The sequence below is a fragment of the Pagrus major genome, chromosome 8 (assembly GCF_040436345.1).
Source record: "Pagrus major chromosome 8, Pma_NU_1.0".
Taxonomy (NCBI): domain Eukaryota; kingdom Metazoa; phylum Chordata; class Actinopteri; order Spariformes; family Sparidae; genus Pagrus; species Pagrus major.
The window spans coordinates 25,237,852-25,382,030 of record NC_133222.1 but is presented as its reverse complement, the minus strand read 5'-3'; the positions used below and the strand labels follow the sequence as shown (position 1 = coordinate 25,382,030).

General features: G+C 40.8%; 1 protein-coding gene and 1 non-coding gene across 2 annotated transcripts; one reads left to right on the top strand and one right to left on the bottom strand.

Annotated features, from left to right (window-relative positions):
* Nucleotides 1-52,190: 52,190 nt before the first annotated feature.
* Nucleotides 52,191-131,169, top strand: lrp5 (low density lipoprotein receptor-related protein 5). Its single transcript, XM_073472417.1, has 29 exons — nt 52,191-52,406; nt 69,655-69,855; nt 69,974-70,190; nt 72,034-72,102; nt 72,275-72,403; nt 77,984-78,180; nt 78,540-78,671; nt 82,315-82,403; nt 82,545-82,763; nt 83,649-83,737; nt 84,380-84,551; nt 101,719-101,935; nt 102,047-102,200; nt 104,480-104,615; nt 105,605-105,849; nt 106,766-106,950; nt 110,451-110,599; nt 110,797-110,974; nt 112,264-112,460; nt 115,208-115,413; nt 115,628-115,818; nt 120,105-120,314; nt 120,415-120,540; nt 121,227-121,463; nt 125,066-125,176; nt 125,273-125,512; nt 125,604-125,746; nt 125,861-125,958; nt 127,348-131,169. The coding sequence occupies exons 1-29, from the start codon at nt 52,322-52,324 to the stop codon at nt 127,670-127,672; spliced, it is 4,947 nt and encodes a 1,648-aa protein (XP_073328518.1). The 5' UTR covers nt 52,191-52,321; the 3' UTR covers nt 127,673-131,169.
* Nucleotides 131,170-133,342: 2,173 nt separating this feature from the next.
* On the bottom strand, nt 133,343-133,414 carry trnap-ugg (transfer RNA proline (anticodon UGG)). Its single transcript has one exon. It is a non-coding gene; the product is annotated as a tRNA-Pro (tRNA).
* Nucleotides 133,415-144,179: the final 10,765 nt, after the last annotated feature.

Below are 144,179 nucleotides of genomic sequence, written 5' to 3'. Positions count from 1 at the left end.
CCAATGCCTCTGATCTGAAGCTTTTGTCTGTGACCACACATGTTTGTGAGTGGAAAATCAGATCTACAATCCTGTAGTATCCTGTATTACATTACATCCCCAGAAAATCTTGTCATTGCTAACCTTCAGTGCTTGAGCTTCTCACTTGGCTGCAGCGATGTACTCCAGGAGACAGTGACATCTAGGGTGACCAGGTGTCCTGAAAATTTCTGGATAGTCCTGAATAATAAGCAGTTGTCCTAAATCCCCCATAATTTTCCAGAAAATTTGAAACCAGAGTTCTAATAAGTTATAGCCTAATAAAACATGAAATACTGATCGCTTTGATACACTTTTTGGTGTCACCCTGCAGCTGGCTCTGCATTGGCTACAGCAGTTGGTATCCTGACAGCTGAAATCATGAATAGAAATAATTTAAGCATTGAGTTTTGACTCGTGTTTTACTCTTCATTGCTGCCCTGACCACATGACCACGTAACTATGGGTGAGCAATATGACCCAAAATTTATATTCAAAATAAAAGGGATAATCCATTCAAACATGATTCTGTCTCTTTTCACTCTATTTGGCAGTGTAAAGGAACATATCATAATAAAGAATAAAAGATTTGTGTTTATGGCTTCAAATAGGAATAAGAATGAGGTATAGGCCTAGATGTGTATTGAGGGGAGTAACCTGCCTGATAATGTAGGTTTATAAGAAATGTAATGTGATTCATTCTCAGAGTTAGACAAGCGGTAGGATTACGCATCTGAACAGCATTTATTTGTAGAAAGCCCAAAGAAAAAATGTGTACGTGTACCACAAGGCTTTTCTATCAATATATGGCAGCAAAAGACACACACTTACGAAGATCACGGAGCCGAAAGAGCTTTCATGAAACATTAACAACAGAGCCAGCTGAACTTGTGTTGCAGTATTAAGCACAAAGAAAAACGTGAAATAACAGTTATTTAATCTGGTTATTTAATCGGCTTCAAACAAGGCTTAATGTTCTCTTGACTGTCCTGTAATACTTAAAACTTTAACATTGCTCAAGTGTACTACAATAAACACTAGCCACATTAGCCATGGGACATGCTAACAGGCTAATGGTAAAACTTGCAGCTCTTGAGTTGAACTCGGTAAAGATTCATCCTTGACCTTGAGTTTTAAGGCACATTCAGCTTTTTATGTTGCTGATCCTTGTTGAGAAAGCAGACCAAAATTGGGGTGCTTTGTTTACAGTTCAGAAAACAGCTACTGAATGTAACTTTAGTTGTATGATTAAATCTTCAGCCCCCTTGCAGCATGCTATCACAGCCACGGTACAGTGCATTATTTTTGACACGCTAAAACACGTAGGATGGTAATGATGGTATTGCAAAATCCATGTTATGTCCAAGCATGACAGCGGTGACGGTGACCAAACTGATATACTGCCCACCCCAAGCTTTTTTCTCACCACAGCAAAACACTGCTATCAAGGTGTCCTAGAGCAAAGCACCAAACCTCTAAAGGCTCTGCACCTCATACAGGGCTCTGACACCTCTTAATTGATGCATGTGTAAAAGAAAAAAAGGGTTAGAAAAAACTCAGAAAAGGGATTACTAAAGTAGGTTTTCCTGATGTACTGACTGATTTTTGGTCTGCTAAAACCTGAAGCCTAGCGAGTGAGGGTAGGATAGTAAAGGGAAATGCCAGTCATAATATCAGCAGTTTAATAAAATGAGTTTACAGTACTCAGAATGGTCACTAGAGATTTCAAGTGTAGTATCAAGTGTAGTATATTATATTTTAACCTAAAGTTCATGTCAGTTTTCTCTCCTTACAGTCTTGGTGGGATCCACAGATGAGGTTGTTCATTGTAGATTTTAACATGGACTCTGAACTGAAGTCCCCAGAATTTCCAAGTCTTCACACCTAGGTGCAAAGGCTGCCAAGAGGCCCAGCTTTGACAGTTAGACAGACCCCCACTCTGACAAGATAGTTAGAACTCCAGCTCCTTCCTTTGTTCTGTCTCTTCTCAACCTCTCTCCACGGGGCTGCTTGCCCTCAAGTTCTCCTGGATTCTTCTGGGACCAACAGCTGCTGAGAGTTGCCAGCTGCATTTCCAGCAGGCCCAAAGAACTTCTCCTCACAGCAGCGATGCAAGGTCCTGCTAGTATTCCAGTTAAGTTAGCACCAGCAGCTCCAACGCAAAGCTTACCAACCAACTCCAGAATCCGAGGAACACACAACAAGTTAGAACCGAGCTGCTATCCCTGCAAAGGAAAGGAGCGGCCAGTTTCCCCCATCCGCTGTCTTTCATCACACCTTGCACCGCAAGAACACCACTGATCAACATTGGGATTACAACCTTCTCCTGCTTGGCTCATCAGCCAAGGAACCACCAGCACCTTTTCTGTAAAGACTGGTAACGTTAAACTGGGCCTAGATAGCATACAACATAGGCATGGCTAAACACATGAATGTTTAACTCTGGTTGATGTAATGCAGGTGTTCAATCAATGTGTTTGTTACTGTTTGGGTGTTATTGTAATCTCTGTGTTGTCAGGTTATTTGTAGTTTGCTTTGCTACACAGTCTGTTATTAACTTAACACAGTTATTAAAGGGGGGGACGGCCTTCCATTCCGAAACACCTCCATTGCGAAACCCCTCCATTCCGAAACACCCTCACTCCGAAACACCGCTGTTCCGAGTCCGACTTTCAAGTTCCAATTACTTCCCAATAGGGTTAGGGTTAGGGTAAGGGGTTCCCCAATAGCCTTTTTGGAATAGCGGGGTATTTAGAAAAAAATGGGAAACCCCGCCATTACGAAGAATGGAAGTCTATTTTCGGAACAGCGGGGTTTCGGAAAAGCGGGGTGTAACCATTAAAGGGACATGGTGCAGGATCAAGAAATAAGACTCAATAGTGACACGACGGCCGTTGCAGCCGTTAGGGTAACTGCAGCCATAAGCCAAGCTGGCGTGGGAGCGTGCATGAACTCCACACAGCAGTGCAGCTGATGCCTTATCCCCTACACACATGAAGCAGCCAGGAAGCCGGCTCGCTGTGTGTAGCGACACACAAGCGCGGCGATTTACCGTTACGGTTGATGCAGTCTGAAAGGCACAGGCGAAAGCAAAGACAGCATATTGGGGGACAAAAATATCGTCTCTGATATGGGATTGCTGTGTGTAAGTGGCTAATGTTACTACACAGACACAAACAAACCGTTCGCCTGTGGCTACAGCCAGCTGCTAACGTCACCTCCTGGATAACAGGTTGGGCTTTCGGTCCCATATAAAGGGACATATTTCTAACTATTCGGTTTCAGACTAAAGGACCGTGGAAAATGCGCAGTCTAACTACTCAGTGTTACACAGCGGTGGACTAAGTTACATGTTTGCAGTTAACGCTACTTTGCATGTTAGGTCACTCCGAGTGATCTCAGTGATCTCATATGATTTTCAAATCAAGCTCTAAACATGACCTGTAATGTTTTCTTACCTGGTTACTAGAAAAGGAGCCATGTCAGCATCTGTTTTCAGTCCCAATTCAAGTTGAAGCTGCCTCCATGAGTCGAATGCGTATCCGATGTGTATTCGGGTGCCAGCCCGGCTTTTGTCGTAATTTCGTTGAGACTCACGACATGCCGCTGATAAAACCTTTGTTTTGTTCTTAGTATGACTTTTTAGTGGACTTTGTGTGGTTCTGGGTTGTTTGCTGGCTGTAGCAGAATCCATTACTACCCAAACACTAGTTTGGGTCCACCGCGCTTGTCTTCTTCCCGCATCCAAGTCAAAAGCCGTTGAGGACGCGCATTCAGCGTCATCTGACGTCACGTCCGCAGGACTGCGCGGGAAATTCGGACCACGAATTGCAGTACATTATGCAGCACGCAGCCTGTTCAAGGCAATGGAGAGATACGTGGGCTCATTCTTTTTGGTTTTGAACGCTTCATCATCCATTAGCATTAAAAAACTTAAAATGCATGTTTATTTTTTCACAAATCCTGCCCCAAGTTCCTTTAAGTTAATTATTAATCAGAGTTACAAACTGACAGTTTAGTACCTTTTATGAGACTGAATTATTGAATTGGCTATCATGTCCCTTCTTCAAGGGTTGTGCCCCAGAGATGATCTAATGTAAATTGGATCTTATTATTTATCGTAATTAATAATCAAATCAAATCAAATCAACTTTATTTATATGGCACTTTTCATACAGCTTTGTAGCACAAAGTGCCTCACAGAGGGTAAAAACAAACAAACAGAGCAAGACAAAACATCATAAAAACCCCAAGCCTCCCACACCCATAAACATACACACAGATACACAGTTACATACACACTCACGTACATACATAGACATACTGACATACATACACCCCCACACACACAAACATACACACACCCACACACATACACTGGTTATTGCTAAGGAGACATGGCTCGGCACAAAGATCAGAGGTGAGGAACAGCTACCTTTGGGGGCCGTGCACACCGAGAGGAATCAAGGTCCACGACTGCAGGGGCGCCACCAAAAGGACCGTCCCAGCCCAGGTAGGCAGGAGGCTCCACACCAAGGTGTCAAGCTCTCCCGCCACTCCGGCCAGGGCCGTCCTCGGGACAGCACCCCCAACGGTGGACCAGAAGCAACTCCCGGTGTGGTAGGCCCCCAGGAGGAAACACTGGAGAATCGAGGGGCTAAAACAGTAAAATAGGATAAAAGGTATAGAAGCTAAAACTGAGGGAATAGAACAATGTAATGTATAAAATAGACCATAAATAACGACTAAAACATTGAAATAAAACATTGAGATAAAACAAGTAAGTAATAAAGCAGGATAGGCTTAACTAAGAATTAATATAAAATAGAATAATAATAATAAAAAATAAATAAATAAATGAATAATAAAAAATGTCAGTAATTAGAAAGAGTTAAATGAGCTCAATTAAATGCCTGATTAAAAAGATGGGTCTTGAGCCTCTTTTTAAAAACATCAACATTCTCATCCATGATAATCATTAATTATTATTGATAGCCAAATTTAACCCAAAATTCCCTATTAATATTGCGCGAAGCACTACAGTCTGAATGAACACAGCCAAAAAATCATATCAGCTGAGCTGTACAGCAGTCGCAACACTTTAAACCACCAACATTACACATGAATCCCTCACTAATACAACATGTTACAATGCACGGTTGTTACACCTCTGCATTGATGTGTTTTCCAGAGCATCCGCGAGTGCTTTTCATCTTAGTCATCCTGCATAACTTTGCCAACACACACACGACAAAGACAAAACAGCAACATATCAGTCAGGGTGCACAGTTCTCCAAACAGGCCAAGCCACACACAGACTTAACAGCACACACAGTGAACACGGTCTTAGCCATTCTGTGCAGTTTACAGCCACACAAACATGCAACCTTTAAGCCTTTGTACTCTTAAATAGTTTTATTTCCAAAATGTAGGCAGAGGAGCACTATCAACAGAGGCAAAGCAGTCCCCTTCATGTAGTTTGTACGATGGCTGAACAGATGTTTAGAAAGACATAAATGGACATAGGAATGAAGATGGAAATACAAAGATGGAAAAAGAGACAAAAATGGCTGCTTACAATGTTTTGCTGACATATTATCCAACAAGATTCTGTGAAGAGCAGACATGTTTACCTGCCTCGTTCATAGTATTTTCTGTAGGTAAGCAACCAACTTGAGAATACAAACCCAGCCCAGTGTACATGAATGGCCATGTGATAGGCGTTTTCAGGTGTGTTAGTATGTCATAGATAATTTCTAAAACAGTGCTAAAAAGCTTGCCTGGACAGAGATATTTAAAAAATAGAGCAAATGTTTTTTCTGAAAATATCCATGTACATGTGGAGTAGACCTAGGTGTAACAGGAAATAGTAAATTAAAGGCTATCATTTAGTCTAGCCGCTTGAATAACCTCGGCTTGCAACTCTGCACAGCTGTTTAAGTTAATAATTTAATACCTGTCAGACTATTACTGTACCTCCGCCATGGAGGTTATTATCTGGTGAGCTCAAAATATGGTGAAGCAGTTATGGGTGGTTTCAAATTGATGATACAGGGCTATCAAGTTTGACATTGGAATAGACTTGATTGAATTAAAGGGGACTGTTGGGCCTTGGCGGAGGTATGCACTCTACTGAGTGAAACTGGATCAATTCTTTTTGTGACACCCAGGGTGCCACATCAACACCAAACACCCAGTTACAGTAACACTGTGTGTTGTGTAACTTTTTAAACATCGCAATTAGGGTTGTCTCTTTATCTCTATAATGTTTGGGCCTCTGTCACCTATACATATTTTTGGTCTACAAATGCCTTAATGTGCATCATACAGGCAACAGGCCACCTGTCGTCACTTGGGGTGCAATAGAAAAGGTAAATATAGGTCATAAACACAATCTTCACACAAATCATTAAAATTACACTTCTTTTCAAGGTACTGCAATGTGCGTACAATGGTCAGACTGGACGTCATGATTTTACATCCTGTGCCAACATTCAGTGTCAATGCATGTAGTGGAGTAGCCTTTCAGGACTGTGAGACAAAGTGATGTTGTGGAGGTTGGAGGGGTGGGAAAGCAGAGTTTGGGTCCTGCTGCAGACCTGCAGTTAACCTTAACCCTGACTCTTCTATTGCCCTCCATAACTATATCATTGTTGCCGTGCAGATATAATTAGAGGTGAAAGTTTTGAATCTGTTCTCACTAGGAAAAAAAAAAGAATTAGAAGAATAATAGTGGCATTGAACACATTATTAAATTTTAAGTTGGTGAGTGACTCGAAAGTTGGACAGCTCCAAAGTATGTGGCGTAAGTATGTGATGACAACAGGAGCAGCTGCTATCCTAACCTTAAACTGAAATAATCCATATATTATGCATATTGATGTTGAATGGATTCTTGAAACTGTGTGAAACTGTGATTCTTGACACTCCTGACTGCCACGCTTTGTCCAAAATGTCAGTACCCTGAGGTTATTCAGAGCAAAAGAGGCCCTGTCTGAATTGAACCTTGCACTCTAGATATCAGGTCGCACTTCTGGGGGTCTTAGTCTAAAAACTCTATCTAGCCACATGTTGGTGGTGGTGAGGGGAAAAAAAGCTAATATATGGAAACATACTTCTGTGTTGTATGGGACTGTTTTTCCAGGATGCGCAACCAGAGGTCAATCACTATAGGTGGAAAAGACAGCTGAACTAAGAAAAATGGTGAGTGTAAGTGATGGGGATAATGTTACAGAACTAGTAAAACAAAAAAACAAAAAAAGCCTCTGCCCCTGTTAGGTAGTATTTTGGCTTTAGTCCAGTGATAAGGGGAGCCAGCCAACACAGACAAAGCTGTGTGTACTATTTGCCTCAAGAAAGTTGTGGCCAATCTGCCACCATCACCTGTGCATCATCTGCATTCAGCCCATTGATGTGTCAGTATCACTGTGGCAACAAGTGTCATCTGGTCCTCGAGCAAGAATCCATGGAAGAAGGGCACTAACTTCCTATCTACCATTTATTCTTCATTCTAAGGGTATGTATTGTATTTGAACCCAACAAGACTTGTCTAAGTCTGCTTATTGCATAGTTGACACTTTACATTGTTTTTCCATGCCACTGTTGCCCCGTGCTTGCTCAGAGGGGAATTGTTGAGTCTCACTAAATTAGAATATGGTCTAGACCTGCTCAATATGAAAAGTGTTGTGTTTTGGCACTAAAAAAATTTGGTTCGATTCCCCTGGTCTGCATGTCGAAGTGTCCTTCATCGTATGAATGTGTGTATTCATTACTGTAAGTTATTTTAGACAAAAGTGTCTGCTAAAATGTCCTAAATGTAAATATTAACATGAGGGGGGCTCAACCTGCTAATACTGTTTTCCTGTTCTAAAACCAAATTAGTCCAGCTTCACTTTGTTTTACAGTTGTTCTCACACTGTATCAGAATATGCACGTGTGCCTCTGGTAACCAAAACTAGCCACTTGTCGGGGCCCAAAGGTAGTGACCAGGAGAGACGACACTGCTCCAGTAGCATGGCATCCTTCTTTCCAAGTGTCAACAGTAAACAGGACTAGCAAGGTTTTCACATTTACAGTAGTGGTAAGGCAGGACAGGTACACCAAACTGCTTGTGTTATTTCATACAGTTTAATCTAAATGTGTTACAGACTTAGTCTCAGCCTAATCATTATCAACATTATCCGACCAGGAACACAATTCAGAGATCAACTTGTCACCTGTGAAAAGAGCCTAGCCTATTAATGTCTAATATTCTCATTAGGATAACTTTACTCCCTGCACTGGTGCTATTGGTGTTTGGTATGGATTTTTATTTGGTTAGAAAGTGTTGTTTCCCAGAGTTTTAGGGGTGTTTTATTGGCCTGTTTTTGTGAGTCATGTCTCACAATAATCAAGGAGGTTGAGACAGAAAGAGCCATCTGCACAGGGCTGATTACTTCCTGAAAGCATTGCTCTTGTGCGTCCTGTTTGCTGGGAATCAGGCTGGTCTGAAGATCTGAGAGAGTTAATTGGCAGGATACGAACACACGGAGGTGAGTGTGTGTGTATGTGTGTGTGTGTGTGTGTGTGTGTGTGTGCGCGCGCGCAGAGGGCTGTAAGGGTCCAAATCCCTTTCCAACTAACATACTATCATTTTGATCAAGTTAAATCATTTAAACTGCATTTAAAGCTATGGTCTACGATCTGAGAAAGATTTGAAAAAGCACCCCCCCCACACACACACACACACACACCCCTCCCCTCTGTGCTCCTTAATCCCTCCCCTCCGACCTCGTATCGCTCTCCCCTCGGAGCCTCCCGCGACACACCCCCTCCCGCAACAAGCAACAAGAGCGACAAGCCGGCCGGCAGAAACCAAATACGGCTCCAGCTTTGAATGTGGAGTGACGATGTCGGATTCACAGGTAAGGTTATTACAATGCACGTTGAAACTAACGTAAATCTTGTAAGTCATTACAATGTCCACAGCTAAGCTCCACAGCCAAGCTAGCGTAAAGTCATTAGCATGTTACAGCTACGTTACGTTACAGCTAGGTAATAAGTTACTATTTATCAACAGCTAAGTTAGCCACTTCTAAAAGTTATTGAGGGCCAAGAGACTAACAGATGCTGCTGTCAGCTTTAATCACAACGATCGCTTCCACATTGTGGCTGAAAACTAAACCTGCATGAGCCTCGGACCAGCTGTGTCCCAGCTGTTGTCTGAGTAGCACCACGACCACGACACAAACGTGCCCGTAAACCGTAATCTCTTGTTTATGACAAATAAGACACACAAATACACGCATCGTAACGCGTATATGATAATCCATCATATTGATTTAGCAAAGGCTTTGTTGAAAACAAATGGACAAGACCGGGAGGAGGGTTAGCAAAACAGTTGAGTAGTGACCAGGCAAGAGGTTGTTATGGAGAAATAAATCCGGACAGGATGATTGAAACCCCAACGCGAAGCGGAGGGTTTCAATCATCCACTCATTCATCTTACTTGCATTACTTGCTGCTTCATTTAGCTGCCACGAGCAAATAAATTGGCTGATTTGGTGTAAACATGATAGCAATTTTAGCGTACAATGCTAACACAGAGGCTAACGTCTCTGTCGAACAAGTAAACAAGTGTTGACAGTAATGCAGAGACAGAAATTGTGTTGACGCCGTCTAATAACCCAGAAAAAAAACTAACGGCAGCTTTCACAGTCATAAGCCAGCATCGGCATAAAAGTTATCTGTGTCACAACATCCACAATAAAGACGAAAGATTACCTGTTCAGGGCCAAACAAACCTCTTGCCCACTTGTAGTTTCAGATGTGGAAGTGGGTTGGAACGAGACGTGACCAGGAGCAGGAGAGTGAGCGAGGGGAATGGATGGAAAAATTGACCAATAGCAGCCATGCAGACCGCATGGCTGCTATTGGTCAATTTCTTTGCAGTTTTGCAGTCGCTAGAGAGAATGGATTTATTTGGTTCCTTTTGCTCTTCACATTGTGTAGGTCGTACTATTGGGCCATAACCACCATCTAAATAATGTTAATAATAATGATCAATCTTTCAAATCGTAGACCATAGCTTTAATTTATTTTACATTTAAATAACATTAAAGGGGAATTGCCGTTTTTTACAACCTGGACCTTATTTCTAGCATAAAATACGATCATTTACTCACCCAGATAACTTTGGTGTCATTTGGAGTCGTTCGGACGAAATTAGATCCAGTGGAGCGCCGCGTATATTCATATAATGCGAGTGATTGGGGCACCGAAGCGCAGCCTCTATATAACGCATTATCTGCCGCGAAACTAGTTCATTTCACCAATATTTTGTTATGATACGCTAGTGCTATTCCCCTCTGAGTCCGGGGTTGCCTGTTATCAACATCCGGGGTCTGTAGGTTGACCTACTAACCTCTGACCTACTACCCCCTACAAGCAAACAAATTGAAGGCAAATAAACAATCTATGCATGTGTGTGAGCTACTTACTCAATCGAAAGTTGCCCATTTGGTCCTGCAGACTTACCGACTTACATACCGCATCCTCCTTTCAACGAGCTCCTCATCCGTGTACTCTGGCTCAAAACGGTAAGGACGTCCATCATAAACAAAGTCATCGTCCACCACCTCAGAATTGGAAAAATATTCAGCCATGTTGCAAAAAACTAGCAGTAGCAAACTACAGGTAAACAAGCCGGTTGTTGCGGGTGCGCGTGGCGCTCAGAGATGACATCATCCAGGTCAGAGGTTAGTAGGTCAACCTACAGACCAGACCAGAGTACCAAGTCTGGCCTGAGGTTAGTGGAGGCTATCTCTGGTGGGAAAATTAGTTTCTGGCCGATGTCTGCCAGCATCTTCCAGTCCCGGGCCATGCCTAGGTGTCCTGCTTCCGGCTCGGTGGAAGGATGTTTTGTTGTTTTCTGTCATTCTCTGACAAATGTTGTTGCCTTCAGGGGCTTGGTTGCTCTTGGTGGCAAGGAGTTGGTCTCGCTCCGCTTGCTTTCCAGAGCTGCTGCCAGGCTCATGATTGTGCCACCAGGTGTATCTCCCTTGTGTAAGGTAGGTCTTGCAGCCTGTCATGATGTGTTTGAGAGTTGCTGGAGTTGGACAGAGCGCACAGGTTGGGTCCTTGCCATACCACTGATGGAGATTCTTTGGTGATGGAAGCATGTCATACGTTGCTCTGATGATAAAACTGTTGATCCTGGTAAGGGTTATCTATGCGCTTGTCCATGTCAGTACTGTGGACTACCGTTCATCTTCAAATCAAACCATTTATTTTTTACTTCACTGAGCAATCTTTTCTCTGAGCCATCTCCATTTATAACACAGGTGATTTCTTCCCATTCCTTGCACTTCTCTGGGCCAGTCACCCCACTGTTCACACTTGAAAATAAAGTTTTTTTCTTACCAAAACTTCATTGAGCAAAGTCCCAATTTCAGCAGAAGTTTATTTTCTCTTTGCTGCCCTTTGGTGGTATTTTCATATACTTTCTTTTCTTTTTTGTTTTTCTTTTTGTTTCTTTTGTTTGATTCTCCTGCACCTGTGACTGTTGGGGTGTGGCTTGCACACGGCAATCAAGTTTGCTGCACTTATGCAGGTTTATTAGGGACAAATTGCCTGCCTCATGCATCTAATTTAGGATCAAACGGAATTCATCAACATATATGTGTGTACGCATGTTTGAAAAATCACATGTACAGTAGGATTTTCTTTTTTTTGTTCTTACTGCATTGGGTAAGAACAAAAATAACAAAAAAAATAAGAAAACGTTAATGTATGAGGCCCAGTGTCTGATTTCTCCTGTTGTTATCACTGTGTGATCTGGCCATATTATGCTTCAGTTATATTCCCATTGAGTTCCCATTTCAAAAGTCACTGTGTGATATAGAGTGATTACTGAAAGAACTAGAATTACATCCAGGTAACTTCTCGTTTGCCTTGTCTCGATACTGAGCAGACAGTGGCTCTGTTTACACTCTTTCTTCCACTAGAGAGATGGAAGGTTTGCGGTAGCTTTGTTAGATATATATATAAGGGGGGGATAACCAAGCATTTCTTCCTCAGCATTGCCTTCACCAATAATCATTTCCATGTGGCATTATTATCATGTAGCATAAAACACAAGCAGTCCATCACAGTTATTGTTGTCTCCATCATTGACTATAAAAATGGTGGACAAAGCCACCGTGACCTTCATACTTGCCAACCTTGAAACCTCAAAAATAGGGATGTAAGGTTCTAGGAGTCCTACCTCCCAACAATTTGAGATTCAAGGACTGTGTAATGACTCTAATGGTGAGTCTAAGTTTGCAACTTAGTTTTTTCAGTCCGTCCATAAGGAGGATCCAACTCTGGCCACCAGCCTGCTTGCCTCCAACGACACCTGCCTCTGGTTCCTTGTCAGCGGCCTGGGGTGGTGATGCCTCTGCTGCTCCCACGTTGTGGGTCCCGGCTGACATCTAGCTTCCTCCTTGGTCAGCCAACCTCTCCTCTCTTCCTGTGTTAGCTAACGCCCCTCCAAGGCCGATACCTGTCCCTGGTTCTCCGTTTGATGGCCCAGCTGACTACAGTCCCTGGTTCTCTGTCAGCAGCCCAGCCGACACCTGCCTCTGGTTCCCCATCCATTCCCCGTGAGTGGCCAAGTCGAAACCTCATCCTGGTCCTTAGTAGGTGGTCTGGCTGATGCCTCATCCTGGTTTCCGGTCACTGCTGTTGGTTATCAGAAGTCCAGAGTATTTGATTGTGGAACCAAAAGATGCGTGATGGTACACATCATAATGTTGAGATTTGTAGTTTTTTTAAAACCTGTTTCCACCTGATAATCTAAACATGTATCGACCAACTGGTATGGATGCTGTTATCAAGTGTTGTGATTGAGATCCTGACCTACCATGCATCGTGGAAAGTGACAAAGAGAAGTTTTTTGCTCTGAATGACATCGCGTAAACGGTATCAGTAAACAGAGGGCCCTGTCTGGCTCTCACTCACAGGGAGGGATGCTGTTTTCCGGGGGGAAGTTTACTGAAGTCTTGGTCGAGAGAGCTGACCATCACAGTAATTTTTTTCTATACAAGTTGTCAGAGACAGTAACTACAACAACACAGTAGTGGAAGGAGACAAAGACATAGTAAGTTAAAGGTTTTCAAAATTGAGTCACGTAATTACCACCATTCACTAAATTAGATAGAGACTACTTTGGGTCTATAGGTAATTACACATCCGAGTGGATGAAAATGACAAGCGGAGTATCCCAGGGCTCCATTCTGGGCTCTCTACTATTCAACATTTACATGCTTCCTCTAGCTCAGATAATGGAAAACAAAACAATATGTTACCATAGTTATGCAGGTGACACACAAATTTACATAACCATATTACCAGGGGACTATAATGACTATATAATGTGTTGAACAAATCAATGATTGGATGTGTCAGAGTTTTCTTCAGTTAAACAAAGATAAGACTGAAATAATTGTTTTTGGAACCAAGGAAGAACAACTAACAGTCTCTGCTCAGCTTCAATCTGTAATGTTGAAAACTACAAACCAAGCCAGAAACCTTGGTGTAATCATGGACTCAGACCTGAATTTCAGCAGCCACACTAAGACAATTACAAAGTCAGCCTACTATTACCTTAAGAATATATCCAGGATAAAAGGACTTATGTCTCTACAGGATTTGGAAAAACTTGTCGATGCATTTATCTTCAGCAGACTCGACTACTGTAACGGTGTCTTCACAGGACTCTCTAAAAAATCCATCAGACAGCTGCAGCTGATTCAGAACACTGCTACTAGAGTCCTAACAAGAACCAAAAAAGTAGATCACATCACTCCAGTTCTTAGATCTTTTGGGCCAAAATACATTTCTGATCTGCTGCTACGTTATGAACCATCCAGACCTCTGGGGTCGTCAGGTACAGGTCTGCTTTCAGTCCCTAAAGTCAAAACTAAACATGGAGAGCATTCAGTTATTATGTGCCACATATCTGGAACAAACTCCCAGTAAACTGCAGGTCTGTTCCAACTCTCACCTCTTTTAATCAAGGCTGAAGACCTTTCTGTTTGGCACTGCCTTTCACTAAAGCAATTTCAAGGCTTTGAACTGCACTGTCACTTCTATCCTTTTTTCTTGTCTCTTTTAAGCCTATTCTATTTTAGCTTATTTTCCTATTTCTTAACTCGTTTTAATGTTTTGTTTGATGTCTTCCTACTTGTTTTTCATAATGTCTTTTAATGTAATTTGTATGCCCCTGTAAAGTACTTGAGTTGCCATTTGTCTGAATTGTGCTATACAAATAAACTTGCCTTGCCTTGCCTTGCCATTCAACTGTGGGAGCTGCCTGGCTCTTTCTGCTGGGGACAGATGCTGTTTTTTTGGATGTAAGTGTGTTGAGGAGTTGGTAGGACAGACAGGATGACTGACACTTTTCCGCGTGTAAATTCAGTATTTTTTTCCTCACATAAGATGTCGAATACACTACCTGCAAACACATTACTGTTGTTTAGTCCTGTAACGTTGCTTTGTGGGTTGAAGTGTGGGACATTTCTCTTTTATTTGATGAGTGAAGGACCTGTTTAGTTATCAGAATGTGAACACCATCAGATCGACACGCCCCCGCTCCGCGCCTCTGGCTTACCCATTCACACAGACGGCGCTCGCCTCTGCTGCGGAGAGGGGGCAAAGTTTTGCTGCGGCTCTGATGCGCCTCCGGAGGTAGTATCAGAGCCGCAGTGAAACTTTGCCCCCTCTCCGCATCTGAAACTTTCACACAGAGGACGATGCGGAGAATCTGTGCATGATTCCCGCACACAAAGGACAGTGTGAATGGGACTAGTAACATCAAGTTCACACGGGAAATTATCAGAGGGAGACAGTCTGCCCTTCTTGGACTGCGCAGTACACATTGAAGAAGACAGAGGCCTCAACATTGAGGTGTACAGAAAACCTTCACACACAGATCAATACTTGCTGTTCGACTCTTATCACCAACTGGAGCACAAGCTGGGGCTCATCAGAGCCCTAAACCATCGGGCTGAGACCGTGCCCACTAAGTCACGCGGAAGTCGTACGCCGAACCGCACAACGCCGAACCACATCAGCGAGGCGCCAATTTTTAAAAGAACCTTTTAACTGTGTGGGATCTACAACCCACTAGTAAAGTGAGCTGTCCACCTAAGAGTGGAGAAGGTCCCCCTGGACATTTCGGCACCAGAGCTGAAGCAAAAACTGTAACACACCTCCGTGTGTTGACACTGTGTTCCGGGGTGACAGATCTCCTGCACAGGCTGCAGGTATGATGGCGGTATGTGAGTCCTGCCTCCCCACCCTCTCAAAACTGAGGGAGAGCGTCTCTGGCCTGCAGGCTAACCTCAAGGAGAGGAACAAGATCCTTATGGATTTCTCCACCGTCGCCACGACCCAGGCGAAGCTTATCGCCCATCTAAAGGCATCCAGCGCTGGTGACCAGAGCATGATGGCCACGAACAACACCACCCTGCTGTGGACCGGCTTTATCACCATCGGAACTCCGGCACCAGTACTCACCGAGTCCTACTGGCACCGCCAGGGAGCCAAGCCCAAGACATCGGCACTCTCCACCTCCTGCCTTCGCCCCGCGGAGTTGCAGTGCTCCATCAGGGAGGATGGAGTAGTGGCTCTGGCTCCGGTGAGCTCTACTCCACTCAAGCCAAGGGAACCCTGGTCGGTGGTGAACAGGGGCGCTGGGGTTCATCCATCTCCCCCTCCTCCGCCTCTGGATCTACCACTGGATAACAGCTTTGACATCTTAAGCCTGCAGGATTTCCCTCCCCTGGGCGCTTGGCCCAGCTCGCCTCCGGGACCTGTCCATCCAGCCTGTCGTGGCTCTCACCAGTCCAGGAGCCCGAAGCAGCCTGACCCCCCCACCTCGGTCAGGAGAAACCGCAGCCGGGCTCCACCAACCTCAGGCTTCTTCCCGCCGCCGCACCTCCGGGCGCACCTCCAGGCGCCAGTGGAGCAGCGCACCCCCTCCGTATTGGTTGTCGGGACCTCTATGGTCAGGCACGGTGGTGAAGCCCCTTCTGAAGAAGAGCGATTTAGACCCCAATGTTTTAAATAATTATCGGCCTGTATCCAACTTACCAATTTAAGTAAAATTTTAGAAAAACTTGTTCTTAATCAATTAAATGATTTCTTAAATTCAAAACATATTTTAGAGAGCCATCAGTCTGGTTTTAGGATGAACCACAGTACAGAGACAGCCCTTTTTTCATCAGGAGCAATTTAGATAATCATAAACTTACAGTCTTGGTACTTTTGGATCTAACCGCCGCCTTCGATACAGTAGACCATCACATTTTATTAAACAGACTGAGGAACCTGGTCGGCCTCTCTGGTACTGTTCTTAACTGGTTCACGTCCTACCTTACTATTTGAAGTTTCTTTGTAAGTATGGATACATGTTCCTCGAGAATCCACGAGACAAAGTGTGGAGTTCCCCAAGGGTCAATTTTAGGTCCAACTGTTTTTAATCTTTACATGCTTCCCCTTGGGGACGTCATCAGGAGGCATGGCATCAGCTTTCATAGTTACGCTGACGATACGCAACTGTACATCGCCGTGTCTCCTGATGACACAGGGCCAATTGATGCCCTTTTTAACTGCATTTTAGATATTAAGTCATGGATGGCAGCAAACTTCCTGCAGCTCAACCAGGACAAAACAGAGGTTTTAGTCATTGGTCCTGAAGGCCAGAGAGAGAAACTTTTACCAAAGTTACAGGATTTTAAACCATCACAATCTGTAAAAAATCTGGGCGTGATTTTTGACTCTGAGCTCACTTTTATTCCACACATCAAAAACATAACAAAGATTTGAAGAACAAGAAGAACAAAGTTTTTACTATCTTAAGAATATAGCCAGAGTCTGCCCGTTTCTCTCCCAGGCTAGCACGGAGGTGCTGATGCATGCTTTTATCTCTTGTCGTTTAGATTATATTAATGCCCTGCTCTCTGGTCTTCCCAAAAAGAACATGTATAATCTACAATTACAACAAAACTCAGCCGCATGCGTGCTGACGAGGACCAGAGGGCGGGAGCACATTACACCAGTTTTAAAATCGCTGCATTGGCTCCCCGTGCACTTCAGGATTGATTTTAAGGTTCTTTTATTAGTTTTTAAATGTCTTAACGGTCTTGGGCTTTCTTATTTATCTGTACTACTTTTACTCTATCAACCCTCGCGGACCCTGAGGTCCTCCGGTGCCGGCCTCTTAACCATACCACAAGTAAGAACTAAAACACACGGGGAGGCAGCATTCAGTTATTATGGCCCTCGATTGTGGAACAGCCTGCCGGAGAACCTCAGGGCCGCAGAGACTGTTGATGTTTTTAAAAAAAGGCTCAAGACCCAACTTTTTAATCAAGCTTTTAACTGTTTAATTCTTTCTAATTCCTTTTATGCTCATACCCCTATTCTTACATTTTTTTATTATTTTATTTTATATTATTTAATTTAGCTTTTACTTTCTTAATCCATCAGCTTTAGCCTTTTTTACCTTTTTTTTTTATCATACTGTTTTATTGTTTTAATGTTTTAGTCCCGTGGACGGCTCTGGCCCGGGTGGCTAGAGGGCTCTGCACCTTGGTGTGGAGCCTCCCGTCTGCCTGGGCTGGGGTGGTCCCTGTGGCGACGCCCCCTGCGGTCATGGACCACGATTCCTCTCGGTGTGCGCGGCCCCCAAAGGTAGCTTCTCCCTCACCTCAGATCTCGGTGCCCAGCCATGTCTCCTCAGTGACAGCTACTGTAGGTGTGTGAGTGTGAGCGTGTGGATATGTGTGTGTGTGTGTGTGTGTATGCCTGCGTATGTGCCTGAGTGTGTATGTATTTGTGTATCTCTGTGTGTATATTTGTGGGGGTGGGAGGTTTGGGTTTTCATGGTTATTCTTTGTTGTTCATGGTTTTTCTTTGTTGTTTTTATCCTCTGTGAGGCACTTTGTGCTACTTGATGTATGAAAAGTGCCATACAAATAAAAGTTGATTTGATTTGAAGTCAGAGGGGAGGGAGAAGGAACAGAAACACATCAGGGGAGCACTTAAAACCTGTGGCTACCCAAACTGGACCTTTGTCAATACCGCTAAAAGATCCAGAGCAGACAGAGAGGAGGAGACGAGAAAACGTAACAACATCGTCATACCTTATGTCGCGGGAACATCTGAGAAACTCAGGAGGATCTTCAATAAACATCATATCCCGGTTCACTTTAAACCTACCAACATGCGGAGGCAGAAACTTGTCCATCCTAAGGTCAAAACACCTGGCATAAACAGAGTAATGTAGTTAATGCTGTTCAATGCAGCCAGGACTGCAAAGAGTTGTACATTGGAGAGACAAAACAACCTCTCCACAAACAAATGGCACAACACAGGAGGGCCAACTCCTAAGGTCAAGACTCTCAAGACATGCAAGAAGTTTGACTGCTACCTCAGTGGACTACAGCAGTTCAAGCTGGTAACTGACCACAAGCTACTCGTACCTCTTATCAACAACTGCAGGCTGGACAATGTACCTCTGCAATGTCAGCGTCTTCCAATGAGGCTCTTGAGAGTCAACTGCAACTGCCCTCAACGACAACTGGACAAGTTATCCAAAAGTTGAAAACAGTTTTCACAAGGTTTGGCATTCCTGATGAGGTGGTGAGCGATAATGGTCCCCAGTTTTCCAGTGCGGAGTTCTGGGAGTTCGCTGGGCAGCTCAACTTCAAGCACTGCACTTCACATCATCCTCAAGGTAATGACACCGGAGAGAGCTGTAAACACAGCAAAGAAAATCCTCAAGCAGGAAGATCCTGTGATGGCTCTAATGAGCTATAGAGCTATAGTCCACTCGTTGCTCCGCTAAAAGCTTCAGCACAGCCGAGCTGTTGATGGGGAGAAAGATTAGAACCACAATCCCTACCTTGGAGAAAAATCTCACTCCAAAATGGCCCAGCTTGGTAGCTGTGAAAGAAAAGGACAGGAAGGAAAAGGCTAAACAGGCCCACAACTTCAACCGTCGCCATGGAGCCAGATCCTTATCTGCCCTGCAACCAGGAGATGTTATGCTCTCCAAGTTGGACCATGAAAAGTTGTGGTGTTTGCCTGCAGTGATCTCAAGTGAGAGCACCACCACGAGATAATTCGTCTTCAGGACGCAGGGAGTAGCTGAGCTGCGGCAGAACCGCTGTCACCTTCAACCAGGGCAGGTTCCCCAGCCCACACCGGCAGCACCTTATGAGGCGACAGAGACGAATGCCCACTCTGACAGAGCCACCATGTCAGACACTATTCCTGTCAGTCAGAGTGAGGCTACACCCCCCACCCCTTTGCCTGGTCAGACTGTGACAAGATCTGGATGAGTTTGCAAACCAGTCAACATGCCAGACCTGTAGATGTGAAGGACAAATGGACTTTGGGGGGGTTGAAAACAAGTGTGAAAAAAGGGGACAGCTTGAGAATTGTGTATTGCCACTGATGTTGATAATTCTTATTTGTGGTAGATTTGCATTGATAGAGATGTTTATAGTGGTAATTGGAAGGTGAGATACAACAACAGTAATGTTGCAGTATTTTTTGGAGTTGAAAAGGGACCAGTATATTTTGATATTTCTCACTATATGTTTACATTGATCTATGACAAGTGCTGTTAAGATAGCCATTTTCAGTTGCAAAGTTTCTGTGATGTTATTAAGATAATAACAAAAAAACAGGAGAAGATGTCATATAAAGGTGTGCCTGCACATTACCATGTGTTTTACGGTAACACAGTGAAACCTAAGAGACTGAGAGATCTTGCTAGTTATTGCGAGTGTGTGTGTATGTTATGCTTCAATGCTACCGAGTGTTAAATAAAATAGAGCTCCGGCTAAAAATGTATCAAGCCTCCAGTACAATCATTTACAGAACTATAGTCCTGAAAACTTCCACTGAGGAATAGAGTCACATCCCTAACAACATATTAAAGACACATACACAATCTATAACAAAATACAATAAAGCTGTTCTGGATGTTTGTAATGGCCCAGCACTATACAAGAAGTCACATTTAGGCCTATATTATAATTTTTTTGACAGGAAACAGGATGAGAGAGGGGGAGTGAAGCGCAGCAAGGGTCCCCAGGCCAGGACTCAATCCCAGGGCCGCTGCAGCGAGGACAAAGCCTCTGTACATGAGATGCCTGCTCTACCAACTGAGCTAATCGGCACCCCTTATTATTAAATTGTTTTTTAGCAACCTGATTTTTCCCACTTTGCTACCAAATGGTATGCTGAAACACAAGTGAAACACTGTGAATATCACTTACTTATTTCATAGGGAGCCTTCCAGAACCTCCACCCCCCTCTGAAAGACATGGACACACACATGAATGCACACTTTACACAGTTGAACAATTCAGACTTCCCCTCCTGTTGATAGCCAGTGTACAGGCTGTATACATGTCATTTTGTGTAAAAAAGTATGCTTCCTATATTTTTGGTTGGCAAGAGTCCCTTTTTTAATCAGTACATTCACTTGACCTTTGGCAATGGGTGTCATGGCTAAGAGGATGGCTGTAAGTGTAACAACAGACATTTCATTTTACTGTATTACGTACAGTACTTAACTGCATATTTGCACTGTTACAGGCCTGAGTCCAATTGTGTTGGTATTCGCAAAAAACAATATCTTAATATACTGTATATATATCTTAATCCTTTGAAATGCAGGGCAAAGTTGTTGACTGTGTTCACTGATTGAACACAGTTAATGTAATACACCTTGAAGCTGGACTTTTGGCAGTTAGATGACAAAATGACTTCCACACCCAAGAGCCTCAAGGTTGGACACATTCACAATATTTATGTTAACAAGACGACAACAAAATAGTAAATAATATATTATAAATACACAAAACGCACACTTTAAAATCCCACTCATAACAGGGCTAAGCACTCTCTGACAACAGTGTTGTGACAGGTCCAGGTGGTGCTGAGGGAGATTACATTGTAGTATTACCATGAACTGGATGACTGAGAACCAGCATCAACATTGTAGCATAATATCCCACTAATAATTGGACTCATAGCCATATCTGACTACCAAAGCATCAATTGACCATCTTGATCTAAACAGACTAGCCCAACCAGTATGTATTTAGTTTGAGAGGGGAGGTATAAGCCTTGGACAATCTTGGTGATGTGAGAATATTTGATGTAACAGCCTGGTAAAATCTTGACACAACCACCTTTTTTTCGCACTACATGTGGTCTTATTGTGCATGTAATTGTATGTAAGGTGTTGTTGTGATTAATCACTGTTTGCCTTCTCATGTTTAATAATTAAATACATTTGGATTACATGCTTTGAGTATTCAAATCATCAGATGACTTTCTTTAGAAAATCAGATGGAATATTTATTATGGATGAATTAAACTGAAATGACAAAAGAAACTAAATACACTTCAGTTGTCTGTCAATATGTTCTCTGTCAATCCTCCTCATATCCAATATTATGACATCACTAATGCCTCGCAAATGAAGCTTCTTTGCAAACATCCAATTTAAGCTGCTTCAGATACTTTATAATTTTGAGCTCCTTCATCTCAGGGCTAAAGTCCCCTACCTGACCTCAGTGGTGCTGCCTCTTGAAAGGATTTCTAATGTGGACCGCCTTCTCTTAATATTGTTCATTTTGCCTGGGGAAAAAACACACACACTTTACAGTCTGCATCTCTTTTTTAAGTACATTCGTACAGAGTCCAAAAAACTGGTTCACACTGGTTGTGAAACAAATTTCTCCTTAACAATGTGTTAAGTAAAGTACCTGCTTTCTTTTCAGCAGACACAGCAGTCTTACATCGACAAATACAACTTCAGTGTCTGAGGTACTTGCCAAATACTATCCTGAAAATCAGTTTCATGATCCCTGTGGACCCCTAATGTAAACAGGGCCACTGTGTAACACAACAAACCATTTAGTATAACATTTAAAAGCATTCATTTAGTATTGTCTCTCACCTTTGTTTCACCTTTGAAAATGACCCCACAAAAAAGACTGCATGCCGACAGTTCCCCTGTGTGAAGTTTCCACTTTGAAGGCTGGGGCGCACACTAAGTTTTAAAGGACCTTCTGCAGTTTCCAGTCCTGTTCTGAAAAAATAATAAAAATAAAAATAATGAAATTATTAAAAGTTAAACAGAATTTTAAAAAAAAAGCTTATTCAATTTCCAGCAGTTCAGCAGAATGAAATATTTTAAGGTTTTTGAATAGCTGACGCCACATGTGCATTGCTGTCTTTAAAAACTTTGAATAATGCCAAGAATATATGAAAATGTGGAATAATTTAGGGTTTGTTGAAAAGCGAAGGCCAAACTGAATTGTTGGCTTTAAGTCTCGTCTGAAGAGAATGAAGCTTCCTAATAGTAGGGTGAGAATGAAGCATTATACATAGAATATAAGCTGTGAGCCAAACTGCAATGCCTGGTTGAATTTGTGTCAAGAAGCAGCTGATGGAGTATGAAGAGATGTTACAGTGAGAATGAATCGAATACTCAATTACAATACAATTAAATAATGTATCTCAATGTATCAGTGACTGGGAACATTTGAGTATGTAAATGGAGTTTCTGACTTGAATGAATGAAAAGATAAAAGTTGAATATAGTTAAAATATTGGGAAAAATACTGTGTGTGTGTGTGTGTGTGTGTGTTACTGTGTATATTAAACTGACTCATTGATAAATCTGTCTCTCTGTGTTGGCCCGATTGTTGTCGGTTGCCACGGTGATGGTAACCAAGTTGTTCGTGGTAACGGACTGTGAGAGTTGATTTAATAGTGATCTTAGCTGAGGCTCACCTCACATTATCATGCTTCTCCCTCAAAACAGTAACTGCTATCACTCAAATGATGATATGGTAGAAACTATGAGAGTCTTGTGAGCACTTCGTGAATTTTTTTTGTGTGTATGGTCAAAAATGTGTGTAGTGGAGCAGTTGTGTCTGCCTCCAGATATTTGTCCTCTCAGTTTAATGGGACTTAATGCAGCAGTTGGTCAGTGTTCCTGTGATTTAAACGCCCACCAAGCCAACAGTTTTTGTCCGATTGCCTCAGAAAGCCACTCTTGCGACCAGCAATGGCTGATGGCCTCATTTTCCTGCTGGAGTGAAGATTGTGGGAATGAGAGCAAGTTAAAGGGTTATGAATTTTTTTCCCAACTCCTCCCCACTTTTGTCAGTTGGCTCTGGCTGTCAACATTCCACCCCATACACACCGATGCAAAAATCTGAAAGTGGCTGAAAAGTTATGAATTTTTGAACTGTGACTGTGCAAAAAGCATGAATGCTATGAAAAAGTTGAATTGAAGTGAGAAAGTCCTAGTCGTTGTGAACGTTTCACAGTTGGAATGGAGTTTCTATGAGAATGTTTGAAGGAGGGAGAAGAGTTGAAAAATGAGTGGGTTTGAAGGGATGTCTAATTGACTTCCATTATAATTGCGATACGACTAAGCTTTGAGGAAAGTTGAATATTTTCAAAAGTTTTAGTGAGAAAGATGAATACAACCTTGAATGTAGACAAATTGTGGAATATTTCCAGGTTTAAATGGAGTTTCTATCTGGAAGTGTGAATGAGCAGATAAGCTTTGAAAATGCTTGAAATAGTGTGAAATGTGGGATTAAACATTAAACATTCCATCATCTGCTTGAATGGGAAAAAATGGCCGAAAAATACATTGAAAAATGTGGAAGGAGTTAGCAGCCAAAGTATCAGACCTGGAAGATATAATAATAAAAATAAAGAATTCCGTGTGCAGAAGAACATATGTTGTGAATGCCTCCCGCATTCACAACCAATGATGTTTTTATTTTCATCCATCCGTTGTCTATGGCTGTTTATCCTTTGCAGGGTCGCGGGGGGTCCTCCGGTGGACCATCTGCCTTGGCCGTCTCCCAATCCTCTGTCCAAGCAACAACTCCATTTGACTGCATATGAGAAATTACAGTGATATTTAACAAAGAAGGAGAAGGAGTGCTGGTGGTACGTGGGTTGTGAATCTGTATGTAGGTGCATTAAATAGCAGAAAAACACTGTGCCTTTGTCTTTAGACCAACTTTTTGTTGGTCTAAAGACCAGCACAGAATGGTCATACTGACCTTGGTGTGACTTCACACACACTGTCCATAAGCCACTAAGTGACAGCTTTCAGGTAAGTTAGTGACAGGGTGCTAATCAAAGTTACACAATGTTGTTACGCAAAGAACATTTTCTGGACTGTTTCGGACCTTTCTTAAAGTTGACCTTGTATTCTTCATGTGTACCTTTATAGCAAGTAACTTAGGTTAACATGAGGTGACTTTTGTGTAACAACACACCCTGCTGAGCTCACGTTGTGATATAATGTTCCACATCAGACCAACTACTTTAATTATATAATGGCTTCAAATGAGGCTCAACATTTGCACACTTCCTTTTAGACATTCAGACTTTTACTTCGGTATTACATACTCCAACATTGCTCCAGTGTGTAGGCCTGCAATTGAAGTTTGCAACATTAGAAACTTAACAAGCTAACACTAAGTTCAACCTGCTAACCTGTAAAATAAACAGTAAATGTGCAACTTCTGCATTCAAACTTTGGTGACAGACAGCTGGTATCAACCTGTCCTTGAGCTTCAGTTTGGAAGCAAATCCTGATGGAAATCTTTGATGGACCCTCATACACCATTGCTGCGGCTATCTAGGTAACTTTTATTTGTGAGACCATTTTGTGATGGGATCAAACAATGGGAACATGAACTTGTTAAGGCCCTTGTTAAGAGACCAAAAAGATAATTTTGTATCTTGAGTCAGGCATACGGCATAGCGCATCCGGTCAGTTTTCAAAATATATCACCCTGTGGAGAAATCCGATCATATATCACATCACTACATCAACACTATACCATATGGATTTACCCTTAAATAAACTGGAATGCAACAATTCTGGTAATATTCTTTGTAAAAGCATGGGTTGAGAATACACCACATCTCTTGTTGGTTTTGATCAAAATGAAGTGCATATAAAGTCGAAAACAGTTTGAAAACCAGACTGCTCAAAACAGTTGCCATTTGGACAATGGTGCTGATATGTACACTACACATGAATAACTCACTGCATGCACACTAGGGATAGACCGATTATCGGCCGGGCCGATTATCAGCGCCGATATTCGGCATTTTGAAGCATATCGGCATCGGCCTTTTTTTTAATCCGACGGCCGATAAGAGATCAATTTAAAACTGGGTTATTTTGGCTCTGATGCAGCCGCGCCTCTCTGTCTGCTGTCACTACTCTGTCTCCAGCATTGTCCCACCCACAGCACCATCTGATTGGTTACACGCTCTGGTTACACGCAGAGCCACGGCACAGGTAACAGCCAATCAGCAGTGAAAGCTGTGCATGCACAGTGCTCACGTGAGTTGTAGAGTTTCGCTACAGTCTGCTGAGCGTGTAGAGCCAAGCGGACCGGTGGGCTAATGTTACGCTAATGCTAATCAGCCTTCACCTCAACGTGCTTCCCTGCAATAAAACTGGACTGAATTGAGTTCATTAGGTTTTTACTCTCTCACTCACACACACACACAGACTTCTACTATCACGGACTATTTCCATATCGATATTATCAGCAACCTTGTTTCGAGTGATTAACACGCACGTCTGGAGGGACTGCGAGCGAGCAGAGCTGCCGCTTATGTTTATATAACGTTAATGGGCTCACAGTAATGTTACTAGTAGTTGTTGAGTGTAGAGGACTGGGATGTTTACTACAATTTCGGGAGAGTCTGCTGCCTTAACTTACCTTCGAGACCAAGCCCCCAGGAACAGCGCCGGTTCCGTTCGGCAAAACTTTTTCTCCTCTCCGCTCGCAGTCCCTCCAGACGTGCTTGTTAATCACTCGAAACAAGGTTGCTGATAATATCGATATGGAAATAGTCCGTGATAGTAATGTAGCCCGCCGGTAGCCCCACCGGTCCGCTTCCTCCTTCTGGCTCTGGACGCTCAGCAGACTGTAGCGAAACTCTACAACTCACGACTACTGACGTTACTGTGAGGCCCAATACGTTAGCGGCAGCTGTCTGTTCCTATGATAAACACTGATTATAGAAGTGAAGATGCTGCAGGCTTTTTAGTGTTTTTAACGGTTTAATCACTCGAAACAAGGTTGCTGATAATATCGATATGGAAATAGTCCGTGATAGTAACGTAGCCCGCCGGTAGCCCGCCGGTCTGCTTTCTCCTTCTGGCTCTGGACGCTCAGCAGACTGTAGCGAAACTCTACAACTCACGACTACTGACGTTACTGTGAGGCCCAACACGTTAGCGGCAGCTGTTTGTTCCTATGATAAACACTGATTATTAAAGAGAAGATGCTGCAGACTATTTAGTGGGTTTAATCACTTGAAACAAGGTTGCTGATAATATTGATAGGGAAATAGTCAGTGATCAAAGTAAGAAGTGTTTGTGTGTGTGTGTGAGTAAAATTCAGTTAGTTTTATTGCAGGGAAGCACGTTGAGGGGATGGCTAGAGAATAGTGTGTGTGTGTGTGTGTGTGTGTGTGTAAGCCACATGAGAAGCTGCAGAAACTGACAGCAAAGCACCGTCTGTCTGAGAGAAAACTGTAGGGCAATAATGGCTGTTTAACTACCCAGTTATTTTACTTTACCTTTTTTTGTGTTGATTGAGAGATCCCAAGCAGCAGAAAATGACATATTGTTAGATGAAGTGTGTCCTGAAGCTGTCTTTGACAGTTTCTTGTAGAGAGGAGCAGGATATTGCTGTTCAAGACTTAAGACATAATGTAACTGCATCAAGGCCAATATTTTCCCTTTTACTGCAAATGAATATCGGCTCCAAATATCGGTTATCGGCCTCCTTGACTACTAATAATCGGTATCGGTATCGGCCCTGAAAAAACCATATCGGTCTATCTCTAATGCACACCCACATACACTCAAACACATGACCAGCACACCCACACTGACAGCTAAACCACACACAAACATTCACACAGCAGGAGGGCTTTTCAGGTTCAGGGAAAACAAAAGTTTTAAGAGGGAAACATGGGAGCCATTAAGTGTGAAAACTTTCTGGCTTCAAAGGCCTGTTTCAGGTTGCCTCCTCCAGGCCCAGCTTGTGAAACAGATAACATTGAGTAATGATTAATGCACTTAGCAATCATTTGCAAAAGAACTGGGTGGGTTTTTCAGTTGTTTTCAACCATTTGGTCCCAACATGTATGTGTCTCCAATCAACAATTCTGGCACCTCAGCAGGTGCCAAAATGAACTTGTTGGACTTTTCAATTTGAAAATGCCTCCTCAAACAAGCACTGCACTGCACCATTTCAACTCTGTGCCTTTGTTCTGACAGTTAGGACATTCTGCGGGAAGTGGGGATGCTAAGGGTGGTCCAGCATCCCTGTCTCCAGGTGGCTGAGGGCTATGTCAGACACTTTCTGTAACTTTGCAAAACCATCAGTCCAACATTCACACCTACTTTATGCAGTTATTGGTCAGCCGTGAGGAGGTGAGGTATGCTGGGTTTGAAGCCATCTTATTTGATTTTTTTTACGCAAATTCTACTGTCACTCTTCACTTGAACAAGTGCAACACTATAAATAGCTTCCAGCAGAAACTGAAAATGAGGAACATCCCCATACAGTAATTAATAATTGTCCCACTTCTCTGTGACAGACAACGCTATAATCACCTTTGATTTGTGACATGGTTAGATAACACGTTATATGAACTAGTTCTTTTGAAGTATGACCTAGCCTATTAAGGACTGCAATGTTGGTTGCTTGGTCAGTTGGTCCACCACTGGTCCTGACTACTGGATAATATTTTAGACAAAACTCCTTTATGGATTAATTTGAGTGACTTTGACAAGGCTTTTCAGACTTTTCATCTGATGCAACGTGATTTTATTAAGTAAGACATGTTCCTGGATCAACATCCCACATTGCGTTCCTGGCAGCCTGTTCCCATTAGAAAAAAATGACCATATACTGTCTGTCAACAGGTTATTCTGACCGATATTTAGATGGATGGAGATGGATGTCTTTTAATAAAGTATTGAACGCATGCAGTTAAAGTTAAGTCTCTGGATATTCATCTTATATGCCAAGACAAACGATCATATGAAGTTTTTAAATTCGAAAATTAGATCATTGAAATGAGAACAAAGGGTAAATAAGAGCCCTAATTTTGCTTTGGTCAGCATACTTGAACAGGAGGGGGGCTGAGCACATAGCTCTGGTGATAGGATCCAGCCATTACTTTGTCACTATCAGTGACAAAGTAATGGCCGGATCTCAAAAGTTTCTCAAAAATCACTTGTTTGCCTATTTTGCAGGCATTTTAAATCTGATTTTAAGATTGAGCTAAGCTGGCATGTGGTTTATGATTTTTGGATTCTAAATATTTTGGTATATGATCACTGTAAACCTCACAAGTGAGTGGTCGTTTGTGCTGTGAAATGATGGAATGAGTACGGCTAATTTAAGATGTATGTGCATAGGTACGAGTCTAGATCAGACGGACAGACGGACAGGTTTTTTAGCCTGCTGCCTGCTTTGTGTAGTTGTTAGTAGGTCTTTCAGCCCTAATTCCATCCACCAATCAGCTAGTACTACGCACCTCTCCCTGCTGATTTTGAGTGATTATTGTGACTGCTCTGATCAATAACTATAAATAAATAATGCTCAGTTTGTAATGACAGTTTGAGTTTTGTTAACTGCTAGCCAAATGTGCTCCAGGAACTGTGGATTTTTCAATTTTTCGCTCCCCCTGACCTGCTGGAACAGCACCCTGTCTGCGTTCTGGTATCTTTCGATTTTGCAAGTGTGACTGTCAATCGGAAATGTCTGGGGTCTGTTTGTGAGCAAGTCCAATATCCAGTTGCAGAGTGTGGGTATGACATTTTCCAGCTTCAGCTTCATGAGTGAGACTCTTGAAGACTATTGAGACTATTAAGAGACTATTGAATGCTGAGCTGAGGTAAACAATCTCCAATCCAACACAATACATAAATGTAGGAAATGCTAATGGAAAAAAGTTTTGGCTGATGGTCCTGCAGAAAAACAATGACAAAGGAAACAAAACATGCAATGACAGAAATAATAAATTATTTGAAAAGAGTTTTATATTTAAACCTTGCCTTGGTTTTTCTGAATTCACAGTTTAGTTAACATCAGTTCAAAATCAATTTCCTGAAATTATAAAAGGACATTCATTACTTGTAAACACAAAACTGCCAAAATTGGGACATTGGGGAATTGGGGTACAATGTCAGAACAACATTCAACCACATACACACTCATGGCTGTGGCCTGTGTGACCTCTGTACAGAGAACAGCGCTGATTTGAGACCAGCTGACAGATTACACATTGACCCAGTGCTCAGAAAGATTCTCATAGCCTTTAACTAGAAAACCACAGACTTCATCCAAGTACTCATTAGTAGGTTCTCTACAAAGTTGACTAGCCCAGATGGTTCAGGCTGATTGACTATTGTTTCTAAATTTAGATTAGAGAACAACATGTAACCCTGCCAGCACCCTGTGAGAGTGGCCCAGTACCAAATATGCTTGTTTGTTCCTCTTATCCCCATTCTATCATAACCATAATCCAACCAAGCTGTGGACAAAAAAACAAGGGGACAACCACACAAGATTTATGTTCTGTTGGTGGACCCGAGTGGCTGCATTGTACATTACATGCCCACAAGAAGTACAAAAAGTGTTTGACAGAGTGAACAACATTCTGAGGATTGAGATATTCTTTTCTCTTTGAGAAGACAACAGGGTCATTAAGTTCTTCAGGTAAGGGTTAGGTAACTATCTGTGTTTGTATTGACAGCAGTTTCACAAAGTGTTCCTGAGCCATGTAGTAATCTCCTTGATACAATTATGTGTTCCACAAAGTGTTGAACCTCACTAGGCTTGGGCGATTGGACAAATATATCGCCAATCGCCCATCGGCTGAGTCCATCACGGTTGGTTTCATTTTTGGGCGATTTTTGTCATTTTATTTTGCTTAATTAATGGCCTCCACAGAATTCAACACGGTACATATAGTTCATAATTACTATGTAGAGCACAATTCAAAGTGTGTACGTATTGGAACCGGCAGCTTCACACATGATTTCCGACGAGTCTCTCACAAGACGGGTGAAGCGTGGCTTTTCCAGTGGCAGTTGAGGGGGCCGCCTCTCTCGGTGTTAGCTTGGCTTGCTCTTCAGGATGATGTATTCGCAAATGCTCGTGCAAATTGGTGGTTAGAATCTTTTGCTGGCACCACTCGTTTGCATAGACGGCAAATTACCTGACTTGTGTCTTTGGGCTTGCCGGTTGCGTCAGGTCTAAATCCAAAATAATCCCAAATAGGGGATTTTGTGTTCTTTTTCACAACGAGCTGTTCCTCCATTGCAGTAGCCTGAGACCTCGCCCCCTGTGCCCGCAAAGCACGCTAAACTTTTTTGCTGCATTCATGTGGTGTCGGAAGATCCGAGTTGCCGAGTTGTTTTTCTGACATGAGGTGGCGTTCATGTGAATTATCCCATTCTGAAAGTCATTTTTAGATTTTTTTCGACATCACATGAATGCAACATCCCCCCTCTTTTTTTTTTCTCCGCCACACACAACTGCCGAATATATCTGCAACCGCTGGTTGATGGGCTGACAGTGGTCAGTTGGAAATTTTTAACATATTGCCCAACCCTTAACCTCATCCCATCCTTGCTTTTGATTGCCTGAGCCTTTCAAGGATGCCCCTTTCATAACCAATCATGATACTATCACCTGTTACCAATGAACCTGTTTACCTGTGGAATGTTCCAAACAGGTGTTTTTGGAGCGTTCCACAACTTTCACAGTCTTTTGTTGTTCCTGTCCCAATAAAGTTGATGAGGTAAAACATTAAATATATCGTCTTTGTACTGTTTTCAGTTGAGTATATGTCAAAAAGGATTAGCAGATGATCACATTCTGTTTTATTTGTCACTTACACAGCGTCCCAACATTTTTTAAATCAGGATTGTTTGTCAATGTTGTGTGTTCAGCTCTTCACAGGCATGGTAAATGAACTTGGCTGGCTTAAAATACTACTACTACTACTACTACTACTAATGATAATAATAATAATAATAATAATAATAATAATAACAATATATACTTTTTTGTTATTTTCTGTTATATTTTAATATTCTGTTTTAACAGCTTCAGCTTTGTCACCCTATCTTATACGTGTGTGTGTGTGTGTGTGTGTGTGTGTGTGTGTGTGTGTGTGTGTGTGTGTGTGTGTGCGTGCGTGTGTGTGTGTCATCGGGGCATCATTTTGGTCATGGGAATTACCACAGAAATGATTTTGAGTATTCTGTCTGTGGACAACTTTTTGTCAGCGCAGTCAGCGTCACAACAGTGTGAGATACTGTATCTTGCACTGTGTAGCTGAAATCAAAATGAAGGCCAAGTCCATAGATGGGTGTCATCTCCTCTAATCGCAGCTAGTGTGATCCCATTGCAAGATGGTCTCTGGTTTTAATTTGCAAAATATCTGATCAAAGTCTGCCAGGCTACAAATTATGAATGCCAGCTTGTATGTTTTTGGAGTAACAAAAACACACACATATGGTATACACATACAGAAAAAAAGTAAGACCATGGCAATGATGGCACCTACTGTACTGCACTCTGAGTTCTGCCCACAGAGGAAAAGAAAATTTGTAGTCAACAGTTCTTAAAAAGATGACAATTGGACTGAAATCTACATACCCAAATATCATATTCAGTGCCAAGTATGTCTGATTAAAACCTCCCACATGAAACAGTGGCCTCACTGTGGCCTCAGACACTTGGGAGACTCACCTGTTCCTTGTTATGCATGGAGAAAGAGAGAGGTATTTGTTACACACAGCTTTATTCTTCCTAATCCTCAGTCTTTATAGAGCGAAGAACGCAGACCAATGCAGAGATCATTTTGATATTTGTCGAGAGCAGTGTGTGGATCAAAGCTAGGCTGGCGGCTGTGGGTTGCAGGTGACTAGGGAAAGAAAATATGTTTCATTACAGCATTCCAGAGCCAGGCTGGGAGCATAGAAGCAGAATGAATAGAAGGGATATGGTATGGCCTGTTAAGGTAGATAAAATAAGTAACCTAACTGAAACACAAGTTTAATGATAACATCAAATGGGAAAGTAGCAGCAGTGGAGCATATCATAAAGAAATTACTGAGAATTATGAACTAAATAGGAAAAATATTACAGTATTGATTCAAATGCAAACATAAAGAGAGACATAAACCATAAACATACAGTCGTGGTACTATGTGTATCGATTACACAATATATAGCATATGAAAACTTAAATAAGAAAATTCATATTAATTTACTGAAAAATACATCCTATCCTTTAACTGTGTTGACTCTATGATTTTTCACACTGAAGTCTGTGAAACCTTGATCAAACAGTAATTTACTTAACAAACATCTGTCAACTGAAGAAACTGAGCCAAAACTACATTGGTCTGTTGCAGACATGGTTACTCTTTCCAAGAAAATGCAAATACATTAACATTTAATATTGATATAAAAAGAATCTCAAACAATATGATACCAAAAATCTGTGCTTTCAGTACATACACTTAATGGCTTTGAGAATACACATGTATTATGTTATACTTTTGTAAAAAAAAAAAAAAAATCTGTTATATTTGCTGCCGTTAAAAATAATATGGATCTTCTTTTTTGGAATAATGTTATTACAAATATCCTATTTTATTGTTGTATTTTTTGTACAGTTTGATTGTTACTTCTGCCCAGGAGGTCATGTTTTCGCCCATGTCCGTTTGTCTGGTTTGTCTGTTAGTTGGTTGGTTGGTTTGTCAGCAGGTTTACACAAAAGCTACTGAACATATTTCTATTAAGCTTGGATGGAGGATGGGTCTCGGCCGAGAATAGACCCAATTAACTTTTGGTCTAGATCAGGACAAGGGGCTAGTCCAGGGTTTTTTTTTCTCACTTTCTTTTACATTGCAAGGTACAGATTTTTCCAATATTTATGTTTATTTCTTGGGAATAATGCATGGATCTTGACGAAAACAATGAGGCGTATTTAGGTGGTTGGCATTTATGAATGAGAACCATTTGATGTGGATCCTAATAAATATCTGGATCCAGCAGATTTAAATTTGTTTTATTTGATATTGGATTGAGCTTGATTGAATTTAAAGGGACTGTTGGGCTTTGGCGGAGGTATGTGTTCTACTGAATGCTATTTTAGTTACTGCTGTGTTACACTAACGATACTGTCACCATCTATCCATTATCTGTATCTACTTACCCTGTGCGAGGTCATAGGGGTGGATCACATCCCAGCTCACTACACTACTGTACTGAAACAGTTAGTCTGTCAGAAGGCTGACACATACAGATAGATAAAATCTACAGGCAAATTAGAAACTCCAGTTAAGCTACCTGCATGTCTTTGGACTGGAGACCAGCACAAATGCAGAAACGTTTACTTTCCAAAAGAGACAATGGAAATGACTGCTACCACCACACCCTGACATCCTGAAAAAAGCCCACATACTGTATAATGCCTTAAACATAATGATATAATATAAGAAAAAAGAAAATTGACATGTCTTGTACCTTGTGACGTCTTCTTTCCTCTCTATGATCATACAACTGTGGAACCTTGATGAACATTGTAAAAGCAGGAGAACAATATGTGTGTAGAAAATTGACTGTGGATTTTGACGCCCATCACTTACGAAGGGCTCTTAATGACCAGTATGAACAGGAGAAATGATTATCGCAAGCAAAACCTGTTTCAGTGTACATATGTAGGACTACATTCTGTTTGGGAATCTGACTATTGTTTTAAGACAGACTTGAAAATGTTTTAACCTATCCATGAAAGTATGAATGTCAAAAATGTCAGGAGGCATCTCTTCATGATGTGTACTTTTACTTTTGATATCTGCACATGCTACTGATAATACTTCTATACTTCTACTTCAGTAAAATATTAGAGGCAGGACTTAATTCTAGTTGGACTTACTTACTAGTAATACTTCATAGAAGTATTTACACTGTGGCTTTTCTACTTTTAAATAATCTGAATACTTCCAACAATGAAAAGTGCTGCTACTACTACCACTACTGCCAAACTGTAATACCAGGTCTGTACTACATATTCTATGGTTTGGAATAGCTGCACTGCATCTCTCACATGTAGATGGAGAGGCAGAGGAGGTGAACATGTGCTTTGAGTTTACAGAGCCTTTAGAGTGAGGCCAGTTGGAGCAGAGAAACAAGGCATCCAGAAAGGAGAGGAGTAATGCCAGGATTGGCTTGCCTTTAGGTGTGTGTGAAGGCAGAGATCTGGGACGTTTCATCTCTGTTTCCATCCGTGTGCTGGCAGTGGTGTGTGTGTCCATTTTCTGTCTTCAAGACATAAAGTCCTTCCAATTGTCTAACCACTGCAGAATCCAGTGTAAAACATAGACCAAATAATTAATCCTCATTATTCAAGACGTTCTGCTGTGGCACTGTCAATTCTTGGAAGATGTTATGGAAGATCTATTGTTATGTACTGCCGTGAAGAACATTGCAATCCACATGTGCAATCAAGCAATCAAGATGTTTTTATGGCCAATGTGAACAGATGAAAAAAACAATACATGAAGCTCAGTCTTCTTTCTGCTACAAAAAATAATTTAAAACTGCTTCCTTCACAAACGGGGCACACACAAACAGTTGGGATGTTGTGTAAATGTAAATAAAATAGAATGCAACTAGAGACCATCTTGTAATGGGATCACATCAGCTGCAACACCCATCAACATGTTCATGTTCTGACCCATGACTGTTCGGTGTTGATAGCTACATTACATGGGACCCCACCCATTTTCAAACCCGGCCTTCATTTTTTTTTATTAACTACACAACTGTAAAGTTTCATGACTGTGTCTTACACAGTTGTGATGTTATCTTGCTGGCAACAATCTGTACATAAACTGACAGATATATATAAACACACATATATATAAACACCTGGCAAAGTACTCACAACTGCTTTGTGATTGTACCTGCTACAATATATATGTCCAGGACCACAAATGCCCTACCCCTACTTCAGGCCCCCTTGCTGGGACCACACCCTTCAAACTCCACCTTCATTTTGATATCAACTACACGCCTGTAAAGTTTTGTGACTGTATCTTACAGGGTTGTGATGCTATCAAGTTCATAAAATCTGTCCACAGACAGACAGACAGACAGACAGACAGACAGACAGACAGACGGGCAGTTGGCAAAGTACTCAAAATTGCTTTGGTGATAGTTCGCACTACAATAGGACCAGGACCACATTTTGTCATGATGAGAGACACACAGAGTCACAAGATGAAAACATCAGCAGCTGAAGCTGTTGCCTGTAAACTTAATTTAGTGACAACAGTTTTACGAAGTGTTCCTGAGCCCATGTAGTAATCTTCTTTATACAATCAGGTGTTTGACAAAGTGTTGAACCTCGCCCCATCCTCGATTGTGATCGCCTGAGCATTTCGAGGATGCCAATCATGATACTATCACCTGTTACCAATGAACCTGTTTACCTGTGGAATGTTCTAAACAGGTGTTTTTGGAGTGTTCCACAACTTTCAGTTTTTTGTTGTCCCTGGTTTGAAACATGTTGCTGCCATCAAATTCACAATAAACATATATTTGCAAAACTCTATGAAGGTGATGAGGTCAGAGATTAAATATATTGTCTTTGTGCTGTTTTCAACTGAGTATACAGTATGTCAAAAAGTTACCTATCAGAATCAGAATCAGAATCAGTATTCCTTTATTGTCCCACAATGGGGAAATGTGTTTGCCACAGCAGCCAAAGGACAGAATATTACAAAAATACCCCAAAACAATAACAATAGCCAAAAATTAACAATATAATTAAAAAGGTAAGAAATAGAATAGACTTGTATATACATATAAACATGATATTGTACAAAATTAACAGCAGTGATTTTTTATTTACAATACAAATAATAAATAATAAATATAGGTATTAAGAAAATTGACCAGATAGTATAGTCGTATTGCACAGTGCAGAGTGCAGAGAGAGGTCTATTGGGAGCAGTGCTGATTGTAGACTCTGACAGCAGCAGGAAGGAAGGACCTGCGATACCTCTCCTTCACACACTTAGGGTGTATCAGTCTGTTGCTGAAGGAGCTGACCAGTGCGGTGATAGTGACCTGCAGGGGGTGGGACTCCTTCACCAGCAGCGATGACAGCTTGTCCATCATCCTGCTCTCTCCCACCACCTGCACTGGGTCAAGAGGACATCCCAGGATGGAGCTGGCCTTCTTGATAAGTTTATCAAGACTGCTCTTGCCTGCTGCTGAGATGCTGTTGTTCCAGCAGACTACTCCATAGGAAATGGCTGATGCCACCACAGAGTCATAGAAAGTTGTCAGGAGTGCCCCCTACACTCCAAAGAGTGATGTTGGGTGACAAGGTCTGGCAAATAAGTTGTGTACCAGTTCATGTTGGATGGATGGTTTTTAGGTCAGGGCTATTTGTAGGCTGGTCAAGTTCTTTCACAGCAAATGGGGAAAAACATTTCTTCATGGAACTGGCTTTGGGCATGGGGGATTGTCATCCCCAACACAGACTGGAAGAACACAAAGTTGGAAGAACACTATGTCTAAAATATCACTAAGTACTAAGAATCGACTTATAGGAATATTTCAACATCTAGATAAATGCGCTTATTTGCTTGTGAGAGTAAAATGAGAACGTTAATATCAATCTCATTTCTGTGTGTGAATTAAAGTGCTCCATACACAACACAGAAAAAATTGGGGCATTTTGTGCCTCTTCTTTTGCAAGTGGAAGGGCATGACATGCAACAAAGTTTCGCTATCTTAACCCCGCTGGACTATTTCTTTAATTGGAACTAAGTGCCCAAGCCAGAGCCAGAAAAGCTTTTAATGAAACGTTCACATTTTCCAGAAAATATCCTCTCTGACAACAACCCAATTGCCAGGATAAATGTTGGTTATATTCTGTGTTTTTGCAAACCACAGATATGTCGAAACTTTACATTTATTTACGTGTAACTTTACGTTTCTTTAGGTAAAATTTTATGTTGTGACAATGTGCTAATGCTCTAGATAGATTTAGGTGCAAAAACACTTGGTTAGGGCTAGGAAAAGATCTTGTTTGGCTTAAAATAATTGTTTACAAATAATTGCACAAACATGACTGGAGATGTCCCAACTTCCCATCAAAACAATCTGTTTTTTCTCTCCCCAAACATGGCTAGAAATTGTACCAAGGTCTTCTTGAAAATATTAAGTGGTGTCATGCTTACAAATGTTAAAAAGCAGTCTGCAGTCAGTGACTTGGCAGCCTTCTTGCTTAACTATTATTTTGTTTTATTGACTTAGACTTAGACTTAGACAGACTTTATTGTCATTCAGTGAGCAACAAGTGAACACAGAACGAAATTTCATTTTAGAGGCTCAGCATAGAATTAAAATGAAAGTATATCAAAAAATACCACAATAAGAAAATAAATATCAAAAACAGAAACATACAGAAAGTGCAAATTATTGAAAGTGACATAGTTGAGTTAGGTAGTGCAAATGTTTTGAGGAAACAAGGTATCCAGAATAATATTATTAGTAGTATTTAAAATCAGAGTCTTTCCCTAACCTTAATCAAAGTGTTGAACACCATCCAGCCTGACCACCTTCCTCAGACTTTTGTGCTTCCATCACTGGAAAACATTGACACTGAATGTAATCCCGGGACAAGGATGTTTCATGCAAAACAACTACAGTATATTGAATGTTACAGCAATTTCTAGAAGACAATGTTGCCACATAACAACAAGGCCACAGATTTGCAAAATAAACCATAGCATGTAAACTGTTTTATCTGGTCATTTATAATGAGGACAAAATATTAACAAATTTATAAAGCTGGTTGAGGATTTTCACCAACTTTACCAAAAAAGAAAAGCAACCACATAGTTTTAACAGTTTGTGCTGGTTGATATGTCATGCCAGTTAATACTAAATGCATACAAAACAATACAAACTTCCAATACCTACAGGTGGTTCGAATAAAGACAAGCTTGAGAATCAAAGCCTTTTCTCTGGAATCATCTGACAGACTGACACTGATACTGTTTGGCAGTGTGTGTTTAACATCTAAACTCTCTAATATAAATTTGTCCAAAAATTTTAAATGTCACGCATCACGTGTAGGGAGGGCGGCTGTTTCCACTGAGTAGCAACAATAGTTTTGGCAGCAGTTATGCCAGCTGAAGCTCCAATATGATGGTAAATTGTGAGAATGTCTTGTATGTCATTTAGAGACTGTCTCTCCCTGTTTTGATAGTTGTGGTTTAATAGTGTCACACATTCTAGTCTCAGTGAGGAGCATTTATTCTGCTTCATTTCTCTTCATTTTATCAAAAAATTAAAAAAAATTAAAAATTGCTAACACTTTAGATTACAGCTCACAATTTACAGCGTAAGTACTCTGTAGTTACAGTGTAATCTTTTGTATTAACAGTGTACCTGTACAGTACATACCAATACATGTGTGTAGGTACTGGGGAACAAAATGTGAAAATGACGGGGAACAACTCAGGATTTTATATAGAATTTATTACTGTAGTTATTTTTAACGACTGGATACCTATTCTATTATTACAGGGTATGTCTACTGAGCACTAAGACTTTATACTGTTGTGCTTACATCACACAAGGCACCATAATGTAGTGCTTCATGCAACAGTAACAGGGAGTTTTGGGTTAAATTTGGCTATCAATAATAATTAACGATTATCAGGGATAATTATTAATTATGATTAATAATAAGATCCAATTTACATTAGATCACCTCGGGGCACCACCCTTGAAGAAGGGAAAAGATAGCCAATTCACCAAATCAGTCTCAGAAAAGGTGCTAAACTGTTCGTAACTCTGATTAATAATTAACTTAATAACTACAACCAATATTACCATAACAGCTAGTAATGGTCGAAGGATTTTGGAGTTCTTGACAGAGTAGAGGTTGGCAACATTCACTCTTGTACAATATTAAATAGACAACATGAAGGTTCAAAAATCTTTTATTCAACACAAAGATGAAAACACACTAACTAACATGTACTATATACAGGTGTGTGTGTATGTGTGTGTGTGAGTGTGTGTCTGGCAGAACAAAGAAACAATGGTGGTCACTGATATCACATGTGGTTGTGATATGCTCCAGGCTCAAGGAATGTGTGTGTGTGTGTGTGTGTGTGTGTGTGTGTGTGTGTGTGTGTGTGTGTGTGTGTGTGTGTGTGTGTGTGTGTGTGTGTGTGTGTGACGTGATGCCAGGTTATAGAAGATGGTTAGTTGCATGCAAACACCCTGAGTCTGTGTGAAGCATGGTTCGACTAACGTCAAATTAGCCGTCTAGGAAAGCAAACTACCAATAACCTGACCTGAGATCACAATAACACTCAAACAGTGGACACACATAAATTGAACACATATGCATTACATCAACCAGAGTTTAAAGTCCTGTGCTTAGCCGTGCTATGCTATGCTCTCTAAGCCCAGTTCAACGTTATCAGTCTTTGAAGGAAAGGTGCTGGTGGTTGCAGGAGAACGTTGGGATTCCAATGTTGAATGCTGTTCTTGCTGTGCAAGGACTGATGAAAGTCGGCGGAGGAGGAAACGGTTCGCTCCTTTCCTTTGCAAGGATAGCAGCTCAGTGCTAACTTGCTTGGTGTTCCTCAGATTGTGAGTTAGCTGGCAAGCTTTGTATCGCAGCTGCTAGTGCTAACTGATCAGGAATACTGGCAGGACCTTGTGTCGCTGCAGTGAGGAGAAGTTCTTTGGACCTGCTGCAAATGCAGCTCTCCACAGCTGTTAGGCCCAGAAGAAGAGATCTTGAGGGCAGGCAGCCCTGTGGTGGGGAGATGGAGAGGAGCCCTTGAGGATAAGAAAAGCTTGAGGAGAAGAGAGGAGAAGAGAGAGAACAAAGGAAGGCGCTGGAGTTTTGACTATCTGATCAGAGGGGGGTCTGTCACCCTGACCAATAGTAGCTCAAAGCTGAATTTTGCGCCTAGGTGTGAACAATGGGGAATTCTGGGACACTGAGTTCAGTTCAGAGTCCATTTTGAAATCTGTGGGTCCCAACAATACCTGGATGCTCCTTTATGGAGATGATGATGGCAGAGGCTGCCATGCAAGGTGAACATCCAACTGCTCATCAGGAGCAATTTGGGGTTCAGTATCTTGCTCAAGGATGCTTTGGCATGTAGCCAGGTGAGCCGGGGAATCGAACCAGTCACCTTACGATTACTTGGCAACCCACTCTCTCTCCTGAGCCACAACCACCCATGTTGACAGTTTTGAAGTCATGTGAAAGTCTTCTACCTGGCAGTCGTGTTCGACCAGCAGTACAGCTCCTCAAAGTGCAAGCTTACCTTGTTTCAGGTCTGTGCACGACCTCTGTTCATCCCAGGAGGGGGAATAGAAATGTAGCACAAGACAGAACACTAGATATGATCACAGCTCTTATGTACAGTATACTCTTCTGACAGTAAACTGTGCAGTTATTCATTAAGTTTGTTCTCCATGTGTTGAGGCAAGTCAAATCAAAACAAACTGTTCTCATATTGTTCTCTGTAGTTATAGAGTAAGAGCAAGCAAGTCCCGCCATTTACTTTTAGTATAGAATATGGTATATATGGTAACTACAGGATATGTGAGCTGTAATCTGAAATGCTTTTTGTTGTCCACTTGATACATGTAGTTACATGGTAACTACAGGATATGCACGGTATAATCCAAAGCACAATGTGGTCATTTGTGTTATGGGCATTCTGTACCCTGCAATAATAGCGTAGGAACCAGTCGTAACAGTTTACAATACACAATGTGGGGGGTGAAGGGACAGGGGAAGCGTGGCCAACATACCGGTTTGTTTGGGCTAACATGCTTTTGCTGAACCGCCACAGCAGTGATATAGGTTACGGTTAGGTTTAGGTTAATAAAATTATCAACAGAATGTGAAAAAACATTAAAGACGTGTGTACTGAGTTGCAGATATGTCTACCGAAGTTAGCATGCTAACCAGCTAGCCCCGACCCATCCTGTCTTGTAATACTATTTTGTACCTCAATAGTCGATAGTCTGATAGCCCCTATAGTTTCTGCTGGGAGATGTATGCAGGGGCAAGTTTGCCACTTAGTCTTATAAATTAACAAAATAAACTCACAAAATGGCAAGAAAGGAAATACTTTTATACCTATTTTCCTTACTACACAGAAACAGAAAAATACAACCGTGCACCGTCTGAATTCAAGTTTCTCTTTTACTGAACTAAGATGAGTTTAATTGCCTCGTTAACTCATCGTAAAACACACTTCAATCAAACTGGACGTTAGCTAAGTAAAACTCACCAAAACAGTCTTGGTTTGTCTCCGCAGTCACCTCTGGTTTGGTCCAAATAAATCCTCAGTTCACAGAGTAAGATGTGAAAATATTCTGGCTCTACACGCTGTTTTCACCCACTGCTGATGTCCGACTCTCTCTCTCCTCTGCCACTTCATGCCTCTCCTGTCCCCACCTGCTGTGTCTTCTCGTCCCCGGAGTCATGGTCCTTATCAGGAGTGCTGTAAATCACCTCCATACTGTATCTCCTGTCTTCAAACTGACCTCCATCGGCTCTAGCCCATTTGGTGCCCTAGGCAAGATTAATCCCCCCCCCCCCCCCCCCCATAAAAAAAGAACACCATCATACAACTGAATGACAACATCTGAACCATCTGAACACTCACAACAGTTTTATTTGAACAACAATAATGAACTTTCAAGTCACTCTTTCCAGCATGTGTTTCAACTAATTTACAAATAACAGCACATCAGGCAATAAACACATCTGAAGCATAAATTATGAATAAACATAGTATTGTTCAGTAATGTGACTACAGCTGTAACATGCAATTACATAACTCACCTGCTTCAAGCTGACTTTCAGAGGTGGGTGGTGTGGTTGATGTGGTAGCGCTGCTGCTGCATGACGCCTGACTTGTAGCTGTATTCAAACATAGAGTACATCCATACTGTTAAGTTTGTTGTGTCATTCTACTTCATTTAATAAATTAATTAATAAGGTTTGATATAAATTAGGTACTGTACAATAAACTTCATTTTATTTGCCTAAAACCTAAATTTACTATAATTGCTAACAGGCTTGTACCATTCAGTCACAACAACAACAACAACAATAATGATAATAATAATCATAACAACAACAACAACATAGCAGTGCATAAGAGACCACAAACAATTGGCTAAACTTACATGCTTCAGAGAGTGGTGTGGATGTTGCATCAGAAGGCCCCTCTCCGGCAGCTGTTAGGGGCGTCTGGAAATATTTTTTGAGCGCATCTAGACAGATATAGAGTAGATTCACTTATTACTGTACAAACAAAAAAAAAACTACAGCAGACAGAATAGGACAAACAACTGTTGCAGCTTGCAGCAGTTATTTGCATAAGTGGTGTTTTCAACATAACATTTATAATTACCTTATAATAAAAGATTCACTACTATTTCACAATAAACAACACAGAGTACAATCTGCGGCCTCTACTTTGATTCATGATTCATTTATCCTTCTTAGTAGCTATCAGTGTCAGTGTCTAGCGTACTAAGCCAGCGTTGCTTTATTTCAACCTAGCTAGCAAGCTAATACAAATGAAACGTCTTCACACAAAACGGCATTTAAAAAAAGATGACATAATGTTACCTTTATATTGGGACTTCTTCTCCTCCTCTTTTCTTCTCTTTCGGTATCGCGCACCCGAGGGCTTTGACGGCCGTTTCATCTCGCAAAATAAAAAAACATAACCTGTCTGTCACTTGACGTGACACCTATCTGACCCTCTGAGGTGCGCAGCTAATGACTACACGTCATGTGACTCAGCACCACAAGTGAGAAACATGTAATTGTTTATCTGTTTCTTTATTTTGTTAATATTTATTATTTTCAAGACAGAACACGAAGGGAGGGTGCCAATGGGCATCGAAAATTATTATTGATTTTTTTTTCTCCCTCGAGGGTGAATGGCGGTGCCCCTCCAGCGGATGGCATTCTAGGCGACCGCCTATATCGCCTATGCCTAGAGCCGGCCCTGGCCATCGTTCTCAGAGGCTGTGCTCAGTACCAGTCTGGTGTCCAGCTGTGCTCACTGGAAGGTGACTTAGCGGTTTTGACCTAAGCCCCATTTCCCATCAACTGAGGTCGTGGTCCAGACAGACTCCAGTTGGGGCCACTAGCTAAATGCAGCAGCAACAGCAGCTGAAGACAGCTGAAGCAAAGAGTATAGTGAGCTGAGTTATTTTCTTATTTGGGTTATATTTGTAACATATCAGAAGAATATTTACAAACTATTATTAGCTATCCATTTGGAGTTGGTTTTAGTACAGCCACATTCTAGCACGGATGTAAGCATAGTACCACTTTAAAATGACACATTTACTGTATGTTGTTCTTTAACTCTTCTTTGATAACTGGAGCTAAAGTACAACTGAAGTAATCCAATGCAATTGCAATTTCAATTGGTAACACATAATTCTCTATAATGAGTTTTCTTCTTCTTTTTAAAACTCTTCACACAGTTCTCTTTACCAACACTGTAACAAATTGCTGTAATTTTTACAGTAAAATTTTATGGTAACTTATTGTTCCTTAATTTTACAAAGTTTAACTGTATATCGCAATGCATCATGGGTACAAAATAATTACAGTAGCTGATAGCATTTTTCTACAGTAACACATTGTGAGATTACAGGCAAGTTGTGTTCTGAGTGTAGATGATGTGAATGACAGTTATCAGTTGTCATCGGATTGTATTGCACATGGCAGTTGGAAAAAGGTGCTTGAAGCAGAGGAGGAACATCTGTGTCCATCCACTCCATAATAGGCTAGTTGAACTTAATGGCTTACAAAAGTAAAATGTGTTTACTTAACCTAAGTTGACCTTACTGTATCAGTTTGTATCCCCCCAAATAATGGTTAGAATTTCAAGCAATGCCAGGCAGTTTATTCTCATTAGCTTTAACATTAACACTAGTCATGTGCAATTGCACTGTTGCAACTGAGCTTAGTAATGTTAGACTTGAATTGAATTTACTGAATCTAGTGACTTCCAACCCTACTGCTTTCCAAAACTCCATTGACATATCTCTCATTTTAACAGATACTGTTTAAAACATAACGTAAATCTTAACGTATGTCTTTTGATGACTCATAAAGAAACATTTTTCACTTCACAACAGTAACAGGCCTTCTGCGAAGTTAAAGAAGCTAAAGTAAGACGCTCACTCTCTGGAGAGCGCTGCGTTCATTTACTGCTAATGCAAACCCAACATTTCCTTCAGCTCCAGCTTCACATCAAAAGCATTTCAATGGCGAAACGCAAGTAGACTTTTAATTCAAAGCAGGGTAGTCGCAAGAAAATGCAATGTGGTAAGTGAATGTAGCAAGTACCTTTATCGTTCACTAAAAACTTGTCTACGGCGCAAAACAACAGTCATTTTTAGCATTTGATGACAGCGGACCAGTTTTAAATATGTCAGGGAGTAGATTTATTCTGTCTGTGAAGTAATGGAAGGAGCCATTAGATGAAGAGCTGCAGGTGACAGGCTCTGTAGTGAGTTAACAAACTTGTTTTCCTCATGAACGATTATCACGTTCTCTGTTAGCGTTACAAAATATTGCCAAATGGGCGCAAATCCTCCACCACTATCGGGTCAGTTATTTAAAAGAGTGACGACGAACATGATCTTCAACTGTTTCCTACTTTCAGAGGTGACATACAAATTTGCATAATTATATACCACTCTAATAGGTTTTACTCATCATATGCAACGTCACACTAATGGACCAAACTGCCCTTTTAACTGTGGTGTACCTGATTGTACCCGTGCATTCAGAAATTTTGCAGCCTTCAAGTCTCATCTGTACAGAGATCATAAGGGGAATAAGTCTCTCAGGAGTGCTAATGAGGAACAAATTGGCACAACACTGATTTGTCAGATTGACTTCTGTCAGGTTACATTTACAAATGTGTCCTCTCGAAGACTAATTGTCTTAGGTATTTGTTTATATATTGTATTTTAAAATCTGCTGTAAAGCAAGACAGATGAACATATGGGTTATGTCTATGTGGAAGGGTCATGTGGTTGTGCCTCCACATGGGAACTTTGTGGCGGGAATTGCAGCATTATTTTCAACCTATTACAACTTTAATCTGGTGTACCAGGATCAAGCATCTCGCATGCTGGAATTCTTTCAAAGATAATTCTGTGTTTGAAGTAGAATTCTGGTGGCTCATTTATCTTCCAATTTGTTTTAACTTAAAGTCCACTCCAGCCAGTGTTTCTTGCTGTTAATGTTCTCTCTCAAACAGAGAATGGGGGTGTGGTTAATAGTCATTTGTAATCCATTACATTACAGTCAGACTGCAGTTCTAGCAAGATCAAACATAATTTTTTCTTGTGTATTGAGGAGTAGCAGAGTTTATTCATGGTCAAAATGTAACCTGCACTGGACATTAACCGCACTAGACAACTTCATAGCATAACCTTTCCCTCTGCTCTGAGCCCACTGTTGCTCGCTCACTCGCTCTCTCAACCACACAGACACACCGGTACCCATAGAAAACCTTGGAGGATGACTTGTGACCCTGAGATTCTACATTCTTCATTATTCTATTTTAGCAACACTTTTTAACCTTGAGCACCAAATTATGTTATTTAACAAACAATATTTAGTGAACAGTGTGGTTCATTAACATTGTCAAGAAAATGACCCCCTGAAAACACTTTACTTTAAAGAACTAGCAAAATGATTTGTCTTTGACCTTTAACCATCATTAATTTTAATATGGTTGGGACTATACATCAGGATATTAATGAGACGTGAACAATCCTCCTTTGAATTGGAGATCCCCCTACCAGCCCAATTGCAGCAGCAGCAACTGGAACAACTACCAAATAACATCTTAAACTACAACAAACATGTCAACAATATTTTTAGTAATCCATAACAGAAAACTATCTGGATATTTAGTGTGTTTTTGTTTGTTTGTTTGTTTGTTGTTTGTTTTAATAACAGCTTTATGGTGCCCTTAGACCACTACTTACTTTGGAACAATTTTGTTTGTTACAAAATGGCATTATTACTTTGTACCGGAGCCTCTAGCCAGCCAGTGTGACAGTGTGATATGTAAAAAGGCTTCAGTTTGTATCCAGAGGTTTATTACAAACAAAATAGTTCCAAAATATAAGGAGTGGTCTAGAGCATTGTGAAGAAGCAAATTATGCACAAATGATGATGTACTCTGTTATGAATACTAAAAATGTTATGTTGATGTGATTTGTTTGATGCTATTGTTTTCCATCCAAACTGGGGCTGGTTGGAAAATCTTCAGCCAAAGGAACGGCTGCCTGAGGTTATGTTGGTGCAACTGTATCACTCCTGGTCAGTTACTCACACAATGTTGTGAGAAGAAATACTAGCTATACCCCTACATTTACACCATAGTAGTGACTGGATTGCAGAGCCACTCTTAGTTCAGCTTGCCTGGAAAACAATATAAATAAAATCATAATGAAAAATAATTAACCTAACTTTTGTTATTTCATGGTTTTCATATTGTAAGGGCAAATGATTAACTTATTTTGCCCGAACTGATGGATTTTGCTCTCTTTTGGAAAGAACAGTTTTTTCATAAAATCTTTTTTGATGTGATTTCAGATGTCGTTCCACTTGGTTCCACTCGTTGGAATCAACCCAACGAGTGGAACCAAGACAGTAAATGTGGTCAGCCAAAGAAGTGGGAAGGTGCTTGAAAAGAGGAATAACTCATCCAACCCTCATGTCTCCTCTCTTCTTAGGCGGCTGATGGACTTTGAGTGTAATTAATTTACAAAAGATGAGGACTCTTCTTCTCCCCACCATGTGAATGAAAATTGTTCTTAATCTTTTAACAATATTAACACCTTTTGCGCATATCTTAAGATTTAGGAATACACTAAAAATACTTTCTACAGTTCTGAAGGTTACAGTTGAAAGTTAAATTACTCTAACATTAAAGGATAAAAGTAAGTTACAATGCGTTCAACTCAACTCCAGTAAAAACTAGAATGCTGGGTGCTGAATCTTCAATGAAGTGAAAAATCCCAAAAAAGAGACAAGGACAGCACTCACAGTCGAATACTTATTATTGCCACACGGACGTTTCGGACAAGACGCCCTTCTTCAGTGTGTAACCCAGCCAGATTACACGCTGGAAAAGGACATCTTGTGTGGCAATAATACAAATATTCGAGTGAGTGCTGTCCTTGTTTCTCTTTTTGGATATAACATTAAAGGGAAAGTTCCGATTTTTTGAAATGGCAGTATGTGGTACTTATCTATAGTTAGTGTATTACCTATAGTTGATGGTGGTCGGCACACCCTGAGTTTGGAGAAACAGCAGGCGTGCTGGTATAGGAAGCTTAAGAATGTACTGCTTTGGACGAGGTCACTAGCAAAACATATTTTAACAAACTAAAAGAAGGCCTACCTAAAAAGTAATTATCACTTTAGGTGTTTGCTAGATTTCAAATATTTTAATTGCTTTGCAATTTATATCCATTTTGCTCTCTCCACAGCCACTAGACTCCTCTGACAAAAGCAGATGCAACAGATCATAACACAGCCTTTTGCCAATTCGGGTAGTGCCCCATCTCTGCTCTGCTTAATGTCTGTCTGGACTCTTCTCCCACAGTGAAACACACAGGCAGCAGAGAGGACAGGAAAAGGGCATTAGAAAGCAGGACTGTAAATGATGGCAAAACTCAGTAAAGTCTCTCACACTGACCACAAAATGAAACAAGTGCAAATATTTTAGGTAAATAAGATAAAATATTAACTTTCTCTCTTTCAATTCGGGCATGCGGTCCCGTTGGGGGGTCAGGCGGCATGTGTATAAATGTGAACTGCATAGAATCGGATATATCTGAAACTGGCCGGTCACTGGTTATGGCCAGTCATGCTGAACAGCAGCCAATTCTGGTCTTATTCTTAACTTGCATAACCTGATAGCTTCTGCTCCCTTTTGGAAAGCACCTGAGAGCACTGTTTTTCATTAATTTTTTTATGATGTGATTTCAGATGTTTCTGTGGAATCCACCCAACCAGTGGAAAGAGATGGCAAAGGTGGTCAGCCAAAGAAGTGGTAAGGTGCGTGAAACAACAGCTTAGCCAATCCCCACGTCTAGTTTCTCAGGCGATTGATGGACTTTGAATGGCTTTGAGCATATGTACAGATAATAACTTTTCTCTACCCCACTGTGTACAGAAATTGTTCTTAATGTAACAGTTTTAAAAGTTAAACTTAAAAGTTAAATAATTCTAACATTAAAGGGTTAGTTCAGATGTTTTTAAGTGTGGTACTTATCCATAGTCATCCATAGTTTACCTACAGTAGATGGTGTTCAGCATGCCCACAGTTTAGAGAAGTCAAGCTATGCAATGCCATCTACTCTATGTAATACTCTGACTATGGATAAATATCTCATACAACCCCAGCTCAAAAAATCCAAACTAACCCTTTAATCTTTGTTCTTAGTAGATTTCTACCTCAGGTCCTGATTTCAGGTTAGGCATTAGAGCCCGTATTGTCAGTTTTAATATTGTTTGTTCTTAATAAATGTTTACCTCAGGTCCAGATTTCAGATAGGTCTATTGAGTCTATATGGTAAGTTTCAGTAATGCGTGTTCTCACTAGATTTCTACCTCTTGTCCTGATGTTAGATTGGGCCTTTAGGGCTGTATGGCTGGTTTCAAAATGATTGACTTTGTTGCAACTCTGTATAATGTCAATTCCATTGAGTGGTTGACATCAGGGAATGTTTGATGCAGTGTGATTATTGTGAAATATTCAAGTTAAAGTCATCTTTCCTATTATTAAGTTCCTCAAAAAGTTTTAATACATTTTGTTTGCTGATGCTCTGACTGTTTTTTGTTGGGTTTTTTTGTGAACAGGTTAAGGTATTCGCATGTGATGTTGATTCATTTTTTATTAATAGCAAACATAGTCTCATTCAACACACTCAACAATAATTTACATAAATTTTAAAGCGGTTAATATAAAAACCATCGTCTAAAAAGACGGTTAGCAAGGCTTCAGCTATATCGGCGGCGCAATCTAAGTGAGCCTGATGTCATCGTTAACTACATAGCTGACCAGCTACGAGGTCCCGGGCGTCTCCATAATCTCAGGCCTATCATATCACAGTCATTATCTCGAGATCTCGAATTAATTATATCTTTATCTCGGGAAAACAAAGTTTCGTTATCTCAAGATCTCGAGAAAATTATCCCATTATCCCTCAGGAAAACGGCAGTTGTTATTTCGAGATAATAACTCGAGATCTCGAGAAAACAAATGAAATTAACTCGTTATCACGGGAAAACAGAGGAAATAAAATGTATGAATGCATGGCCCTTTAGGGCTTCGGTATAAAAGGTATCCTGTAATATACTGTAATTGTATTTACAGTAATTACCTGAAATTTTACAATACTTTATTGGCAACTTTTCTTGCACATCTAAAATGCAAAATTGGAACCAAAACACTTCATATACATATCATGATCAATGCTGACAACAATTTCTCGCCTGATAATAACACTTTCTCATAAACAGTTGGTACTGCACTTAGTGTCCCTATTGTCTCAGTAGTATCTTTTAATTTTTTGATTCATTTAGCATAAACCAAGAATTCTTCACAACAAAATAAGGTAACCTCTTCATTGCATGGATTTTGCTGTCTTACAATATATACCAAAGAAATGTATTAGAAGCTGAAACATACTTCAGTATGCTTCTTTTTGTGCCACTTTTGCACAGAGAAAGCGTACAAAATGAAACATAGTCATTTTAGTAATCCAATAGAAAACTATACATATTTACAATACACACTTGCATAGGATAGCAACAGACATAGAAATCGTCAAAACACCTTTAATGGAAAGGTGTGCAGTATGATAAACAATATAGTTGATTTAAATAGAGTTGGAACAAGTTATGAACCTTATCAGGCAATAAGCCATACCTTCAGTGATTCTTCTTCTATAAATCTGTTGGTTTGATTAAAGCAGTGTATTTTTGGCTTACTGAAAATACTACTTTTTCTTTAATTGTGATGCTATTCTTTGGTTGGATATTGTTGCTCACAGATAGATCTAACTCCCTGGTCAAACACCCCATGTAAGCAAAAATATAAACTGAAATGATAAAACTAGTTTTTTTCACTCAGGACCCCTCTACAAGAAAGAGCTTATCTTATTATTACCTAATAATACCTGCATTGTTAGGTAATAATGCAGGTATTGCCTTAAATGAAGGCCCCTATCATTTCTGTTTATAATGTGCTTTGGTGGTGAATACTGCATTAGCAAACAAATGTGCTATGAATTAAATAACCACAAACTAATTGCCACACAGAGAACAACTGCACTGGGGCTTTGCCATTCTTGTCCCTTGTCTTAAACAGGAACTAACTGGTCTATATAAAGTAGTTAAAGTTAAACAATATAAAGTATGGTGTTTTTTTGTATCTGTAATCTTCAAGACATTTACTTTTTCCTTTATCTTATTTCTTTTGTTTTATAAAAAAAATTTCAGTCCAGAGAGAACACAAATTTGATAGACAGCATCAGAAACTTTCACATATGTAAATGATAAACTGGGAAAATGTAAACCAATTGAAAATTGAAATGCTCATAATCCATTAAGGATTAAATCAGAGATTTGAATCCCTAACTCCAATTTAATTTTAAATTTCAGTTGCAATGAAGAGCTTGTAAGCTTTTGGCAGTTAGATTAGTTATTATATAGCCTGTATTAAATAATCATAGATTGTGTTTCTAAAGTTTAAAAAACAAATAATTGTTGAAAGCTTCACATAGAATATTTGGAGATACATTACTAAGTGGAGAAGACATCAGACAAATAATTGTTTCTCTTTCAGCAACTCCGGTTGTCAACTGATGCTCTTATAGACATATAGACCTATACACAAGTCATCATTGTTTTTTTCATGCTACGCCAGCGATAAATGCATCTTCACTATGAGGACAGGATTTTAGAGATAGCCTACTACATGCTGTCACTGCACCATGATGTCTCTGGTCATGGAACAGCTCCAACAGCTCCTTAAACAAGTCTATTTTCTGGGCCTACATGTTAAAAACACGTCCATACCAGCACGGAGGTAAGTCAAATGCTACTAATGTTTTCTCTGGGTAAATATACACGTCTGCTTTTGTAACCTATGCAAGAAATGTGCCTGTAACTCTGGTGAGGGATTACATAGAAAGAGAACTGTACTTACAGTGTAAGTGTTCTAATTGTTTAATTCTGTCTCGCAGGGGCTTTGTAGGCAACTGTAGCCTATGGTTGTGTACAGTTCAGACTGAATTGATGTATTAGTTGTTTTAGGGTTAGTGCATTCATAAAAAGCAGCAACAGTAATTGGAAACAGGATTTCTAATTGTTTTGATAAAGTGACATTATAATAGAGGCGCAATGATCAGCTTCTTCATTAATTGTTTGCTAGAGATTTAAAATGTAAGCTAGTTTTCCAGTATTTATTTCGGCTATCTAAAGAATCTGACTCCATTGTGTCTCTTCATTTCTGAGACCGAATCTATGCGCTAAACAATCAATAACTAAAGTATGTTAATTGGCGATTCACTTTGCTGAATTGTGTGCAGGTTCATTTTAAAAGGAGCTAGCCTTTTGAAACCTTGCCTCAGAACTGCGCTGTAAACGACAGAAAGCAACAGCCCAACGTTTAGTCTGCTCTCTTTGAGTCTACATCAGAACATTAACACAAACTACTCATAAAAAATGCTGCCTCGTGTCGGATGACGTCACTCCACGTCCGCCTGCCCTTTCTCTCCGTGCGCGAGCTCGACAGTCCAAAGTATAAAGTAGCGCGAGCGCCTTATCTGGGGGGGAAAGTATAGTCCAAAGAGAGGGACACACACAGAGGCGCACACACACTCGTGCATATACATATTGGGCCGCTGAACGGAACACAGGCCCAGTTGTGTACATGTACACACGGAGAATTGGACATCTTTACAACTTAATTAAGGAGTAAATACCCGAAAATGGAGTGGGAGTTATGGATTTAAAGCGTAGAGGACTTGAAATGGGCGGTCTGCTGCTGCTGTTTCTGCTGCGGAGTTGTCTGCTGTCGGCGGTTGACGGTACGTTGACTTTTTGTTCACAACCTGGATCCTTAGGGAACAAGGAGTTAGGAGCCACCGGGACGCAATATGATAATAAGCTAGTAGTTAATATGCTGTGGTCCAGTGGTGTCTGAGCACTTCACTCACCCACATTCACACGAACTAGAAGGCTAGCTGTGATTCCTTGTCTTAAAGTTTGGGTTTTTATGTCTCAAGGGCACAACACCACTACTGTTGAAATGGAAGTGTCGAAACTTTGCATTGGTACGTGCGACACACTGGGAGGAAAGCCAGTGTAATAACTAAGCTCTCCATGCTTCGCTCAGCCGGTGTAGTTTAGGAGTTTGTGTCGGAGCAGGAATGAAGTTTGAAGGCAGCCTGGGCTATTTTCTCGGGCCTCGGCAGCTCCAGCCATTCCTGCTTGGTGTCGGGTGTCAAGCAGACTTTATGCTTTCTTAGTGAAAAAGAAGCCGGGTTGTGTATGTAGGAAACTGAACGCTGCTGGTCACGTTTAAGATTTTGCCCTCAGTCAGGATCAATGCCTTTGTAAGCCTTACTTTCTCCACTGGCTGATTTGCGGTCTTACTATTTCATGTGAAGCTGCCCAGTCAGAGGCGGAGCTTAGCTTTCTCTCATATGGATGTAAGGCATTAACTTACATCAGTCCTTAAGGCTAGCCTGTTTTTGTCTCCTCGCATGTTGAAACTAAAGCTTCATATTTCATAGTTCAATAGCCCATGTAGCTATAACCCACCTCTACAACTAACTCTCTCAGTGGTCCATTAACGTCAAAGATCTGCTGCTGAGAAGCCTAACATTTTCATAAAAACCATCTTTGCTTTGCTTTGAACTTTACCAGCCATTTCCTAATATGACTTTCAGTATCAGTAAGATACTAGTTATCCTAGTGGTGCACACCACTAGTTTCATAGGAAAAGGATGGGAAACAATGAGTTTATCCTCCACAGACCTGCCCTGTCCACTCTTGATATATTTTATAGAAAAGAATTTGCTGAGTCTGCATCCTTATTATGTCTTTGTGAAACCTGTTAAACGTGACTGTGTGTAGAGTCCTATGGGACTCAGCACTCAAATCATTAGTAACTAAAGTGTTTTAATGTGTACTTGCTAAATTCTTAAGAAATCTGATGATTGGAATGATTAAAAGGTAATAATGATGTTAAAAAACTTGACTTTGTTAATAAGGTGTCTAGCTGAGACAAAAGAACAAAGGAAATGTATCCACGGGGTCTGTGCCTATTGACAGGGATACTGTAGCAAACAAACAAACAAACAAACAAACAAACACAAACTATCTATCTATCTATCTATCTATCTATCTATCTATCTATCTAAACTTTACTTGGGTTTTCACTGGATTTTCATTGAGACAAAGCTGGTGAAGGCTGGAGAACTTGCATGCCATGTGTGGCATCGACATTTTGTGCACACACCTTTATATCGGCAAATGTAAAAATCACAACAGACAAACATGTTCATGGGGATTTAAATATTATACCAAGATGGAACAAAAAGATTAAAAACAATTACCATACATTACCATGATCTTACAGAATGTTTACCGTCACTCAAAAAATAAATGTATGCATTTTTGTCAGTATATTCTACAAAGGCAGTGGCCAATAATTCAAAGGGATTTTGCCATTGAGTTCGATCCTGTTTACTCAACGTAACATTTACCTACATTCTACCATGTCCCTAATGATTCTTACTAAAGGAAGGTCAAGGGTCAACACCAGAAATTATTGACAAAAGCATCGTAACCAATTTGGATAACTATACAATCCCAATAATGAACTCTTTACAATTCCTCCCCCCCTTTTAGAACACTGGGAACTGTATGCTTACATTAATCATAAGAAAATCCTGTATTGATCCCCAGAGGGGACATTCAGTTACTACAGCAGCAACATGGCCAGAATAAGTACAACTGAATATAGGGAAGTGAAAAATAAAAAACAGTTGTAAGAGTACTTTACTAGAGGTCGACCGATTAATCAGTTTGGCCGATTAATTGGCACCGATAGGAACTTTTACAAACTATTGTTATTGGCTGAACTTGTATATATAGTTAGATAGTTGCAGATGGCTGCGCAGCCTACACTGACCACGCTGGGGAGTACGTACCCATTTTGCATGGAGGATACGTCCTGATATCATTTATATTTAAATGAAAGTTAACTTTATATAAGACAGCTTTATTCATACATTACTTAACATTATGAGTATTGGTTATAGTATGGATGGAATTATTATACATTAGACTGCTGACTGATTAACTGCTAATGTAACTCTGCCGAAAACACATTGGGTGTGTCTGAAATCATTCACTCATTCCCTACTCCCTAGTTACTACATAGGGAGTCCAACATAGTGGACTATATAGGGAGCTCATCGGCAGAAAGAAAAAAGCACTTTCGGACACTACTCAGGCGCCATTAATTCACTGCTGTCACACAGTTGAAACGTCATACATCAACGCCGGTTGTGGACTATCCATAATAAATACTTAAATATATATTATAATGAGTATTTAAAAAGTATACCATTAATATTGAGTCAAAACACAAGCATTTTAATGTACATCCGGATTATATATATATATATATATATATATATATATATATATATATATATATATATACCATATATATGTATGTGTATACACACAATTTTCCTGCCACATCCTTTGTCTCTTTTATTTCTTTTATCCTTTACCGTGCGATCAAAGAGCTATAGTTAGACCCCATTTACCTCGCAACTGCACACAAGTCTCAGAGCAATGCATGATGGTAAATATTGCTTGGTTAGTGACCATTGGTTGTACACTACTTTTCGCGATGCATTGTGGGATACTTTGAGTCCACTATATAGGGTATAATAATTCCCACTGGACATTCGGACAGCACTACAAAATGGCGTACTCACTATGTAGTGCACTATATAGGGAGTAGTGAGTGATTTCGGACACAGCCAGTGTCTCTGTTTTGCTAGCAGCTGTATATTGACTCCTGATAATCTAAAGTAAACAAATTGACACAGACTTTGGTAACTGCTGTACATTAATGTTAGATATGCAGCAGCCATACATACTTATTGTCAGGTTTTCCCATTCATTTTAATGAGGGCTTTCCGTTTTGGTTGCGGTGGTGCTGGGCGCAGGGGGCTCTGCAAAACTACACAGCCGGCTGTGACGAAGAAGTTGAGTCCGACACGATCTGGTGTTCAATCACATAAATGGACGTCCTCCAGCAATTGGCCGCAAGATGCCCACAGGAAGAATAAAGCCTTGTTTACCATGTAGCTTTTGAGAGGATGATCCAGGTCGGGGGTTAAAAGCTGTTCTTCTTCCCTTTTTCTGTCTAATGGGGGTGGCCAAACGGCTTTTTGGAGCAATACCACCAACTTCCGGATTGGGGGCGGGCGAGAGATCCAAAGTTGATGTCAAACCACGGTCCGGCTTATGTTAATTAAATCACGCTCCCACATAGTCGCACAATGCTGTGGTGTTTCACTGCACCACTGGATTTGGTGTGAATGCAGCCTAAGAGAGACTAACATACAGCAGAGATATTTTTTTCATAAAGTAATTCTCCACTCCATGAAATACCTTCTGTGCATTACTCTGGCGATAGGGTTAGAAAATATGGGCAACATTAAATCTTTGCGGTCCTGGGGTAAGGGAAACATTGGAACTGCTGATTTTACAGCAAAGCTGACAAGTGTGGCATTGAAGTCATATCTCTTGCATAGTCTTGCATAGCCAGACCTCTCTCATCCGACCCGTTTTCAGTTTATTCTCCCCACAGGTTATCTAGTCTCAAATATATAACGCAACATCATCACTTAGTCAACGATAGGGATAGGGCACTGAAGGCAGCCAGGCAGGCAGGAACAGGAACCATTCTGTTAATGTTACGTGACTTCATGCACAGACATTAATGGTTTGTAAGAGTGCCATTTAACAATGTAATGGGATACGCAACAGTAATCCTGGCAAGTTCAGCCACAGAACAGCCCATCGTCCATTGTAAATCTAAAGTTACACCATTTTACTTTAGTTACAAAGCCCAAATTTCACTGTAACTTATCACTGAGAGGGTGGTAGGGACTGGGGGAGAGAGAGAGAGGTCCCTAATGTTCAGTTCAGCAGTTCTAATAAGATTGTCCAATTTCGACAGTGTTACATTAAAAAATAAAAAATAAAAACATTTTAAATATGAATATAGCTGACTATGTTGTACCTGTCTAGCTTTCACCAAAAAAAAATCGGCATTTTTATTATATATATAATTTTTTTTAATACCGGCCGATTAATCGGCTATTGGCCTTTTCCTTCTCCCAACTATAGTTATTATATCGGCCTTTAAAAATCCACTATCGGTCGACCTCTAGTCTATACAAACTAAGACACAAATGAAAAAAGAAAAGCAATTCAGGACAACATGACAGGGTCAAGAGACAGTGATGTGATTAATAGCAGCAGAGTCAGCATGACAAGTATATGTAAACAGTTTGCACCACAATAATATAAAAGATTAGGTAGCAAGACTTAGTTTAGGGGTGATGTGGCAAAAAATATTTAATTATCTATGTAATCCATGATCTAAATTGTCTCTTTTCTCAATTTTGAAATGCCCAGTAGACTAGAAACAGCTAAAACTATGAATGTCTCCGTTTGCATTATTAAAACATAATATCTTATAAAAGTTAGCACAGTTTGGATTTTGCTTAGCCATACTGTGATCTCACATTTCGAGTATTGAACAGCTCTATATGGGATGTAAAGTATATAGTATAGTCCAGTAATGTAATATATTATATTAAATGTAATTTGGTATAGTATAATATCTAATAGTATAGTATAGTATCATGTAAAACATAATATGTATAATATATAACAACATAAATAAAAGTATACATCAGCCAACAGTCCAACAGTCAATGGAGAGGGGAAAGATTGTGAGAGTCACTGTGGAAATTTTGTGCCTTTGTGTCAGAGTGATGCCAGTCTGCGGTTTCCATTGCTGTTGTACACTCTGATAGCAGTGGGTACAGATCAGCACCTAGATGGGATGATCTAGTTGCTCAAAGAGCTTCATGGCTGCCACAGGTCATCATGGAGAGGGTGAGACAGGTGTGCCTGGCTCTTATTGGTCCTGAGAAAAGACTAATGATGTCCTAATGCTGCATTCCAGATACATGGGAGACCACTCGCCCGAGTTGCAAAGTGGGAAATCTCGCAGCTGTCTCGCGACATTTCACCGAGGCACGCCCCCTTTTGGTCGGAATATCCACTGTCCGACTCGGTGCTCCTGAGATTACACCGAGTAGAGCGAGGATAGACAAACAACTAGACAAACAAAGATGGCTGCTCTCGTAACTGATGTATTTTCTTTGTATTTGTACCAAGTTGGTTGTTTTAATGTCGATTTTAAATGCTCTTACACACTTGATTACATTGCTGCTTTAATCCAGTCACCAATTTATGCATTGCACGGTCTTGCTGTGCGTGCAATACAATGTAAAGTTTTGTTTTTGAGCTGTTTGCTAAAGAGGCTAATGTAGCTAACAATAACAATAACAATGACTAGCCTGCTACTGCCCTGATGGCGTCCTTGTTCTTCCGACTCGTCGTGTAGCGATGACAAACGGAAACGCTATTTGTGCTACAAGCCAGGAAATGACGTCACGTTCTCGCATAAGAGCAACTCGGGTAAGTGGTCTCCTATGTAACTGGAATGCAGCATAAGTTTGGCACTAAGGTGACCACATGTACGCACACTTCACACCCACTAGCCAAAATCACCAAAGTAGTGTCAGCACACTGCCAGGCAAACATCACAGTTTTCTGTGTGTGTGTGTTTGTGTCTGTGTGTTATAGACTCTAAGATCACTCAATAAATGGTAGTGTTTTTCATAAATCATACTCGGACCGGGTCTGCACTACGCTGTCTTATCTTTAAAACCCTGTTTTGGTGTGAAATAACACACTAGCGTTTCCACGGTAAATCACCTGAACGAAAGAAAAACAGCTAAATGTCTTCAAAGAGCGGGACAGACAGCAAGGCTCATCAAATAATTATATTATAAATTCAACATTGTCTAAAAAAATCCAGATAAATACAGGTTGATAATAACAGCTGTGCTGTGTAATTGGCTATATTGACATTTAAAATGAGTGATGATTAGAAAAAAGGTAGACATGACAAAGTTGTCTCAACAGCTGGTTACTCTGCTGATGGATTGCCTTCTACTCCTCTATTCATTGTCCTCCTGCTCTCTGTCATCACTTTTATTAATGCAGCCCAAATCACTGTATCGATGTTTACATAATTTTCTGTTCCTGTAGTCAGATATTGAGTATATAGTTATATGATTGCATTGTATACATACTAAATGTCTTTTCCAAGCTGATGTCTTATCTTTGAAAAAGCTCAATTTTGGATGGAGAAAAATGAATCTGGATGGAGAGGTGAAATAAAGAGAAAAAATGTGTTTGCAAATTAAACCAGATTGATGTGGATGTACTTTTAGTTGGCTCCCTTAAAAATTACGTTTAATGCATCAGAGGTGTGAGTTTGACAAATAGTTGGGTCATAGCAAGTCACAGCATCTAGTCCGGGCTAGCCTCTGTTCTACTAACTTCTCTTACTTAACAATTGTCATTCAGCATTTCTTTCCATATTCTAAGAGTGCTTTCACACCTAACCTGTTTAGTTCGGTAAAATGGACCCTGGTGCATTTTACTGGTTAGTGCTGGTGAAGACCAATCAACCAGACTGAGATCACTTGAAATGGTGGGCCTCAGTCCGCTTCCACTCTGGTGCAGTATGTGTTATGAAAGCAAGAGAACCACCCACAGGATTTTTGATACAAGATACACACTGCACGGCCCCAATAAAAAAAGTCACACACTCTAATATTTTGTTGGACCGCTTTTAGCTTTGATTACAGCACGCATCTGTGTGGCATCTTTTTGATAAGCGTATTCAATGCCACAACATTTATTTCTGTCCAGAGTTACATTAATTTTTCGCCAAGATCTTGTATTGATGATGAGAGAGTCAGGCCACTGCGTCAAGTCTTCTCCAGCACCCCAAAAATTCTCAATGGGGTTAAGGTCTGGACTCTGTGGTGGCCAAGTGTGAAAATGATGTTTGAGCCAGATGAATCGTGGCGTTGTCATCTTGGAATATGCCTGTGTCATCAGGGAAGAAAAAATCCACTGATGGAAAAACCTGGTCATTCAGTATATTCAGGTGACATCATTTTTTGGGCATATAACGTTGCTGAACCTGGACCTGACCAACTGAAGCAATCCCAGATAATAACACTGCCCCCACAGGCTTGTACGGTGGGCACTAGGCATGATGGGTGCAGCACATCATCCGCCTCTCTTCTTACCCTGATGTGCCCATCACTCTGGAACAGGGTAAATCTGGACTCATCAGACCACACAACCTTTTTCCATCACTCCAGAGTCCAATCTTTATGCTTCCTAACAAGTTGAAGCCTTTTTTTCCGATTAGCCTCACTGATAAGTGTTTTTTTCTTATGGCTACACAGCTGTTTAGTCCCAATCCAATGAGTTCTCTTTGCATTGTGCATGTGGAAATGCCCTTCCTATCACTATTAAACATAGCTGTGAGTTCTACTGTTCATTTTTTACAATTTGATTTCACCAAAAGTGATCTCCGATCATGATCGCTCAAGATTTTTTTCTTCAAAGATGATGGTTCATCACTATCCTTCCAGGTTTTAATAATGCGTTGGACAGTTCTAAACCCAATTTTAGTAGTTTCAGCAATCTCCTTAGATCTTTTCTTTGCTTCGTCTTTCGGCAAACTGATTAGTGGCGGTTCCCAACACGTCACATAGATGGACGAGTGACACTCCAACACCGCCGGATCCAATGTGAATCCAGCTACCCTGGAATGCTTTCGCTTCAAGTGCTTGAGCATGGCAGAAGTACTGCTTACATCCTACATTGATGCTCGTTATGCAATAGATGTGTGGAAATTTCTCGATTATAAGATGCATCGTGATGCAGACATGGAAGATTCTACATCAATGCAGAGACAGAGCATAATCAAGAGTCTGCAGCTTATGTTGCTTGTTGATTGTCCGGCCTCAGCCGGACGTTGCTCCCATGCTTTAAATTGTTGGCGGACATTTGGCTAATGTTACTTTTGTAGGAGGTAAATCTGAGGAAGTCAGAGATCATCTGCAAGTGATAAAAAAACTCACCGAGTATTTTTTAAAACGGACATCTCGGGGCACATGTCGGATTTTATGAACTTGCAGGGAAGCACGAACTGGACCAGACCCACGCTGAGCGTGACTTCTGCCTCACAACAATTATCAAACACGTTAGCCATTTCCATCGGAGGCTAACATCTGCAGCCATACATATTAACTGAGATCTGAGGAGGCGCTGTCAACTTTGCCGTCCAACTCTGAGAGAGGTGTGTGCAGCAGAGTCAATAAATGCCTTATCTTAAAGCTGCTATATGAAAACAATATCATTGTAGATTACAACAAACGCGTAAGGCACTGCAGATGGATGAATGTTTTGTTTATGTCATGTTTATGTAGTGAAAAGATGCAGCTTTTATTTTGTAGACTGCCGTAGTCTGATTGTCTGAAGGGCTTTCTGAACAAAAGGGGAATTTAAATGATGAAAAAGTAGCTATGTGCAGTAATACAGATCATTGAGGATGCCATACACTGAGATGCATTGCAACAGCTGTATTGTAATAGAATCATGAGGCCAGTGAAGAGTCACACCTCTATTACACAAATCGAATTATTTACATAATCGATTCCCAGCTCTTCTGACTGTGAATAGAAAAAATCATCTTTTGAGCCTGGGCTAGTCTATTTGGGTGGGCCACTCAAAAAATGTCTTTGCCCTGGGAACCCTAGGTATTTTGTCTTTCCACTGTTGAGACCAACCAATAGGTGACTTCCACACTCCTTGTCATTGGCCTGCTCTATATAGACCTGTGCATTCACTGCATTCAGGCTTCGTACACTGAGCCCGTTCTTTTGTTTGGTTGGAGGCACAATCGACACTCAACAAAACAGGACAAGAGCCAGCGGAGGCTGACAGAGAACACAACAACAGCCCCTGATACTTTTCATCACACAACTTTTATTTATTAATGAGAAAATCCAATATTTTTATGAAATGGAACAAACAACCATCATGACATAAATTGATACATGTATTAGAGTTTCTCTTATTCTCACACCTTTTATTGAGTGTTCAACCGCTATTTCAACTTTGCGAATAAAATACAGTTTAAAATTGAGGAAATTGTGATTGCATTAGGAAATAATATGATTGTTTAGTATCAAAAAAGTATTGAGGTCTGATGAAAGCCATTGAATTAGTTGTTAGGCCCCTGGTTGCAGGGAAAGGAAAAGAGTTGGCCAGAAGGGAAATGTGAGGGGCTTCAGGTTAGGAGAAGAGATTTGGTGACAGTGCTGAGGAGGAATGCGAGGAAGAGATTGATATCTTTTCCTGTTTGTGTTGCTCTGGTGTGAAACGCAAGGAGGTTCCGTGGTCTTTGGATTACATACACGCCTGATGATGGGTAGATAGGGAGAGAGGAAATATGTAAGAAAGAGAGGAAAAAGAAAGGGATGAGAGAAAAAATGGTGAGAGGAGAGAGAAAGGAAAGGAAAAGAGGTTAAGGGAAGAAGTGGGGAGGACACAGACAGAAGGAAAGGGGGAGGGAGGGAGAAAAAGGAGAGAAGAAGCAAAGGTGGGAGAAACAAAGGAAGTCTGTGGCGGTCTACCTTGATTTCTCTGGGGTCACACACACACAGTCTGTATAAATATGCTCCCTGCGCTCGTCACACACATTTTTCTTGTCCCAACTGGGGAGGTGTGAAGAAAATCTTTTCCTTCCTTGCAACCCCTCACACACACACACACGCACGCACACACACACACACACACACACACACACACACACACACACACACACACACACACACAGGGGGTTCTCTTAAGATGGGGTCTGATAAGATGTAAAGCGAGGGGGGCTGTTAGTTTTCTCCAAGCAGAACAAAACAGGAGGACTTAGAAGTAGTGTGTGTGTGTGTGTGTGTGTGTGTGTGTGTGTTTGTGTGCAGAAAGGGGTGCAGCAGTGCATTGCCTGTGCTTTAGAAACTTCTTTTGGGACCCTACTCTCTTTTCAAGCTGCCACCTCAGTATGACACCCCCCCCCCCCCCCCACACCCCCCCCCCCCACACACACACACACGCGCACACACACACACACACACACACACACACAGACTCAAGTCACATCTCCCGCTCGTACTTTGATTGTTAATCCCATTTGCAAACTGAAATGAAGTTTTTGGTCTGCTCTTTTGTGTCGAGTTGCACATGAACGCGCGCGCACACACACGCACACACAATTAAAACTCAAAGAGCACCAAATTTCTACGTATTAACCATACATTTGGCACGTTTATATATTACTGTAAAAATAGTGAAATTCACATTCCCCACTAAAGATAACTAAACTACTGTTAATTACACTGAAGTTTGCTACATTCTACTAAACCTACCTACAAACATTTTTTTTTTATTAACTCCTAATTGGGATGCATTCATTCCTTGATGACCTCTAGCTTTTCCTCATGCAGGTGGAATTTTATGATCACCAGTCACATAATCAGATGTCCTTCTTAGACACTTTAGCCCCTTTCAGACAGAGATTCTGCAATAGCGCTGCAACAAAGGCTTGCCTCTACACTGCCTTTGTTTGTTCACACTGAACCAAGCAGCACTGGCATTAGGCCTCTCTAGTGTGTATTTTCATACGGCATGTCGGCTTTGCGGAACCAAAAGAGCCGTGACAGTTACAAGATGCTGTTTATTGGGCCAAGATGTGAGTCGGTAGGAGAGACAGGGTGACAGCAACTTTTCCACGTAAATTCTGCATTTTTTTTCCTCATATAAGATGCCAAAGACACTACCTGCTACCACATTACTGGTGTTTGGTTTTGTGATGTTGCTTTGTGGTTTGAAGTGTAGGACATTTCTCTTTTATTTTGAGTGATATCCAGTGAAGGACCTGGAAAGATGTGGACTGTGGACGCCATCAAAAATCACAGATTTTGCTAAAACACTTGTGTTTTAGGTAATTGTCTTGAGTGACAAAGTATCACTTATTGGGAGAAAAATGTTGCCAGTATTCTGGTACAATAGTTGATTCTAAGATGTGTATGATGTGTTTGATACCATTAGTGCATTTTAAATGTCAGATTAACAGTAGTGAGCTGGGGTGGAAGAGAGTGTCAGGCAGTTGTCTTTTTCAGACAAAATACACATTATGCTGGCTTATCTGCCTGCTGCAGGAATGCCTTTTTGTCATTCAGATATACAGTAGTTATCTAATACATACTTAAATCTTGCATAATGTGTGTTATTCAGTGGTGCGTTGAAAAGTAATTAAATGAAGGAAGATAATGAAGTTCAAGTTTTAAACTTTGTAAACTAATGACAAGTCTAAGGTGGAACTCATTTAATTCTCATATGTTAACATGCTGTGTGTAGATAGTTTTGCTTGAGTGCTATTATTATAAAAACTTCAAAAATGCCTATTTACAGTACAGTGAATCCCACAGGTTTGGAATCTACTTTTGTTGGTGGCTTGCATGTTACGTGACAGTGTGGCATGTGATGGCAAGTTCAGTAATAGTCTACAGTGGCTGATAAAAATCACTTCCGGCGACGTCATGAAAGGAATTGCAGCATAAGAACAGAGCTCTGTCGGACAAAACACAAAAACAGTGACAACTATAGTTACCAGACGTTTTTAACAAAAAAACGAGTACTACAAACTTGTCTACGAGACAAAGGACTCAAACAGGCAAGACACTTAAACTGAAAGATAACGACGATAAACAGCAGGGACCGTATAGCCCAGGCAACGCTATCTTAGGTACTGCTAGCAACAAGTGTCAGTCAGATCAAGAAGCAGCGTTGCTGGAAGAGTTGAGGAAACTCCGCAAAGAAAATCAAGATGGACATAATCATACGAAAATGTCCCTCGAACGACTGGAACAGGCCGTTGCAGACATAAAAGACCAATTGGGTGAACATGAAGAGAGAATCGGAATATTAGAAGAAGGAAATTGACCTCTCAGCGACCTGTGATGACCTACAAAACAGACTGAGACGAAACTACATGACAATCTTCCAAGTCCCAGAAGGAAGTGAAGGAGGAGATATGGCTAGATTTGTGAAAGATCTACTTCACAAGGTACTCAAACCACCACCAGAAATGGAAATTAAGATCAAAAGGGCACACTGTATACCTTTGTCTAAACCTAAGGATTCAACAGCCCCTCCTCGATCAATCATAGTGAGGTTCCTGAATACAGCGGTAAAAGACAAAAATGACAAGCATGGAGTCAGGGACAGGTCTTCTTCCAATTAGGGGTGTCACGATTCTCCAAATCCTTGATTCGATTCAATTTTCGATTCTAAGGTCACGGTTTGATTCAATTCTTGATTTTTACATTTTTTTTTTTAAAGCACAGGTTGCTATGCCATTTTTGGACTAGACTTTTATGCAATATAATATCTGACCTTTGTTCGCAATGTATACCACACTACATTGTCAAATTTAAAACATTTATTAACAACATAATGTAACAATAACTTATATCTTCAGTCAATTTGAAACTTAAACTAAATAACCTGCCATCTAGTTTCTCTTTTGTAACTGCAGTCTTCTTCACAGAAGATGACATTCAAGTTCACAACGAAACAAACAAAAAAATAAGACAGCCATGTCCACAGTCTTCTCTGAACAATTAAGTGTCCTAACAAACTATTTCCGAACAGTTGAACACAAGGTGCGTAAGGTGTGAGTGGGCGAGCGAGAGTGAGGGAGCGTGAGTACGTGCGGACAGTGAATGAATGGGAGAGGAAGGAGAAGCGAAAGGAGTAGCAGTAGTAGCGACAGCAATAAAGTGCACAATATAGGCTGCAGTTTGGCTGAATAAAGGCGACGGCTCCTCAAGATACAGCAAAGCTCCCTGGTATTATTTCCCGACCAGCTTAACAGGTGAAAGGGGGTTCACCCCGAAGGTAAACATAAACTACAGCCCTGGAGGAAATCATCTCCACTGTGCTTCCTGACCACGGCATTTTGTTTGTGTTTACAGCTTGAGCTTAAGTTTTTTTAAATTTTTGTTTCTTTTCTTGACGGATACTTTTAAGCAGGGAGAGCAGTGTATTTTAACACAGTACAGAGACAATGGCTTCAATGGCTATCCAGAATAAAGGATAGCACAATTGAACCAATAACAATTTCAGACCACAGTCCTGTCACTATGAAAATGAATATAGGGTCAGACAATCATCTTAAGTACTGGAGGCTCAATGTCTCACTGCTTACAGACACCCATGTAAAACAGGAAATACAAACAGCTCTATCTGAATACTTTGCCTTAAATGATGGTGATATGGTCTCTCGTTCAGAAAAGCCACGATGAGGGGGAAATTAATCTCCATAGGACCTAGACTAAAGAAACAAAGGCTTGTGAAACAACAAGAATTAGAAGCAGAAATAAAAAGGTTAGAGAGGGAACATAAACAACATAGAAAAGAGGAGGTACTAAAAATTTTGAAAAGCTAGTAGGCTGTTAGCTTTTCAACTTCAGAAAGCCCCATCTAGCCGCATAGTCCCTAAAATTAGACACCCAAAAACTAACTGGATTGAGACCCACCCTAAGGAAATATCAGATGCTTTTGCAAAATATTATGAACAGTTACAGTATATAAAGGTCAAGATCCCACGCAATTATTCGATGCCAATTATAATAAACTAATTAAACAAATAAAGAGAGACATGACACTTTGGGAGGTCCTTTCTCTCTCTCCATTAGGTAGAGTTGAGATGATAAAAATTAATCTGCTTCCTCAACTTCTTTTCTTATTTCAATCCCTACCTATAAGAGTTCCAATCTCCATCTTCAATATGTTAAATAAACTAATTTCTAAATTTATCTGGCAGAATAAGAGACCCAGAATAAGACTTAAAACTCTTTTTCTGTCAAAAGATAAGGGAGGCCTGGACTTGCCTCTGCCTTTAATTACTACTATTGGGCTGCACAGTTAACTGCAATAGTGGCAACGATTAGAAATGATGAGGAAACAAGATGGACCCAAATAGAGCAGAGTACAACTAAGGGTATATCATTATCAATATTACCTTTTATTAACATTAAGTCTATCTACAGAATTAAAATTGAAAATGAATGGATAAAACATACTCTGAAAGTTTGGACAACAGAACAACATACTCTGAAGGTTGTGACAGCAGTTAAAAAAATGCTCAGGGGACCGGAATCAATCTCAAGAGCTATACTAATTGTAGGCAATATAGAATTTCCTCCTTCTCCTTCTACAAAAAACACATCCATGTCACCTCCAGGGCTCCGTATACCTGTATACTGAACATGTAAAGAGTAGTTAACGTTTATAATCATCAGAGAACGTTACAGACGTTGTTTTTGATTCCTATCTGTTTCCTGAATATATTCATACGTGTGTGAATGTGTTTAATGAGAGACATTAACTTATAGCACTTTGTTGAAGGAGCTTTAGAAAGTTCACTCCATTGACTTGCATTAGTTCACGAGGGAGAGCTGCCACCTCCAATATGGCGGCGACGTCGACGTATTGCATCAGCGGGCCAACCTGCTCGATGAGGCGTCTATGTATATATGTCTATGCTTCTTCCTCCGTTTCATGGCGGGTGGCAACCAGCCAGCGTTAAGGTAAATTACCACTATGTTACATGCTCAAAAACGTAGGTGCTGATTGGCCAAAGAGGAATCCTGTGTATCTGGGCTCGATTGATCTTCCTCAACTACCCGGATGTCTGTCACAGTAAATTGAAATTGAATTTTGAGAACTGAATTTGAATTGTGAGAACTGAATGTGAAAATATATATAGAGTTGAATTTTCAGTGAGGTTCAAATATAGTTTCAGAGAAACTGAATTAAATTTCATAATCTTACATTCAGTTTCAAGTTTATTGGAATTCATTTCCAAACTAATAAATTCAATTTCAAATTATAATATTCAGATTCAGTTTTTCAATGCAATGATTTAAATTAAACAATACAAATTCAAATTATGTGATTCAAATTCAGTTTTTTAATGCAATTATTCAAGTTTAGCAATTCAAATTCAAATATAAATGATTCAAATTCAGTTTCTAGTGGCACATATTTCAGCCCATAGTCCTGGTACTGAGTGAAAAGCAAGAAACTTAGTTGTGGTCATATAAGCATGCTAGTGTAGACTGTAAACGGGACTGAAAGCTGACTGGTGTCCAGTATTATAAAATGAAGGATTGAATAATTGTTATGTAGTGTATCTTTCATGGACTGTGTGTTGTGTTGGGACAGCAGACACTGACAAAGGCAGTGTTTCTTAATACTGTGGGATTACAGTAGGCATGGTTGTGCCAAACCACAGCGTAGCAGTTCTGCCACCCTGCCAGGCCAAAACCACAAGCTGTCACAGCACTGTGGCAGCTGCTGTGACAGTTACTGCCTCAAACAGTGGGAGGACAAGATTTCTGAGTTCCAGATTCCACAACTTACACAGACAGTATGAGTTCTGGAATCTGGAACTTGATATACACATCCTTCAAAAGGTTTTAAATATCTCTTTTGCTGCCCTTCTGATAAGTAGTAAATGTAAACATTTCCTATATATGTTGCCCAGCTGTTTTTGTCTTTTTTATTTCAAAGTGTATGAAGCATTCAAGTACAGAGATGTCAATGTAAAATGTGTTCATGCAAACAAAAGATCTTCCAGTGTCCCATGGTTGTCTTCTTTCTTTTTGATTTCCTCTGCGAATGGCTGCCACATGGCAACAATGTCAGAGGTTTTATGATTTGACAATGCATGGTTTGGCTTTGAGCCAGTGAGTGGCAATCCTGTCTGGTGCAAACAGCTTTTGATATTGCCAAATCATGTTTGGTATTTTGTTGACTTGCTGTGAACTTGACTGTGGCATGGTTGGGGTGTAGAAGCAATGATTTGACAGGATACACTAGGCCTTTAAACAATCAGCTCAGTGATCAGCATAACTAATAAGTGAAACTAAACTTCTCTTTGATGGGGGTTGAAGACTGGACGGTAGTATTTCCAAAGGTCAAAATCACCTTGATGAACCAACAAATGAATATTTCAGTCTGACTTCATAACACATTTTTGTTATGAACATGATCAAATTAAATGGTTGGCGAATGGCGATTTAGTCCAAGAGAGATTCTTATTTTCTGTTTATTCAATTCTTATGCAAGAATTATGCTTGAAATGGAAATGCAGTTAAACAGTAGTCTTCTTCCAGTCCTTCAGTGTAGTTTTGCAAGTTTGCAGATTGCATTGTCTGCCATGTTTAGTCTCAGTCAAAGAAGGAAACAGCGATGATGAACTTTTGAGCTGTTTTAGACATACTAAGTCTATTTTTTGTTAAACAAAACAAAACAACACAAAAACAGAGTGTGCCAAATTTTCTAAAACTTACTGAGCTTGTTTTTGTCCAAAATAGCTTATCATAAGGAAAGAAATGATTCACCTTTCAGCCACTGGGAAATTCACCATTTCCCATCAAAAAGACAAATATTAAGTAGTTCTTCTTTGAGACTATAAGCCCCCGGGATAAATAATCAGAATGCATATTTTGATGCTAAAAAGAACCTCTTTCATATGAGTTTGAGGCAATTAGAACATCTTTTCTAAAATAATTAGTTTAGTTTAAAAAAAAGATTTTCATGTCAAATGTTACTGAAGCCAGACCAGTTAAAATCTGCTAAAATCAGTTATTTCTTTTAGCAGATCAGTGTAATGCAATTTGCTTAATTCATTTCAGTATCAGAATCATTGCAACCCTGAACCAAATAACCAGTGCTAGAAATGCAGCACTCAGCTATAATCCATAATCAATTCATTGTCATATTGATGGGATGGGCGAGTAGTCACCTGGCTGCAGATGGGTTTAACTTTTCACACGGTCAGCCAATAACACCATTCAAAAAATGTGATGTGAGTGAGTTCCAAAACACAGTTGGAATATTTTGGAAATGTATTGCCATGTTTTCTCATCGTGGTAAAAAACTGTACCACTTGATTAGTAGGTTTCGACTATCATGTTACAAATCTAACTGAGAAAATCTTCTCTTTGTCAGGCACACCTCTCCTCCTCTTTGCTAACCGCCGTGATGTACGATTGGTGGATGCAGAGGGCGTTCGGGGTGAGTCGGCCATCGTTGTGAGTGACCTGGAGGATGCAGCAGCGGTGGACTTCCTATATGCTGAAGGCCTGATATTTTGGACAGATGTCAGTGAGGAGGCCATTAAACAGACGCAATGGAATCAGTCATCCAACTGTAAGACTACATACTGTTGCCTGTGTTTTTCTTAATCTACGTAGTGAAGGACTTATTCATAAAGACCAGCCGTAGCTGTGACTGTAAGTTTCACACTGTGTGTGTTTTCTGGTTGCAGCTCTTAAAGAGGCACTGGGAACTGGTCAGACTGTGGTAGTATCAGGGCTTGACAGTCCTGATGGGCTTGCCTGTGACTGGTTGGGAAGAAAACTCTACTGGACAGACTCAGAGACCAATCGGATTGAAGTGGCCAACCTGGATGGCACCTCTAGGAAGGTCCTGTTTTGGATGGACTTAGACCAGCCCAGGGCTATTGCTCTCAACCCGGCACAATGGTAACAAAACACACACTCAGTGTTTCCCACACATAGACTTTACTTGGGCTGTCCGCCCATGTATATTAACAGCTGCTCAAGTATGTTTGGCAACCCATTTTAGCATTTTATACTTAGATTTTTTTTATTTATCCAAAAGAACAATGCCGTCTGCGATTGATCAAGTAGTGCACAATCAACTCTCGCCCTTCCCCTCCCATTTACTGTCAATCACACATGCTCTGCAGACAGAGAGTGGCGCTATCTGCTATTACATCCCTCCTGTAAACGCACTGATTGTGATGCGACCTCTCTTCTTTAATGTAGGCCTACTTATGCTGCTGTTTTGCAGTGCACTGGGTTGTTGCCATGTCTTTTGATGCACGTTGATTTTGATTGGCTACATAATTAACACCAAGCTCCATACACGGCCCACCTGCTATTACGAGAACAGAGTCATGCTTGATAAAAGTATCAACGGGAAGTGTGTTTTTGGTCGACTTTATAAAACCTTCTGCTGACGAAGAAAGCAGATGAGGTTGCAAACAGAAAGGAGAGAGAAAGAGAGGAGAGAGAAACAGAAGCGAGGCAAGCCAGTGTGCGTGTATTAATTTAGACAAAGCAACTCTATGCAATCTAGGCAAACTCTTAAAGAGGTACTAAAGACAGATAATTTATCAGTCTCATACAGAAAGCTTGCACACATTAAACAGATTTTTGCACAGATTCAGTGTGTAGATGCTTTTTCTGTTCTAGTTTTATGTTTTGTAGTGGTGTTTTCCCCTTCTATTGCATTGTTACATTTGTTAAAATGAAAATGCAAAGAGTCAAAAAGTGTCAGCATTTTTCAGAGGGATGGTTTCATCACTGATACCTAAAAACCTAGATAAATATTGTACATCCAAAACTGCACGAATAATACCCCAGCGGGCATGAGAAAAAATATGTTTCTTGAACAGACACTTTCTTAGCTCCCCTCTACACAGTTCATATTTTAAGAGCTTTACTGAAAGCATGCCCACCTAAGTCTTTTAAATCTTTTAAATAAGTCTTGAAATAAAAAAGTGTATTATAGTGTAAACGATGCATGGTTAGCCCAGTATACTTGAGCTGAAGGTGTAGTGTGCAATGATGACAAAGAGATATGTAGACAAGCAACCTCATGAGAATGAAGTGAAGAGAAAAGATTGTGGAAGAGAGTGCCTGCTCTGCACAGTTTCCTCTCTCTGTGGCTTGACCTCACACTGACCTCCCTTCTCTCTGACACACAGCCTGTTGGATCAGCAAAGCCTGAGCTTCTCATATGATATACAGATATATCATGATACATAGTTACCACACACCTGAAAACAAACACACGATAACTTTGTTTGCTTTTGTTTGAAATCAAAACATTTTTTCTCTGTACAATGCTAATACATAAGCACATATTTAGTTACTCTTTAACTTATGAATTTACACAATCAGCATCTACTGGCATTCATCATTCCACGATCGGTCCATTGTGCGTAAGAAAAAGTCAACCAAACAGACCTTTTTATGGGAGAGCACAGAGCCTCAAGAGAAAAGCTGGGGTTCACAAATCAAGTTGATAATCACTGTCTTAATCAATGTCAAACTTGCCTTGTAGTATACCCCCCAGAAAACGAGTGTCCGGAAGTTTTAGTCGATAGGGCATTTTTGTTCCAAAAAGCAGGAGTGAGGAACTTTTCATGTAATCACTGACTCATTCGAATGGATCAACAACCTTATTCTCCCTGAACAGATGCTATGTTTCAGAATCAGTAAACTCACACTCACCTCTAAATTGCAAAGTGTTCTGTGTTTGATTTATTGACATATTTCTTCTGTGTTCTTCCTACAGCTACATGTACTGGACAGACTGGGGAGAGGAGCCCAGAATAGAGCGTGCTGGTATGGACGGTAGCAACAGGTACTACAACTATGTAACCCTTAAGTAAACCCAACTTCTGCATTTAGTCATATTTTTAAAGCACTGTGTCCCCAGTACATGTAGATGTACAGAAGCTGTAACAATTCTACCAGAATAATGAAACAAAAGCACCAGTTGCAGTGATCATTTGGTGTGCCTATGTCTCTAACAGGAAAGTTATAGTGGATGTGGACATATACTGGCCCAATGGTCTGACCATTGACCTGGTGGAACAGAAGTTGTACTGGGCAGATGCCAAACTCAGCTTCATTCACAGAGCTAACCTTGACGGATCAGCACGGTATGGAACTTATGGTTGTGTATGGATATCATTATAGTATCATTGTATACAGTAGTAAGTGTGCAAACTTATATTTAATATAAATATTACAAACAAAAAGCTGCATAGGCTTATTCTGATTACATTTAATCTTAAATACCTGTAATCTCAAATGTATTTACATCTGTAGGGTGGTGACTAATTTTAAAGATACAGTTCAATCAGCCAACTCTCCTTGGAAAGTTGATTGCATTGATTGCAGCCTTAGATTATAGTTCATCTCTGTCTGTTTGGCTCAGATCATCACTCCCTGCAGCATAAACTGATATAAAATATCTTCCCCCGGATGACTAGAATCCGAGTGCAGGTGGGTACTGAAATGGAAGTGGGGAAAGCTAAGAAAGCAGCGGTAATGATGGTAGCAGATATACTTTCAGAGATGAAAATTACTCTTAACCTGCTAATGTTGGCAGCACATATTTGTGAACACACTGCCTGCTTCAACTGATCTAACTTTTGAACCAGTAACCACAATATCACCAGACTCCCTCAGCACCCATACTGTAAATGCTATAGAACAAAACTCTATTTCAGGATCCCATATTAAAACTTTCAAGAAGCATTTTTTTTTCTTTTTCCAACAGAGAAGGGGAAGAGAAAAGGAAAAAAATCTGTATAGACAGAAAGAAAGAAAAATAGAGAGTGAGGGAGAGAGTATGAGAGAGTTGTCCAACACAAACAGAGCTGTGGTATGGAGGCCCCAGTCAAAACACACATAGCTCCACACACACTCCCAGTGCATCTCTCTCACAGCTTAATCTTTCCCTTTCTCCTTTAGTCTATCTATCAACCTTTTTTCACATCTTACCATTCTCTCTCTGTATCCATACAGCCTTTCTCCAGCCTGTCTTCATCATTTTCTTGGCGTTACTTACAATGGAAGTTTCCAGACTGATGTCTACTAAAGTTAGATAATGAAAAAGTTCAATTTCTGCATCAGTATAATGCAACAACCAGTCAACATAAGAAATATTCAATCCACCCGACAGGCCTTTAATGATTTAAAGTGTAGGGGATAAGGCGCCATCCATGACCTGGACCCCAGTTCACATCCAACCATTTTGCTATCTCTCCTCATTTCCTGCCATCTCTCTATAGTTTGGCGCTCAAAAAAGGCAGTAAATGCCCCATTTTAGCTCATTAAATCAGTTTGCAACACAGAGAGTCAGAATTGATCATGAAGGCACCTGTTCTCTTGGAAACAATTGCTAGTGTATCGTAATCTGTTACCTGCAGCTATTTTATTACAGTTGTTTCAGTGAGTCACAGTAGGGGCATGTACATGAGCATGTAAATGTACATGTACAGCTCAGTTAGAAGGGGAGGCTTTAATCTGAATGTACCTGACAGCTTGAGTAATGAAATAATTTGCCTGTTTGCTGATGAATTTGCACACAAACATATCCACACACAGCGTGCTGAACAAGCTCTGAAATCTGGAGTTGGTTAAATTTGTTCTTTCTTTTTTCCTTCGCCACTGCTGGCAGGCACCTCTGCTTTTACAGCCCCCACGCGCACACACACACACACACACACACACACACACACACACACACACACACACACACACACACACACACACAAATGATGATTGATGAAAGCCAGTTTCTTGTGTGTTGATATTCTAAATACAAGCCTCCTTTGATCTTGTGCCTAAGTACGTTTGTGTGAGTGCATTTTCCTGTAAGTGATTTTAATATGTGTTTTAGAAAAGAACCACTCTCCCTAGATCAAATCTAACACTTCATGCACACTTCACTAGCCTTCATGCTTTTTGTAATTGTTTGGACTGAAAGATAGAGAGAGACAATGCCGTCGCCAAGGCTGCACAAGCTTCTAAATATGTTGTTTTAGTAATAAAGTGTAAAGAAAATTTTAATCTGTGTTGTTGAGGCACAATGACTGATCACATTGCTGTGGAATGTGGTGTAGGTATTCATGGTCCCGACAGGAGGATTCCTAATTTTTCTCTGATCTGATCTCCATGAGGTCAAAATGTAACTTGTACACATGAAATATAACAACCTAATAAGCAGACTGTAATGAAATGTAATGAGCACGTGCATGCTCCCCATAGACATGGGGTCTGCAACCTGTGGCTCTGGAGCCGCATGTGGCTTTTTTGCCCCTCTGCAGTGGCTCCCTGTGGCTTTGACATTTTACATGGAAATGAATAATATTATTTTTTTTTTATCATCATCACATTTTTAGGCCTTACATTCTCCAACAGTAAAAATGCGTAGCCTACACACAGAATTGTATCTGTTCTATCAAGTTGTGATTAATTGAATGATCCTGAGTTAATATGATTGTGTTTTATGCTCAAGCCCGAGGGTTGATTGCTGTATGTGGCTGAGGATAAAAAAAGAAGGATTAACTGAAATGGACTAAAATAAAATTTAAACTGTCCTGTGTTTTCAAATCTAGGCTGCCGCTATGTGTTTTATTTATTATCAAAAGAGGCTGCTTTTTATTTTGTACATTTTCACAAACACAGGGAGGACTTAAGTAGGTCTGCATATATAGTTCTGTATTGCTCCTCTATTTCTATTTATTGTAGGCTTGTTCTTTTATTTCATAAATGCACCAAAACATGGCATCATTGAAATGGAAATGCAAAGTTCAAGTACCTTATACTGTAAGCATAACTAGCCCACTGCAGAGTTGCCACATGATGTGAAAATATGAATGAATGCTCATTTAGGCAATCTTCTTAGGCTAATTTAGACTTTCTAGGCCGTGTTACCTTCATCATAAGGCACAAATATGTTTTGCGGCTCCAGACAGATTTTTTTGGTGAGGGACGGCTAAAATGGCTCTTTTGATAGTAAAGGTTGCTGACCCCTGCCATAGACCAACTTGTTAACATTTTTAATTATTTCGTTTTCAACACTTTTCTTGAAAACCACCCTCAAGCTAAAACACTTGCCTAAGAGGACAAATTCTTATGATTTTAATGACCCTTACGAGGCAATATTGCAAACATTTTGGTTTAAAACATTAAAAAATGAACTAATGCTATGAACAGAGTGTGAAGAAACACTATTACCCCCTTTCCACTGGTCAAAAATCCCACTTCTAAGATCAGGCTTTTGTGTGCAATGTGAATGTGTAAACTCGGCATTTAAAACCCGGGTCAATTGACTCTGCAGTAGACCCAGGTTTTTATCACCTGGCCTGGCTCTAAGCGTAAGACCCGGGTGAACACGCTAAATTCTGAGGGATTTTGTGCCTGCAAAGTGATGTTATTTGTGCTCTAAAGAGTGATCTCTGAGGAGCAAGGACACACGAGAGCTGCCTTCACGGAAGTCTTTTTACCGTCCCACACAGTTAGTTAGTTATTGATTGGACACTGCAGCGGGTCAGACTAATCTGATACATCACAACACCAACTGCAAAACTAGACAGCAAAGCAGATGCAGATCCAGCTGTTAGAGTTTCTAGAGATCAGCCTTTGAAAAAAAAATAAAGTGATCATCCAGCCAAATTGTTTGCTGTCCGCTTCATAGATAGTTAAACTGATATAAGGGACAGGATTGGTTATAATGTAGGACACAGACAGCAGCTGAAATAATGCAGAGTACTAACTGCAAAATAAATGTGATCTTCATTTCACCCATCTGTGAATCAGGTTAATCACAGTCTCTATAACATTAATCATGTAAATGTCTGAACTGATTGCACTTTAAACTGCAAACACACGTTTGCTTTTACCAAGGTAGTGACGCACGGATCACAGGTATATCCATGGACACCGTGGAAAATCTGTGGATTGGGTGGTCCAGGTCATAAAACTGAACACTGTGATTAATATCTAAATAATACATCTCATTAATGAGGAAAACATCACTGCACTATAAGAAACTATACAAGTGCTTCTCTCCATCAACAGAGCTGTGCACAATTACACACGCGGCACATCAGTTTGACTTTAATAATTATTTAAATCCATTTTTAGTTCTGTGTTATAATTTAAATATATATAGATAATGGCATTTTTGGCATGAATCCATCTATCTACGACCCATGGTTTTCCTCTCTCCTCCCATGGTTAAAGATGAAAGTGAGAGAAACGTGGAAACAATTCCGATGAAAAGAGAAGTACCTATCGTCACTGGCCTCCATGCTGCCAACTGCTTGCTTGTGTTTACTTTAACTGGTGTTTTTCCCTGTTTCTGGCGCAGTCAGTTATAGGAATGGCGTCAATAGTCGATTTTTAGTGGGTTGACCCGTGTTTTAAAAAAACCTGTGTAGACCAGCTAATTTTGGTGGGAAAGTGGCATAGGTCTACATTGTCAAAGACGACTATGTACCTACTGTGTTGACGAGATGTCTACTGAACATAGCATGCTAGCACCTATCCAATAACTTTTTGTTTATATTTTTTTGTTCCATGATTCATTATAAATCACAATTCACCTATAAAAAGTGTGTCACCTATGCCCACTCACTCCCTTGCCTTGAGTCCACCATTAGACAGTTTCTGTTTATTAGTGGCTGTCAGGCTGTGGTTGGTGTAAGATGTGTGTCCCCGCCCTTCAACACATCCTGGATAACATCAGCTGGTTTACACCCAGGGGAATGGCAGTATACCAGAAGCTCCTGCAGTTGTTACCTTTCTGGCTTTTGCACCTGACAGATTTCCTCGCTCCTCAAACATAGTGCCCCTCCAATTCTCTTTGTCTCTCTCCAGTGGGTCAACAATTCTCTACAGTTTTTTTTTCTATTAATTTAATGTCATGGTGAAATACTTCTTTTCTCCATTCTCATCGAGTCAGGTTTGAGATTCCAATCTCCCCTTTACCTCTGCATCTGAAGTGTAACTGAATATCAGTGTTGTTTCCCTTCTAATCTCTTTTTCAACACCTTTGAAAAAGTTCTTAGCTGATATGAATCCTGGGTCCTGTGTTAAATTCAATGAATGGCTGACTAGAGGCTCGTTGATTTAATGATTTAAACCAGCCCTAAGCACAAGGTAGCTGCTGATCCTGTAGAGACTTTATTCAGCTTGGTCCTATTAACAGACTGAAGGCCGATGTTTATTCAAAGCCCATCTAGTTTGCCTGCAGTGTTAGCTTCACAGTTGCTCTTCTGTAATTTGTCAAGGTCAGCTGTTGGAGCTTTGCGCTGAGGTATCCAAACTTCTTTCCTTCCCTTCTTTCTCTTCTGACGACTATTCATTATTCAAATCAAATGTCATTTGGGGAAATATGTACAAATTTACAGTACAAAGTTTGTTAGAACCGAAGATAGATAACAATGGAACAAGTGCATGTATTTACACATTCAGTTGCTCAATCTCCTGAACAGTTCAGAATGGCTGGTTCATGACAGGTATATGTGTAAAATACTGTGTTAGTCAATCTTACGCTGACAAAATATCACTAAACATCAATATCATTAAAATATCATTAAATACATACTGTATTTAATGTCTGTAATTTCAGAAATATTTTTTTTGTTTCATTTTGAAATAGAATTCTCCAGCAGAAAACACAAAGCTCTCTCTCATCCTAAAGACAGTTTTATTTTGTCCTGCAGTGAAACAGTGGTGGAGGGAACCCTGACCCATCCTTTTGCACTAACATTGTCTGAGGAGACCTTATACTGGACCGACTGGCAGACCCGCTCCATCCATGCCTGTAACAAACACAACGGCGACAAAGCCAGGGAGATCCTTAGTGGGATTTACTCTCCTATGGACATCCAGGTCCTGGAGCCCTATCGGCAGCCTTACAGTGAGTGAGGACTTTTACTAATGTGGACGGTACAGTACATATGAGAACAATAGTAAAGCTGGTGACAAACAAACCTGACTGAAGTAGTGTGATTGATCTGGGATGATTGATAAATTATAATTATTGTTAATAATAGACCACAAATCTTTGTAGTAGCATAAACTAGAGCATTTGAAAAGGTAAAGATGTGACACTTTCTTCAGCAACATTATTGTCATTTCTACTCGGTAAAATGTCACCTTTTTCATTAATAAAGACTAAAGGATTTGCTGTTTTGAGAAGCTAATCATATTTTCTCCTTCACCTGTCTATTCTTCTTTCTCTCTCTTTATCTCGTCTTCTTGATGTTGCCACTGTAGTCCAGACTCCATGTAGTGACAATAATGGTGGCTGCAGTCACCTCTGCCTACTCTCTCCAGTCCAACCTTCCTACAGCTGTGCCTGCCCCACTGGAGTCCAGCTAAAACCAGATGGAAAGACATGCAAGCCAGGTATGTATCTTATTTACACTAGTATGACCACAAATGAAAGAGCCTGTGGAAAAAAATTAAAGATCCTGAAGAAAAAAATAGGAAACCCTGTGAGAGGTGCATTGCTGATTGCTTTTCAGAACCACTATAAATAGTGCTTTATTAAGTCGGGTGGCTGTGGCTCAGGGATAGAGCCAGTGTCTTGTTATCAGAATGTCGCTGGTTCGATTCTACTGGTTTGCATGTAGAAGTGTCCTTGGTCAAGATACTGAACCCCAAACTACTCCTGATGTGCTGGTCGGCACCTTGCATGGCAGCCACCGCCATCAGTGTATGAATGTATGAATTACTGTAAGCCACTTTGGACAAAAGCGTCTGCTAAAATCTAAAATGTAAGTTGTATACTGTAAGTTGGGTGTTGCTTTGAAATGAGTTGTTAAAGGCTTCTGCTAGAACCTTTCCTCCTAGCATATTTGGGTGGGTTAGGGGACACATGGACAGTGACATAAAACTTATAGCCAGCCAAGAGGAACTACTTTCAGAATGTCTGTTTCACCACCAGGAAGACTGGGAGGCTAGTGGTGGTTTGACACGCATTTTCATTCATAGCTCTTTGAGAGATGTGTGGACAGTTGTGTTGCATCTGTTGCTGTGGGGGATTTTCATCACATAGCTATGGCTATTTATTGTGGTAAACGTTACTGTTTGTCAGGCACATTTATAGCATAATCATCAGTGGACTCATGTGTTGTCTTTACATCTTGTTCATGAATGTCAATTTTCCACCAGTGCTGATCTCTCCTAGCGGAGTGGGACATTAACTGACCAGCTGCCATGTTGATTCCCACGATGCTAAAACAATAGAACCTTATTCTGCAAAAACTCAGCACTGTGTTAGAGTGCGTCTGTGTCTGGTAGGCTGTGTTATGTGATTATATTAAATTTGAATGAGGCATGCCAACCAATCACTTAGCCACTGTCGACAATAAACACAACAATGCTCTATTGTGTCAGCCTGCAGTTTGTGTGTGTGTGTGTGTGTGTGTGCATGTGTCTTTGTGTCCATGCTTCTAATTTGTTTTGCTTGGCTGGTTAAATTGAAGGCGTTTGTTATTGCGCTGGCAGCAGAGAGTGTGTGCATGTCTGTGTGTGTGTGTGTGTGTGTGTGTGTGTGTGTGTGTGTGTGTGTGTGTGTGTGTGTGTGTGTTAGAGACTGTTCGTCGGGGATCTTTAAGTGTCTCAGAATGAAGTCAAGCGAAGACAAGAGTGGAATCACAGATGCTTTCCCTCCTTCCTTGTCATTCTTTCCCTCCATTAATTCCTCCTTGCCCCAGTCATTTAGGTAAAGGAACAACTTTTAGTGTCCAATCTGATTGGTGAAGACTGAGAAATGCCAGATATGGATTGGTTGTGAAAGTGTTGAATGAAAGAGGGAGAAGGATTTACATTTTGTTTAACCATGTATTTGTGATATCTAAGCTACGTGACATATTTTAGATATGGGAGATTTTGTACTTGTTTGGTATAATGTTCGGTTGCAGAGTACAACATTTGATTACAAATAATGTATTGTCGTTTTAGGTTTTAGAAAAATGTAGATTTTTTATGGAAAATGAAATGTCAGTATCATGCGTGCTATACAGTCATTGCTTTGTCGTAAGATTCAAAGGATTTGATGTGTGAAGTGTTAGACTAAAAGACGAGAAAGAAAGATAAAGCAGGTAGGGGAATAGAAAGAGAGAGACACTTTGAACTGCCTTAAATGTGAGTCAGAGGTATGAGAGACAAAGAAAAACAGTTAATTGTCTCCCATGAGGTGAGTTTGGATCCTGTTAAATCTGGACCAACAGCCAACCAGCGGAGGATCCCTCAGGATAGCAGAGCCCTTTGTTTACAGACTGGATGGAGCAAGGAGGAGGAAGAAGAGTGATGATAGGAGAGCCTGGTTCAGGCTTGAAGTCTTTTTAACGCAGATAGATAGATGTTTTTGGAATAAGTTTCCATGATTTCTTTCATTTATTGGACTTTATTATTAGGCTATGTTGCTGCTGCTTGTTAAATTAATAATCATCATGGTTGTTTGTGTTGTCTGTCCGTTAGGCAAGGGTGGAGGATAACAAAGTACAGTTACTCAAGTACTGCACTTTGTTAGTACTGTAAGTACAACTTAAGGTGTCTTGAGGTATTTTAGTTTGAGTATTTACAATTTCTGCTAGTCCCCATCTGAGTCTAGACCCTGGTGTTGATGATTGGATGATGGGAATGGCTGAGATCTAGATGGATGTGAAGAGGAGCAGTCTTCTGCTGAGCTCAGACCTGGGGTGCTGTAGGTGACTAGGGTGAAGGAGGGTTGCAATGATTCACTCTGAAATGACAACAGCAGCAGAGAGAACAGTTTTAAAGTTTGGCAGCAATGATATGATTGTGGTAAGAAGATAATAGCATAATCTAGTTGCTTAAACTGAAGAGAAAACTCCCATAGTCAGCTGATTATGACAGAAATGGGAGAGAGAGAAAGGTGAATGATGTGTAGCATAAATAGTCTTCCTGACTGAACTTATGCTAAGCTTCATTTCACAGATAACTTGCAACTTTCTTTTCAAATTTTACAAAACCTACAATGCTTTTCTGAAGACCAAGTCACATTTAACAAATGTCTCTGAGTTGTTTGCAGTTACACCAGAGACATTTCCCTTCTAAACAGATCTCAGATTGTTTTTCACCACTGATTGATTTGCAGTGTGGTATTTGGTTCTAAAGGCTTGAGTCCACAAGTCTGAGTTGTTTTGTTCCGTCCTCCGCATGGTTTCATCTCCCACCAGGGGTGTTTCAGAAACAGAGTGTTTTGCCTGCAATGTTTTGTTGGCTTGATTGGATTTCGTTGATATGGTAATTTTTCCTTGATTTTGATTTGATCTTTGAGTTTTACTTCATGAGTAAGTAGGCTACGTGGTTATATGGAATAAAATAAAAACATTTCTCTGCAGTACATTTAAGTTTGGAAATTGGAGTATTGGTATCAGTGATTTTTCTGTCAGATTGCCGATACAATAAGCTAATTTAAAAAAGTGGTACTTTGGATCTCATGCAACATCCTGTCACACAATGTCCCCACAACACTACCTGATTACTAACACATCACAATTAATAGCGTATTAAAATAACATGAAAATGTAATGGAACTAGTAACTCATTTTATCAAATAAATGTAGGGGAGTGGAAGTATAACATCGCGGAAAATGGAAATACTCAAATTGTACTTAAGCACAGTACTTGAGCAAATTGTACTACGGTTAATTCCATCACCGGTTGTTCTTTTTGATTTTATTGCAAATGAATACCGGTTCCAAATATCGGTTATCAGTCTCCTTGATTTCTAATAATTGGTATCTGTATTGGCTCTGAAAAAGCCATATTGGTCGACCCCTAGGCTGTTCAGGTTATATGCATTTTGGATATTATATATAAACGTAAAAATCACCTTTACAGTGGTGTTCATATGCAGTAAATGTGTGAGACCAAAGTACGACCAGCTGTCTCAGAGCCAAATCCGCTCTGTCACAAATCCTCCAGTGAGCACTTTTGACTGCAAAGTGCTAAAAATCATCATGGACTAATGCTATAAACAATATTAACAATTAGTGAAACTCTCTGGTTTGTTTAGGAGCAGAACAGGTTCTGCTGTTAGCTCGACGGACTGACCTGAGGAGAATCTCACTCGACCTGCCAGATTTCACTGACATAGTGCTACGGGTAAACACATACGCGCACACACACACACACACACACACACACGCACACGCACACACAAACACATGCACACACACACACGCACACACACACGCACACTTGTTGCACTCTCATGTATTGATCATTGTTCCACTACTCATGCAGGTTGATGACATTCGCCATGCCATAGCTATAGACTATGACCCAGTTGAGGGTTATGTTTATTGGACAGACGATGAGGTTCGGGCCATCCGTCGATCCCACATTGATGGCAGCAATGCCGTGATGTTGGTCACCACAGAGATCAACCACCCAGATGGCATTGCTGTGGACTGGGTGGCCAGAAATCTGTACTGGACTGACACTGGCACCGACCGGATTGAGGTACATCTGAGACTTTACTTTCGGGTCTTTTATTGTGTAAAAGGCTGTCTATGGGAAAACACTGTTTGAATGCCTCTCACATTGAAACATCACCTACTTTATGGAATTTGAAAACCACTCGTTGAATCACTTGTTACAAATATCTGCAGTACTGACTGCTGCCTGTCCAATCATGGCATCCCTGCCCATTATTTAATATTGTTTGATTAATGTTAATGTAGTCCAATTTTAATTAATTCTTTATATAACCCACATAAGCAAACAAGACCATCAGTGAGAAGAGTGGCTATTTCTATATACATACTTATTATAGTCATTCTTAATGACTGTCACCAGGTCAGATTCAAACTTACCCGGGTTGAATAAGTCATAGAATTAGAGGTATTTTTTATGGTGGACTGCTGAGGATGAATTGAGAAAAGAAGCTGCTCTGCAGTCTGGTGGTAAAGCACTAAAACAAACTTTAACTTGTTTCACCATCATCATATTACAGTTATTAATCTTACATAAATCACAAATAAATGCATTACCTCATCGCCATTCATCCTGCAAACATTATTTATTATTTCTTTTAACAAAGAAAAACAGTAATAAAAATGCATCGCCTTTGTCTTTCAGTCGCTTCCTAAAAAAATGCATAAGCTAGGTAGATCAAGATCTATGGCGTGGTACTCGTACTGCTTTTGTCCACAGGGGCAACCAGAATCAACAAAATGAAAATTCTTTGTAGCTGCTTTAATAAGAAAAACAGGTGAACAAACAGTTTGGATGGATATTATCAGTGTAATACTTTAATTATGTTGTATTGTAATATTGAATTGTGTAATGTGGTATTCTATACATAATATGAAGTTACAAAGGAATATATAACATTCCACCACACAGGTTACCAGGCTCAATGGAACCTCTCGGAAAATTTTGATATCTGAGAACCTGGATGAACCCAGAGCCATCGTCCTGGACCCTGTTAATGGGTAGGTTTTAGTGTGTGTGTGTATGTGTGTGTGTGTGTGTGTGTGTGTGTGTGTGTGTGTGTGTGTGTGTGTGTGTGTGTGTGTGTGTGTGAGTGAGTGTGTGTGTGTGCATATTGGAGTTAACTCTCCGAGCAGGGCTGCAGATACCATTCCAACGATCTGGGGGTTTTACCTGCAATTACAGGTGCTTATGGCTATCTTATAGGCTGATTCCAGAATTTTTTTAGACTCAATACATTGAATATATCGACTAAAATACAAACAAATCCACTTACAAATTCTGAATACCTTTAGGGCAGCTTCAATGCCATTGTAGACAAAACTTTTTTGCAGCATTTAAAAGTTCATGTTGTTAAATAACAGACGAATAAATACAAACTTTTCATGTAAAAATTCCAATATTTAATCAGATTGTGCAGGAAAGAAAGGCAACATCAGAGAGGGAAAATGTCTTGCAAATATAGAAAGCCTTAAACTCCACTGGTAAAAGTGGAATTTTTATGTTAATTAACCTTTAGAAACTAAAATGGACGGACTCAACATTATCTACATACAGTATTAGCTAGGAAATGTGCAAAATGTATGATTTCTGTGTGACTATAAACAATCTACGTCTTCTTTGGTTGCCTCTGTCTCTCTCAGCTACATGTACTGGACTGACTGGGGTGAACATCCCAAAATCGAGAGGGCCAACCTTGATGGAATGGACCGGGTGGTTCTACTCAACAGCTCTCTTGGCTGGCCCAATGGATTGGCTATAGATTACGCAGCAGGAAAACTATACTGGGGAGATGCTAAAACTGACAAGATAGAGGTATGTCTAATAACATTCTATACAAGTTCGATGTATGGTTTCACCAGCTCCTTCACAGCTGGGAGACAACTGAAACACAGGACAGAAAAGAAAGGGAGAAGTCAGAAAAAGATGAAGTGGAATGAGGAGAAATTAGATGTAGGTGCATGCATGTGTGTTTTAATCTTGATCTGAGGGAATGTGGAGTCGTGCAATAGCTGGACAGACTCACACACCATTGTTAGATTGTTGCCAACTGGTCTGGTCTCTGCTGGTCCAAAGTGGCCTGTGTTGTTGTCTGGCCTGGTTTGTTAATGGTCTGTATTGGTCTGGTCATGATGTACATTTTGTCCACTGACACATACAGTTTTCTTTTTGTCTTCTACTTGAACTCCTGAAGAATTTATGTGGGCTCTAATCTGAGGTTAATTTGCAGTTTCTGAGTCTGGTAACTCTAATGAACTTATCCTCTGCAGCAGAGGTAACTCTTGGTCTTTCCTTCCTTGGGCAGTCCTCATAAGAGCCAGTTTCATCATAGTTTGATGGTTTTTGCGACTGCACATACATTCAAAGTTCAATGTATCAAAGTTGAAATTTTCCAGATTGACTGACCTTCATGTCTTAAAGTAATGATGGTCTGTCGTTTCTCTTTACTTAGTGGTTCTTGCCATAATATGGATTAGAACAGTAGTCGAATAGGGCTATTCACTGTATTGAACTGTGAACCAACCCTATCTCTGCACAACACAACTGATGGTCTTAAACACATTAAGAAGGCAAGAAATTCCATACATTTACTCTTGACAAGGCAGACCTAATTAATTTTGAAAACCATTCCAGGTAACTACCTCATGAAGCTGATTGAGAGAATGCCAGAAGTGTGCAAAACTGTCATCAAAGCAAGAGGTGGCTACTTTGATTTCTGTCTTTATAATTCCATATGTGTCTGTCTGATAACTATACAGGTCCTTCACTCAACAAAATAAAGAGAAATGTCCCACAAAGCAACGTTACAGGACCAAACAACAGTAACGTAGTAACTGGTAGTGTCGTTGGCAACTTATATTAGGAAAAAAATACCGCAGTTATACGTGGAGAAGCAGCTGTCCTCCTGTCGGTCCTACCGACTCTTTGTCACATTTCTGCCCGAAAAACAGTGTCTGTCCCCGGCATAAAACTTTTACTCACCAAGTGTTTGTCGCGGTGAAAATAATCACCGCGACAGTAAGCCCTCCCGACCGAGACTTCAGTGAACTTTCCCCCAGAAAACAGCATCCCTCCCCACAAGTGAGAGAGTCAGACAACGTCCTGTTTACTGATGGCGATTATGTTATTATGTAATTTAGAGCGTAAAACGTAACTTTGTCACTTTCCAGGATGCATGGTGGGTCAGGATCTCAATCACAACACATTATAACAGCATCCATATGATTATAAACAGTCAGCGGGTACATGTTCAGATTAACAGGAGGACACCAGGGAAAACACGTTGAAAAAAAACACACCGACGTCATCATCATCTTCTTTACGCTGGAACTGCTCTGTGTGAACAAACAACGGCGGAGAATTGGCGAACCGCCGCTGCGGCGACTCTGTGTGAAAAGGTCTCCTGAAGGAGGGCATTCCAGAGGCTGGGACCAACCACACTGAAGGCTCTGTAACCCATGGTGCAAAGTCTGGGGGGAGGAACTGAGAGAAGATGGGCATTGGAGGAGCGGAGTGAGCAAGTTGGGGAATAGGAATGTAAGACACTTGACAGGTAGGAAGGTGCCAAACCATTAAGGGACATAATTTGAAATTGAACTGGGAGCCAGTGTAGTTGTTGAAGGGTTGATGTGATGTTCTCCTAGGACCGTGTGACAGGTAACTCTGGCAGCTGAATGCTGGACATACTGTAGTCTTTTAACCCCCAAGTAGGTAGGCCAAAAAGAAGGGATTTACAGTATTCAAGTCTGGATGTAATAAAAGCATGTATTTGGGTCTCAGCAATAGAGCGGGAAAGTGAAGGGCGGGTCTGGAGATGTTCTTAAGGTGAAAAAAGGCTGTAATGTGTTTGATGTATGCATGAAAGCAGAGGCTGGAGTCTAAAATGACACCAAGATTTTTGACCTCAGCAACAGGAGATATGATGAAACCAGATATGGACAGTGTAGGGTGAGAGATTTTGTGAAAGGTATTTTGTTGCGGTAACCAGAGTCAGCAGCTAAAAGCAGGTCATTGATAATCTTGGTAATGGCAGTCTCTGTGGTGGAAGTACTTTGAGCCCCACACATAAACCTTAGGTGTGATCTCAAATGCCAATGCTAGCACCATTCAGATGGATGTTGTAACAAGAGTACAAATACTCTACATAGTGGACATTGTCTGAAAGAATCCTCCATTCAGGCTGTTGAGGGAGGACAGTAACTGATGGAATGTGTCTGATCACATAGCTGTCATCCATGAAAAAAACACCAGTGTAAGATTGATGATGATTGTTGCTAACCCATGTTGTCTCGACAAGTCTCTCTCTTCTCTTTTCTTTCTTTTTTATTTTTGATGTGATCATCAGTGCTATGGTTGTTTAAGCACATGTGTTTTGGGATCCGTATGTTTAAAGCTAGTGCAGACTACAAGAATGTTTTTAAATCTTGGAGTGGTTACTAAAACAAATTATTTTTCCTGACTGTTGTAACATCAATGTGGGTGTACAAATCACACAGATGGTCTGCTGGTTATTTTCTCTCTCAATTGATCATTTGTTGCTTCAGCTTCAAGATCAGAAATTTTGAAGGCCTGCATCCTCAAAGTAGATGGTTTGAGTCATCAGTTGAGAAAACTCCAACGACCCTACGTACAGTATCACACTATTGTATTGAACCTTTCACGCTTACAAATGTTAAAATGCTATAGTCCCTCCTTAGAAATATCCAGCAAAAGCTGTTGTCTCTGCTTGTACCTTCCACATCTATATATAACAACAGCAGACAGCGAGGTGGGCGGGACTTTCACTAAGGCTGTGATACATATTGAAGTAGACAAGTTACGGAAGTAAAGACTGGACTACTGATGGCACGTTTCAGCCAGTTCAGGAGCAGTGTTTTTTGTAGAGAGAATAACCCCCTTTGGCGTGAACTTTGCAGATGATTTACATGCACAAAAAAACTATATAACACTTACGGAAAGGGAAAAGCATGATATGTCTCCTCTAAATAATAATAACTAAGCTAATATGAAGCCCAGAGGACAGCGATGTGAAGCAGGGTTGGAGGTTGGCCATTGTTCTTATTGCCCTTCCCCCTCTCCCCATGACTTCTATAGCTTCTTTAAAGCAGGTGTTCTCTATTCTCTCTCACTCTGACCGTATCACACATTGTCTTTTGTTTTAGACATTGTAATAAAAACATGTCCCTCATCTGCTCTTTTCTTCCCTTTATTTTTATTTTCCCACCTTACAGCTTGTTTCTGCTCTTTGATGGGTAATTTTTTCTTGCAATGTCTTGCTCCTCAGTATTTGTCGGGTAATGTCGCTATCTCTGTGATTTGGCGGTTGTTGTGGCAGAATTAGAAAAGTTTACCAGTGTGAACATATTTTCATAGCAGCAGAAAAAAGAAGACAGGAAGATAGGAGACTAGAACAAAAATGTGAATGCCTGAGCTTTCTGGCTGAATGCTTACCAAATGAAAATAGGTGGCTGCTCTGTGCCATCCCCCCACCCCACCCTCTGTCAGGGTGAAAGGACCCAACTCAAAAGGCTTTTTTCACATTTCAGCCTTGTTTTTATCCTGGTGAAAAGAAACTGCTGCTGGGTGTGAAGACATTTCCATTGTACGTCTGCCTGCGTCATCTTTATGTGTATGTGTGTTTGTGTGTGGTCTGATTTTGTTAGTGTCTTTTATTACACACATGCATTAGGATAAGACTGACAGCCACTGTAAGAATTTAAGCAATGTCAATATAGAACAGAAGATACACTAGAAGTTGAGTTGAAGGAGGATTCTTATTTTTGTCGTCATGCTGTCCTTGTATCGGTAGCCCCTACTTCTAGCCCCCCTTGCTTGGACCATTGCCATCTTTAAACTTGGACTTCATTTTGATCTCAGCTACATACCCGTAAAGTTTTCTGACTACATCTTGAATGGTTGTGATGCTGTCACACTGTCAAAAGTCTGTCCATAGACAGGCAGGCAGACAGGCAGACAGACAGACATTCAGAGATTCATACCTGGCAAAGTATTCGAAACTGCGTCTGTGTTAGTTCCTGTTACAAAAGGTGTTTCCAGGACCACATTTTTGCCAAGATGACACACACACGGACTCATAAACTCATGAAATAATGAGCAAATAAATATAAAGATAAAAGATTATGCTGAATGTGCATAAATGAAAACCTAGATATTCACAACAATGTGTGTTAATGTAACTCATCAAAATGGCTGTGTAGACTCTGCGTTAATGTGACGTGTAGTGTCCATATGGATTGCACCAATAATTCAGACAATGTAGTGTGTGTGTATGTGTGTGTGTGTGTGTGTGTGTGTGTGTGTGTGTGTGTGTGTGTGTGTGCAAACCTGCCAAACAGCTGAAAACTGAACAGCGCCCAGCATTTTACCTTTTAAGAGAGAGAAGAGAGAGAATGATAAATGACTGAGGCAGACTGAGGACTTTATCCAAGAGCACTGAGAAATGCTCTCTCTCTCTCTCTCTCTCTCTCTCTCTCTCTCTCTCTTTCCTTCTCACTCTGTTTTCAAGTCTTTTTAAAGAAATCTGAACCCTCCTCTGCAACCTCCCACCCCTCCCCCTCGCCTGTGAAGAAAAAAACCTCTGAAGTTACAGCACAGTCACCCTCCTTTTGAAATGGAGTGTGTGTGTGTGTGTGTGTGTGTGTGTCTGTGTGAGAGAGAGAGAGAGAGATAGAGTGTAAGCTGCTTTGACTGATGTGTTTCTTTGCTCTGCACACACACAAAACGGCTGCTTTGTTGTGATTATGCAGATTGACTATGCATAGCGCCATTCAATCACACCGCAGAGCCATATGGTAACAGCTTGTGAGTGTCTGTTTGTGTATTGTGTATATCGTGGAATTTCCCCTGCTTAAGGCCATGCACCTTGTTTCAATAGTAAGCCTCCTGGCCTGTGTCTGTTCAGCTAAACGTGCAAAGTCTCTACAAAACAACTGAAACAGTAGTGTTTCCAACAAGCAGTTCAGTTCAATTCTTTAGACATTTTAAGAGTTTCCATTGACTAAAGTGGTGGAAAATAACAATTGAACCACTCCATTCTATGCTGTTTTTTTGTTTCTTATTTTTTAAGGTTCCACTTGAGCTGAACAGATTCTAAAAGGTGGAGGTAAAACACTTAAGACCACTGATCAGGTCAGAGCAAATCGCAGCAATTTAAATAGTCCTATGTCAGTGATATAGACTCATCTAGGCCATGCTGTGTTTTGCATAGCCTGCATGTACTCTATATGATTATAAAGCACACAAGGGAAAGTCAGGTATTTCAAAACACACGGGAAAAAATCTTTCAAATTAGACTGTGACAGTTACAAGTACCCTATATTCCTCCTTTTGCCTGAACAAAAAACAGGGAGAGAAAAAAAATGCCTTTCAATGAATGAGTGACTAGAGAAAAGTGAAATCAAACACTGATTGAAAAAATTTCTACAAGTCATAAATCAGGAGATCAAATCATGGTTGAACAAATAAATGTACACCTCATCTATTAATTTATTCTTGAAGGCTACATTAATCAAACTATTGGTCAGATTGTGTGGAGAACTAAAACACTATATTTGTCAACTGAAATGATGATAACAATATTAACAGAGGCTTACTTGTCTCTCCCTCTGTGGTCCTGCATGGCTAGGATATACGCCTTGTGTGTTGAATTGAATGTTAAATTTAATTAATCTTTTATCGCTTTATTGTTAAGATTGCTCTGAAACATGTTTCTGTATTTGGTGGTTTTGTCGTTTGAAGACATCATCTTTAGCTTAGCTTAAAATGGGTTTGTCATGAGAAACAGTTGGAAAATATAGCCATCAAATTCAGAACACCAGTAAACAGGTGGTTGGTGGTTAACATAACACTATCAAGACTATATGGCTAGAATGTGTTAGCTATGTAAATATATATGTATGAGCATATGACTGCTTCAGGACATGTGGTGTGCAGAACATCATTTGAACATATAAATAGGAGAAAGGCATGAAGGAAAAACTCACTTTATCTACAAACATAACATAGATGTTGACACAGCAATCCTGACTTTATTTCTTCCATTGCTTTTCCTGAAACACCAGTGAAGATAAGTGGTTTGGCTCAAATCTTCATCGCCTTTGGTAGCTGCCCGGCAAATGGTGCATAGTTAAATGAATCAATTAGATAAAAGATTGAAATTAAGTTTTGTGTGGACATAGGCCTCTGAGAGGCTCTGCGCTGCCCTGATGCTTTATTCCCTGTGAGGGCCGTGAAAGACGATTTGAGATGGCTTTGTGAAACGGTGGAGCCTCTCTTTAAAACACTGGCAGAAGTGATAAAAGAGCAGGCAGCCAAGGACAGGCAAAAACACATATAAACTCCAGCTTCCTGACAGGCAGTGATCAAATTGTTTTCTGTTCACTCGTTTGACCAACAAACTAGAGATATTTGATTATTATGTGTAGCTGAGATTAGTCCTGCTATTACTACAGCCAAGCTCAGCTGTAATTCAATACTTTGTTTATACTATATGGATTATATACAGTCGCATGAAAAAGTTTGGGCACCCCTGACAATTTCCATTATTTGTCATTTATAAATCATTGGGTGTTTGGATCAGCAGTTTCATTTTGATCTATCAAATAACTGATGGACACAGTAATAGTTCAGTAGTGAAATGAGGTCCATTAGATTAACAGAAAATTTGCAATATGCATCAAAACAAAATTAGACAGGTGCATAAATTTGGGCACCCCAACAGAAAAATCACATTAGTATTTAGAGCCTCCTTTTGCAAAAATAACAGCCTCTAGACGCTTCCTATAGCCTCTAATGAGTGCCTGGATTCTGGATGAACGTATTTTGGACCATTCCTCCTTACAAAACATCTCCAGTTCAGTTAGGTTTGATGGTTGCCGAGCATGGACAGCCCGCTTCAAATCATCCCACAGATTTTCAATGATATTCAGGTCTGGGGACTGGGATGGCCATTCCAGAACATTGTACTTGTTCCTCTGCATGAATGCCTGAGTAGATTTTGAGCAGTGTTTTGGGTCATTGTCTTGTTGAAATATCCAGCCCTGGTGTAACTTCAACTTTGTGACTGATTGTTGAACATTATTCTCAAGAATCTGCTGATATTGAGTGGAATCCATGCAACCCTCAACTTTAACAAGATTCCCAGTACCGGCACTGGCCACACAGCCCCACAGCATGATGGAACCTCCACCAAATTTTACTGTGGGTAGCAAGTGTTTTTCTTGGAATGCTGTGTTCTTTCGGCGCCATGCATAATGCCTCTTGTTATGACCAAATAACTCAATCTTTGTTTCATCAGTCCACAGCACCTTATTCCAAAATGAAGCTGGCTTGTCCAAATGTGCCATTGCATACCTCAAGCGACTCTGTTTGTGGCGTGTGTGCAGAAAAGGCTTCTTCCGCATCACTCTCCTGTACAGCTTCTGCTTGTGCAAAGTGCGCTGAATTGTTGAATGATGCACAGTGACACCATCTGCAGCAAGATGATGTTGTAGGTCTTTGGAGGTGGTCTGTGGGTTGTCTTTGACCATTCTCACCATCCTTCGCCTTTGCCTCTCCGATATTTTTCTTGGCCTGCCACTTCTGCCCTTAACAAGAACTGTGCCTGTGGTCTTCCATTTCCTCACTATGTTCCTCACAGTGGAAACTGACAGCTGAAATCTCTGAGATAGCTTTTTGTAGCCTTCCCCTAAACCATAATGTTGAACAATCTTTGTTTTCAGGTAATTTGAGAGTTGTTTTGAGGCCCCCATGTTGCCACTCTTCAGAGGAGAGTCAAAGAGAAGAACAACTTGCAATTGGCCACCCTAAATACCTTTCCTCATGATTGGATGCACCTGTCTATGAAGTTCAAGGCTTAATGGGCTCACCAAACCAATTTTGTGTTCCAATTAATCAGTGCTAAGTAGTTACAGGTATTCAAATCAACAAAATGACAAGGGTGCCCAAATTTTTGCACAGCCTATTTTTCACATCTGATTTAATTTCATACAACTTAATATTGCTACACTAAAAATCTTTGTCTGGAAAATACCCCAGTACTAAGCTTTTATTAGAAGATGAATAGCATGCCACTGTGATCATTTTCTGTGAAGACAGAGTAAATTATTATGCAGCCTCAGAGGGGTGCCTAAACTTTTTCATACCACTGTATAAAATAATCATACAATAACGAGAATGACACTCAGTAGAGCGCAAAACTCCACCAAGGCCCAACAGTCCCCTTTAATTCAATCAAGCTTAATTTAGTATCATCAAGATCCATGTGTTGTTCCCTGAGAAATTAACATAAATGTTGAAAAATGCCCACAATGTTGAACGTCCCTTTATCTGGAACCACATCAGAAGTTAATGGGGGCTATTCTGTGCTGAGACTCATCCTTCATCCAAGTTTAGTGGAAATCTGTTCAGGAGTTTTTGTGTAATCTGGCTGACAAACCTGCAGTTTGCAGTGTACAGGATTTGGATAGCTTCTCTTAATTTGCAGCATGAAGAAAAATAAAAACTTGATTGTAGTTTTCAGCCTACAGCGCACTTAAGAGGTGTGGCCCACGAGAAACCCCAAAATAACCTTTTTCTCTGGATCATCATATCATCTAAGGTCAAACGTACCTTTAAAGGTATAATAAGAATTCTGCATTAAAACTTCTTAAAACAACTATACATATTATTACTCATATATTATAACTAAACGTATTCAATTAAAATTCAAAGAAGTCCAATTAGAGAAAATTGTCTGAATGCGCTGATTTTATTGGTAGCATCATGTGAGATGATTTACAATGCATGCAATTGTTCGGTGGGTTTCCAGGGGCCACTAAACCAGTACCTTAAAGGCTGGAAAAGCTGCACCAGTTAATATAGAAATGCTCCATTAAAATGTAATAATTCTCAATAATTTATTGGTTATAGGTCCAGGTCCGGATAGGACAGCTTCACGGAGTGAGGAAGGAAGTCAGTCACAAGACTAAATGTAACGTGAAAAAAGATAACATTACACATCATTACCTCGTCCCTGAACATTTGTGCCTGAGTCACGTCAGATAGATTTTCATCAGCAATGGTGCTTGTTTAGTTGTGTGTTCACCACACAGCGAAGCCAGTTTGACTGCAGGATCGTCAGTCTCTTTTTGTGTGTTACTTACATGACTATTCATTCCTCGCAAACAGCCAGATTACTGAACATTAGCTGTAAGCTAGCAAGGAATGACAGGCACTAAGGCTGTGGGTTTTCTGTGTTTGAAATCTCTTTTTCCCCCTCTGTGTTAGATTCTTAAAGTAAAATAAATTTATCCTCTATTTCCAGTCAGGAGTCAACATTACAGAACAGAAACACCCTTCAGTGGGGGATCACAGATTGCTGTTGCGGTTAGGATGGTAAATGGGAGTGAAGATAAATCCACTTTTTATCAGTGCAGAACCTAATGTGACTCCTGGTGTTTATTCTTCCCATAGTTCTGGCTCTGCACCCGACTCTCTCCTCCAGAGCTGAGCAGCAACTCTGCCCCTTGACTCTGCCTAACTCTTCCCACACAATACAAACATCTTTTGATTTGTTTTGATAGAGAGACCCCCAGGAATTACATATGTGTTTAAATTCATAAAAAAGGAGAAAAATCTCTCTTTGTGTGTGGAAAAATTAACTTGAAACTTACATGACATGCATTTAATACGCTACAGCGCTGACATAAAAAATGTTACAACAACACTTAAAAGGCTGGATGTTAGTGGCAACATAAACTGGCAGGATGAAATTCAAAGACATGTCAGATCAAGTCCAGCCAAGATTGTTTATACTATACACACTCTTTATGCAGGGGTGTGTTAGTGGTGGGGCCTGCATCTTACAACATTACCACAGAATTGAGTCAGCACCTCTTTGACACATTTTGTGTAACATTGTATTGTTACATTAAAATCCTCATAGATAAAGTATTAATTATAGGGTTTTGTATCATGCACTATATAATACAAGTTTTACAGATAGTGTCCAACACCTGAATATGACAAACTTCCTACCTAGAACCTATCCTACATGGAATAATATAGCATCAGACACCATACTCCTTTTTATCCCATGTCATATACTGTACTGTCCTATATCAAATGCCACAGTCATCAACCTGCAGGTTCAGAGTTTTGGAGGTTTTCCTGGTCATGACATGACTAATTGTGCCTCTGACACTGCTTTGACATGTTTCCATAAATCCTGATTGAGCTCACAGTGTGACTAGATCTCAGGTTAGATAAATAACAGAAACACTTGTTGTTGCTCAGACTTTCCACAGTGTCCGCCAGCTCTCCCTCCTCCGTGTTTCTTCCATCCTCTTTCACTTGCTCTGTCTCTGCTGTGTGTGCTCCTCAATTCCTGTTACCACAGAGTGACAGTAGCTGCATGTCTCATTTCCTCTGGGAGCTCAGCCGTTCGCCCACATCTGTGTGTGTGTGTGTTGTGGCTGATCTTATGTATCCCATTAGAATGATAATACTGTGGTCTGATGTAAGCAGTGTTGTGGTGAGCAAGCAATGGCAGCTACTGGGCCACAGCTGTGTGTGTCTGTTTTCTACTGTTTTCAGTGTATATGAGACAGACAATAGATGATCAAGTCAACTTTTTTTCTATACAAGCTACACTGAACAAAAGTATAAACGCAACATTTTAATTTTTCCTTGCATTTTTCATAAGGTGACTTTTTCTTTGCACACAAAACAATTATATATTATTACATTTTGAGCAATTTAATAATATTTAATATCAAGATGATGATTAAACAACATGGTTAGTGTAAAGGTGTGCCTTGGACTGGTCACAATTAAAGGCCACTCTAAAATGTGCTGTTTTATTACACAACATAATGTCACAGATGTTGCAAGTTTTGAGGGAGTGTGCAGTTGGCATGCTGACTAAGGAATGTCCACCAGAGCTGATGTCTGTTTCTGATCATTTCTCCACCATAAGTTGTCTCCAATGTCCTGTCTGAGAATTTGGCAGTACATCCACCCGTCCTCACATCCCTAAACCACTTGTAAGCCCACCAGCCCAGGACCAACACACTGGGCTTCTTCACCTGCATGATCATTTCAGACCAGCCACCTGGAGAGATGATGCAATGGTTGGGTCACAAAACCAAAGAATTCCTGCGCAAACTATCAGAAAACATCTCAGGAGAGAGGCTACTCACTGCAGACACAACAAAAACTTTGGCCTAGTTCAGCTCCAACTCTTAAGTCCAGTTTCTTTGACTTTGTAGTCGTGGTACTACTTGTACCACGCTTGTCACTGTCATCATTCTTCTTGAAAAATTACTAAAGATGGCCACAGTTAGCAGCAATTTGGTTACTCTCCATGAAATTGTGTGACATTAACGTACTGTGTTGATTTTGTTCATCTTGAGCACTGGCTTTCTGTTGATTCACTTTCTCCCTGTTGATTCACTTTACACTGGTCTGCGTGTTGCTTCCAGATATTGTATGCTTGTTATTGTTTAACAGTTCCATTGGTTACAACAAAGAGGGATAATAGGTCATGATTACAGTGGTACAGTACACAGCTTAAAGCTCAGGTTGACCAACCTGACTTTTAAGGTGCCTGTTTGCCTGAGTTCTTTGACATTATAGTATTTCAGAATTACATCTTGGTGTGTGTGTGTGTGTGTGTGTGTATGACAACTTGTGACTGTGTTACCACACCCAAGACTCTAAAATTCAGTGTTTCTGTCACCTTTGTGTAGCACAGCACTGTGCTGCCTTCACAGGAAATGGACTGAATTATTCAGCCTAAAATTTCACCAACATGGCATTTATTGGGTCAACTCAGGAAAATGGAGGTTCTTCTTCTTGGTACTCCCCGTGGAGGAAATTAAAGTTTCTTCCTCTTGTTCCTCAAAATTGTAAAACATTTTGATCTGAGTGAGTGCTCAGCAACTGTGACAGTTGCTGTCAAATGTCACTGTTGCATTTAAGCCAGGCCAAACATACACCTATTGGCCATGCAGCAGTGTGGGTGTGTTTGATTTGGGTCACATAGCATACTTGCCGGTTGGTGCATTAAATTGGTGATTGATTAAGGTAGATACAACCTTTTATTTTTATCTACGCCACGGTACAATAATGCCAGTCTTAACTATAACCCCCCTTTTTTAAAACAATTTTCCCACATGTTATAGACTACACAACTAATCAAGAATTCTAAAGTTTGCTGTAAGTCTTCCAAATCTTTAAATGACGTAGTTTATTAGTACAAATTACTATAAAATTATTCCTATTGAAGTTAGATGATCATGTGCTTTAGAATGGAAATACAGTGAATGAGTTGACGCAGATTGGAGTTTTGCTAATAGACATACAGTAAGGGTTAGGGTTAGCATATCCATGGTTGGTTCAAAGTTTTAGGGTCAGTGGTGAAACACTGTGCGACCCTCCTGTTTTCCCCATGATTCCATTCATCTTGTTTGTTTCATTATATTTTTTGAGTCTGTGAGCGTATGTGAACTGTCCTGAGATGGTACGACTTCTCCCTGCGTGTCGGATGAGACCTTTGTTACTTTTCTGTTTGCTCTCTTTCTGTCTTTTTGTCTTTTTTCTCCACATGTCCATCAAGAAATGAGACGTTCTCACACCCAAAATGAAAAAAGACGAGGGAAAAAAATCACTCAGTGCATAATTCTTCCTGAAAAAGCCAGTGGAGAGAAAGAACAAGCAAGAGAGGAGGAGAGAGCAGAGAAAGAGAGTCTTTCTGCCATCTTTTCACTGGGATGGCCATGTCTAATTGTGTCACGGTGATAAATGAATAGGTTTTTTGTGGAGGGGTCAGGAACCTCCCTTGGATCAGAGGCCCATCAAAGTGAATGGTTTATTTTTTCTGTTTGCTCACTCCCCCGTTTCTGAATGGATATTTAAATGAGTGTTCCCTAAACAGATAGCTGGATACATTTCTGTTCATCACAGCAACAACACCAATTCTTCTTATTCTGCATATTTTTCTCTAGATTTTGTCTTTTGCTCATCGCAACACAAAAATGTGAGTTGCAGAGCTAAAACTTGATAACATAGGGAAATCAAAATGTGTGGAAAATTTGAGAAGTTGATTAATGAAGTAAGTTTGAAATCCATTGTCCCTGGCCAATCCTCTTTTCAGTCACTTCTTTTATTTCTCTGGAAGTGCACTGGAATGTATTTGGAGTTATATGGATTATTTCCTCTGTGTGTGTGTGTGTGTGTGTGTGTGTGTGCGTGTGTGTGTGTGTCTTTTAAGATTGAATTTCTTCTTTTTGGTCAGGATTTTCTTTACCGTCTAGGCCTGGCCTGAGGTTAAGGTCAATATATTTCCATCTAGCTTGGTATTCGACAAAAGAACCAACGTATCTCATTTAGGCAGCATAATAATATTCTCTGAGGTTAAGCAGTGCTAGGCCTTGTTAAGCTGGAGTGTCTTAAATTTTACCCTTGGTCTTGCTCCTGTCCAGATGAACAGGGATATTTGTTTGTTTCCTGTAGTGATTCTGGGACTGACCGGTAAATATAAGGAGAGATATACAAACCTCAGCAGTAAATTAATTTTCACTGTCTCAATTATTAAACTAAAGTCTAGTACTAACGATGACCATCTTATTATATCTTTCTGTATCCTGTTGTTAATTGTGTTGTAGTCTGTTACATACATTTTGTTCAGATGCTGAGTAATTATCACTCCCAGATATTTTATGGATTTTGCTTCCCACTTAAATGTATACAGTATTTCTGCTTAATAGAGCTACTTGGTGTAGAATTAAGGGAGAATACCTGTGTTTATGTAGTTTCATTTATAACCTGACATCAGACCATAATGCTCCAAACTGGGATTTAACTCTACTGTTACCATGCATCTGCCAATTTAACTTCTTAACCCACCTTTTTGATAACAAGTATCTTTGGTGTTCTAAAGGGTTAGGTCGGATCCGAACCAAGTCACACAATAACACAAACATATTAACACTCCTGTGTTTTGAGCTAAATTTACTGTTTTTGTCAATGGAGTGACGGCAGTTTCTGGTTCAATAAATGATCTAGTTTTTCACAAAAGGTCCATCTCTGTATGGATCCTTTTCATTATGTGAAAAAAAAACCTGAAGCTATCAGCGGCACAAGCAATCACTTTCAGTGGACGTAACGTTAGGATGATTCGTGGAATCAGACTGCTGACCTCTCCTGACGGCCGCACTACCTCATGAGTCACAGCACCCCGGAACATGGCCTTATAGTGGTACTAGTGCTAGTACTAATATTGCATTACCCAGACCACAGTAAGAAAGAAAAACAGAAGAACAGCTGTTGCATTTGATAAATTGGCCTGTGATTTCACCATGTATTGGAATGTCTCTTTCTCTATGCTTTAAAATGGACAAAAAAGCCTCTTAGCATCTTAACGATGGCTCACTCAAACAAATGGATCCCACCAGCTGAAGGCTTGTCTTACACTGCACTGCACTACAACCAAGCATTCATCCTTTATTTATTTTGATTGTTGTATGCATATAGTGTCGCAAACTGTCCAAGAGAATTCTTCCCATTTCTGAAATCTCTGGCATGGCAGCGTGTGACCGACATGCACACAAACATCCACCCTCATGCAGGCTGCAGAAGACTGTAGTGTGTCTAAAATAAAAGCATGTGTCTATTTCAGTCGACGGCAGTCCAGTAATAGCACAGGCGGTGAAGAGGAGGGTTGGACACAAGTTCTAATTGCAGCCTTGTAAATTGCAGCTCTCACTTTCCACTCATAGAAACTCACACACACAACCACACACACAGCATGGAATTTGTTGGCAGGGGTGCTTGTATCAGTTTTCAACAGCCTAGTAATAAATGCCTTGGAACATATGCACACACAAACACACACACACGCTCATAAACATACACAGAACAGAGACAGATTGTGGCAAATTGTGTTGTGCATTTCAATACGTTTATTCATGTTGCGTGTTTTACAGTCGTGTCTTCTGCCTGTGATTTTGTAATCTGTATGTTAGCTTGAACATTTCAGGCTGACAAAATGTCATTCTTGCATCTGTTACTGATAATGTTGGAGGCAATGTAAAGATCCAGTGTATAGGCTAAGTGACATCTAGCGGTGAGGTTGCAGATGGCAAACAACAAAATATCCCCCGCCTCATCCTACCCTACGGTGGCCACTAAAGACTTAGAGGCCCTCTGCACAGCCAGTGTTTGGTTTGTCCGTTCTGGCCTAATGTAGAAACATGGGGCTGCAACATGGCAGACTCTGTGGCAGAGGACTTTCTATACTCCATATGAAGAGCACATACCCAGGTAATGAAATTACAACAGGTTTCAGGTGATTATGCAGTAATGAAAACATAATTGTGAAAATTATATTTCATTTCTGCCAAAAGATCCTCTAAAATCTGTCACTGGATTTTTAACAATAATCTCTAAACTACACTTTTATGCCTCCATGCTGGATTTTGGTAGTCAAGGGTCACTGTGACCTCAGAAAACTGAACTGGTGACATTAATCTTGGGTGTCCACCTTGAAGCTGTGCTGATTGTATAGTTCTTCTGTGCTGCTGGGCTGAACATGTTGGTGAAGTATCAATGTTTTACAATTTGTCTTTTAGCTTCCTTGCAGCTAATCCATACCTATAAGCATTGGTTTTGCTGATATTGACCTTCAGGTGATTGTCGTTGTACAATGCTCTCTATCAGTCATCTGTACTCCTCTGTAAAAATAGTGAAGAAGCATGTTTCTCACTGGAGATTATGCACTGGAAGTATACATGTCAATATGGTGAGAACTTCCATTTCTACACAAAAAATGTTTTTCATACCTTGTATGAAAGTCCTTCTCTTGTCTTGACTACATACAGTTTATCATTTGGACAGACACAGTTTATTATTTGACAAGCATGCAACTCTGAGGCGATAATTCTAATAATGGAGCTTCAAAAGATAGCTCTACTGTATGTAAGGGTAATTCCAAAGACTTGATACCATTTTTTCTTTTGTTTCTTTGTGTTTTACAAACCAGGCTTTTCAGATATCCATCATTAAAAACAACTACTGTTCAACATTTTTTTCTAGGACAGTGTATTGTTGTCAATGTGCTGAAGTTGTTTTCTTGTGTTTTGTCTTTTCTGTGGCACCTTAAATTGCAGTGTATTGAGCTCCTTCACCAAAGAGAAGGGCTCAATGTTGGTCACTTGGTTCTCCTGACTTTCATGGAAAATTTAAAAGAAACTCAATTTGCTTTCAAATAAACAAGTACAGGTCTTCCCAATTTTCATTCACATTTCACTGTCCTGAGAAACACTGCAGCCACCTCCTTCATTGTATGCTTCCTGTGATTGTAGTTAAACTTTAGCTGGTCATCACAGTAGGCCTCTGGTGGCAGAGAAATAATTGTGTTGTTGATGAAATTGGGGTAATTCCCCTTTAAAATCACTTTTGCTGGTGTTTCCATTATTTAGCCCTACCCTGTAGCTGTCAGTTAGTGGACATATTTGGACACATAGCTTCCTGTGGACATCCCCGTTTTCTGCCTTATGTCTCATCAGTCACTATTTCCCTCTATCCTGTTTCCTCCAGCTCCTCTCTTCCCTTTCCACCACTTTCACAACCTCCCTATTATATTTGCTCTTATTTTACTCTACCCTGGGAGGTCAAAGGTCAGGGTCAGCAACAGAATAGCAGCTATGGAGCTGGTGAATTTGGTACATTGCATAAGGACACCTCAGGGAAGTTGCCACCACATTCTTTTGAACATTAGAGAAAGTGTTTTACCTTTGCAGCTTAATTTTGTTTTCCTGTTACAGCAAGGAAATCTAACTATTAAGAATGATATTCTACCATAGCTGGCTGTTTTCTTTGACCATGAAGAATGTAAGGTCATAAGAATGAGTTATTAATATGTACACTAGCTGAGGAAGGCCTCTAAAGGTTTCCCTGTCTCTTCTCTCCGTTCCCATCTCAGGTGATCAATGTGGATGGCAGTAACAGACAGACTCTGCTGGAGGACAAGCTGCCTCATATCTTTGGTTTTACTCTGCTGGGTGATTACATCTACTGGACTGACTGGCAGAGACGCAGCATTGAGAGGGTTCACAAAGCCACGGCTGTACGAGAGATCATCATCGATCAGCTGCCGGATTTAATGGGGCTGAAGGCCACTAAAGTGACAGAGACTTATGGTAAGGAGGACGGGGGATTTTTTTAAAAGCTCAGCAGTAGAACAGCCTGTGATAAAATAAAATTGAAATGTAAAATGCAGTATGAAGTAAATGTCAAAACTCTGTGTCTAGGTACAAATGGCTGTGCGGTGAATAATGGCAGATGCAGCCATCTGTGTTTCTGGAGTCGACGGGCTGTCAGCTGTGCCTGTCCCATGGGGATGGAGCTCCTTTCAGACCTGCAGACCTGTGTCGTGCCAGAAGCCTTCCTGCTCTTCACCAACAGGTGTGCCTACCTGTCAACCTGCCTTTGACCTAAAATACATGCTCACTATTCCACTCATCCTGTTGTACTACAGTACATTTTAAAAGATTTAAAATAAAGCTTTATTTACTTTTAATCAATAAAGCTGTCTACACAGACCATGTAACAGCTTACATTTTACTTGTGCTGGAATACGACCCAAAGTATATTTTACACTTCAACTCTATTTTCTTATGTTTTACATGCCTAACTACAGTGATTGTGTGTTGGGCTCAGTGCTGCCAAAACACAGGTGACCTACATCCAGAAGACGGGACCAGAATGTTATCCAACCATCACTGTCCATCCCCCTAAGATTACTGACAGGGGGACCGTTGTCTCTGTTCAAACCCAGACACCATCCTATCTGGAACCAGACCTATTAATAAAAAATTACTGAGAATCAGTACATTTTGATGTAGTGTTTCTATTTTAACTGGCGCAGCTTTTCCAGCCTTTACGGCACAAGCAGCCCAGAAAACTCACAGACCAGTTGCATGTGTTGTTTACCACTCACATGAGGCTACTCAACCAATCAAACCTGTGTATTGCATTAAGCATTGTGATATAAGCCAGATACACACACACAGACAAGAACAACAATCGGATTAAATAACGGAAACAGAGCTTATGGTCAAAAAGGGCGCTGACATGTTTATTCTTCCAACAGACAGTTTAAAATCAGTATGAGTCATATCTGAGACTGTGGTGATTATTAAATGCAGCAATGTGAAGCGCCACTACTAGACAGCACAGACCATGTTATGAGTAAAAACATACCCAAAATATTTTATATGACACAATGACATCATCATGTTCTGGACCTTTGCTTGAGGAAATTTTGTCTAACTGAGTTTGAATTTTTTTCCCCTGCATAATGCCATTCTGTCAGTTTCGTCTTGGATCCATAATATTGTAAATCACCTACTGCCTACACACAATACTGGACATGAACATATCCTGTGTAGACACAGGCAGAGGGCTGAAGTTGCTGCTGCTGCTCTGTTAATGTGCTACTCATGCTGTGCAGCCAGTGCAGACATTGTGTTACAGTTTTCTGCCTTTCCTGCCCAGGGTCATTATACTGCTCTGATAGCAGTCGGCTGCTGTCAGACGTCAGTTCATTTCTTTGTCATGTAACAACAGAACATCTTCTTTTCAAATCATTCAGATTTCAAGCTTTTTGTTTTTAAAAATATTCTATAGTCTAATATAAGTAGATTTTTTTAACAGTAGTAATCACAACCTTGGCAAATAATACAACATTTAGGTAAACTAATTTCATCTTGATTATACAACACAGGGTTGCATAACAAAATGGAAGTTCATAAACTCCTCCATGCTATATAAATTATAGAACATGTGTACAGCCATTTACTTATATACTTTTTTACCAAGTGTATCTTTTCAATATGTGTTGGGGTAATTGTAAACAGCATCGTAGCGATGGTGATGATAATATGGTCGGCAACACTGTCCACCTCTGCTCGTCCAGCTGTAGTCCTGCGCTCTGTCGGCTCAAAACATGGTCCGCCCATCGTGTGCAACAGCTCAATCTGAGATGTTATGGTGGAGACAGGTCTCTGTGGGCACAACAGTCTCTTATTTTTCTGTTGTTTGACCAGCCTGAGTCCCACTTGTCCATTTCCTTTTCCCCTGACCGGACATTAGCCAGGAACAGCCTTAAACCAAGCTGGATTAGCATGGCTCTTACTCCCAACTCTCTTCCTCCCTGGGGCGGTCCAAACAGTCCGGATGGTTGAAAGACATTGGTGATGAGTCAAATACCCTCTCTCTTCTCCAATGCTGATGACAGTATTTCTGCCATAGGCAATGCATACCGCTGAACAAAATGAAGAGCATTAAAAAAAAAGGTAGCATAAATTGGAGGAGCATTTCCACGTGCTGCCATTATGGAAACTGCATGTCAAACATATGTAGAAACAAAAAAATGTACAGACTGAGTGAAGTTTTATGATGGTTAACTCTCACTATGAACAACAGCAGGGCAAAGATTTGAAGAATATTCAATGTACACTGTGTCATTGTCTTCCTCTTGACTTGGTTTGATGGCCATTTTTGCTGTCAAAACTGCTTTAGCTTGGACTTTGGCTTGGAGTTAAAGTGATGTGGATTACTGCCCTGCATTTGTGTGACTGAGGAGAAATAAATGGATGTGAAATGTGAATGAATGAGTGTTGGTGTGGTCCTAACTTGCATTGAATTTGCAAAAATGTTGACTCATGCTATCTTTTTCTCAGGGACAACATCAGGAGCATCTCTTTGGGTACCAACAGCAATGACGTGGCCATTCCTCTGACTGGAGTCAAAGAGGCCTCTGCTCTGGACTTTGATGTCTCTGAAAGGAGAATATACTGGACAGACATACAGGCCAAGGTGGGCTGGCTGGGCAGAAAAAAATGATGGAAGTTTGAGTTTTAATTTAAATTGAGTCTGATTAAAATCAACAAACAAAGTATAAACTAATAAAAAATATAAACTACGGGATGTAATTCAGTCAGAATACATGTTGTTGGCTGTTTATTTTAGCTGTGTATTTATTCTTTATTTGGGATTTTGGTAATTTCTTGACCTCACTATGGTGAGGAAAGTACTGTAGGTTAAAGGGAAAAGGATTCACATAAGAATCACGAAAAAGTGGAACCACAACAACACAGTGCAGTGCCCAGATGATTTATAGCATGCACATAGAGTTATCTTGTAGTTCATCTTTAAAGAAAGGCAAAATTTTGGGATATATGGGATGATATATGTATATATATAGATATAAACATATAACTTCACAAATAGCTTTGCATGGCAAAGTGAAGTATTTTGTGAGTACATTGTACCCCATCTCCCATAGACTTGCTAACATCAGTGGAAATGAGCACCATTCTCCAGCCCAGACAAATTAGAGCAGCAGTTCAACTCACGCTCCAGCAGTTTACAAAACTCCCAGTGAACTATGGTTGGATGAAGAAAGGAACTTGATCCGCAGTCTGTTTGATCTCAAAAGACCTGTGTTTGTTGCAGCACTGTGACTGTCCACTACTGGAGATATCAGTAACAGCATAGTTTATGATTAACAGCTTCAATAACAGCACAGCAGAAGCCTCATCAGGACCAGGTAGCTTAACTACCAGGTATTTTTCATATTGCATTTCAGTGGAGTAAGAACCTGAGAATAGTGCACTGCTTTCTGTTTATTATATATATTTGAGAAGCAGATTTCAAATCAGGAATCGATACTGTAACACTGACACTTACAGGAGGAATTGAATCAAATCACAAAATAAACAGTTCCCATTTACCTTGATTTAAATGGTATTTGTTTCTTTCTGTGTTCCACTCACTCTCTTTTCATTTCTTTGTCTTTGTCTCAGACAATCAGCAGAGCATATATGAATGGCAGCTCTGTAGAACATGTCATAGAGTTTGGACTGGACTACCCAGAAGGTATGGCAGTTGACTGGATGGGTCGTAACATCTACTGGGCTGATACAGGCACTAACCGCATCGAGGTGGCCCAGCTGGATGGCCAGTATCGTCAGGTTCTGGTCTGTAAGGACCTCGACAACCCGCGCTCACTGGACAACCCACGATCACTGGCACTGGACCCTGCCAATGGGTAAGAATGGGACCTTCACCATTTAAAAAAGGCATGACATATTGGCCACATTTTGAAAATCTACAGCCTCGTTGATTGACGTCCCTCATAACTTTTTTACACACTGTGTGTACATTACACCTCCAGCATGGAGACGTGTGTGAAATAGATTGTGTGGCATAACAAAGCTGTGACTTCAAACAGCTCAACAGTTAATAAGAACAGTGTGTGGAGCAGCCCCATGGTAGTGATTCACTGTCAGACACCTGTTTTATGCTGGAGGTCCATGTCTCTCGAGGGTATGAGTTGATGCCAATGACTTCATGTAGCGTGTCTCTTAACTCTGTCTGAGGTAGTGAGAGTGTAGTAATGTCATTGTGTTGGTATGTAGGTACAACAGCCAGCATCCCGCCTCTTTCCCCCATAACCTCCATCTGAGAGCGGGATGATTCTATTAAACCTGTTTGTTAACAAGGCTGACATAATTACTGTTCATCCACAGCCAAACCATCCTGAGACACTCTGATTTGCCTCTGTGTGGGTCTGTGTGTGTGTGCGCAAGTTCTTGTTTCGGTACATATGCCAGTGTGTCAAATTCCCTTACACATATCATTCACCTGGTGATGTCTTGATGATGTCATGGCCCAGAGCTGTCAACACACTTGCCTGAAGGTGTCTTATGTCATTTTATGATCACATACTATGCTCACATAGGTGCTCCAAAAAGACAATAAAAACAGAGTAGTCCTCCTTTGTAGAACTTGACAAAACAAAAGTTGCAAAGTAGAAACAGGTTCCCCTTCTGGAATAGATGATCCAATTCAACAACTATTGTATCAGAAAATAACAGATCACTAAAACCACTGTAACTCTCTTACATACAGAGATGGACAGTTTGTGTGTGTGTCCCAGTCTGAAATAGTGTTTTATCCCACAGCTACATGTATTGGACAGAGTGGGGTGGTCGACCTCGCATAGCCAGAGCATACATGGATGGCAGCACCATCACCACCCTGGTGGATAAAGTGGGCCGGGCCAACGGACTAACCATTGACTATGTAGACCATCGACTCTACTGGACTGACCTGGACACATGCATGATTGAAAGCACCAACATGCAAGGTACTGACACAAACACACCAGCACTCTATCAACCAGGCAGTTAACATGCATAAGCAATACAGGGACAACACTTCTTTGTAGAAATCACTGAAATGATGAACTTAAAACATTCCTTTTTGGGCTTTTTAGTAGGGCTGCACCACGGTATGGTAAAAAACATCATACTGCAACTGGAGAAGGCAAGTTCAGAAGATGTGACATTTGTCGGGGTCTTTAGCAAACAAACATGTTTTCTTACATCTGGAGAACAAGATTTGTAGGCCAGGGCATCCCTGCGGCAGCACAGTAATTCATTATAATGCTGTTTGTCAAACACTTACAGCTTGCAATTTGGATATTACACATTATTGTGATTTTGATAAAATTTTGATTAATTTTGCAGCCCTAGTTTTTAGTGTTTAAAGCCCATTGTCTTAGCACCACTAAATTCCCCATCCTCCTTCTCCTCTTACAAGGTAGTACAAAGTGTTTAAAAAACTAAATAATGTTTAAAGTCCTTGTGTCCTGCTACATTGATTTTTTTGCAATGGAGTGTATCTTTTGTCAGATGGCAGCGATGGCAGGTGTTTTAATCACCCATTGTAGAGCCTTCCTGTCCTGGGCCGTGTTGAACCATGCCAGTTTGTGATGTTTCCAGTCAGGATGCTTTCTATTGCTCCTCTGTAAAAAATTGACCAAATCTTGCTCCAGAATTTAAGTAGAGCCTCTTCTGAGCTTTTAACCAGGGTGGTGATGTGTGATGACCAAGATAGGTTCTCACCTCCCTCTCTCTTTCTCTCTCTCTCCACCCTGAGCCATTTTGTTTTGCAGCAATGATGGTTAATGATTATCAGAGATAATTATTAATTATACTGAGTAATAAGATCGTATTTACATTAGATCGCCTCTGGAGAACTACCTTTGAAGAAGGAAAAACATGTATTTATTATTCAATTTAAAAATTCAGTCTCATAAAAACTACTTGACTGTGAATTTGGAACTTGGATTAATAATTAATTTAAGAACTACAATCAAAATAACTCACTGATCATACGCAGGTGTGATATGTTCTAGGCTGAGGCAAGAGTGTGTGTGAGATACTGGTGCCAGGCTAAAAAACGTAGTTGCATGCAAGACTTTGAGTCCGTGTGAAGCATAACTTAACTAGCATCAACTTAGGCCAACTGCCAATAACCAGACTACACAGAGAGTAGCCAGCCGAGGGTCACCCTATAGTAGCTCTAAAGTGGGTCTCTGAGCAGTCTTTGCACCTAGGTGTGAAGGCCTGAACAATTCTGAGTTCAGTCCATTATGAAACCCACATTAAACGTATTCATCTGTGGACCCCAACACAGTGAAACGGCAGACTGTCTTAAGCTTAATTCCATTTGTTGATGAAGGTTCTCCGACACCCAGGTCATGGTAATTCTAAGTGTTGTATCATAGGCAACTGGACTTGTTTCAGTTTCTTGAAGATGTTTCACCTCTCATTTAAGAGGCTTCTTCATTTCTAATTGTGGTGCCTGGGCTCACCATTCACACCTGGGCTCACCAAGCCCTAGCAGCCCACATGAAGGCCAGTTAGGTCAACAACCCACAAGTGGCCCTAATGACCCTGAAACTCAGAGCTCAAGTTGTCATGTCCAGTTGCCTAAGATATGGCACTTAGAACATATTACCATTTACACATTTATTTATTTCAATATTTATTATGTTGACAGGATATAGTTATGAGTGTAAAAGTTTTTGCTAACTTGTATCGAAAAATGCACCTGTGACCTATGATATAACTCTGCGACAACAGCAACTTCAACCCATGAGTTTCATATGATGGCCCATGTTATTTGGTCGCCCAAAACCGGATAACTGAGCTAATGACACAAGGATATGGGATTAGAACTTGTTTTTTTGTTATTTATTCCACTGTGTCTTTACATACGTATACAGCACATCAGCCCGGCTATTGATTAGTTTGCTGCATTGAGGTTGAAAGTATATTTGACACTTGTTCAACAAAATAGTCCAATCAGAAGTTTTTTTCTGGACGTAAGTGGACCTTGTGTTAAGGTTATTTTGTTAAAACCAGATTGCTTAATGTTTTAATTGCAATTGTGATACATACAAAGTTGGAATCCATTCATCAAATCAGTGATGTAGTTGGCAATAGGGATGTTAATTAGGAGGTTACAAGGTGTGGATAGTACTCGCCCTTGGGTGTCAATCAAAACACACTGGACAGGAGGCAGGATGCAGCTTTAACCTTTTACTGAGATATAGTCTTCAGTACAGCACAACACTACAGCAGACCCACTGAATGTACAGCATATTATTAATAAATCAGCATATTATTAGTAACAGAAATAATAATCTCAGATATTGCACTGACCAGGTTACAGGTAAACATAAACACTAATCCAACTGTATATACAGTTATATTCAAACAGGAATAGCACACATGTATTCGCTGTATTTAAACAGAAAACGGCCGCATAACAACAGCTTATTAGCCGAAGCAGTGATAGCTTCACATACAATATAGACTGTTCATAATCACGGGAGAAATAACACACATAACTTACGGTCTGTTCATCTACGCACACAGGAACAGGGCCGCCAGATAACAGGGGAGACAGTCTGCACACCGCTGAAGTCCTGCTCGTAACTCGAGCGAAAGAGAAAGAAAGCATGAACTTATCACGTCTTCCCCGAGTGATCTCCCCAGCCGCGTCTCACTCGGGTGCGCTCGGACGAGCTCGGGTCCACTCGGGTCCGCTCGCACGTTCAGGTGCGCTCGTGCCCGCGCGCCAGTTATGGCCTTTATTACAAGGGATGTCCCAATCAGGTTTTTTTTACCCCGATCCGAGTCATTTAATATTTAGTATCTGCCGATACCGAGTCCCGATCTGATACTAACTGATATTTTCCTAGATAGTACAGCTGCATTAAGAAAAAAATTACCTGCATCCAAGCTGTTCTTAATAGTTTTTTTTTATTTTGTTGAAACAAAACCCTGATCCTCTACCACGGAGATGGGCTGGTTATCCAGAACGATGAATTCAATGAGCTTCTCTGTAATATTTTTGGCCATGTTGCTGTCTCAAGGATATTTCTCTTTCCTTTTGAAAGTATCCGCGAGTGTTTGTTTTTTATGTGCCGTATCAAATTTGTAGTATTAAAAGCAGCTCTTTTGTTACCCCCTCGCGAAACAGTCGTTTTGCAGATGTTACATGTCGCCGTTGGACCGCTTTCGCTTTCTAATTTAAAATGTTTCCACACTGCAGACATTTTATCCACAGGTTTGCCAGAGTAACGTTACGCGCGCGTCTGCGTTCTGCCACAAATTGTGCTCTGTTTACGTCAGCTGACATAAAAATCATCGGGCTTGGGTCCACGTTCAAAATTGCTGATACCGATCAGTGAAAGAATGCCCATATCGGCCCAGATCCCGATCATCTACTTGATGCTTGGATGATGTCATTGTATGTGATGCAGGTGTATTCATGTTGTTATATCTTCTACAGGTCTACAGAGGGAGATCATAGTAGACGACCTCCCTCACCCCTTTGGTCTGACTCAGTACCGGGATTTTATCTACTGGACAGATTTTAACCTGCGTAGTATTGAACGGGCAGACAAACGCAGCGGACTAAACCGCACTGTGGTGCTGCAGGTATGGAACCAGTTTTATTTGAAGGTCAAATATCAGCTAATTTAGTAACCGAAATGTTTCATTTTACTGTTCATGCTCTTAATTTTTTCTTTTGAGACTGCCATTAAAATTTGTTGGGGGGCTTTAAAGTTATGACTATCAAAATATTCAGTCCAGAGGTACTGAACTCTACCGCTGTTACATCACTGTGTCCTCAGGGCCAGCTGGAGCTGATGTTGGACATCTTGGTGTTCCACTCCTCCCGTCAGGAGGGTACCAACGAGTGCTCACATAACAATGGCAACTGTGCCCACCTTTGCCTCGCCACACCTGCTGGTGCCCAGTGCCGCTGTGCCTCCCACTACACTTTGAACAGTGATGGACGAAACTGTAGCTGTAAGTAAAGAGCTGCTGGGATTTTGAGAGAAACACCAGTATATAAAGTCTACCGACCAGTTAAAGCGCACTCCAACACTTGTCACACTCAGATGCACATTCATACGCTGATAGCAGAGGCTGCCATGCCATGCTGACCTGCTCATCAGGAGCAATACAGTGCCTCCTGTCCACAGCGCCCCTCAATATTTCTATGCCCATTCACATATCCACTGACACAATGATGGGAAAGCCATCAGTATCTTGCCCAAGGACAAGCAGACATGCAGCTGAAGCTGGGAATCGATCCCCCCGCCTAAATCAGAAACCAGGGTGACGTCCTACTAAAATATTATAAAATGCTAGACTCATGATCAAATCCAATGTATAAATATTATCAATAAACAGACGAAATCATGAATAAGCAATTGTCTCTTAAAGAAGCTCGCTTAAAATAAAGACCTGTCTCTCTCTATAGCTGGGTAAATAAAGGCCATTATTTCAGAAATAATGGTACAGCTGCTTCAGTGAAGCCCCCTCCTGTGGTTTAACAGTGAAAGCACAACCATACAGGTAACTTTAGTACCATTATTTTAAACATAAGTGGAAATGTGTGGATTTGGAAACATCTCTTCTCTCCTATCTATAAACACTGAGAAGTGAGCTGGTTTATATTGGAAACGGGTTAAATATTTGAACCTATTTGGAAGATTTTTTTCATTTTCTTTACAGAGTCAAGCACTGAAAACAGTCGACAGTTGAGTTGCAAAACATCAACAGTGAGATGGATGGAAATCTGTTTGTGTGCATGAGCGATTGTGTTTGCGTAGTGATAGACTCAACCCCAAGTTTAGGGGTTTTCCTGTCTTTCTGCTTCCCTGCAGCTTTTATTTGGGACTCAAAAACAAATGGAACAGAAAAGAATTAACCTCAGTTGCCTTTATGTGAACATCTGCACACACATACTGTCACATTGAAATCCAACATACTTTTATTTCCAAAGAGTGGAGGCTCTCCACACTTCCTCAGCTTTTGAGACCATCATTTAGAACTGTTTCAGCTCTTCTGAAGTCATGGTGTGTGTGTGTGTGTGTGTGTGTGTGTGTGTGTGTGTGTGTGTGTGTGTGTGTGTGTGTGTGTGTGTGTGTGTGTGTGTGTGTGTGTGTGTGTGTGTGAGATGTTCTGGGTTTTGACCCTGTGTGTTTGTCTTTATATTTCACAACATGCATTGAGCAAACTCTGGCAAAAGGAAGGCTAACACTGTGTACACTCATTCCATTCCTTCATCTATCATCCCCTCCTCTCTGCAGCTCCCTCTAGTTTTCTGCTCTTCACTCAGAAGGCCAGTATCAGCAGGTTGGTTTTGGGAGAGCAGAGTCCTGACATCATTCTGCCCATCCACGTTCTGAGGAATGTCCGGGCTGTCAGCTACGACCCGCTGGACCGGCTGGTCTACTGGCTGGATGGACGACAGAACATACGCAGAGCCAGAGACGATGGAGCCATGGTAAAACTCATGCTGACATTAATGTTTATGAGCCTTTATGTATATTAATGGCTGCTAGTGGATGCTGACTTGTAATATCTTCAACATGTTTCTCCTTGAACTCAGTTTTCACTATCGTGGAAACTTGAAATCAAACAGTAAACATATCCTCACTTCAGTGTTAATGATGTTCTGCAGTAGGGCAGTAAAATACACATCAGCTGTGCCCCAGCCTCCTTTCAAGGAGACAGCCCACAAAAGACTGTCCCTCAGAGGACTAATGGGCAATAGGTTGATCCTGGTCCTCCTCCTCAAACAAAGTGGTTTATAGAGATTCTCCTCACAGAGACCAAAGCTAATGGTGCAATTAGGAAGTTGTCATCATGTGGATCACCTGGGAATTATTTAAAAATGGATGATTTGTATAGAAGTCCAGAACTTTCATCTTGCTGTAATGCCGTCGATATCTGAAATGGCATCATAATGTGCAGGAACACATGGAACTGCTACTCTATGTGCATATGTCATCAAGATTTTACTGCTACACCCTGAGTTTAAGAGTTAGAATTATGTTCAAGTTCTTACTTTATCCAAATATGTTATGTACCAATTTTTGACGAGGATATGATAACCATGGTTAGAGGATTCATTAAAAAAAGAATCTTGCAAAAAAGTTGAAAGACGAAAAATGTTTGTCGTAGGAAGTGGTATGGGATACTATTACTATACATATACTACTATATGGATACTGTCACGGTTCAGAAATGGAGACTCTAATGCGAGACAAAGAGGCACAAGGCTGCGAAGAGTTAATAGAAAGAATAATTTATTTGAGGCTTCACCAATACAAAAACAGGAACCAAAGGAGTGACACGGCACCCAAAGGGCTGGTGGGGAATAACTCAACCCTGCACAAACCAAAAGAAAAGTAAGAACTAAACAGACTCGGTGCAAACCGGAGCTAACGCTAAAAACAGGAAATCAGGATGCAGCTAAAGAAACTAGTAACAAAAAGCGCTGTCTACAAAAAACTAGACAGGAACGGGATTTTACTACTACCAGACGGGACGATATGCAGCTAAAGAAACTAGTAACAAAAGCGCTGTTTACAAAAGACTAGACAGGAACAGGATTTTACTACTACCAGACGGGACGAGAGAGAGCGGGCTGGGCTGCGTCTGCATGCGGGGCTGGAGGGGGAAGGCAGGCGGAGATGACGCGGTGCGGCCTGGTGGAGATGCGGTGGACAGGTGCAGCCTTCCAGGGGTGAGCGGGTGTGTCGATCCGGAGAGCTGGGTGAAGCCTTGGCGGAGGAAACGGGAGAACAGGCGGATCCAGGAGTGCAGGCGAGAAGGGGAAACTGGAGACAGACAGGAGTCAAAAATGGTTTCACAAGGAAAACACGGCTAGAGATGAGCAACATCAACGAATTTACTGTATATTGAGTTACGGTCCGGCGTCGGGTTGTGGAGAGCGTCTGGTCTTTATGGTGGCAGGTGAATGAGTGAAGCCACTCCCCTCCCCGCCGCACAGATCAATCCGCTGATTGATGAGTGGCTGCACCTGTCCGCTCTGCACCCGCATCATGCTCCAGCCTGCCAGAGAGAGAGAGAGAGGGAGAAGAGAGAAAATGGGAGAGAGGGAAAAAAAAGGAAAGAGAGGCTGCCACTATCTGGCCCTTGAAGTGGGGGTGTGACAGATAGGTACAACTTTGACTAAAGAATCAAGGGAAGAAAATACCTATATGCCTATAGGAGTTAGTGAAGTGCTTTACAAATGACTACATGGTTCACTGGTTTGTAGTTCTCCGGAGAAAAAAAAAAAAGCATAATATGTGCTCTCAATTTTAATAATTTGTGCACATGGATAACCTAATTTGTGCTATTGATCATAGTCACAAATCCCTTTCTTAATGAAAAACACACACAACCATGCTTTTTCTGAACACAGAGAGGACACACTTGGAAAAATAAGACAAATTATTAATCTGCACGGATTATTTAGCACAAATCTTCAAATTTAGACAAAAGAAGGTAAAAAAAGGGGGGACAGCCTTGGAAACTTGTAATCATGTATTAGTTGTAAAATGGATTTGATAGAGGTAACCCCAAATTTGGACACAGCTTTAGTTTAACACTTCTAGGGCTCTATCTTACTCTTGGCACAAAGTGTCGTTGTTAGTTTCAGACCAACGCAGCAGCGGATGGTGGATAGCTATCTTGAGGCAGCAGAAAGCGACAGCGCCATAGACCAACAAAAAGCTGGTTGAAAGTCAAAAGTGCAGTCTGATTCCTGCTATTTAAAGGACGCATTAGATGCACCTACACAGGCAGGTTCACACCATTCATACACTCTAATTTTATGATTTATGATTTCAGTTATTTTAAACATTTCCATGAACACAGTAATGTACTGTAACAAATATTGTGGCACATTAAGATGATGTTATTAACTCTCCAAAGGGTGCTAAAATACAATGACAAAGCAAGCCTGAAGTGCTTTGTGTCCACAGTGTAGAGGTTAAGCAAACTGTATTCGGACATCCTTGGGAGGTGGTGTTTGGAGTTTGTTTGGAGGGCTGAAAGAAAGTGTGTAACACCCTATTTTCAACCACAAGGATTATCCTAACTCCATACAGCTTCATACTGAGATGAACACTGTAGCTAGATGCAGATTGATAGATCTACTGTCGCAGTGAGACAAAAAGCAGTTTGTTAGCTGTACATGACTTTGATTAAAACTGATGAACTTGCTATGTTTGCCTCCAGTCTTCCATGATAGTGAGCAGCAGTGTCCAGCCAGTGGACAACCAGCTTCATGACCTGAGCCTGGACCCCTACAGTCGCCACATTTACTGGACCTGTGAGACTACCAACACCATCAACGTTCAGAGGATGGACGGACACACTGTGGGCGTGGTCTTGAAGGACGACACCGACAAGCCACGGGCCATTGTGGTGAATGCTGAGAAAGGGTGAGCTCATTTTTTTAAATTAGTGAGTTGGTGTTACAAAATAAATGCCTGGTTACATCGAGATACTGTATATTGTACTTTATGTATGGAAGGCAAAGAGTGATATCCAATAACTGATTAGAACTGTATAACTGTGAACTAAGTGTTATATCCCAGTGACACAGTGAGCATAGGCAATCACAATGTCCCAAATGTGTCTTTGCCCACCCTGCAGGTACATGTATTTCACCACAGTGCAGGAGCGCTCAGCCAAGATCGAAGGAGCCAGCCTGGATGGGACAGAGCGAGAGTCTCTGTTCACCACTGGTCTCATCAGGCCAGTAGCCCTGGCTCTGGACAATAAACTGGGAAAACTGTTCTGGGTCGACGCTGACCTCAAACGCATTGAGAGCAGTGATCTGACAGGTGAGTTACCATAAACAGATATAACTTAAATAAAGAAATGTCTTAAATATCATATTGATGCACATGTTAATGAAATTAATCAAGAAAAGCACCATCACCACTACACAGTATGTGTATGAGACAAAGAAATAATTATGTAGTAAAAATAAAGGATTAGATGTTTTAAAGGCATGCTACTTTACTACAATCTGATGGCAATTTAAGTGCCTGAGTCACCACTGTAATCTAACTAGTGGTGACTACCTACTGTAGTAATAATTCTGTAACACTTTAAACAAGGGCAGGGCAATATGGCCATAAAATATTGCAGTATTTTATGGCCATATTGTAATACACAATATTTACATCGACATTTTAAAATCTCCTCCAAAGTACTAAATAAGTGCTAGTGCTAGTGCAAAATAATCAGAGGGACAGATATTAAATGGATATTTTGTCTCTCCTCTAAGATAACTGTTAGAAATGATCTCAGTCGCCATCTCTCATATTTTCCTGTCATTTAATGGTTGTGCACTGAGATGTTGTTGAACCGAAACAGAATTCACCCTCTAACAACACTGAAACTGATGCAAATGTATTGGATTCAATTTGAGAAACTGGGGAGTGTCCTTCTACCTCAACACATGGTCATTTATTAACGGTGAATTCAAGTGTTTTTAGACCTGGGCCCTATTTTTACATGATTGGTATGTACCAAAACAGTACCAAAGGTTTTTTGAAGTGTTTCAATAGATCACCACAGCTGGCAGCCAGGACACAGCTGCAATGGCTATGACATAATCCTTGGGAGCAATTCTGAACGTCAAAGTTACATCCACTGATACTGCTTGTTTTTGCGACTGACAGGTTGAGGTTGTTATTCTTATTATATAAGTTTTTGACAACATTACAGAAACAATTCCTACAGAGAGAGACATTTTGGTTATAAGATCGGTCTTGGAACCAGAAACCTGAAAAGGTACTCAAGGAGAAGGCTTGCTCTGAAATAGTAGTTGTAAAGCAAGCTGAATGTACATTCTCGCTCCTTTTCTGCCCTTGTAGCTAGACCCCCTTTGCTTATTTATATCCACATTCAGATACAATGAAAACATGACCATGGACAGACATTTATTGAAGTCATTCCACACACAGATAATATTATTTGTTGAACTGAGACTAAAGAACAGAGACAGGTACTGTAGCACTGTTTTGCCTTTTTTTTGGTGAGATGGTTTGAATCAAACAGCTTCTTAGTGTGATAAGTTAATGATGCCTGTTGCTTTTTTTAACTGCTGACAGTGTATGGGTTAATAATAATATTTAAGACACAGTTCATGTAAACACAAAGCTTCTTGCTGTCCTGCTTGCCCTGCATTCATTTATGTTGGCTCATCGAACCACAGCCATAACAATCCAAACCGGTTACTGCTTGAACAAAATACAACTAATAATTTTGTCAGGAAAGAAGCATAAGAAGAACACTGGCAGCATTTAGTCAAATGGCACCACCACTGCATATCAGTTGTTTGTTTTTGAGCAATTCTTGACCCACACTGCAGATAAATGACGTCATACAGGTCCAGTGTGTGTGAATGAGGAGGAACTATTATGATATTCATAATTATGTTTTCATTAGTGTATAATCAGCTGAAAGAGCCACTGTGTTTTGTTACCTTAGAATGAGTCTTTTATATCTACAGAGGGAGTGGGTCCTCATAGATCTGTTAAGGGAAATCTGGATACAGTGTCAGAGGCTGAGCCCCTTTCATATGACAGCTGCTCATGTTATGCTCGGCAGCAGATGTTAGTAGGACCCAGAAGCAGACACCAAGCCTGAGGAAGGTTAAAAGGGTTTTTATTGAATCACATGGTGGAAGGTGTAACTATGAAGGCAGGGTGAGGCTCTGAGAATTCTGAGCACTGGTGTAGAGGGGAAGACTCAGTGGCACAGGTGGAGGGCTTGAGGGGTGAACACAGAAGCTCAGAGGTTTGAGGACGCTGGTCAGAGGTACTGGAGGCTGGGTCGCGGTGTGGCAAGAGCTGGTTCCAGAAAAGGTCTTCTCACACTGGCAGGGAGGAAGAGATGGCAAAATTAGGTTTCTTTCCAAAAAACACTAGAAACAAGAGAGGTTCAAGAAATACAAGTGCTACTGGAGGACTATGTACCACGTCTGGTTGACGAAATAATAATAATAAACCAAATGCAGGTGTGTGTGAGAGTCAGCAGCTCCATGCCAATCAGGAAACCATGCCCAGCTTCTTCAAAGCACCTCACAAACACACAAGCACAGAGAAACTACAAAAAAGGCCACCACAAAATCCAAATCATGACAGCGCAGTGGCATATGAAGCCTAACAAGTTGACTTCTTGTGTGTAAAGTTACCTGGATCTTCAGCATAGATTCCACATTGTGCAACCCATATAACATGCATACTAGAAACTTACGCCAGCTGAGCGGTTAACTTCCAGTTTAGCTATCCTAGCTAATTTTAGCTTACTTGAATGGGAATAAACTTTCCGGATGTTATCAGACCAAATGGATCAAATTTTGATAGTGAAACAAGTTGTTCTGCAGTGGTTGTGGTGCTCAAAAAGTGTGTTCAGTGTATTACAGCCACTTCTTATATGTAAGCTTGTGTTTTTGGGCCCCAGTGTGCCATGTGATGGTGTAATTATCTGGTTTGGCCACTATACCACATTGGCTTCAAAAGCTGGTGAGATTACTGGGGGCTTGGTCCTTCTCAATGGAGTCACCGCTATTTTCTACAGTATGCCAGAACGGACAAACTAAACACTGGATCAAGAGAGAGCCTTTTGCCTTTTTAGCGGTCACTGTTGAGGAGTGTGGGGCAAGGTGTACTCAGCTGGTTACAATCTGCAACCTCGCCACTAGATGCCACTAAATCCTACATACGGGACCTCTAAGGTGTACTTTACACCAGTGAGCTTCAAGTCCTACTGTTGGAAATCAGTGCACACATTTGGCAGTGGTATTAGAGGACCCAGAGCAATTAGAAAACATTATAGTGCAGCTGCTAATGATGTGTCATTAGAGCAGCGCTGTACTGTGACAGGAATAAGTAGTGAATGTTTGACATGAATCCAAATGCTAAAAAACATCTTTAAAGCTATACATCGCATGAAATGACAGGCAGTCTGGAAAATGTGACAGTCACAGAGATATGAGACAAGAGAATATCATAGCCTAAATGATGGTTGACATTAGGGCTTTTGATTTTTGGGTGTCTGATCCGATTCAGAATTGATTTTCGACTTGAAATGATTCTCGATTAATAATTGATTATTGATTGAATGAAAAGAAAAGAAAAGGGGGCACTATTTTCAGCCTTTTGCTCTAGTTAACTGTGTGCTAAACCATAAATTGGGGGTCTTAGTTTGCTGAAATACAATGTGAAACAAGTCTGGAAATAAAGATAAATGATCTGCAGTCTGTTCATGAATTAATGAATCAATTAATTTGAAAGCATTAGTGCGTATATGTGGATAACAAAATAAGGGGATGTGCTCTGCTGTGTAATTAACGTTATAAGTCCAGCAGTGAGAGCAGCCTCTCTGCTGCACTGTTAGCTCCGGGGGGTCCATCATTGTACAAGATGCTGAGCAGAAGCAGAGTTTTTGATCAGAGTTATTTTCTTCACCACAGTTTCTTGAATGTGTTGAATGCTGCAATGTGTGTTTGTTAGCTTGTTAGCGGTTGTCAGCTAGTCTTGTTTCTTACTGCTGACCACTGCTCCACTACGTTAACGTTAGTATCTGTGTGAAAGCATTTTGACATTTGTGAATAGATTCTGAATCATGGGAGACAAGAATCGTGATTCTTATGTGAATCTATTTCTGGTTGTCATGTAGTACAGAGATTTGTGAAATCTGCAAATCTCCTTATGTCTGGTCTTTTTCAGATGTAAATGTATCGTCTAAAGATATATGGTCAAACAAGGTTGTCTGAACTGTCTGACGTTTCCGCTGTGCTTATGTTATATACTGTGTTACTGTGTTACTGGGTCTGGCAAAAAAACTGCCAGTCGGGTTAACTCGTTTTGGGTAAACTCAAGGTGTCATTTTCTTTAGTCTTTACCAAATTAATATTGGGTTTCCAACCTAACGTTAGTGAAAGTGTTAGTATAATGTTAAAGAAATATACATTTTAGATGAGTAAGATATGTCAACTTCGAAATGCCTTCATGATAAAACAAATTGTATGTAGGCTACATGACATGGGGGTTTTCTACTGGAATTATTGTAAAAACATTGTTATAAATTAAATTAATTAATTAATCTCCCCCAGGAGCCAATCGCATCGTCCTCCAGGATTCCAACATTCTCCAGCCAATGGGGCTGACAGTTCTGGGAGATCATTTGTACTGGATTGACCGACAGCAGCAGATGATAGAGAGGGTAGACAAACTGACCGGGGATGGACGCACACGTATACAGGGACGGATATCATACCTGACCTCCATCCATGCTGTGGAAGAGATGGAACCACAGGAGTTTGGTATGGACCTCTGTTACTGACATTTACATATGTAGTTTATTGCAACAGGAAGTAGTGGTTTTTGTTTGACTTTTTAGTAAAGACTGTTTCCTTTCTTCAGCATCCCACCCTTGTTCCCGTGACAATGGGGGCTGTTCACACATCTGCATTGCTAAGGGTGACGGCACACCCAGATGCTCCTGCCCCATGCACCTGGTGTTACTGCAGGACCTGCTGCACTGTGGAGGTGAACAACAAACCATATTAATAGGACTCTGGTGTATGTGGTGTGGTGAGACACATTCACTTTAGGATGCGAACTGACCCCCCTCCTTTGCGTCGCATTAGAGTTGTCAAGATATTGGAATTCATAACTTCAATACCTTAAAAAATATCAATATGCGATTCCAATGTTCGTTACCTCAGGGAAAAATTTAAACAACATTGAGTGCATAACATTTTTATTAGCTTGTAGCTTCTGTTCTGATGGGTCAGCACAACAGCATTTAAGTTAATTTAATAGTGGGAAGTGGCCTATGTGTCAACAAGTGTATTAATACTGCTAAAATTCCTACTGACACTGTTCAAATATTCAGAAACAATATGTATATATATTCTTGTTTTATAACTACATGTTGAAATAATACAAGCAGCAGAGAAGAAATATGCTGTGACAGATTATTATTATTATATTAGTCCTGTCCCTCCTGCCTTTGGTCACACCGCGCAAGGAAACTTTGCCAGGTGGATTTCGGTCTACTCATGCTGACAGCTTTGAACTCTGTGACCTCCTGAAATTCAGTGTTCATATCTTTCATCTGCAGTGAATGTTACATTTTTCACTGCTGTTCCCTCCTTGTCCTTTTCTCCTCTTCCTCTCCTCCTCCTCCACACTGTGAACATACTGTATGTTGCATCTTCTTTCTCTCTCAGAGCCTCCCACGTGCTCCACAGAACAGTTCACCTGCTCCACAGGGGAGATAGACTGTATTCCTATGGCCTGGCGTTGTGACGGCTTCCCTGAGTGTGATGACAGCAGTGATGAGGAGAACTGCCCTGTCTGCTCAGCCTTCCAGTTCCAGTGTGATAAAGGAGGCTGCATTGATGCTCAAAGGCGCTGCAATGGCGAACCAGACTGTGCTGATCACTCTGATGAGCAGGACTGTGAAAGTAGGTTTAAATTACTTAATAGAAAATAACTTACATACTAAAGCCTTGAACACACTGAAACAGTAAATATTAGCCCATCTAATGTGCAGCCTCTAGCATCTATGCTATCCACTTAGTAAGTTGTATGACTAGTACATGGAAATACAGTTTAAAAAGCAGTCAAGTGTTCCTTGAGACACTGTAATACAATAGATTATCTGGACCAAAGCTGCCGTTGGCTGATGTGTCTAATATTACATGTGGTAATAGTCTGTTTTCTGTACATAGATTTATCCGTGACACACCACCACACTTTTACCATTCTTACCACACAATGAAATAAGATATGATATGAATGTATTAAGACATGTTAAATCAATTGGTAAAATTGAGAAATGCTGCACTGGCAAAAAGGCCAGAATCCAGAAATATTATGATCAGATATCTCAGATATTCTCTGAAGAATACTGACCATTTCTGATGCATTATTCTCATTTTGTTGATATGCACCATATCAGTTCAAACATTTACTCAATATATTTCATGCTTAAATAATATATCCTCCCAACATGTAATCTGTGACTCTCATGCTCGGAGAATATCACTATGGATATTATCATATTTGGAATATTCAGGCAATAATACCCTGGATTCTTAGGGTTTTGTGCAGTGCTGCCTCTGTCAGATGTCAGATACTGATGAAGAGAATTTAGGCATTTCTCCCCTGATTATTTTATAAACGTGGTTAATCAAGATCAGTGTAATTAACAAAAGTCATGATAGAAATACTCTGCATCACCTACACTCATCACACTGGACGTTATTTTATTCAGCAACATATTCTCCAACCTGTCAGCCTACACATCAAATAAATAATATAAAGGAATCTACAGAATGCTCACCTGCAGTTTACATTACAACAGTATGTATAGCTCATAGCCTCTGGCTCTCCTAACGGCCTCTCAGTGTTTTCTTACAGGCTGGGCACACTGGATGTGTGTGCAGTGCTGCTGCGTGGTGTTACCTATTGCTTTTCATGTCGACGCCCATGTTAACAGGTTATGCCCGTGTCAAGCTTGGCTGCTGCGTTGCGTGATCTAGAGATTCAGAGTCTCACCTATTTCTACCGCAACACACACGCGGTTCTCAGCAAAAAGCGATCTGAAAACAACCTGTAGACAGTCATATGGACATCATGCCAGCATTTTACCTCAGTTTTAATGTCTGTATGTGTAGAATATGTCACAGACATGAAGAGAATACAAATACAACAGGTGAGGGGCAGTTTCTTTCCTGTACACTCTTTTTTCACTTTCACTCCCTTGTTCCCCCTCCGGCTTTCTCGCTCGTTCAGCGGGGTAAAGGAAAATCACGTCATCATATTTATTGATAATTATCAAAGTCAAACTCCATGTAAACAGATAGGGCAGGCAGGAGCTGTGCTGCAGCAGCAACGTAGCTGCCATGCAGCCTATGTGAACACAAACACGTGAGTGAGCCACAGCAGCTCGGTAAAGCAGCCTCCACGCAGTGCACCGGCATCCAGTGCCTCCAGCCTGTTAGTGTACACAGACCAGTTAGAACTGTGTAAGGGTTCCTATCCATCAGTTTCATCAAAAGCCTTCCACCATTACATTCAAAGTTCAAGGTGATTTATTTGTCATGATACAACACAGGGTTGCACAATGAAATGAAAGTTTGGAAACTCCTTCATTCTGCACAAATAGAACAAATATACAGTTATTTATATACATGTACACAAGAACACGTAGAACATATTTTGAATTTGTGTCAGGGTGAATACAAACAGTAGACACAAAAGGGGACGGCATCCTCACATTAAACGTCTGACATCAGGTAAACACTGTCCGTCAACTTTGACTGTGTGTGAGCACCAAGCATCAATGATGCTTCATCTCAAAGTCTGGTGCTCTTAAACTAAAACCTTTGCTGTCTCCTCCAATGCTGATGATTACATTTCTGTCAGAGGTAATATGCATTTCGGCAGCAGTTAAAAAACTAAAATGTAGCGAAATGTGAAGGAGCTACCGTTCGCTGCATCTATTTCCTCATAATTTCCTATGTTTTTATAAGCATAATAAACATGTGGTTCCCTTGTTGGCCTATTTTTTAAATATATTTTGGAAACTATTATTTTGATAAATTAATGTATACTCGGTGGCGCAGTGCTTAGCACTATTACTGTACAGCAAAAAGGGTCCTGGGTTCTAATCCCCTTTGGGATGGGGTCTTTGCTGTTTGGACTTTGCATGTTCCTTCCTATGTATGCATGGGTTTCCTCTAGGTGCTACAGTTTCCGCCACCAACTCTTCCATTAATTCTCCCTTCAGTGCCCTTGACTGGAGTTGGTCCTCAGGGGCTGTACAGAGAACCAGTTTCACTACTATGATTGAATGTGATGAATACATTGATTGTTTAAAATAGTGGACAGAGCCACTGTAACGTCACCCATAGGTTTCTAAAGAGCCAGAATGGAGCTCAAAGTGGGTGGTACTGCCCATTGCCATCTTAGCAGTGCCTGACTCTGCCTAACTCCCAGCTAATCCAAAATGGGCAAAGAGGTGGAGTGTGGGTGGAGCTGAAGCAAGCCTAGTTAGTTGAACAAGCCCACCTGTCTGCAAGATAGCAAGCAACAACTGCCACACTCACCAGATACGCCATTCTTTCTGTTATCCTGCAGCGTCTTTTCCTTTCCCCATCTCTTCTCTGTACGTCAGTTAGTAGCTAAAGTAACGTTAGGTACATTTCCCCTCAATTCAGCAGTCCATTGAGAGCGTTACTGTACCATCCAGTGTATTCCGTCCCCTCCGTGGCTCATTACAGTAAGTGAGAAAATAAATCATTTTTTTTAATCCTAAGAGTTTAAAAAACAAGCTCTGTACTCTCCTCAACTCTCGGTGTTCTCTGGAGTCCTGAAGCTCTGGGCTCTGTCTGCAGCTGTCTCCTCCAGAACTCACCGGCTGTCTGCCGGTTAACGCTGACAGAGTGACTCATTAATCCAAAACACGGCCGCCTGTCCCTCCACACCAGTCTTTAAGTCCAATTAACCACACAGAAAGTTTGTCTGATATCTGCATTAAAAATTCTAACACAAAGGCACTAACACCACAAACACGGCCGAGCGGTCAAGTTCAGCGACTGAAATTAGCTGAGGTGAAGCCGAGCAGACAGCTCATGGGTACCTGTCACTCAAAGCGGCCATGCCTCTAATTATGCATAAATTGAGGCCTTAAAATAATTTAAACAAGTAAGTTATATAAAAATCCACTCCCTGCACAATTGTCATTAAGGGATAAGTTAGGTTTAGAGACCAAAACCTTTTTTTGTATCAGGCTGTAAACATATTTATTTCTGCTGTAAAGCTGAGCATTTTAACATGAGCTCTTATGTGGATTGACTCTCCTTTGGAGCCAGCCTCAAGTGGCCATTCGAGGAACTGCAGTTTTTGGTATTTCTGCATTGACTTCAATTCTCAGAATGGGAGTTTACAAAAATGTGCAAAGCAAATGTTTAATCAAACAAGGATCTTTCTCTGACATGTTGCCATCCAAACCCTTATCATAATTTTGAAACTGACAGGGATGTTTCTTGCTCTCCTCCAGCCATCTGTCCTCCTAACCAGTTCCGCTGTGGTGACAACCAGTGTATCACCAAGAAACAACAGTGTGACAGTTACTCTGACTGTCCAGATGGATCAGATGAGCTCGCCTGCGGTAAGAACATTGAAATACTCATGTACACATGTATGGTCTCTGGTTAATAACTTGTATTACTTGTCGCTGACTCTGCCTCGTTCTTTTTCTTTTTAGAGTATGTGTCTCCTCCCTCCAGCGGCATCCCTAATACTGGGCCTAACACCATCGGCCCAGTCATTGCCATCATCCTGCTTGTCTTCGTGATTGGGGGAGCTTATTTTGTCTGCCAGCGTGTGGTGTGTCGACGCTACAAGGGCCCCAGTGGGACTTTTCCTCATGAGTATATCAGTGGTACGCCCCATGTGCCCCTCAATTTTATAGCCCCCAGCAGCTCACAGCATGGCACCTTCCAAGGTGAGATCAGACACACAGCAGCATTGGTGTATACTTAAACAAAATTACTCATATGTAACAGGATTTGTAAAATGTGAATTTCTGTTCACAGGTATTTCCTGTGGAAAGTCCATGATGAGCTCAGTCAGCCTGATGGGCAGCAGCAGCAGTGGGGCTCCTCTCTATGACAGGAACCATGTGACTGGAGCCTCATCCAGCAGTTCATCATCTACCAAGGGAGCCTTCTACCCTCAGGTCCACACACACACACACACACACACACACACACACACACACACACACACACACACACACAGTCCTGCTGTATCCTCTCCACAGTCAGATAACACAGATCTTTTCTGTTTGTAGATCCTGAACCCTCCTCCATCCCCGGCTACTGATCGCTCTCTCTACAACACAGAGGTCTTCTACTCATCCAACAGTCCATCCACCACCAGATCATACAGGTAACACACACTCACATAGTCTGGAAACAGACTCCCAAAGATGGACCATGTCGATCTCACCACCAAGTGTTTGACAAAGATGCAGCTGTGTCAAGGCTTGGATCCATTGTTAGTGTACCATTGGGCTTTGCCGCTTTTATTCCTCCAGCAGATATTAACCTCTGATCCAGATTGCTTGGTCGGTCATAGCAAACTCATGCTGTTCATTCAAACTTTCAAAATTTTCCAAAGACATAAAAATGTGAGGCTGAATTATGTGGAAATGTGTGCACAATTATGTAGAATATCTCTTTGGTGGAATGGTGCAGTCAATAAAAACATATTGATGCAGAATATATGAAGCTGTGTGATGGTGTGGATTAAGATTATTTTAACAACTAAAAGGGGGTAGGGTTGTGGACACTAATGTACATGACTTATTTATTCTGACAGTGCATTGGGTACATTTCATGATCATAACTATTATTTCAAATTGTTACCATATTCACTTGTAGTCTCTTAATGGTATGTTTAGGGAAAGCAAAATGAGAAAACTGTATCTTAAGCAGTTATCTTCTGCTCTAATGAAAACTAAGAATCCGCCTGGAAACTAAATGTGATGTAAACAAGTATGTGCAGAAATATTATAAGTGGACTGTAAAAGGTTTAAACCAGCTTATTAAAATTAAAACTTAAAAAAAGCTTATGTCGACATGAGACACAGATCTCTCACAGATATAATAGGATGGAATAGCTTCAAGTTAACACAGCTATATTTGAAGTATTAGATTCACTAAAAGAAAAATGTGAAATTGCTGAAATGTTTGAATTCCGCCTCTCCTCCCTAGTCATCTTCTTGCTCAGTAGTAGAAGTGCAGCCAAAACAACAGGATTAAGCTAATGATAAGAAATAAGACTTAAAGGAATAGTTCACTCTAGACTGAAATTCAGTCATTATCCATATAACGAGTGTAAATGGCGTCCGAGACCTTTTCCTCTCGGGCACCACTTACGCCCCTTATATGGATTATTCCTGCCGGAGGGTACCCCCGCGGGTCTCCAGCTGCACTTTGAGGAATAACAAACTACACCGGACTTCTCATCGGCATGTGGGTGAGTCGATAATGACTGAATTTTGTTTTAGAGTGAACTATTCCTTTAAGTACAAAGATACAGAAAAGACACATTACTGAACAACAATGGAGTATATATAGTAATATATAGTATTATGTATAACAATACCCAGGTTTTTCTTTTTAGTGTGTCGTTTACAGAGGACTCACTGCTGTTAAGGAGGATCTCAGTTTGATTCCACAGCTTCTCATTAGTGATGATAGGACAGAGTTCAAATCAAAATTCATAGAAATACCTGAACCCTGATCTGAACTAACTCCGTCTCATCCCCATCAGACCGTACCACCCAGTCCGAGGTGCCGCCCCACCCACTACTCCCTGCAGCACTGATGTCTGCGACAGTGACTACACCCCTCACCATCCGCCGGCTGGCCTGGCATCATCGACGGGCCGCTGGAAGGCCGCGGGCCATGGCAGCCATGGCAAACACAACAAGTACTACATGGACCTTAACTCAGACTCGGACCCCTATCCTCCACCCCCTACCCCCCGCTCCCAGTACCTGTCAGCTGAGGAGAGCTGCCCTCCGTCCCCTTCCACTGAGCGCTCCTACTTCCACCTGTGCCCCCCTCCTCCCTCGCCCTGCACCGACTCCTCGTGACCCTCCAACAGCCCAGGAGCCCTGTGAGGAAGGAATGGATGAAGTCCACTTGCTACACGAACTGGCCATGTCTGGCCAACTTTAACAGGGAAAGAACTCATGTGCCAACTTCCAGCCCTGACCAGTTCACACATGCTGCTTTATATCAGCTGGTCAGCCTCAAGTGCATTACTTAATGTCCCTACATCCCACAATGATCATTTTATCATTCCAGTCATCCTGGAGCTCTCAGGGTGAGCATCATCTGATCCGTTCTATGTCTGTCTTCCACATGTCCTGCTCTAACATTTACTCCCTCGTGGCAGGTTGAAGGTTAGAGGCCCTGCCTGCCTTGTTGCTGGGCACGAAAAGGAGACGACAAGTGAATACAGCCAGCAATTCAAATTCAATTCAATTCAAAAGGGGCTTTATTGGCATGAAAGTTCAACAACAATTTTGCCAAAGCATATGTCCAAACATTTGGACAGAACACAACAAGCCAGCAGCTCTCTCTTGAATTGTCATTCCATCAATCAAAGAACTTCCTTCACTGGGCCACTTCTTAATCACAAAATTTTGAGAATTCCATTTGTCCAAATATAAGCCTATTATCCCCTCGCATGCTGCACCTGCCCTGTCCTAAATCCTTCAGCATGTGTATTGAACTCACTGAGAGAGTTACCAGTTGGCACTGGTGTTGTGTGAAAACCAATATCCAGTGCCACAAATCATTTATTAAGATTAAAGCCAAGTAATGGAGCGCCACTTGGCTGAGACCATTTGTCTTCTCCTTCCTCACAGCATCCAGACCAGTGGCAGGACTGTACATAGTGTTAAAATAATATGAACAAAAATAAATCAGAGAAGAAATTATTTTACTATTTTATTCAGGCTGGCTGATCCACTGCTCCACAAAAAGCAAAGTTGAGTGGATGCGTGCATGAGTGAATGATGGATGGGTGAATGATTACACAGCTATGTTCATGAGAATATGTGAATGTTTCGCTTGACGTTAGAAATTAGATAATTTACAGACGATGACTGAATGAATTTGTAGAATTATGAATGAATGAATGAGTGGATGGATGGATGCAATAGGGCCAAGATCAAAGTGTGAAATCTTTTGTACATTGTTTTGAGATTGTTTCCCTTACATTTCACATTGAGAATTCTTTGTAGCTGAACAAGGGGCCTTCGAAGTGGTCGAGCTTTCCCCAGTCAACACAGAGACAAAGACAAATCTGCCCTGTTTCCCTTCTTTATCCCATGAAATCACCATGTCACATCAACATACCAAATGAATACCAACATGTAAAATTCTTGTACATATAGTATATGTAATGAAGTCAATGAGTGAGTTGTGAGAAGTGAATCCTTTTCATTGTGAATCTGAACCTCTCCCATCACATGTACTTCACCCTCATCGTCCCGTTTACCAAAAGTATGTTTGCTGCTATTGTGTACATACAATAACATTTACTATGACACTACACAGAAAGCCCAAATTACCACTTTCATACTGACAATAGATCATGAAGCTATTATACAGTTAATAACAAATTATTCTTATAGCGACTTTTGTTATTCATATTTCTGTTTGTGTATAGATCATTATGTATGTTTCTGTGTTGGCCGCCATGTTTGGTTTAAAGGAGTGTTTTTTTGGAGTAAAGTGAAATCAAAGTGAAGGGTTGAAAGAGTTCCTGCTGATACAGTTTATTCAGAGCTGCTCCAGAAATCAACAGAAGTTCTTAGTATGCTTGAGATGAATCTAGCCTGATCTAGCTCCAAGAACGATGTCTTTTGTGTGGTTTTCGAGTGTTGACTCCACCAACAACCCTGATTCCAAAATAGTTGTGGCACTGTGAAAGTATAAATAAACCACAATGTAATTATTTGCTCATCCTTGACATGACATATAGGAAATGAAAACAGAACAAAGACATTATATTTTACCCCATCAACTTTGATTAATTTCAAAGGAGCAACAAAGACTGAAAGTTGTGGAACGCTCCAAAAAACACCTGTTTGGAACATTCCACAGGTAAACAGGTTCATTGGTAACAGGTGATAGTATCATGATTGGGTATGAAACGGACATCCTCGAAAGGCTCAGGCAATCAAAAGCAAAGATGGGGCGAGGTTCAACACTTTGTCAAACACACAAGTGTTCCTGCCCTACATTGGCTCAGGAACATTTTGTGAACATGTTGTCAATAAGCAATAAGGTTTGTTTGAAAATGATCACATTCTGTTTTTATTTACATTTTACACAGCATCTCAACTTTTTAAAATCAGGGTTATACTTCCACACCTTTATGCAGCAATCAGTCTGTAGGGTGAGCTTGAAAATATGTTTTAGACACTGTTGGCCAGTCTGTCAAACACTTGGTTTAAAGCATCCTGAGGCCTTAAGGTGTGCAGCTGCTCCACCCCATGGTGAACCCCACCTTTGTTCTTCAGATACAGGTCTCGTATAACTTACTAGGTGAGAGGCACCAAGATTTCAATAAGTGGATGAACACCTTTGCTTTTAAAGAGCATCTTAACACCTTGTTTTAGTTTGAAAGGACCCCCCTTCAGATATTTAGAATATCAAAACAATTAGAATGTTGTTTGTTCAGTCCAAACCTTTTGGATCATAGGGTGCAGTAAACAATGCAGCCTACAGGTCCTTTTTTAATATGTGTAGTGGTCAGAATTTTTCTTGTTGTTTTTACCACCTCAGAGGTCTGCTTAGATAAAAAGCCACTAATTCTCTAATGTTGGTACTGTTGTACTGTGAGTTTTGGACCTTATTATACCCTTCTATGTGTTTCCGGGGGTTTTGCAGCAGCTATTATTATTATTATGTAAATTATAAATATTATGATCACACAACCTAGCAACAAAAGGTGGAAGATATTTTATGCACTTGCAAAAAAGAAAATTGTATTATTTTCCTGTAAAATAAACATTGTCTTCGAACAAGGAGAATGTTCTAGCTAGACAGATAACAGGTCAGATATTTCTGTCGACTGTGCATTCCAGTCCTCCAAGAACCAAGCAAAGGTAAATGAAGTCATGAATGAATGAGTGTGTCTCTTTCAGAACAATCGGAGATGGCAATTGTGTCTAGAAGAGGTTCATCAGTGTTGAAGAACATTGCAGTTTCCTAATAGGAAAGTATACCGGCACTTTTGAGGTGGGGAACTTTTGGAACTTGCAGTAAGCTTGTTGCTATTGCCTGTTGAATCCATTTCCTGTCAGATGATATTGCAGCTGATGTCAGGTTACTGGTTGGAATTGGATTTCCAGATAACACCTGAAGCAGCGTCTGTATGTGAGTGGGAACTCTGAGCAACACAAGTCATTTTGGTGAGGGGCTGTAAGCCCCGCCTCAAACCACTGTTTCCGTACAGCTCCTTTTAAACCCTGTATTTGTTGTCTCAGCTAAAAATGCTTTGTGTTATTTACACTCGTGACATTTTTTTTATATCAAAAGCATTTTTATATAATAAAGGTTCTATTTTAAGGAATTGTGTTGTGTCTGTGTTAGCTGAGTTGAAGGTCTGTGAATGCTGAGGTTTTCTTGTTTCCTGGTCAAAGCAGTACGATAGTTAACTGAGCTCTAGCAGAAGTAGTTATAACGTGAGTGGTAATCACAGTACAGTGAGATCTAGTAGCGGTAACTGTAGTGTTTTGACTACCAATCCATGCTAAGTAACAGCTTTAATAACAATAAGCCTGATCACAGTAGATATTTGACCTGTCATTGCAGGAAAATAAAGGTGGAATTTATAACATTAATGATGGTAAACCATGGCTGTAAACCAGCATGCACAATACCAGAACTGGCACACCTAAACCATAATGGAGCTCATCTGTCCTTTTCCTGTGAAATGGGAAGTAAGGGAAGTAGACAAGTCACCAATACTATGGTTGTGTCTCACTACAATATCTGCACGTTTGAAAGCAAGCTGTCATAAGGAGTGAAGTGAAGAGAAAGAAGTGACTTTCTACCTTTAATGTCTGTGTTACATTGCCTGACAATAATGTCTCGGATATCAGGAAGAACCTGTGCAGTTCTCAGCTGCTCCAGCAGTTGTGGAAAACTGAAACTGAATGTGAAATACACAAACTTTTACTTCATGAAGAGTGCCGCTGTCTGAGACCAAACACTGTACATAGATTTACTGGGCATGCAGAGGACCAAGATGTTCACCAGAAATGGATCAAGGCTATTATAATTATGATTGACTAATTTATATTATGACTTTAATTTTGACCCTCTTTGAGTGACCTGTAGTTGGAATGTTGTTTCGCATCACTGGGTGATTAATTAAATTATCTGAAGTACCTAGAAAAAAACACATATTTGTATTTTTTAAATTTTTTACTCATGCAACTGGTCATTAATGATTAAATGCAACTCTTGATTGTTTGATTGATTATGCTAGCTAGCTAGCTAGCACAGTAATGTCAGCATCTTACACAGTACTTTATCACTTGAAATGTTGCGGATGGTCATGTTTTTTCTTTTCTGTTTTGCCATTATCTGTTCTGGTAATTGTCGTACCCAGTGTCTACTATGTAAAATCTGAAAGATGTTAAGATCATCTGTATAAAATGCCTTCATTAATAACTGGAGGCCACTGTCTAATGTCTTTAATCCAACTGCCCATGACACTGAGTTGCCACTGCAGTAATGGTGGCAATGCTAGATGGTGGAGGGGCCGGAACACACCAAGGAAGGATTCGTCTATACACCATGATGATATACTATAGCAGAAATAGAACAGTTGCATCCCATTTAGGTGAAGCAGTACCAACAGCATGTTTAGTTGCAGGTGTAGTGGGATAACACTTGGTTAGTTGCAGTATTATCATGCAACCTTTTCAACTAACAGTTTTTACAAGGGGATGATTAAATTACAAAACTGAAAGAAAGGATAACTATATTATATAGAAAACCAAAGGTCAGAGATCATTACCCAACTCCCCAGATATTAATAAACACCAGTTAATCACCCAATATCAATCTCTCTGAGAAAGTACAGAGTGAGTTGTACAGAAATAAATGGAGACGTGTGAACCTTTTGGCTTCCATACCCATAGACACCCTAGACACAACCCCAACTTCTCCACTCTGGTAGGTGTTAACAGCGTACGCCAAAACAACCAGACAGTTTTTTTCCACATGCCATAAGATGAACAGTTAACATCAGAAAAAGTCTGACACTATATGTTTTATTCTGTAGTTTAGATACTCTTTTTTTTTTAATAAACATGTAGTCTACATATCATCAAATATATGCTAAATCTAAGCCACTTTACATATAGAAGTGTATACATGCATTACATTGTACATATCAGTTAACTTGATCTGTAGGCTTTAAGGCAGCCTGTCACATATTCCATTCAACATTTATTCCAACATAATTGTACTCTGCAATACTAATGTATTCTTGTTTACAATTTACAGATTTTTACAATTAGAGAATTTACATAAATTCTTATATATGCTCACCTACTAGCTAGCTAGATGTTTACGTTCAGCTTTGTTTTCCTGGTTTTAGCTGTTTTTCCGTTTCGAGGTCCACTGAGAGCAACAAAGAGTCAGAGTCACGTGTCTTGTATGTGTACACATGACTTGGCCAATAGAATTGTAAAGCTGAAAACAAACAAGTGAAAACACAGCAAGAAATTACAGGGCTCGTCCGGGATTTGAACCCGGGACCTCTCGCACCCAAAGCGAGAATCATACCCCTAGACCAACGAGCCACTTTATTGATGTGACGGCTATTATTAGGTATTAAAAGATCTTCACACAGCGTATTATTTGTGGAGGAGGAGTGACATCTACTGGTGGATAAAGGTAAGATAGCTAGATAATTAATAACTATAATTACAGTATATTGGAGTTCGCTTATTATTTTTGTCCTGTTCAAACATATAGAAGGAGGAGGCTTCACCACTTCAGTTAGCTGTTGCACTGTCTACGATGGGTTCACTATAGGCTGATAGTTCATCCTACATCTGGAAAATATCAGGCATACACAAACAATACCTTAAATTAGAAAGGTATCTTCACAAGCAAGTACTCCTGTTTGTCTTTTGTGGATTAAATGTGCCTAATGTGATTATACCTTTTGCACTTTCTGAATATTATGCCTGTATTAAAGTAATTGCTGTTTCTGGCTAAATGTGTCCATACAATGTGAGGGGCCCTCACTAAAGCACATTCAGGGGAAAATGGCCATCAGCTGCATCTGAAGCTTCCATGACATAGCCCTGCACTTCGCAGTGTATAAAAAATAATTTGCTTCCGCTTGGAAGTAGGCTAATAATTACCACTCTATAAGCAAGTAAACATCAGTGTCATATGTGTTCCCTTGGTCCATGAAGTGTCACTCTCATGGAAATCAACTAGAGTTCCTTAACCCATGAAAAGGTGTCGAGACACTCTTAGGGTTCAACAAAGAGGTTTGTAACTTAAAAAAGATGACTTGTTTCAGTCTGGAAACACCAATAATATTACTACATAATAAGGATGGACTTTTTTAATGTTGCAGACTTCTCAATCACTACAGTCAATGTATTATTACCATACCATACATTTTTATTTCATTTAGTGTAATTGTAGCACCTCATGCAGTGTGGTGCAGTTGACTTTTGTTAAAGATTATTTCAATGTGCAGATCTTTGTTGATTCTGTGAGAGCACACTCAGCCACAGAGCCAGAGAGGGAGACACACACCAGCCAATGTTTATAGGGCTGCAAACAGAGCTGCCATTGTTCTGGGTCAGGATGGCTACACTCTATTTTAGCATGGATGACCACAGATGCTAGTTTGATTAGGAAGAAGGAAAAGAAGGAATAAAGGGATGATGCCTGGAAGGTGATTTTTTTAAACATCTTTTCATGCTCCCCTGGCATCATCTTTAAAAGTTAAGGAGGTGTGCTCATAGATGTTGACAAGTCCAACCAGCGCAGGAATTTCACGAGGGCCATGAGGGCCATGGCCCTCGTGCCCTCGCAATTTGGCCTTGTGCCCCTGAAAAAAATATCTGCCCTAAGGCCACAGTGGCCTTGATGCTCCGCCCGCATTGCCCTAGTTGATTTTGCAGTTTTCTCCTCTGCCTCTTCCCTGTCAACATGGCCTTGAACACCGGCATCTTTTGCGGAAAAAAAATGTGTCTTTTAGAATAGAATAGAATAGAATAGATATACTTTATTGATCCCAAGCTGGGAAATTAAGGTGTAGCAGCAGCATTACACACAGAGACGAATGACAACACAGTGAAATAAAAAGAACAACCTAGACATAGTAACATAGCAATATAAAATGTAAAATAAAAAGAACAGCCTAGACTATTAACATAATTTTATGTTTTATAATTTTATGACATTCTGGCAACATCAAATGAGACGATGCGTACATCACCAGTGGTAGGTTCGATTCGAGCCTGGCATGAACCGCTCGGGCGGGCTACAACAACAGTTTGACAGCAATCTATTACTGGCTAACCAGGAGACTTCATCAAACGCACCCCCAACGTCCGTGTGACCGAGACGTTGGGTCTGGGGAGGAGGAAAAAGTCGCCGGGTCTGAGGTAAAACAGTGTGATAAATTAGCGAAAAAAATGTTCGATCTAAAGTTAACGTTAAATTTACGCAATACGCGTTGCTTGTACAGTATATCGCTACAACGTTGACCCAGTGTTTAATGTGCCGACCGCAGCCTCAGCCTGTAACATTTTTGTCAACAAACGCTTGCTAGCTTGCTGTCTAACCCTAACCCTAAATAGTTGAAAGTTGAAAAGTTCTGGCCTGAGCTTGTTTTATGTATTCATTTCACAGATATTTATACATTCTTAGTCCTTAAATTAAATTCATTATGGACGTGGACTTAAAATCATTGTTTTATTTTATGGCCTTGCTGCCCTGACTTTTGGCCTTTGTGCCCTCAAATAATTGACAACAGCCTTGCCCCTAAAATGATGAAATTCCAGGCCTGAGTCCAACACTGGAATCTGGATCAGCTTCTATTGAGAAACTCATGTTCAGGTTTAGCTCTTGTGCAACCCAATCACCAGAATAAATGTTGTCAATGTACACTTCTGCAAACCATGGATATCTTTAAATTTTACATTTCATTATGTTGCAACTTTGTTTTTCCTTTGGCTTAATTGTCTATTTTATGTTGTGATAATGGTGTGCTTATGGTATAGTTAGGTATAGGCACAAACACAACTTGGTTAGGGTGAGGAAAAGATCTGTAAATACTCTAAAAATACCTGTTTTTGTTGCCACAAACATGGCTGGAAATTGTCCCAAGGTCTCCTTAAAATTCTTAATTTCCACCACAATCCCCTCCACCTCATGAGATTAAAGTCATTATTATTATTTCTTTTATTTGAACAGGGACAGCGCACAATAAAACATTAACCCTGTATATAACAAGGAGAGATGCATTGCACCGGGTTTTAGCAAGTTGCTATTTTCCACCCGTAGTCCCTGGGCAGGAACATAATAGACATGTACAGTATGTGAACATGATAAGACGCTTATTGTAAAAATGTCAATATGGTACACACATCTGCTCTCTCAGTGGCAGCTACAGCAGCCCACCACAGTCTTATAAGATATACTCGATCACTTCACCCAACAACTCCAACATCAGCCTAATGTAGTAATAAATACATAGTGCAATGTGGAGGTGGGCGTGGTCGAGGTGCGGCTGCGGGAGAGAGAGAGGTGGTGAGGGCTCAGGAGAGCAGCGCCAGGTGAGTGATTGACAGAGCTGGCACCTGATCAGTAACCACTGTCTCCCTTTATATGCAGTAGCGTGCTGGACCTCAGATGGGAGATGCAGGGCAGACACTCAGGAGAGCAGAAGGGGAAGCTGCAGGATGAGTTGCAGTCCGAGATGCATGAGCTGCGTTCGGTTCCCCTGACCCGTGTGTACATTGTGATTGAACAATAAAAGGCCTTGAATCAAGAACTGTGTGCTTGGTGCGTACTGTAGGAACTCACGGTAGCACAGAAGAGGCTACATTGGCGCCCAACGCAACTCAGAGGGCCAGCACACAGGATGACGGAGCAGCAGCATCTTCAGCCGCTGACGGCACTGGGCCAGATGCTGGGGGAGCTTGCCGCGATGCACCGGGAGCAGGTGGCGCTGAATAGGCAGCAATTGGTTAACCAGTACCTTTGCACCCATTACCTCTCATAGAGGTCCCATTTGAGCGGATTGGTATGGACCTCATCAGGCCGTTTCACCGGTGCACACGGGGGTATCGTTTTGTGTTATTCCTCGTGGACTATGCAACACAATATCCCGAAGCAGTGCCCCTGCGCACTATCTCTGCAAAGAGTGTGGCACAGGCACTGTTTCAGGCCATCTCCCGAATTGGGATCCCGAAAGAAATCCTAACAGACCAGGGCACCTTGTTTATAACATGTACACCACGGGAACTTTATGGGTTAATGGGCATCAAGTCAATTTGGACTAGCGTATATCACCCGCAGACCGACGGTCTTGTCGAGCGTCTGAATAAAACTTCATCATCATGAAGTCAATGATCTGTAAGTTTATACACGAGGACGGCCGCAATTGGGATAGGTGGCTAGATCCTCTGTTGTTTGCAGTGCAGGAGGTACCCCAGGCCTCCACAGGATTTTCTCTCTCCCTTTGAACTGCTGTTTGGCAGGACACCGCGGGGGGCTCTGGACCTGGTTAAGGAAAGCTGGGAGGAAGGGCCGAGCCCGAGTAAAAATGAATTTCAGTACGTCCTGGACCTTAGAGCAAAACTCCACACACTAGGGCAGTTATCACGGGAGAATTTGCTTAAGGCCCAGGAGCGTCAACAGCGCCTCTACAACAGAGGAACTAGATTGAAACAATTTGCACCGGGAGATAAAGTGCTTGTATTACTTCTGTCATCCAGTTCCAAATTACTCGCCAAGTGGCAAGGACCCTTCGTGGTCACACAGCGGGTGGACGACGTCGACTATGAGGTTGTGCATTCTGACAGGGGAGGGGCAACACAGATTTACCACCTTAACCTACTCAAAGCCTGGAGAGAGGCGGAGCCTGTTTCCCTGGTGACGATGGTGGCGGAGAGAGATGAGCTGGGGCCTGAGGTGCCAAAATCTGCCAATCCCGCCTCGCTCCTCTGTGGTGACCATCTCACACCGTCCCAGGGAGCAGATGTTGCCAGGTTGCAGCAGCGTTACGCTGATGTGTTCTCTCCCCTGCCAGGACGCACTGACCTCATACAGCACCATATTGAGATGCGCCCGGGCGTGGCGGTGCGTTCACGGCCCTATCGGTTACCAGAGCACAAGAGAAAAGTGGTTCAGGAGGAATCGGCGGCCATGCTGGAGATGGGGGTAATAGAAGAGTTCAACAGTGCCTGGTGTAGCCCCATAGTTCTGGTGGCCAAGAAGGATGGGTCTGTCCGGTTCTGTGTTGACTATCGCAAGGTGAATGACGTGTCACAATTTGATGCCTACCCGATGCCCCGGGTCGATGAGCTCCTGGATTGGTTGGGCACGGCTTGCTTTTTCACAACACTGGATTTGACCAAGGGCTACTGGCAGATTCCCTTGTCTCCAGGGTCTAAGGACAAGACGGCCTTCTCCACCCCGTACGGTTTGTACCAATTTGTTACACTTCTGTTTGGGTTGTTCGGGGCCCCGGCCACCTTCCAGCGCCTCATGGACCGGGTGCTGCACCTGCATACTACATATGCGGCCGCCTACTTGGATGATGTGATCATCCACAGTGGCGGCTGGGCCGAGCTTGTGCAGCAGGTGGCCGTGGTGCTCGAGTCACTGCGGCGGGCGGGGCACACGGCCAACCCAAAGTAGTGTGCGGTTGGACGGGGGGAGGTACGGTATCTGGGGTACCGCTTGGGTGGCGGGCAGGTGCGTCCTCAGGTAGATAAGACAGCTGCGATTGCTTCCTGCCCGAGACCCAAGACAAAAAAAGAGGTGAGGCGGTTCTTGGGGCTGGCCGGCTACTACCGACGGTTCATCCCCTGCTTTGCGGACCTGACCAGCCCCATGACTGACCTCACCCGGAAGGGTGCCTCAGATCCAGTCCAGTGGACGGAGCCATGCCAGCTGGCGTTTGAGAAGGTCAAACAAGCCCTCTGTGGGGAGCCTCTTCTCCACACACCTAAGTTCTCTCTCCCTTTTCTCCTGCAGACCAATGCTTCGAACAGGGGGCTGGGGGCTGTTTTGTCTCAGCAGGTGCAGGGGGCCGACCGCCCGGTACTTTACATCAGCCGGAAGCTGTCCGAGAGGGAGTCTCGATACAGCACCATCGAGAAGAGGGCTTGAATCAAGAACTGTGTGCATGGTGCTTACTGTAGGAACTCACGGTAGCACGGAAGAGGCTACATGCAATAAACCCAAATTTTAAAAAATCTTAATTTAAGAAGTATCTTGAGTACAGCTATAGGATTTTACAAAGTCGCTTGTTGGCTGCAAAAGCATCTCTGAATTCTCTTCTTTCTCACAGAGCTGAACAGAGAATTACACTACTCAAAATTTATTAGCAATATTGATTATTATTTTGTGTTTTTTGATATTTTTGGTCCCCAAAAAATAATGTGACACATTTCATTTGACTTTTATTGCAAATAAAAGTCAAAGTTTATTGCAAATCCATGCAGATGCATATATGCATAGCTTCCCATATTGGTCAACGATAGACAGTATTTGCGGGTCTTTATGTCTGCGTTTAGGAGGGAGAGAGGCCTGTAGCTAGTACACTCTGTAGGGTCCTTGCCCATTTTGAGAAGTAAAGAGAATAAAGCAGAGTTTACATGTCTCGGAAATTGAGAATACTGTACATGTCTACCAGTAATGGACCAAGCAAAGCAAAGATTAAATTCAGGCGGAATTCTGTCTGGGTCTGGGGATTTGCCCTTGCGCATATCTTTGGTCGCTTCCCCAATTTCATGCAGTATAAAAGGTGTGTCTAATTTTTCAGATTCACTGTCAGAGAGATGCTTCAAGAGGATTGTTAGTCAGAAAGTTGTCACAAGTGGATTTATCAAGGCTAATCTCTGAGCTGTACAGTTCATCACAGTAAGCAGCAAAGGTTGCATTTACATTCTTTGGATCAGTCTGCAGAGAACCGTCTTTACATTTGACATTGAAAATGTCAGCCAAGTGTTCATTGGTGCAGAGCCTATAGGGCCAATAGGTGTGCAGTCTGGAAGTGTGAAAATAATAGGACTGCCTGGTTCTATGCATTAGAAATTCTGTGCAGTGCCTAAGAAGAGAATCAATTTTGTTTTTAAACAGCTCCTTTTGGAGAGAAACCGAATCGTTGTATTTGTATTGTAAAGCGTCATTGAGAGCAGCATACTTAAATTCAAGCTCTTCCAATTTAGCTCCTGGTTCCTTATTCCAGGTTGATGCATATAGCATAGTATTTCTCCTTATAAAGCCCTTTACTGACTCTTGGGTCGGATACTGAGCCCTTATTAAACCCCAAGAATTTGGATTGCTTCTTATATGCTTCATCACAAAGAGTTAAAACGGCACCTGGGAGCTCTACTGGGAACAGTCCTTATGGTGACAGAGCAGTAAATGGGTTTGTGATCGGACCAAGTAACCGGTATATGGAAAGTGTTTTGGACGTTCTGAAATAGATCTTTGGATGTGAAAATAAAACCTATCCTAGAAAAGGACCTATGCCTACTGGAAAAAAAAGGAAAAATCCTTAGTGGATGGGTTCATTAATCACCAGACACCAATGATATCTGTATGAGTACAAGTAATGCATCAGAGGCAAGATGTTGGTCTCCCATCCAGCTGTATCTTGGCAATAGGGCTGCAACGATTAGTCGACGTAATCAAATACGTCGACAATAAAATTCGTCGACACGTCGTATTTATTATTGTTTTTATTATTATCATTTTTAAAAAAAAGATTTGAGCTGGAGCAAATCGCTTTAGCACCACTACTAGAATGCGCACCACAGTGTGGCGTAGAAGAAGACGATGGTTCCACAGAAGAAGAAGCAGAAGCAGCAGCAGCAGAAGAAGAATATGAATGATGGCGGAACATGTTGAGGAGAGCAGGAAAGCGAGACCAAAAACGTCCAAAGTGTGGGAACATTTCGAAAATAAAACTGCGAAACGTGACGTGCAAACTTTGTCAAACACAGCTGTCATTTCATGGCAGCACTACAGCCATGCATGAGCACCTGAAACGTAAGCATCCTGGAGCTATGGTGGCTTGTACGCCAGACGGGTAAGTTCATGAGTTGAACTGATAAAAGTTATTTGTCTTAGTTATCAGTGATTTATAGATGTAGCCTATCTGTTTTGTAGTGGTTTGGAGCATATTGTCGCTGTCGGGCGGAAACCTCCTATCTTCAATATATGGTATTAAATTTATGTGTGACTCTGTGGTAGCCTACAAACCTACAAGCAAATCAAACCGAAATAGATTTGCATTTTTTTTAGACAAATTCATCCATTAGTGTGCAACCAAAAAGTGATTTATTAAAATTCATAGTTATTAAAAATGCAACAGATCTCGAATGACAACAACAACTGTGGTTGTTGTGAACCCATGCTCCCCCGTGTATCATCAGACAAGAGGCCGGCTGGAGACAAGCTCTTTGAATACATTCATTGGTTCATAATGTGTACAGACGTGAAGGCAGGCCAGTAAAATCGATTATGAAAAAATAAGTCAAATTTGCAAATAAGAGGTTTCTGTCTGACAGCAACGATATCAGTAATAATTCATGTGTAGGATATTAAATCAGTACAAAACAGTAATAATATAAATTGGATAAAACACTGAATAGTAAACCTCCACTTAATGCAATGATTTATAACATAATAATAATTCATTTGTAAGATATGTTATCAATTAAAAACTGTAATAATTAGTATTAGGCATTACAATGTGATGCATAGATTTCAGCTTCTTAAATGATACACAATGTATGTTATGTTTTCAAATACATGTTTCATGGGTTTTTAATTTGCTCTGAGAATATAAGGGAAAACCAAAGTCGAAAAACAGATGCTGCCAAAATAATCAGGAGTAATCGACTAATCGAAAAAATAATCAATAGATTAGTCAACAACCAAAATAATCGTTAGTTGCAGCCCTACTTGGCAATAGCCACCCGCCCCTTTTTGTCGGCCCAAGAGTCGATAAGATCAAATCTCAGCTTGCTCTTCCAAACCACCATTACACCCTTAGTTTTGGTGTGAGCAGAGGAAAGGGCGATAGGATGATTAAACTTATTTGCAAACTGGCGCAAGAAATCTAAGATTGTGGTTCTTTTGTGTGGTATATTGAGATCCCTGGCATTGAACGAAATTAAGTTAAGATCGGTCATATTTTGGTGGTTATGTGGTTAAATAGCATAGTCACCTCAGTAGGAGGGAAACGGAGGTCTGGATCCTTAAAACTGAGAACAAACTAGCTACCTGATAAAGGCAGCACCATCACCAACCAATATTGCAATGATATTTACCTATGTGAGCTGAACATCTTGTCAACATTGTAAGTGAATACAACACATTCATTCCATCTTAGGTAGCCGCAATTGAATAGAGCTAGTAAAATATTGCAATGAAGGTTAACACATTAGAAAAAACACCAGAGTTGTCTCCTTTACATTTTACCATTGCATAAATTATAGTTGTGAGAATGACTGTTAGCTACATGTGTATACTGACTATACCCATCCACCCCTACACACTGGTCCAGCAACGTACACAAGCATGCACACACCCACACACGCACACACCCACACATGCGTGCACACACCTGCACATTTGCGGGCCTTTGGGCAGGTAGGTTAAAGTAACTTAAATGGTGACAGTGCCGGAGCCTCTGAGTCAAGCAGCCATCTTGCGTGGCGTCCGCCACTTTAATATACTTTAATATACTTTTGTTGCCTGGAAAAATATACTACTCAGGCGGCTCGATAATACGCCATCTACAATTAAAACACATTTTTTTAAGACTGGTATAAGACTAACAAATATTATGTTGAAAGGAATGATGGATGGCAACCAAAAAATTCACTGATATTTTTCGCTTGTGAGGCAGAATAGTATTATTTATTTATTTTATTTCTTTCTCTTCAGATGTTAAATTGTTGCATCACTGTCACCTGTAATGGGACTAATATTTCCCTTATCCATATGTGCATGTATGTATGGGGAACATAATTGCACTCTGTGACATGTTCCGTCACTTGAACATGCGCACGCACGCACGCACGCACACACGCACACACACACACACACACACACACACACAATAGTTTTGTAGTAGTTGACTCAATCCCCACCCGCACCGTCCTACTAAAAATAGTCCTCAACAAATTCACTATTTCTGCGTCTTTGATAAAAACTATAATGGCCAGTCGTTTAAAGGGTTAGGGTTATTTACATATTTTACATTTTTAAAGAACGTGACTATATATTTATGATCTGCATTTAAAGATTTACAACTACAGTAGAAACCTTGGGCCAAGAGCTACAGACAAGTCAAACCCGTTGAAGACATGAAATACATACTGCAATATTTTTATCTCTCAGAAGGTTGGAATGTCCCTTCAGCTTCACTCAGTAATGGCCATTCATGTACACAACAAGCCACAATGCAGTTGTGAGTTAAAAACATTCTGACCTGTTCTTTTAGGTTGCATCATCAATGGAGAACTGCAGTTCAGAGTATCCAGCCTTGTTAGATTCAATTCTTGATGATCCAGAAACCTGGAGGGGGTGATTGGGAAGAATGACCCACTCGATAAGAACTTGGTATTTGGTATTTGTCATGGATCTCTGTGGTAGCCACTGACTGGTCACAATAAGTACTGTGCTCTAACACACACTAATTCATAACTGTACTTGGTACCAGAACAACGTAGGCCAAAGATTGATGATCAGCTTAATGGTTGTATCCACAGATGTGTGGCCATATGTCTTGGACGCTCAGAAGAAGGGAAGAGTAGAGCTGTCAGCTAATCACCACTTGGTGGTGAGTTGGATCAGACAGTGGGGAGGCATCTGTATAGACATGCTAAACCTAATGGTGTAGTGAGTGCCCTAAATGTCAGTGTTACCAAAAACTGAGCTTCTGCCTATTGCAGTGCACCTGGCGCTGTCACATTTATTTTAATCTCGACTTGTCTCAGTGTTTTTTGTGCTGTGACTTATCTCAGGAAAGCTTCAAGTCTTTACAGGTTGGTCAAAATAGCAAGAACACCTGAAACTAATGGCTGCCAGGAATGTGGTATATCAATCTATCAATCTACAAAAGGTGCATTGGAATCCACAATCGATGCACAGTTACTACTATAGAATATAAATATACTATATATTATAGAAACTACATTTTAAGTATACAGTGTCAGCAAGGTCAAAACCAAGGTCAGAGTAAAAATGATGGTAGCAACCTTTTCCAGAAGAAGTGTAAAACTTTCCAGTGAATGTTGTCCAGCTGGCAGACAGGTGCTAAGGGTTGAACAGAGGCAGGGAAGAGGT

Bases quoted from the DNA above. Each gene is read 5' to 3' on its own strand.
- lrp5 (XM_073472417.1), top strand. From the start codon at position 52,322: ATGGATTTAAAGCGTAGAGGACTTGAAATGGGCGGTCTGCTGCTGCTG. The intron at 78,181-78,539 runs GTGAGTGAGGAC...TTGCCACTGTAG, and splicing joins GCCCTATCGGCAGCCTTACA to TCCAGACTCCATGTAGTGAC. The intron at 110,600-110,796 runs GTATGGAACCAG...CTGTGTCCTCAG, and splicing joins ACCGCACTGTGGTGCTGCAG to GGCCAGCTGGAGCTGATGTT.